Below are 139,242 nucleotides of genomic sequence, written 5' to 3'. Positions count from 1 at the left end.
CTTAAACTATGACTCAAAAAAGGCAAACTTCCTCTCGTAAGTCTGAATCATACAAGGGAGAGACATGGTGCCAGATCCCCGAGCAGTTGTGTAAGGCCCTCACTGGGTTTTGGCTTTGACAAGAATTCTATACAATTTACTACATTCTCGAACCTCTTTACAAAGGGGGCTGGGGAGGGGGCAGTCAACCGATCCTTGGATCATTAAACTGAGTTAGGGTAGATATGTACATATAATACTGTCCAGGTCACCTGGCTTGTAGAGTGATCTATAAACAAACATTCTTCATTCATGTCGATTAAAAAAGAAAAAGAAGGAAAGCCGATGGCCCCCTGCTGTGTAAATGTGTGGCCGGGAGTCAGGGCGCATGCGCGTTGTGCTTTTCCACACATACAAGGAGCCGGTGGTCCCCGGGGGAATCTCAGTCGGGTCTGTTTCCCGCGTGTTCGTCCAAGGTGTAAAACACAAAAACAAACACAAAATGAACGAATGACGTTGGCTTCAAGTGTGCCCGTCTGCCCTCTACTTCCTGAATCAAAACGTCAGCCCACGCAAGGACCTCAGGAGGTGCGGGTCTGGGGTCCCCGCCTGCAGACCGGGGGGACAGCGCCACCTGACGTGGGGCTGTGGCAAGGCCGGGAGAGCCGGGAGAAGCATGCGAGGGTGGGCAGAGCCACGCCCCGCAGGGCACGGGGGGGGGGGGGGGACCATCCACACGCACTTCGCAGGATGGAGAGCCGTCTCCTTTCCAGAACCTTCCCTCGGGGTGGATGCTGTGTCACCAGGCCGGAGGAGGGCCTGTGTGCAGCCACGGCCCACCACGGGGGAGGGCTGGCCTCCCTGCTTCGAGCCTCAGTTTCCTCCTTTGTGCCCTGCGTCCCCACCGCGCTCAGTGTCTGTAGAGGAAATGACCGGACCCCCAGCGTGGGGCCGCGGGCCGCGCGGTGCTGGCTCCCAAAGGCGCCCAGGGTGTGGAAGGTGGAGAAGCCCCGCAGGGAGGGCAGCGGGGAACCGAGGGTGGCGGGAAGTGAGGGCCGGGGCACCCCCACATCCACACCCCTTCCCTGGAGGAAGCCGCACCAGCAGGGGCCCTGGGGTCCAGAAAGACTTCAAGCGTCCGCAGAGCTGGGCAGCACTCACGGCCGCGCACGCTGGAGCCAGACACGGCTCACCTTCCACCCTCTGCTCCCCGAGCATGAGGGCCGGGCCGGGGCTGGGGGATCCCCACCCAAGACCGTATGAAGTCCTAACAAACCCAAGACCACAGCCAGACACGGGGACACAGGCGCACGAAGGAACCCTGACCACCGAGCCCCGCTAATCACATCTGCTTTATGATCTGTAGCTGTGGCTCCACATCTGTCTTAGGATCTGTGGCGTGGCTCCCCATATTCCACCCACGCCGAATCCGGCTCAGGGGCGCTGGCGGGGGGGGGGGGGCCACACGGCCAGGTCCCCACACGGCCGCCCCTGCGGCTGGGCTGTGAGGGTCGCGTCGGGACACCGGGGCCAGGCTGCGGGGAGGGCCGGCTGCGGCCGCCCCCTAGTGCGCGTCGGCATTGACCTTGTCCTGGAAGATGTAGAGGTTGTTGGTGGCGGCGATGGCGATGATGTTCTCGGCCGGGTGCCAGGCGGTGTGCAAGATTTTCTTGGTGAAGTCCAGGCTGTCCACGCTGATGTCGTCCCGCCGCCGCTTGCCGCCCAGGCACACGCGCCGTGGCTTCAGCACCGCCCGCGGCTTGCTGCTCTCCCGAGACGCCTCCAGCGTCACGTCCCGCTTCGTGTTGCGGTCGAACATGCGGAAGAAGTTGTTGTAAGCCCCCGTCATGATGACGCTGCGGGGAGGGCGGAACGGGGGTCAGCCGAGGAGGGGGAGGCGGGAGGGAACACCCAGAGCCGGCACGCCACCCTTCCTGTCCACCCTGCATGTCACCTTTCTCCAGGGATTCCCTGTTCCCAGTATCTCTGTCCCCCCTCGGACTCTGGGGCCAGGAGCTGGGCCCCCTGCATGCACAGTAAACGCACATCCTCGGCTGTTCTCCTCCAGTCTCACACACAGCCCTGGACTTGGGGCCACGGAGGACATTCGCTGAAGATGCCTGGCCTCTGAACCGCAGGCCGCCTGCCCGCCTGGTCCCAAGTGGCCACTGCCACCTGAGAGGAGACACCCACACCTTAGGGAGAGGGACGTGACTGAGACAGGAGGATCAGAGGGGAACCATCCACAGGAGTTGGGCTCAGCACGAGACAGCAGGGCGGTGGGTCCTGTCCAGGGGTCTTCGGGGTGCTGGGAGCGGGGGAGGGGTGCTGGGGTCACCATCCCAGCTTGCATTTCCTGTGCCTCAGCCGGCATGATGGGGGGGCCGCCTCTTCTCCACCCTGCACCCCTGGCTGGTCTGGGATGAAGGAGTGCTGGTATCATGTGAGGACCCCAGGAGCAGCCAGGGGAGGGGCTGCATCTGACATGTGCTGACGTACTACTCAGACAGAAGGCACAGGGGAACGGGGGAGGGCTGGAACCTTCTCTCCCTCACTGCTGGCATGCAGGTTCAGAAGGTGAGACTCAACATGCTACTTGCACTTCTCAAAGGGTTGGCTGGATGGCCAGATGGATGGCCAGAGACAGATGGATGAAGAGATGGGGATGGATAGATAAATAGATGGATTGATGGATGGATAAATGAATGGATGGATTTCAAATGAATGGATGGACAGATGGATGGATTTCAAATGAATGGATGGACAGATGGATGGATGAATGGATGGGTGGACAGATGAATAGATGGATAGATGAGTTGATGGACAGATGGATGGATAAACGGATGGATGGACGGATGGTGGACAGATGGATGCGTGGACAGATGAATAGATGGATGGAAAAAATAGGTAAACATGGATGAATGGATGGGCAAATGAAAGAATGGGCAAGTAGATGGATAGACAGATGGCGATGGGTGGACAGACAGACGGCATTATCCGAGTGAGGAAGGCTCACGTGGGCACTGCCATTTTCCCCTCAGACGTCCTAGCAAGGCAAGAAAGGACATCGCCGGCCATTCTGCAGCACAGGACGTGGGAAGGACCAGAGCAACGGGGCCACAGGGTGTGGAGCGCCAGCTGAGCTGTGCGCAGCCACGGGAACGGGGGAAGGGGGCCACAGGGTGTGGGGCGCCAGCTGAGCCGTGCACAGCCACGGGACGGGGGAAGGGGGCCACAGGGTGTGGGGCGCCAGCTGAGCCCTGCACAGCCACGGGACGGGGGAAGGGGGCCACAGGGTGTGGAGCGCCAGCTGAGCCGTGCACAGCCACGGGAGGGACGGGGGAAGGGGGCCACAGGGTGTGGAGCGCCAGCTGAGCCGTGCGCAGCCACGGGAGGGACGGGGGAAGGGGGCCACAGGGTGTGGGGCACCAGCTGAGCCGTCGCAGCCACGGGAGGGACGGGGGAAGGGGGCCACAGGGTGTGGGGCGTCAGCTGAGCCGTGCGCAGCCACGGGGACGGGGGAAGGGGGCCACAGGGTGTGGGGCGTCAGCTGAGCCGTCGCAGCCACGGGACGGGGGAAGGGGGCCACAGGGTGTGGGGCACCAGCTGAGCCGTCGCAGCCACGGGGACGGGGGAAGGGGGCCACAGGGTGTGGGGCGTCAGCTGAGCCGTGCGCAGCCACGGGACGGGGGAAGGGGGCCACAGGGTGTGGAGTGCCAGCTGAGCCGTGCGCAGCCACGGGACGGGCGAAAGGGGAGCTCCGTGCTTTCTGGCTCCATTCTTTTCCACTTCTCCGGTCTGCCTCCAGACTCTCAATCGACAGGAGTGGCCTCTTGGTTGCCAAGACTATGACACAAAATGTGCCAAGGCCAGCGCCTGCCTGGAGGGCACGCAGCGGGTGCGAGGCCCGTACTGGGTGGGGTGAGGTGGGGAGGGTCCTTCTCATATCTCCCCCTCCCCATGCTTGCTTCCCCTGCGGACAGGCCTTGGGCCTGGGCTCCTGGGCTGCAGATGCCAGCGTCTGTCAGTCTTGGGATCCCTGACCACAGGCATGGCAGCCGGCAGATGGAAGGGCCCAGAAGGCTTCTTGACATGGACACTCACAGAGTGGGGTGGGCGGGGCATTCCAGGGAGCCCCTGGGGGGTGGGAGAGAGCAGGGTGGCGAAGGAAACAGGAGGGCAGGGTGGTAGGGACCCTAGGATGTGGGCAGGGGGCATGCACAGTGCCCACCTCTGGGCAGTGGGAGGGGAAGGTGGGATGCTGAGCCCCAAGGCTGGGACGAGGGTCCTGTGTCTAGCCACGTGCACCCCCTGGTGGCCACACAGAAGCATGACAGGCATTGGGCACGGCTGTGCACAGGGCACCCAACACAGGCCAGGAGGGGCTGGAGCGGCCCTCGCGGCCTACAGGACCCCAGGCCCATTCCCAGGGAGCCCCCAAACACATCAGGAATGCAGCTCAGGCAACCCGAGGAGCCCTGTGTCCTGGGGGTCCCCGGAGCAGGTGAGCACGAGAGGTGTCCACATGCCAGCCAAGCCTGCCCACTACGCGTCCTTCAGTGGACCCTGTGGTCACGGTGCTGTCGGTGCTGTCGCTCTGACCGAGCACAAGCCACTTCCGGAGCTCCCTGCCCCCTGGCTTGGCCTCCAGGGCAGCCCTCGCCTCGTCCTGTCCCTCTTACAGTCCCAGGTCTGCGCCCAAAGCCGCAGGAGGTGGCCATTCTCACGGAGGCGCTGGGCACCCTGGGAGGCGCGGGCAGCCGGCAGCGGACGGGCAGGAACCTGATGTGATCTGGAGCTGAAGGAGCCCCTCACGGAGCGAGGACCCCGGGGCGCAGGCCAGGGCCCCCGACCTCCCCCTCCCTGCGGCCCCAGGCCCCAGCTCACCTGTCGCTGCCGTTCCAGGCGCACTCGAACTTGTCGAAGATGCAGTCGCTCTCATACAGGGAGCAGAGCTTGCTCCGAAGGTAGTCATGGACCTGAGGGGAGGGGTCAGCTGAGTGACAGGTCCCCGGCTGCCCGCCCACGGCCGGGGAGGGAAGCAGGCAGGAGTGGCCACCGGTCTCAGGCCCGCGGCCAGCAGGCCACCTGGTTATGCTTTGGGATGGGCTCCCGCACTCCCGGAGGGCCCCCGCAGCACCCCCGGGTCTGAGCGGACCCACCTGGTAGGTCTCGATGGGCCTCGCCTCCATGTTCAGGTCCCAGACCTTGACAGTGAGGTAATCCCGGGTGAGCATGTACCGGCCGCTGTGGCTGAACTTCACGTCGGACACTGACGAGATGATTTCCGAGAAGAATGAGCGGTTGCTGGGGTCCTCGGGCTCCTCAAAAACTGCGGTGGGGCAAAGGGCGGCCAGGTCACGGGGGGGGGGGGGGGGGGGGGGCTGCGCTGGCCCCACCCCCTTCACACCTGCCCCACCCCCCCACCAGGCCCCGCCCCTCCCGGCAGAGCGGCCAGTGCGGGCGGGAGGACTCGCGTGGAGCCATGTCCACCCCCATCGGTGCCACCTTCTCAGCCCCGATGAGGACATGAGAGAAACGGGGAAGCTCCCTGCCTCAGAGCCGACCGATGGAGCCAGAAGGGCGGATCTGAACCTGGAGCCGTGCGCGCTGCCCTGCCCTCTGCTGCCCCCTCCTGGCGAGGCAACGTGTCTGACTTTCTCTAGACATCCATCCCTTTCCCTCCCCAGCATGCGCTGCCCAGTGGGTTGGGGTGCCAGGGATGGGTGGGGATCTGGACCTGCCGGGCTTGGTCACCAGCCATTCCTGTCTCCTTGGAAACCAGCGACTGGCAGGCCTCCCAGCCAGCCTGCTCTCCCAGCCCGGCTGATGGCAGATCCTGGAGCCTCACGAAAGCCCTCCCCACTGGCCACAGGCCACGAGGAGTGGAGCCCTGCTTCCTGCTAGAGCTCTGCAGCTCCCTGACCAGGGCCCGGTCTGTGCACTGCGGCCTGTCCCAAAAGCTCGTGCAGCGAGCGGGAAACGTCGGCTTATGCTCATGCAGCCAGCCAGCAGCTCACACTCAGAGCCTCTATGTAACAGGCTCCGCTCAGGCCCTGGGGGGACACGGAGCCCTGATCGCTGGGGCCCTCAGCTCCTTGCAGACAGGGATCGGACCACACCATACACTGGACAGCCAGGCTGGAGAAGGGCTGGCAGGAAAGATGGGGCAACACGGTCAAAGGTCCCGAGGCAGACAGGAGCTGAAGGCCCGCAAAGCAGAGGCAGGCGAGCACCCATGCGGAGGCAGCGGTCAGGGCAAGAGGGAGGATGCTAGTCGGGAGGACCAATTCATTCTTTCACTCACACGCATCCAACTCACTCATCTGTGTCCTCATTCGCTCACCTACCCCCCACCCACGTGTACGCACACACGCACGCATGCTTAGGCTTGGGGTGTCATTCGTTCAGTCGCTGATTCACACCCCCACATGCTCACACGTGTGTGTGTGTGCGTGCACACTCACGCTTGGAGTGCTTGTCGCACAGGGCGGCTGCCCGCATGTCACAGAGCCGCAGGGAGCCCTTGCTGCTGCTGTACACGAAGAGGTTGCAGTGGTGCGGGTGGAACTCGGACGCTGTGATCACCTCGGTCAGGTCCTCCATGTTGGCCGGCTTGATGTCCACGATGTCTGGGCGGCGGTCAAGGAGCACACGGCCGCGCAAGGCCCCGTCCCTCCCCCGGCTCAGCTGCCCTTTCAGCACCAACACTTGAACCTGGAGGACAGAGCCACTAACCAGGTGCTTGCCAGCCATCCCTCCCCGTGTCTGCCCACCGGCCTCACATGGCTGACCCACCACCTCCTCCCTCCCTCCCCGCCCAAGGAAGGGGCCATCAGCTCCAGCCCCGGTAACCACAGACCTCACTTCTCCATTGCAAACAGGAAGAAAGGAACACAGAATGTGCCTGCTGCCTACCTCCACTTACTGCCTACCAGTGCCTACTACATATCTGTAACAACCACATACCTGCACCTGCTACATACCTGCACCTATTACACACCTGCACCTGCTGCATACCTGTGCCTACTACATACCTGCACCGGCTGCCTACCTGCATCTATTACACACCTGCACCTGCTGCATACCTGTGCCTACTACATACCTGCACCGGCTGCCTACCTGCATCTATTACACAGCTGTACCTGCTGCCTACCTGCATCTATTACACAGCTGCACCTGCTGCATACCTGTGCCTACTACATACCTACACCGGCTGCCTACCTGCATCTATTACACAGCTGTACCTGCTGCCTACCTGCATCTATTACACAGCTGCACCTGCTGCATACCTGCATCTATTACACAGCTGCACCTGCTGCATACCTGCATCTATTACACACCTGCTGCATACCTGTGCCTACTACATACCTGCACCGGCTGCCTACCTGTGCCTACTACACACCTGCACCTGCTGCATACCTTTATCTATTACACACCTGTATCTGCTGCATACCTGTATCTATTACATACCTGCTGCATACCTGCATCTATTACACACCTGCACCTGCTGCCTACCTGTGCCTACTACACACCTACCTGTATCTATTACGCACCTGCACCTGCTGCATACCTGTATCTATTATGCACCTGCACATGCTGCATACCTGCATCTATTACACACCTGCACCTGCCACATACTGGCAGGGGCACACGTGCTGGGGCATCTGCTGCCACCCTTGCCCTCCTGTCCTCAGGAAGAAGCAGGACCGGGTGGCCTAAGCCCCTCACAGGCAGGCATGGTCGGTGCACTGTCTCCGGTCCCATCAGCTGGTGGGTGCGCTGTTAACTTCCTTCACTCCTCAGCAGCTCAGTCCCCCCACTCCCTGCAAACTGAGCTGGTCAGACGCAGCTGGGCATCCGGAGAGAGTGGCAGGGCACAGAGGGACTGGGCAGTGGGGAAACCACGCGTCTGTCCTTGATCCCTGGACGCCACTGTGGCCCTGTCACGCTGAGTTGCAGGGGAGGGCGGGTGGAGGGCTGAGCGGGAGCCGTCAGAGCTGTCCGCCGCTTCTACACCACGGCCTTGCTGGAGACTCTGGGGGGACACGAGGTGAGACCGGGGTGACAATGACGCTGGGCTGTGACCCAGGACCAGGCGCTGTTCCAGAGGCTTCGAGGGGCCATTGGACACCCATCCACCTGAGTGGGGTGGTCCTCAAGCCACGGCTGAGGCTCATGTGGGCCGCGACCACGAGGTGCCACACCATCGGGGCAAGGCTGGAACCCCACGTTAGGCACGCAGGCTCCTGAGGAGGCGAGCAGCGAGGCGAGCATTGTCAGGTGCAGGCTAGTGCCTGGGTGTGTGCTACCATCCAGGGGCAACCCACCCTCAGCGCGCCCCAAGGCTTACTGAGGCTGCTTGTGTTCAGGCCCACTCTTTTTTTTTTTTTTTTGTTCTTCGTGTGGTTTGAACTCTGGGCCTGGGCACTGTCCCTCAGCTCTTCAGCTCAAGGTGAGCGCTCTACCACTTGAGCTACAGCGCCACTTCCAGTTTTCTGGTGGTTTATTGGAGATAGGAATCTCACGGTCTCTCCTGCCCGGGCTGGCTTTGAAGTGTGATCCTCAGATCTCAGCCTCCTGAGTAGCTAGGATTACAGGCGTGAGCCACCAGCACCCGGCAGGCCCACTCTTCTTATCCAACCACAACTCCCCCCCCCCAAGACAGCAGACAACCTGCACAGCTGTGCCTGCAGCCCAGGGGCGCTGCGCCAGCACCCGGGCCGTGCTCAACACCGCCGTCCCACTGGAGAGGAAGGGATGGCTGTGCAGGCCGCGGGCCCCGGGTCCGCTCTACACAGTGGGTCACGGCCTGGTGAGGATCACTGGTGCACGCCGCGTCAGGCCGTGTGCCCATGGGACACTCGGCTCTCAGAGGCTGGCGGAGGGGCACACCCCACCGAATAGACCAGATCAGCAAGGCTGAGGACCTGGGGCCGCCAGGGGCCTGGGCAGCGCAGGCCAGGGGGTCTCGGGCTGGAGGATGCCCAGCTCAGGGCCCCGCCGGCCCTCTTCACTCCAGCCGAGTTCTCAGCAAGCAGACATGCTGCCCGGCCTCCACCTCCTAACCCTGGCTGTGTCCCCCCGGCTGTGGCCAGCTCCACAGATGAGACAGAAAACGTGTTCCAGACTAAGGGGTGAGGTGAGGCCGGCCTGCAGCACAAACAATTGCTTAGGGAAGAAAAAAAAAATCAATGGAACCATCTTGAAATGTGTGAGCGCTAAAAATAGATCAGCGGCCTCAGCTGTGGCCCTGTGCTATCCTTGAGCAGCAGAAAACTCTAGCAAACCACCGCATGGACCCGTCTCCAGATGCTGGCATTGAAAAAGCATGAGAGGCTGTTTAAAACAGAGATGGGGGAATGTGTGAGCGGAAGGAATCAAAGAACGGGGAGGGGGTGTCTGGGGAGCAGCAGCAGAGGGTGCTGGGGGAGGGGAGGGGTCTGGGGACCAGCAGAGGGAGCCTCTTTCCTCCTGAAGTGTGCAGGAGCGGGGTAGGTCCTCCAGGGGAAGCCCTGTTTACCAGCCTAGGACGCTGTACCTAGTTGCTCAGGAGGCTGAGACCCAAGGATCACGGTTCAATGCCAGCCAATTAACCACCAAAATGGAAGAACTAGAGCTGTGGCTCACACAGCAGAGCACCAGCCTTGAGCAAAAGAGCTAAGAGGGAGCAGCCAGGCCCTCAATTCAAGTCAGAGTCCCAGCGCACACGCAAATGTTTTCCTAAGCAGACATGTGATTCCAGATGTGGGACCTAGCCACAGAGTACGCAGCCTCTCCCTAAGAAGCTAAACAGAGGCAAAGACCCCAAGCCGAGCGGCTCACAGTCGAACCCGCCCGCCATTTGAAGGCTCCGGCCTGGAGGGGCGGCAGTGGGGCCGGGGGGAAGGATACTGAAGCTCCTGTCCGTGATGGCCAGGTGCCACAGGTTGATGCGCAGGTCATCCGCGGACATGTAGGTCTCGCAGTCGCTGTTGACCGAGATGGAGTTGATGTGGTAGGTGTGGCCGTTGGCAAAGATCCTCCGGGGGCTCACTTCCACCATCAGATCCATGGGCTTCAGCACCGGCACCTGCAGGAGGAGGGGAGGAGAAGAAGCAGGTCGGACAGCAGGGCCGGGGTGGAAGGTGCCCTTCTGGGCCCCAGCTTTTTGTGTGTGCAGTCCAGGGCATGATCCCTGAAGCTGTTGTTGTTCAAGGCTGGCGCTCTACCACTTGAGCCACAGCTCCACTCCTGTTGCTTTTTTAGTAGTTTGTTGGAGATAAGAGTCTCGTGGACTTTCCTGCCCAGGCTGGTTCTGAACCATGATCGTCAGATCTCAGCCTCCTGCTAGGATTATAGGTATAAGCCACCAGCGCCTGGGTGGGCCTCAGGTTTTGGGGGGTAGAAAAAAACGTCAGGATCCCGTGACCTCACCCTGCTCCAAGGAAAACGGGGGTTCTGGTGAGGAAACTGAGGCCTGGAGCAGGGGACACAGCCGCCCCACAGAAGCAGCCCCACCAGACACCAACCCTCAAGGCTCTCCAAGCCTTAAAACCCCTGTGGTTTCAAAGAAAAAAAGGAATGCAAAGCCCAGGCGCAGGTCCCGGGCGTCGGTGCCCACCTGCAACGAGGTCACTGTGGAAAGATCCTTCAGCTTCCCTTCTTCATCCTTCAGGTTGTAGCCCTCCGGCCGCTTGTCTCGCTCGGTAATCTTCCATAACTTTATCGTTTTATCTTGAAGAAAAGAACAGAGAAGAACACATGTCATCCACCACCGGGACGGAGGGCATGCATGGCTCCAGCCAGCCACACAATGGCACCCACTGGAAAGCCCGAGACCCCCACGCCGCGCTGGATGAGGAACATCTCCCACCGTGTGGGTTCTACACACAGCGTGTGCGTGTGCCAGCACCTGTGTGTGTGTGTGTGTGTGTGTGTGCAAGCACATGGTGTGCAGAGCTGGTCTTTACTCCAGCCCTTTCTCATGTTGGATCCCAAAGGTGACAGTCGCGGGCTGAGGGTCTGACGCCCCGGGACAACCCATCTGCCCTCACCCTGCCAAGAACATCACAAGAGAAAGCTGAGTGGGTGTGGTGGTGAACTGTCAGCGTCGCCTGTTGGGTTAGATGTATCTCAGACACAGCTGTGAAGGGTTATTTGTTGTTTTTTCTCTTGAGCTGAGATTGGAGTAAGCAGGTGACCTTCCATCATGTGAGTGGGCCACATCTAACCAGCTGAAGGCCGGGAGAGGGCAAAGGCCAGCTGCCAGGAAATGGCTTCAGGTGTGAACTGCAGCTCTTCCCTGCCTTCCAGCCAGGGGTCTACGCTACAGACTGCAGCCTCACTGGCTCCCCTGATCACATGAGCCAGTTCCTCACCTGCCTACCTGCCTACCTGCCTCCCTGCCTCCCACCCTCCCTCCCTCTCTCTGTCTCTGTCTCTCTCTCTCACACACACACACACACACACCCCTCAGGCAGCTGCACCATCAGTGGACAAGAACGAGTGGGCTATGTCCTGCTGTACGAGTGTACATCTGTATGGGTACACACATACACGTATGAACATGTACATGCATGCTCATACACACATGCACGTGCGCACGCGTGCACACGCATGCATACCATGAGGCCTCACCATTGGTGGACAGGAGCGAGTGAGCCGCATTCTGCTGCGGGAGCCATTTGATCTTGTTGATCTTCTCCTCTATCTCCAGGCTCTTGAGATAGTCGAACTCTGGCTCGTGACTCTGGAAAGTGCTGTACACGTCGTACTCGCCCTGGCTATGAGGTGCATTTTTACTCTGCAAGGAAACCAAGAGGCGGCTGAGCTGCAGGACTGCCCCACGGAGGCTGGCGCAGGCAAGGGGAAGGGGACAGTGGTCAAACCGTCAGAGGGTCTGACACAGCCTTTCAGCCAGCCACCGGGGGCAGGCACCAGGGCCGAGGAGAATGCTATGCCTCCGTGACCCAGGACTCGCTGGCCCACCGTGTCGTCAGCGCAGCTAAACAACTGAGTGAGCTCAGGTTTGCTGAGCGACTACTCCATGCTGAACACTGACAAAGGCTTCAGGGCTCTCCTATTCGCAGCCCGCAGCCCGCATGGAGACAGGCCACACGGCGACCTGTGACTATCGAGGACAGAAGGCAGAGCTGAGGGTCTGACCAGCCTGTGTCAGCCCTAACCTGCTCCTGGCACCCACGGATCCAGCTGGGGCCTGACTTTGCAGGGGAGACAGACACATGCAGTCCTGGGACAGGACACCCGGCGACAACAGACCCGAGACAGGACAGCACCCCTGACTGGGCTGCCGGGCGCCATCCGGGCTTAGGCAGCGGAGTTCTTTATGGTATGGCCCCCCCCCACCCCCGGTACAGTCCCTCCCTCCAATATGAAGGTGCTGGGTCCAGGGTGAGCCTCAGGGACAGCTTTCCCAGCTGTTTGTTTCCATGGCAACGTGAAGCTGCACTGCAGAGACCAATGAATTCTCCAACCACGCAGGCTCAGCTTCAAGTTTTCCTGTTCATTATCGGAGAGTGTCTATGTTTAGGCTCCGCCCTCTGCCTCGCTCTGGCAAAGATTCCAGTTCTCTCATGTTTTTGCCTCCATTCTACTTCCTCTCCCGTGAGCACAGTCGTGGGGAGGGGCCGAAGGAAGAAGGTAAAACCAAAGGAAAAGCCCGGTGCCCGTGGCTCACGCCTGTGATCCTAGGGACGTAGGAGACTGAGATCTGAGGATCATGGTTGAAGCCAGCCTGGGCAGGGAAGTCCATGAGACCCCTACCATCTATTAACTAGCAAAAAGCCAGAAGTGAAGCTGTGGTCCAAGTGGTAGAGTGCCAGCCTTGAATAAATGTTTAAAAAAAAAAAAGGAAAGAGCTAAAAGACAGCTCTGGGGCCCTGAGATCAAGCTCTAGGCCAAGGACTGGGACAGACGGACAGACAGATCTGCCAGAGTTAATTTGCCTCTGAATTTGGCAGCAGGAGGGCTGTGCTGTGTCCTCAGCCGTGCCAGCCACCTCCCAGGGTGTGTCCTTACATGCACCACTGCCCCAGGGGGTGGCCGTGAGGGGAATCACAGCCCCAGGACCATGCTCAGCCCCGCCCCTCCGCTCAGCTCCGCCCCTCCCCGCCTCTGCCTTCTCCCTGGTTTCAGCCCAGCACATGTTCACGGAGAGAAGTCCTTCACGGTGTTGTGTGACACATCACAGCCAGGGACCAGGGGGCTGCTTGCCGTGCTGGGCTGCTGGGCACGGGCAGGTGACCGGTCTGTTTCCATAGCTACAAGTGTGGGGATCCCCACCTCTCCCGGAGCTGAGCGAGGAGAGTAGCCAGGATAGTGCACAGAACACCTGGCCAGGAGCCTGCGCACAGTAGGTGCACAGAACAATCCCAGGCCACTCTCGCTTTCCTCAGGATGCTGCTGAGTAGCACACTCGGACGTGGAGTGGCAGGCCTGGGGAGGGACTGGGAAGTGTGTGTGTGTGGGGGGGGGGACTGGGCCTGACCACCACACGGCAGCTGCAGCCTGCCTTCAGGAGCCAGGCAGGAGAGGCCTTGATCGCCCCCTTTCTACAGCCACCCAGGCACAGGAAGGTTTAAGGGAGGCTCTGGCTGCGCTGAGGTTTTTCTGGGGTTTCAGGGTGCAAGCATGGCTTTGTGAGCAGACCTGGGCTCCCCTCTGTACCAGCCAGCCACAGCACCCCCCCCCGCCCCCCGCTTACCTCCAGCTCCAGGGCAGAGCTCTGGAAGGCAGTGCCAAGGCCCAGCTTGGAATCCGTCCTCCCTGCCCCACCCACCCCTGCCAAGCCAGCCCCCCTCACCCCTACATACCTCTGGTTCCCGCTGGAAGATGACCACCCGGCCGCCCTTGTCACCTGTGGCCAGGAGCTCTCCAGTGTGGTTGAACTCAACGGTGGAGATGATGTCGGCTAGGGGAGAGAGAGGGGAGGGGTCAGCAGACGGTGCCCAGCACCCCTGCGGGGCCGTGGGCAGGAGGGGACCCAGGGGTGAGGAGTATGTCTTCACGATTAGATGCTACTCCTCACCCTCCTTTTCCCTCCTTTCCTCCCCCAAGCACTGCAGGTTCCCTGGGGGAGACAGATGAGTCTGTGGGGCTGTACCGTAACTCAGCCTCACTCAGGGACGGGGCCTCGGGGAGGGGAAGGGAGCACCACCCCCTCCACCCTGGAGGACGTTTCAGGAAGGAGACATAAGGGACCAAGGGCCCAGACACAGTGAGCTACAGCTGTCTGGACAGAGCCCAGCTCTGTGGAGCTGGGATGGAGGCTGGGCCGGAGGCCCGCCCGGGGAGGCCACCTGGGAGCATGCATGGTGGGCGGAGGGCAGGGAACAGTGCAGCACCCGCAGACGCTGGTACCTGGACGAGAGGGGACAGGAGGCGACACCTGAGGCCACCCGGGCGGGGCCTCATCCTGCTTCCTTGAGCGGTCTAGTGGGCCCCGGTGTCTGGCCGCCCAGGGCAGGCCAGCCCCTCCCAACACGGCTGTTGACGAATGAGACCCCCCCCACCCATTAGAGCCAGATGCCCAGTCCTGTCGGGTGACGCCCCGAGCTCACCCACAGGCAGGCCTCTGGGACCCCTCCCGGCCTGCACCCCAGAAGGCTGAGCCCTCAGCTCCGCATGCTGCTCCCCCTGCCCCCTTCCAGCCCCTGTGACCCCGGCATCCAGGACCTTTCTGAAAGGGCTGCCAGGTACCTGGGGTCCCAGACACCCAGGGCTGGTTCTCCTGCATGGGCATGGACTTGGAGAGGACTGACACCCCCATCCCCAGGTCCAGTCCTGGCACGGGAACACGGGAACCCCCTTCCATGCCAACATTCTGGGACTCGAGTCACAGAGACAACCGGCCCGAACATTCCAGGGGCTGCAACAGGCAGGAGGAGGATGGGGCCGCAGGAACAGGATGGCTCTTCCAGAGCCCCAGCTCGCCAGCCAAGGCCGGCCCCAAACCCCATCCACAAGCTTGCCCCGAACCGCAAGGCAGAACTTTATTTCTAACTTGCATTTATTCTTAATGCCTGGAGAATGAAGTGCTTCTATACAAGTCATTTCTAACATATCTGGAAATGTAGAAAGTGCTAGAACACTATCTGCATATGTCCAAGTAGCCATCGCTGGCAGATCAGAGCAGCACCCCCCCCATCCAAGAATGGGATGACCTCTGACCTCTGCATCATCCTCAAATCTCCGCCATCTGAGTTGCTGGAATTATGGGCATGAGCCACTGGCACTTGAGTTTGGATTTATTTTCAAACCAACCACAGCAGTGACACTCCTACCAAGGGACCAGAAAAGAGCATAGCACCCCACCCCACCCATCCTCTATCCTCCCTGACTGACAGCCAGCCAGCCAGCCAGACAGACAGACAGTAGGGTGGAGGTTTATCTAGAGACTCCAAGCTGGAATTCCACCAACCCTACCTCCTCCATTATTTTGACCTCTAGGAAAGGCAGGCGGCCTCTGCAGGGCTGAGGAGGCCCCAGTTGCCTTGACCCCCACTTGGCCTCCCTGCCCCCCCACCATGGGAGCCTCCACTACAGGGCAGGGTCCCTGCGGCCCACCCGCCTTCACAGCCCCTCCCCCGCTGCCTGGGCACTCGGGTCACCCACTGTCTCCTGAAGGAGGGACGCCAGCTGCTCCTGGGACACCGGTGTGTGACCACGGCCCACGGTGCCCGCTTCATGGTGAACGACTGTCTCTGACCGCCTGGCCTCCCGCTCCTGACCTGTGGAGACTCGCTGGCAGACAAGCCCTGCGTGGAGGGCCGCAGGGCTGGGCACAGGGTGGGCCCTGACCTCGGCCTTGGCTGGGTGGACGTGCCCAGGCAGGCCTCGTGCCTCTGGTGGAGCCGGGACCGCTGGCCAAGCCCAGCCCGGAGCGGGCACAGCACAGGCCAGGGCAGGCTCGGCGGGCGCAGCCCCAGCTCTTCTGCCCTGCGGCGCCCCCTCCTCACCCCCCCCTTCTAGCCTCTGCAGGCCCGGCTTCTGCCCGCAGCCAGCCTGGATCTCCGGTCTGTGGTTCCCTTGGACCTCCGCCCAGCACACAGACGGACCTACTGCCTGCCGTGGGCACCCGCCACCCCTCTGGCCCAGCACCCACACCCCGCGCCCCTCAGAGTGGCCCAACCCCCCCCCCGGCTTTCCAAGCCCTTTCACTGTCAGTCTCCGCAGCGGGGAAGGAAGCTCAGACACTCAATGCCTGGCTCCCATGGCTGCACTTCACAACCCCACCGGTGCCTGAACGCGCTGGGCATGCTACAGGCATCGGCGCACTGTGCCGCCGTTTCTTTTTTCTCTTGTACCACAGAGCCACACGGCGGCCGTGCAGGCTGAGCCACGCGGGGGAAGGCTCGGCCGGCCACCCCAGAGGGGGAGGAGGAAGGGTGACGTGCCGGGTGATGGCTGGCTGCGTCCCTCCCTGGCTCCGGATGCGGGAAGGAGAGCAGCGGGGCAGGGCCACCAGGGTCCCACCAGCGGGCAGTCCACACCGCGAGCTCCTGGCCTGGGTGTCAGGCCGGCTGCGTCCGAGTTAAGCCAGAGCCTCACCTCTGCCGGGCTAGCGGGCCACACACAGCTCTGGGGCTCGCCACTTCACCTCAAAAGCCCCTCAAGGGAGAGGGAACAGGATATAAAATTGAACATAAGATGCGTTTAATTATATAGACCAGTGATCACAGCCTCACTAAATAAACAGGCCGGGGGAAAGCAGCAGCAGACTCAAAATACCAACACAGCTCGCTTCAGGGTTGTGGAACTGAAATAGCTGTTCTCCATTTTACTCTTTCTTCTGAATGTTTTCTAAAAACCATCTTTAATAGCTTTATTGGGGGTATAACTGATCCACAAAGAACACCTATCTGATGGACCCAAGTTTGATGGGAATATGATATATATAATAACGAGTATACAATTTGGTGAGGACATTACACTGTGTATAACTTGTACATTATTTTTACTGATGGAGAAAATAATGCTATTATCACAATGTCCACATAACCAGACAAAGCAGTGCCGGCGGTTTCCACAGTAACAGGCAATTGAGGGCGCGCGTGTCACTCCCGTGCCAGGCTTCCTTGGTGCCCGTGTGACTGGTGTGATATTCACTTGGCAACGAGCAGCCAGCGCTCCCTCCCGGGCAGCCACCCAGGAGTTCCTTGTGCACCATCTAACCGACGCACTGACACACTGTCTTCTCAGACGTCAGGGCACGTACAGAAATCTCCTCTCACTGCTCTTCAGCGTGACTTTTTTTGTGTGTGTGTATATTGGGGCACATGGCCAGAGCTGACACGTTGTAGGCCTGGAATCTAAAACTCCCACTTTCAAAAACACGATACAGAATGCAAAGGAATACTATTCAGCCCTTAAAAAGCATGAGCTCCTGTTATTTGCAACCACACAGATGGGCCTGGCAGACATTGTGCTATGTGAAATGAGCCAGGCACTGAACGATCTGACCTACATGTGCAAGGGAAAAGGCTGGTCTGAACCGCTGTTACCAGGGGCCCAGGTGATGGGGGGGCGGGAGGGGGGAGGTAAGGTTAGGAACAGGTTAGAAAATTGTTGGATAAAAATAAAATAAATTTATTTAGTTTCCTGTCATGGTATACTCAGGATATGATCCCAAACCATATGCAGACATGCAGAAGGAAGGAAGGCCAGACCAACCAACCCTGCTCAGTGCAAAAGACACTCAAGGATCTAGACCCCGATCAGAAGATGTTCGAGGGACCTTGCCCCCGATCAGATAGATAAAGAAAGCACAATCGTGGTCTGAACAGCTGCAATTTTAACTGGGTAAAAGGATACTAAGAGTCAGGCGTGGCAGCCCGTGCCCATAACCCCAGCACCTGGGAGACTGAGAAAGGAAGATCATCAGCTCAAGGCACTCCTGGGATACATAGCAAGATCCTGCCTCAAAAAATAAAATAACAACGAAGGATATACAGAAAGTCTGCTCGTTCACACAGAAAGGAAAGGAAACTTTGCCGGGTACCTGTGGCTCACGTCTATAATCCTAGCTACTCAGGACGCTGGGATATGAGGATCGTGGTTCAAAGCCAGCCTGGGCAGGAAAGTCTGTGAGACTCTTATCTCCAATAAACCACCAGAAAACTGGAAGTGATGCTGTGGCTCAAGTGGTAGAGCGCTAGCCTTGAGCTGAAGCTGAGACACGGTGCCCAGGCCCAGAGTTTAAGCCCCATGACCAACAACAACAACAAAAAAAAGGAAACTTCACATAAACAGCACCCCACACCCCGTCCTCTCTCTCACGTCCGCCTGGCCTCTGTGCAAGTCCACTTGTGCGTTCGAGGTTCACGCAAGCATTTCCCTCTCCCGGCAGTATTGGCTCCCTTTCATGGCTGAGTAGTATTCCAGTGGCATCATACGGTTGCTTCTTTGACAGGACTGGAGTTTGGACTTGGGGCCTTGTGCTCACTAGGCAGGCATTCTACCTTTTGGGCCACACCCAAGCTTTCCCACAGTGATCCCTTGTTCTTCAAGGAAAAAACAAGACACAGGAAGAGAGGCTGCAGAACCTGGGTGAGGGGCTGGAGATCCCAGGAGAGAGATGGGGGGGGGGGGCGGGGGCCTCAGAACGCCCTTGGTCCGAGGCTGCTGAGCACAGGCTTCTGCGGAAGACACTGCCCCTTCCGGGCCATTCCCGGAATGGGCCAGCTGCGGCCAGCTGCACAGGCCAGGCTCACACCGCAGCAGAGACAGAACTGCCTGGGAGAAGACATGCACCGCCCTCAAGTCTGTACAATGACAACACTGATGACGCTGATGAACGTCATCTTCCAGTAGCCAGGTGACTGAAGTGCGAGGGAAGAGGCTGTGGGCAACCGTGAAGTTTGCTGTGTGTGTGTGGGGGGGGGGGGGTGGAGAGGAGGGGGCTGTGGGATTGGAACCCGGCCTTGCCAAGGTTCAGGCCACGTCAGCCCTCCTAGCCTCAGAGCTGCCCGTGCACTGTCCCCGGCTAGAAGGCAAAGCCGGCCTGACGCTGATCTGCACTGACGGCTTGAGTCTGGACCAGCCGGTTGGCCCAGGCTGGCTTCTGGCCTCGCAGCACCTGGGGTCCCCCGACTCCCATGCTCCCAGCCCAGGCCGCCGCTGGCAGGTGCGCAACACAACATGAAGAAGCCCCTTCAGGTCTAATCACCTCTACGTGTCCACCGGACCCCTGGGGTCAGGCCAGTCTGCTCGCATCTGCCCTGTCCCCGCCGACACCTGAATTGGGACAGAGCCTCCGGCCCCTTCCCTGCCTCCCCTCCCCTCTGTAGCCCTCGCGACAGCTTCTGTGGCGGCCTATGGAGCCTGGGCCCGCCTGGCTGGGCCCACGCTCCGCTCCGGACACAAGCCCGCTCCCGGGCCACGCAGACATTTTTCACTGCTTTGCAAGAGGCTGTTGACTTCTTCTGCAAGGACCTATGGCGCCCCATGGAGTGCCAGACCTTTCCCTGGGCAGCCAGAACTCAGAGGCGCGCCAAGCGGGCCCTGGGTGCACCCAGCCCTGCAGGGGACGTGGCCGCTCACACGCGCACAGAGTGTGGCCACCATGGCGTCCCGGGCTCCGGGCCCAGCGGAGGGCGAGCGGAGGCAGCGGCACACTGTGTGGGGAAAGCAGGGCCTCACGGTGAGAGGGCCGGTTCAATTCCATTCCTACCCAGCTCTGGGACCAGCTTGGCCTCGTCTCAGCCCCCGGGCGGGGCCTTCCCACGCTGTCCCTACAGCCACACAGCCTTGACCACCCGGCCACCTGCCTTCCCCCTCCCCCCGGCGCCACGCTCTCCTGGTCTCCTCCTCCACCACCAGCCCAGGACCCCAGACAGCCATGGAGGAAGCGTCTCTGAAGAGCCCCTCCGTCCTTCCACATCCCAGTGGCTGCCCTATGGATGGCCAGGCCAGCGGCCAGCAGGCTAGCTCCACATCCAAGGCTTCCTTTTCGTGCCATTTACAAGTATACTGCGCACCTCTGACCTCCGATCACGGGAAAGGCAGGCACTGTTCTCAGCCCTGATGGGGAAACTGAGGCTCCGGGAAGCACACTCATGGTCCCTGGGGACAGCATGGGAGGAGTGTTGGCGCAAATCCACCTGGCCAGGGCAGATTCCAAGGTACCTGTGGCTACACCACCCTGGGTACAGCCCAGAGGAATGCAGTCAACACACATGCCTACACACGTGCCCCGTAGAGACTAAACTACAGAATCAGGGAGAGGCAAAACGTGGTTTATACATACCAGGGAGTATTATTTAGCCATAAAGAAGAATGAAATCATGTCGTGTATTAGAAAACTGATGATAAATAAAACAAGTCACGTTCAGAAAGACAAAGCTCACACTTCTCATATGAAGAATCTAGATTTTTTTTTTAAGAAGTAGATGATGCTAGAGGACCCACAGGTCTGCACACGCAGACCATTCCATGATGCTGCTGACCCACACAAGGCCCAACCTGACCGTCCAAGGCCCCAAACGCCCGGGCCCGCACGCGGGAGGAGTTAATGATACAATGCCTAGGGAAGTTCCTCCCATCTTCCACAGCGAACCCATCCCCCTGTCCACAGACCCCTTAATGAGAGCCGGGGGTCTGGGGAGCTCAAGGGAGCCGCTCACTCCAGAGCCTGGCTTTCCTCCCCACCTCCAGAGGGCTGTGCGTGAATGGACCTGAATCCTCCCTGAATCCTTTCTCCCTTGAGGCCAAGGACCTTCTGGTGACCAGGTCACAGGATCCTGTAACAGATGCACGCAGCACTCCTGGCCAAGCATCCTCCCACATTCCCCAGGCTCCAGAGGAGAAACTCAAGTCAGGAAAGACGCGCTGGAACCAAGGTCTCAGGATTGGCCTTGAGCCTCCCACGGGCCGGCCTGCTCCTCCCCAGCCTCAGCTCTGGGGTTGCTCTGGTCAAGGGATGCTTGGGAAGGGGTGTTAATCTTAGTAGAAGTTTTAGTGCAAGGAGCTGGCTCTCCCAGCCAGCTCTCGCTCGCGTCTTGGGCTTGGTTAACAGGAAGGTCGGGGCTCTCACGGCCAGGCACCGCCCAGCAGCTCAGACCTGCCCAGGAAGGCACATCCCAGCTCCGGCAGCCCCGCCAGACAGCCCCCCACGCCTGAGGATTCGTCTCTCACGTTCTGCATGTCCCTGAGTGGCGGGTGGTCACACACACCGGCTGTGATGGTGACACGTGGCTCCAGGATCGGCCACCGCGGGCAGCTCCTGCTGCTGGAACTCCAGAGGGCGGAGCCGAAAGCCCAGAACAGCACCGGGGCCTCACCCGGCTCCGCACCCCGGCCTCGGTGCCCGGAAGCCGGGCTGGAGGCCTCCACTCTCTTCCGCACGATTCTGAGTCGCACAGCCAGCCCTCTGCCACTGCGACGCCCCCGAGCGGCTCTGGGGCCACAACAGCCATCCTGGGGCTCCCCCAGTAGAACATGTCCTACTCAGACACCACCCGTCAGGAGTGGCCGTGCCGAGCGGTGTCTGTGACTTGTGGTTCTAATATTGTAAGTGCTTACTGTACACCAACTGTACCCAACAGGCCCCCTGCATACCTCAGGCAGGACAGCGAGTCAGGGGCCCAGGCTGGAATCCTGGATCCATCACTTGCTAGCTGTATGACTTTGGGCCAGTGCTTGGACCTCTCTGAGCCTTACCATCCTCACCAGGTTCATGATAAGGTGAGGAGGGATTTGCTCATGGGGTCACTGTGGGGGAATAAGGTAACACGAAAGAGCTCGGATCCGTTCCTGAGATATCAACCCTGAGTAAGACCCATCGCCGAAGCCTGGGGGTGGGGGGAGGACCTCTCCATGGATCTCATCTCCATGGATGAGAACTCCTAGGTTCCCAGGCTGAATGCCTGCCAGGCCCAGGGTTGTGGTGCGCTGCACAGGTGGGCTCGGCCTGGGCCACTCTGCCGGGACTCACACGTACTCTGCTGTGTCACCAAATGAAACGGAGGCTCCTGCTCACACCCGCAGGCAAGTGTGTGACGCTGGCAGGTGCTGTGCCAGCTCATCCACCACGTGGCCTGGGTGTTCTACCAGGAGCCTGCCCCCTCGGCCATGGGACGACCAGCCTCGAAATCAGGGTGGCTTCTTGGAGGAGGAGGCACTGCCTTTGAATCTGGTGGACAGGGGCATACACATGCCCAGCCAGAGCACCCACGCCACAGAAGGAGGCAAAGCCCCTCCACAGGCACCAAGAGAAAGCCACCGGGCATGAGAACGCTGGGCGGCCATCCTGGCCCTGCTCTTGGGCGTTAACCAGTGGGGGCGGGAGGCAGAGGGGAGCGGGCGGCTAGAGTACACTCTGCCAAGGCCAGGAGGAGCCACAGGGTAACTAGAAGCACCATGCAACTGGGACTTCAATAAGTGCACCCAGCAGGAAGCACCCGCCCCCTCCCACCATGTGGGCAGCTGATTGGGACACCAGCCTGTCACTCCCAGGGCAATTACAAGGGGCGGGACCTGGCCAGGTCCCACTGCCCCAGAGACCATTTGGCCTCAAGACAGCAGAGAGAGGGTTTCGCAGTGATAGTAACAAGAAGCGCTGCCCAGCCTCTGCCTTCCTGCTCCAACAGGAAGGGAAGAGGGCGGAAGAGATGACAGCATGCTTCAAGGTCCTCTCTGCACCCGAGTGGGCTGATGGGAAACCCGGCGTGAGGCAGCTACGGTCAGGGCCCCGGGTGACAGAGAGGACCCACCCTGACCTCCCCGAGGCTCTCCTCACATGGGAGCATGTGTGCGGTGCTCACTCGGGGACCAGAGGGCCGCACGACCCTCCGGCTTGCAGGACCCTGCCTGGACAGCCAAGCCTCTCCCCGGCCTCCGCCTGACCGGCACGATGCACAGGTGGAGCAGCGTCCAAAACACCCAAGCGTCACTCGTCACCCTCTGGGACCCTGTAAGTGACCTCATGGAGTGTACCTACACCTGCACGTGTCAGAGTGCCCTCAGACGCGACTGGCATTGAAATGGCAGGGTTCGGGTGCCTGGTGTGTGGCCCAGGGATCTGTAATTAACGGGCAGTGTGGGGGCAATCTGGGGAGGCAGGGCCACGGGGGGCGGGCGGCGGGGGTCTGCGGGGGGCACACAGGGGGACGCAGCAAAGCCAGCCACACTCAGGGCAAATGTACCTGCCTAGGAACGTGGTCAGAATCAACTCTGGGCACGTGATGCCTGCCTGGCATTCTACCTACGTGGGAAACAAATCAGGAGGATCATGTTCCAGAAAACAATCCAGGGAACTGTGTCTCCATGTGAGAGGCTGGGCGGTCGTGGTGCACGCTGTCATCCCCTCCACAATACAAAGCCCAAGTAGGCGGGTCGAGGACCGAGCACGCGTCCAGACAGGAAGCATAACCCTACAATCACATCTAAAAACACGTCTGAAGGCCTGGTTCAGTAGTAAGGCACCTATCTCAGCGCCCCCCGCCCCCCGTCCCCCCCAGATCAGAACAAAAACAAGCCCTGCCCCAAAATAAGTAAATAAAGTGGGAGGAGGGGAATTCCCCCTTACTGGGCAGCAGGAGCTACCACATGGAAACCCTCGGCCTTGCTCCGAGGACCCCTACAGGACCTCTGCCCAGACCCCCTCCTCACCACACACCGGATGGAAATACTTCTCATCATCCACTGCTCGCGTGACCGTGCCCTCCTGACCCGCACGGCACTCGTGGTGACCAGAGCCTTTCTCTATTATGCAGGGTGTCGGGCGGATGGGGGGTGTCTCATCTGGAGTGAGCAGCCTGCGGCCCACGTGAGCTGAGCAGCAGGCACGGGTCTAGCCAGGACCAGAGTCTTCCAGCGCCGCCATCTTTTAGGGGAGGGAGGGGTAGTAGATTTGAACTCAGGGTCTCAGGCTTGCAACTCAGCTCTACCACTTGAGCCACACCCCCTAGCCCTTATTCCCATAGTTGTTTTTCAGATGGGGCACGGGCCAGCTTTGTTTGGACTATGAGTTACCAACCTGATCGCCCCTAGCTAGCTAGGTGACGGCATGAACGCTCTACTCAGCCTGGTTGTTGAGATGGGGCATCTCACCTTTTTGCCTGAGCTGGTCCCAAAGCCAGATCATCTCCACCTCCCAAGGAGCTGAGGCCACACACAAGTACCACGCCCGGCCCTACTAGTGCCATCTAAGCAAACCCTGTGCCTTTCCAGCAGTGCACAAGGGTTTGTGTTCGTGAGCTCCTAGAATTCTCACAGGCCCGTGATATTTAAAGATAAGAAGACCCAATGGGAATTCACCAAGGGGCTGAGCCCCATCCCCTCCTGCCTCTCACCACCTCCCACCCACCTTCTTGGAGCTGGCTTCCTACAAGCATGGACAGTGGTTTCATAAACAAGTACCTGGCTGAATAAATGACTGGGGTGAGGGGAGGAGCAAACGTCTCAGGATGGATAAGCAGCAGAATGGTCCCCCATCAAATTAGGGGGAGGGTGGAGGGGGACCAGAAGGCAGCCCCATACCATGCAGTAACACAAGCACTTTCACTACAGTTTATGGCCACCAGGGCCCATGAGAAAGTCCCCAGGCTCCCTCGTGACTACACGGGAAGGGGGCGAGCCTATTCTCCATGGCCGGGGCCGGCTCAGGGGAGCAGCCGTCTCCAGTCACATGCTGACAACACCCTGAAAACCCCATTTACAAACCCACACGAATGCCATCCCGGTGAGCGTGGAAAGGCAGCCTGACCGAGCGCCTGGGGACGGCAGCATGGCCGGGGCCTCACTGCTCCCCGGGACGGCTGTCGCCCTAGGGTGACTTCGTCGCCAGTGTCATCCTCATTGATGTTAGAGGCCTGGGACGCAGAGATAAAGTATAATGGCAATTCCAATCGCCATGACGGGACTGAGTGTAAGTGTGAGGCTCAGCTAGCCCAACTGAGAACATGTTGTAAGCAATAATATACTTTCTGTGTGTGGGGGTTCACACGCACGCGTACAGCTCTAACTTTGGTAAATACAGTATTAGAAATTTCAAAAAATAAGATGTATAGGCTCTCAAATTAGCTAACAACAGTAAATTGAAAAGTGCCAATGAAATGATAGATGAGACCAGGGCCCCCCAAAAGGGAGCAAAGACATCAGGAGGGGCCAAACACTAATGTGGTAACAGCCATGACCACCGCTGTCCCTCCTTCAGATGCCAAACGAGCCCCCAAGGGAAGCTGGACTTCACGCCTTACCACACTCTCTGGGAGGGCTCGGCTGATTGGATCAAAAGGTAAGCAAGCAGCTAATCACCAGGTCTCCCAGAGAGCTGAGCCAATCACATTTCACTCCTGGGAGTCTGGCGGTAGGAAAAGGAGGACGAAGGACAGCAAAGTCTCCTTGTCGCTGAGTTCAAAGGAGAAAGGCACAGAGAGCACCAGAACTAAGACTGTGACAGCCTGGAGGCTGCCACCCACATCTCAGCTGGGGACACTGAGTTGGGACAAGGCCAGGACTCACCGAGGCCCGGATGGAGCTGGGCGGAGCAGGAAGAAAATCCAGGCCGCTGACCTCAGTGGTCACGCCAAGACTTTGTATTCTCCACCGGCCTGCACACCTTCTTGTCTCCTGTCTGAAGTGTCTGAAGAAATCTCCATTTCTGCCTCTACTGTGTGAGGCTTTGGGGAATGCTGGCCCTGGGAAGCCGGGCCCGGCTGGGGTCCCATCTACGAACCTGTGCCCCATGCTGCCCTTGTTTTCACAGGAGTCTCAACCCGGTGCCACCAGGCAGGCTGGCGAGCTCCAAGCCCGAGACCCACGGTGAGTGGAGTCCGGGGCTGGGCCTCCCGGAGGCCTTCCGAGCTAATGAGGCCGTGCGTGAGCTGTAATTACACCAGCTCATAAGCCCGCTCGGGGGACCAGGGCGGGCAAGTGTGCGTGTTCACGCAGGGCCTAATGAAGCGTCCTGGGTTCTACAAATCTCACCGTGTGATTTAATTAACCCTCTGCTCCGGTTCTGCCCTTGGCACACACGTTCCCCCCACACACACACACACAGTGGGTGGAGCAGACTCCCAGAGCCCTGGGTGGGGGGCAGAGGGAAGGAGCGAGTAACTACATTCTGCAAGGCCCGGGGTGGCACGAGAGACAGCGGTGCCACCGACGGCTCATGGGGCCTGAGCTGGGGTTCAGGTTCCGGTGCAGATTTGGGCAGGAGGGAAAGGAAGGGGGATCAGAAAGCTTGTGGGCTGGGGTTGGTGTGCAGAGCAGTGTGTGTGGGGGGTGCTCTGTGGGGAAAGGCGTAGAGGCAGGGCGGGCGTGTGGCAGGAGCTGCCTCTGACGACCAGGCTGGCTGGTCCTGAGGTGTGGGCAGGGCACAGCGGAGCGTGAGTCAGCCGGACAGAGAGAAGCTTGCTAGGCCCCTCCCCCTCCCACACACCCGCCCCTCCCTCACAGGGCCCTCAGGGGCAGGGCCCGGACTGTCCCCACCGTCATGAGGACAGGAGGGGAAGCCACAGGCCTGTACACAGCCAGGAAGTGGTGAGGCCGGCCTCCAATCCAGGCCATCCTCTCTCACACGCATCATCCAACTCCTCAGGGACTGGAGCTCGCGCTCCCGGTGAATACTAGACACAGGTGTGAATGCCAGAGCTGAAGCACAGGCCGGAGCCAGACACAGACAGGAGGATACACAGGCTGCCCCCTTCCGGCCCTTTCATCCCTCCTCCCACATTCTCTGTTCATTCACCCTCTTTCCTCCCTGGTCAACCATGTGTGTTTGCGAATCTCTTCTCCACTTGGCTTCCCAACAACATCGGCACCAGTGACCATGCCATGTGCCTCGATTTCTCCACCTGGAAAATGGGCTCAGCAGACAGGAGACTCGGGGGGAATTAAATGCACTAGAAGTTGGAAGATCACGTGGTACAGAGCTTGGCAAACGGAGTTACATCAATGTCTGGTAAATGCGGCAGCCCTTGTTTCTGGACGCTTCCTGCCGACGGAGGATTGTGCCTGCTGCGCTGCTCCTACCCACCCCACAGCCCCACGGGAACCAATCCAGGCCTGGGGGCCAGCATGCCCGCAGCCCGGGGCGGGGCAGACTTTGGCTCTCACACTGGCACACTGGGGTACCACAGATGGCTCAGCCTTGGGCAGGATGGGGAGGGGGGCACCTCTCCCAGAGGTCAGCTGCGCCTGGCTGACCCCCAGGAGCATTTTTGGCTTTCTCTGTCCCGAGGAGAGAGCCTGAAGGGGGAGCCAGCTCTGGGAAGGAAGTGGGTAGGAGCGACTGTGCTCTGTCCCTTGGGCCCTGCCAGCCTCTAGCCTGCAGCGGGCAGCACCAGACTAGCAAAGTGGGTAACCAGAGGCTCTGACCCTCTCTCCTCTGACTTGTGGGTGGGTTCACACCCAGGGCAGGTCCCCATGGAAGGGAGGGGGGAGCGGCCGGGGCAGGAGGGGCATGTGGGAGCCAGTACATGGACCCCACGCCTGCCGTTGCCTGAACTGCTCACAGACCCGGCCCTGCGTTATAACAACTAGGAGACAGCTGACATCCTGATTCCACAGCCTGGCCGGGGTCCCGGGACCCCGGCTCCACTGTGACCTTGCTCTGGCCCGCCCCTGTGCTGGGCTGGGTGGAGCTGGGCTCCCAGAATCCCCAGCGTGATGCCCCCCTGGGTGCGTGTTCAGGGCTGGCCCTCGAGGCCAGCACTGGCTCCCTATGAGGCCACCCAGATGCAGGTAAACACGTTCTGCTGGCCCGGGACCCGCGGCCCTGGCCACGGCCGCCAGCTGGAGTTCAAAGCCAGGGAAAGCCAACAGCCGTCTCAGGACTGGGGGACATGACTCGGGATGAGATGGGAGGCTACAAACGGAAGGGGGGTGGGGACACAGAGGAGCCCTCCTCCCTCAGATTGCTCTAGGAATAAGGGGCGGCCCTGGGGAGGAGTGGTCAAGGCCCCAGACCTCATACGGCACCCTCTCCCACTCGTCCCATGGCTCAGATGGTGCTGGGCTCCCTTAGCATTGGCAATGCAGTCCAAGCACGCATGATGGGGCTCGCATACAACAGGGCTGGGAACCTGGCCTCCAGCAGGCAGTGACTCAGTGGGTCGGGAGTGGACAGGACGGGGCTGAGCCTCTGTTCTGCCACATGCATTGAATGGTAGCTAGGAGGGTACTCAGTAGTCATGGGGTACTCAGTACAGAGCTACCAGCAGAACTCAGCACACAGCTCCCAAGAGTACTTAGTATACAACTCCTGGGGGTACTCAGCACACAGCTCCTGGGGGTACTCAGTACACAACTCCTGGGGGCACCCAGCACACGGCTACCAGGTGTACTCAGCACGCACCTGTAATCTACTCCCTCGTCTGTGGTGAGGACAGAGGCACAGAGAGCCCATGCCACAGGCTCCAGGCTCGGCACACAGACACGCTGCCATCCTGAGGCTTCACACATGATCCTTTGCAGGTTACCCTGCTCCTGTCAGCCCTCCCTCAGGCTGGGCACAGCCCAGCACAGGCCTTGGCTACAACCCTCTGTACATCACTGAGCGAGGGCTTGGAGCAACTGTGGACAAACCCAGCCGTACGCATACTCTGCAGGCCTGGGGCCTGTACACAACTCCTCTGACTGTTCACCTCTCTGCAGGATGCTTTACCTCGGAGTGATTTCCAATGTGGGCATCGGGGAGGGGAGATGGAAGGCACCAGAAAAGGAGACTCTGTGGTCTCTGCTTCCCCTATGTCCCATCGACACTACCGTTCTGGGGTCTTCTGACCACCAGCTGGACAGAAAGCAGGGTGTCAGAACAGGGCAGGATAGACATGTCGAGCACCTAGCCACATTTACAGAGCTGACCGCAGACCTGGCCTACCACGGCCGTCCCGGCCCACCAGCTCTGGGCCTGGTGACAGGCAGCACAATCCTGGAGCGCTCTCAGTCCTGGTAAGGGAGGGGAGGCTAAGGCAGGCAGGACCAATGTCTCAGATTTGATCTCCAAGGGCCAGAGTTCCTCCTGTTTTCTGATTCCTAAGTCACATCTGGTCCAGGCGGCAGAAGTTGTGCAAGCCTAAGCTAAGTGTGGTAGCTCACACCTGTCATCTCAGCTACTCATGAGACTGTCATTGAGAGCATGGTTGTTCTTTTTTGTCCAGGTCAGCCTGGGCAAAAAACAGTCTACGAGAACCCCTTCTCAACAGATTAAAAAGGTAGGCATGGGAGGGGGTGCCTGTCATCTCAGCTGAATAGAAAGGTTACAATCCAGGCCAGCTTGTGCAAGAAATTAACCAAAGCAAGGCAGGGCTGGAGGTATGGCTCAAACCCTGACACATGAAGCCCTGGTTCACACTCCAGGATAAAAGAAGAAAAGGAAGAAGAAGAGGAAGAGAAGGAGGAAGAAGAAGAAGAAGAAAGGGAGAAGAAGGAGGAGGAGGAAGAAGAGGAAGAAGAGGAAGAAGAGGAAGGGGAGGAGGAGGAAGAGGAGGAGGAGGAGGAGGAAAAAGCAGGAGGAGGAGGAGGAGGATGGCCTAGAGGGCTGACTCACCTGGACTAGACTCACAAGAAACTATTGAACAAGTCAGACAATTCAATCACAGTAACCAGCATCCATCAAGCGCTGGGCTCCTTGATAGTCTGAGTTTCAAGGAAGAGCAGGACAGCGCATGTAGTCAATACGTGGCTGTGTATCACACAAACAGAAGCAGAGCCCTTGGCAAGTATCAGGAATCAGCTTGAGTTCACAGCCAGGAGGTAGCAGGCTGTGATCCAAACCCAGGTCTGCCGGACTCCCAGCCTGCTGCTGCCGCCGATCTAACCCTGAGCCACAAACCATTCTCATGCCAAGAGTCAGCCCGCTCTTAAAGAGCCAGATAGTCGATACTTCAGGCTCTGTGAGTCGATATTTCAGCCTCTTGCAATCCACAACATAAAGAGCAGCCACAGATAGAGTGTAAATGAGCAGGCTCAGTTGTGTTCCAGTAAAACTTTATTTATAAACCAGGCACCAATGGCTCACACCTGCTACTCAGGCAGCTGAGGTCTGAGGAGCGCAGTCCAAAACCAGCCTGGGCAGGCAGTCCATGAGACTCTTCTCTCCAATGAATCACCAAAAAGCTGAAGAGCACTGGCTTTAAGCAAAATAAAAGCTAAGCTACCGTTCAAGGCCTTGAGTTCAAGCCCCAGGACCATAGAAAAAGCCATGAGAATTCACACAGGAGGGATAAAGACCATAACTCACATCTCCTTGATGAAGGTCGAGTTCCACTACCACGGAAGTTGGGAAGACAATGGGTGGGTGGAGGGGAATAGAAGAGTGGTAGGCTGTAGATGTCTCTGACATTTCAGTTCCCCAAATGGCTAGCCCTGGGTGCGTTCCCATTTCTCCAGTGGCTCTTCACACAGCATGAGAAATCCATGCTGGCTGGTACACCACAGACACCGCCCCTCCCCGGTGCCCAAAAGAAATGCCATTTGGTTGCCACGGGTCACCTTCTGCCTGCCGCGGCGCCCGGTGCTTTGCTTACTAACATGATAGGCCAGTTTTCTCCAGGCATCCAAAGCCAGGGACAGCGCCACACCCCATGTCCTCAGAAAGCCCGGGGAAGTGCCAGACTGCCCACGGCTGTCCAACACGGCCGGAACTGCTCAGACGTGAACACTAGCAGCTTGGCCACGCCAGATTTTTATCTGCTGGCAACTCGGGAGCCAGGATGCGTGGCGTGGAATGTCCTCCTCCCTCCAGCTGTCTGACTGAACCCTCCTCAAAGTTGGGGATGGGAGCTGGCGGAGAAGGGAGACTCGGCCTGAGGAGGTCGGGAACAGTGTTCTTGTCTGTCAAATGTCACTCGGCCAGGCCCCAGTCATCTCCACTGTCTGCTGGCTCAGGCCTGCTGTGGCTTGGCCTCACCCCCCACGTGGACACACACCTGAGTCTCCTCCTGAGTGGGCTGGCCGTCATGGAGCCACACCCCATACAAAGAGGAAGCCAGAGGGTGGCCTCAGCCCTCAGATCACCCCAAGCTGGTTTTGGCGTGGTCTGGCTGCCGTGTTACCCTGGGGTCCTGAGGGTGGTGAAGGAGAACCCGTGGGCTCTGTGGAGCTCCACAGCCTTCTCTTCCTGTCCCGAGGCCCAGGCTGTCTGGGCTGCTGGTCACAGACCTTCCTGCCACGGCATGGCAGCCCCACATGCCCAGGGCTTCTGCACGGCCAGGTAGGTCATGTGACTCATACAGAACAAGGTCACTATCGTGCCCACGCCAGCTTGGTCCAGTTTTTCTCAGGTTGTTCATGCCAAGTGCCAGCCAAAGGGAGAAGCTAAAACAACCACCACCTTTCCTTCAAGTTTAGATTCAAATTTATGCAATCACAATTGCTTCCTCCTCGTTTTCTGGGGTGGGGTGTGTGTGTGTGTGTGTCTGTGTGTGTCTGTGTGTGTGTCTGTGTGTGTCTCTGTGTGTGTCTCTGTGTGTGTGTCTGTGTGTGTGTCTGTGTGTGTGTGTGTGTCTGTGTCTGTGTGTGTGTGTCTGTGTGTGTGTGTGCATACCAGTTCTAGGGCCTGAGCTAAGGGCTATCCTGTTAGCTTTTTTGCGCAAGGCTGGGGCTCTACCACTTGAACCACACGTCCCCACCTCTGCTTTCTGTCTGTCTGTCTCACAGACACTCCTGCCTCAATCCTCAGATCTCAGCCTCTCGGGTAGCCAGGATCCCAGGCTGAGCCACAGCAGCCCGGCTGCAGTTGTTTCTCATTGAGAACTTCATGGGTTTCTGGAAACCGTATTGATGGCTACGGGACTCCCGGGGCTTCGTCCACGTCTGATGAAAGCCCCTCAGGTGTCCAGCTCTGCAGCCACCTTGCTCTCTCCCTGGGCCTCCACGGCACTTGCTTGTGGTCAGCAGACGCGGCCTGTGCCCTAGTCACTTCTGCTTTGGGGCCTGGTGTGCGGCAGACGGCAAACTGTGAACGCAACCGTAAGGGAACACTAGAGGAGCGGTGCACAGGGGGCTCCTGCCTGACCACCGGGTGCAGGAGAAACACAACGCTGTGGACACCCAGAGGGACGCGCTCGGGGATGTCAGAGCACAAGGGGCATCCCTCTGCCAGAGCAGTGCTGGAGCTGAGAGAACCCCAAAACTCCACTTACTACTACCTCCCCAGTTTCTAGAAAAGGCCAAGGTGAGAGTGGCAGGGTATTTCCACTCGAGGAACAGGCAGAGGAGACACACAGAGACACGTGTGTTCTCGAGGCACGGCCAAAACAAGTCCAGGGAAATTTGCCTCTATGAGCGCGGCAAGGCGTTGAACTGCCAGGATCAGCAGAAATGACTAATTACTCCAGTCTGAAGCCTAAAAAGATAAAGGATTAGATTTATTACGAATGCAGGGCTGTGCGTGCCGGCGGCAGCGCCTATGGTACAGCTGAGGACCAGCTCTGATGAATGGCGCTGCGTTCGTGCGGGGTGAGTCCCTGCTCCTAATGCTAGAGCACAAGACACAGAGTAAAAGAAAATTAGAAATCTAACTTTAGCACGGCTCAAAACAGCTCATTTCCATCCCAGAAGAGGCTGAAAGGAAGAAGATCACTTCATATCTGCTTCTGCATTAAGGAGATGTAAGCCAGGCTGTTGGGAGGAAGGGTCTGGTCACCCTAGGGTGGCCAGGTCCTGGGGTGGCCCTCTCTCTTCCTCTAGGCAGCCACTTGCCCTCCGGCCTTGCCAATCCCTCCACCCACCAAACCCCATGGAGGAGAGCATTTCCTAAACCAAAACCCACAGCCACATCCCATCCCAGACTGCTGTGAAGCCAAACCCTCAGGGCCAAGTCCGCAGGCCTAGGGCTGCACTTCCCGAACTCACCACCAGCCAAATGCACACTTCAGCACCTGGCGGGGCCGCACCTCGACACCTGTGACACCCATGGCTCCTGTACCCACCAGGCTGCCCGTGTCCACACCCAGTGCCATTCCCTTCCCTCCCCTGCATGGGAAACTTGCGAATCCCTGAGGTCCAGCTCAAGGAGGGACCATCGAAGCGGCCCCACACCCACCCAGCCCCACGGCCCCCATCCCCACACCAAGGCGCTGTGGGCCCTCTGTTCCAGAACTTGCCGCGAAAGACACGGAATATGGCACAGTCTCCTTGTCCACCGGTGTCTTCCCACACAGCCACCGCCAGGGTGTGACCACCAGACTGATACGGGCTGACTACACCCCCAAAGTCCACAGAGGGCACTCTTCATCCCCAAACATCAGGGCTGGGAGGCGGGGCCTAATGAGAGATGACCAGAGACCCAGGCTCCACCCTCAGGACCAGATTAAGGTTGTCATCTCAGCAGTTAGTTACCACGAGAGTGGGGTGTTGTAGAAGTGAGTCTTGCCCTCTTCTGTGCTCTCCCCACCTTGTGCCCCACCTTTGGGCACTGGATGAGACCACACAGGAGCCTCTTGCCGGGTGCTGGGCCCTCAATCCTGGACGTCCCAGTCTCCAGCACTGGAGAAAGCAAATCTCTTTTATGAATTACTCAGCTTCAGGTACTGCCACAGCAGCCCACCACAGACCATCCCAGAGACGGTGGGACCCTTAGGCCCCCAGGGTCTACCGTAACACGTCAGCTGGGCAGCAGCTGGGTGGATGGGTGGACAGATGGATATCCCGGGAGTTCATCACCTGGGACGTCCTGGGAAGAGGGTGTCTATCTTTAGGGGTTCATGCTGAGCAATCAGCTCTACATCCTGGAGACTCGAGCCCAGATCCCAGTCCATGAGAAGGCAGAAATGGGGAAATCGAAAATTCTGCTGGCTTCCGTCCCCAGGGGCCCGTCGGTGGGGCAGAATTCAGGAAGGCTTGAACCCCGCACCACGGCAGCTCAGGGGAGCTGAACAGCACAGACAAACTGGAGAGCGCCTGCTGCCCCTAGGGCACGGAGACCCCCAGCTGAGGCTGTCTGGGTGCTGTCCGTGGTGCTGACGCCGCGGTGCTGACCCCGGTGTCTTCCCACCTGCCTGTGCCAGCGCTTGCCCACACGCTGACCACTGGCCTCCCTCTGCGGGGCGTGCGCTCAGGTTTGCATCATCACACGGGCCTACACCTCAACTCTGCATCCCAGGCCTCCGTCCCCCCAATTAATCCTCCCAGTGAGGAGCAAACAGTTTGGGGGTGAAGGTGATCGGAAGACAGAGGGGCACGCCACCAATAGTAGACGTCCAGCCTAGCAAACGTGAGGCCCTGAGTTCAAACCCCAGTATTGCCAATAAAAGGACTGGTTCAGTGTGGTTCAGGTGGTCCAGCACCAACATCGAAGGGGTGGGGCTGGATAAAAGGAGTGGCTGGGGCCAGCCACACCCACAGGAGACCTTGGCTCCTCCTCACTCAGGCTCTGGCCCGCACTAACCCTCCCTGGCTCCATCCGGGACACGAGTCATGACTCCTCCTCCTGCTAACTGACCAAAGCAAATGCCCAGCACAGGGCGGCTCTCAGCCAAGCAGCCGGAGCTCAGAGTGTCTGCCTGGCTCACAGGGGCCAGCTGAGCTGCCAGGCCCAGCCGCCACATCCTGATGAGATTTGGAAACCGCCAGCAGCGTGGGGACTCGGGGACAAGGACTCCGCCTGTGCCCGAGAAGGCCACCGGGCTGGGTCTACCGCGCCACCTCCCACACCGGGTTCAGCCATCTGCCCCCAGCAGAAGGTCTGGCCTCCCCTCCGCCCTGAGTGCTGGAGGCGGCGGGCGAGGGGGCACAGCTCCTGCCCGCCCGTGTGACACCGTGGAGCCCGCACGGGGAAGCAGACATGCCCTCGGCCACCTGCTCCACCTGCTCCAGCCTCCAAGCCCACCGCTCCGACTTGGAGGCCCCACACCAGTCCACCCATCTTTGTGCTCAGCTTAGGGGGGTGTGGGTTTCTCCTGTGTGTCTTGAATGGCCATGGGGGGAGTGAGGGAGGGCTGGAGAGGGGCACTGGGACCTCCGTGGTCATAATGATTACCATAGGCACTGGGAGAAGCCGAGCACTTAACTCAGCACTGCTTTAGCCCAGCAGAGCCCCTAGCAACCCTGGTTGTGAGAAGAGTTCACAAAGGGAGACACAGAGAGGTCAGACCACTCACCACAGGCCACCCAGCTAACGAGCTGAGCCACAGGGCTGTAACACACAGATCCTGCCTCCGTGCTTTCCTGTTCACCATGGCCAGTGGGAAGCAGCTCTAGCGGTGATGGCCCTGTGCGTTGTGCTGGGAGTTTGGAGGTCTCAGGAGCCTCCTAAGAGAGGCACCTCTGATTTCTGCCACAGCCAGGGGGTCCGAGGCGCCTGCACGGCCGTGACGTGCCCAGCACCACAAAGTTGGCCAGGACTGAAAGCCAGCATCTTCCACCCGACAGTGGCCCAGGACACGCTCTCGCCCTGTCTCCTGCACCCCTCCCCACGGCCTCCTTCCAGACTTCCTGGGGGCGCCTGTAGCCGTCCGATGAGTTGATCCCACCCGCCCTGGTGCTGATGTGTGGCCCCTCTACCTTCCACTGATTCTATCAGAAAGGTATTTACAGGCAAAGAGTTCCACCCTCCCTCCCCCCTCCCCCCCATGCAGCCTGGCTGGCCGGTGACAAGTGAGACACCAGGATGCGCCAGGGCCTGGCCCTCAGGGATCGGCAGAGGCCAGCTCACTCCTGTATGTATCACCCACGCTCAGATCTTTCTGGTAAGTCATGGCCACAGCTTCCTGGTATACAACCTCCAGAGCCAGGAAGAGATCATGAGTGGGGAGTCACCTCTGCCACCTCCTGGCTGTGTGACCTTCACCAGTAACTCATCCACTCTGGGCCTCGTGTGTGTCTGGTCTGTACCGACACAGACAGAGAGGCCCAGCCCACGGTGCTGTGACAAAGCTCTGGAAGATGCCGGGTGCTCGGAAAATGTCTTCCCTCCCCATCCACCCCCAGGAGTCCTAGCACAGCCATCTGTCCCGGGGCCGGCACAGATGGCTCCTGTGCCTCCCAACCCGCTGTCTTGCTGGGTCCATGCGCTCCAGCGGCAAGGCCCGCACTGGTTTGTCCAGCCCAGCAGCAGCAACGGTGGTCACGAGTCTCCCAATGCAGTGTCTGGGACCCTGGCCCGGTCCCAACGTTGGATTAGAAAGGAGCGGGTAGGTTAGGAAAACTACAGCCCAGAACCAAATAATCAGCAGGGCTGATGGAGTAGACACGTAGGCGGACGGACAGGCAGGAAGCGCCTTCCTGAGAACGGAGGATAGACAAACAAGCCCTGCGGCCTGTTACACAGGGCTGAGTGCGGAGACTGAGGGAGAGGAGGCCCTGGGCAGCCCTTCGCAGATTCACAACAGCCAAGTCTCCCGCTACCCCTTCCTCTTAACGGGAGGGGCACTGACTTGCCCCCAGGCTGCTGGATAATACGCGAGGACATTCTAGCAGCCCTGCCAGGGCTTCGCACAGGGCCAAATCACCCATCGACGTTCCCTCAAGATGATCAGAAGCACCCGACACTGGTGGCTCACACCAGCAATCCCAGCTACTCAGGAGGCTGAGATCAGTGGATCATGGTTCAGTTAACCACAGAAACAAAACAAAAAGCAAAACAACAACTGTGGCTCAAGTGGTAGAGCACCAGCCTTGAGCAACAAGAAGCTCAAGGACAATAGCCAGGCCCTGAGTTCAAGCCCCCCAGGACTGGCAACAAAAAAAAAAGAAAAAAGAAAAAGATCAGAACCTTTTTACCCCATTGCAGCAAGGAAGACAGTACTAGAAGGGCTTAGTCTCCTTGTGACTTTTCACTGGAAGACACTGCACGGAGAATCACAGGACTTCCCATACCAACCCACCAGCCAGGCTTCCCTACCGCATTTTCATTTATTGTAAGGACCCTGGGTCAATGACATACATTCTCTGGACAGAGAAGCAGGGTACACATCATTTCAAGGTGCACAACCACATCCAAACAAGCGTCTCCCCATGCTCCTCCAGAATGATTGCTCACTTGCTGTCCAGGCAGGTAAGCTATGACCTGCTGGCACCATTTCCACAGGTGCTACCAGAAACTGTGTTCAATTCATCCAACTGGAACCAATTTAGAGGCCATCCATGAAGGGCAGCTGTCGGAGGGGCCCGGCCGGTCTGCCTGCTCATCCAGTGTTCCAAGACCAGGTGACAGGGACAGCCCCCTGCCACCAAAACACAGCTCTGCAAACCGACAAGGCTCGGAGTTGCTGTTCTAAGGTAAGTGGAGTTCTGACCCGTGACTTTCTCCGGTGTACAGCCTTCAAACACCGAGGCCCGCTCGCGCTCAATGCTCTCACATAACGGGGTATTCTGAAGTGCTCAGCCCCAAAGCCCAAAACCAGAGACAGGGGGACTTCTGCACCCAAGTAACCTTGTGGCCCAAGCCAAGGTCTCCCAGCTCAGATGCCTACAGCGGACGGTAAGGATCCTTGAAAGCTTCCTGTTCCCGGGCGTTTCCCGGGCTGGGCTCTGGTTAAATCCTGGCTCTGCCACTTCCCTGGGCACTTGAACTTTCTGTGCCTTAGTTTCCTCCTGCAGTAACAAAGGTACTTGAGGGTCATGTTGAAGTTGTTAAGCACAGGATTTTGCACAGGACCTTATCCACAGGGACCATCTGGAATGTATCAGCTATCATCCCAAATGCCCAGACTCTGAGGTATCCTCATAGTGTCTTCTCTGACCACGTCCAAAAGGCTCTATTTCCCTCACCACCTGCCACGTGCCACTGAGCATCCTCCTCCTCCTCCCTGCCCCGATCCAGTGAGGACGGGCCTTCTTCCCCAAGAACCACGGGAGCCTGGCCAACAGTGCTGATTGAAATTAAACACAGGCTGTGTCCCCGCACAGCCTCTTTCCAGGTATGAATATGTGGTGGCCTCCCTGCCTCAGTCTCCTCAACCATAAAAGGAGGAGTAACACGACCAGCCATGCCAGGCTGAGGACGGAACCCACCACACAGCCCGGCCTGGCGCACAGGGGAGGCCGCAGGACCCGGTGGGGCTGGGCACCGCGGGCCGTTCCTGGGTGCATCTCAGCGTCTAAGGCCTTTGCCTTGGCCAGGGCCCAGCACCACGGAAACTCGAATGACACCAGCTCGGCCCTTCTGACGGACCCAACCCTCTCGAAGCCCAGCGGGGCAGGTGCTGCTGTGCCCATTGTCCCAAGGGGCAAGCGAGGCCCGCCATGCGGTGCACTTCACATCGACACAGTCTCGGAACAAAAGGCTCTGCTTGTCAAACCAAAATGAACAAGGATGCAGGGGGGAGTCCAGGGGTCCTGGGTTTACTCAGGCCACGCCAGGGCAGGGGTCCTAAGAGAGGATCTAAAGCTCAACACAGAAATTCTACCGGGGAGACACTGGAAGCTTCCATTGGAGACAGTTCAAGATAGAGAAGCCCCCTCTGGGCGAGGCCCAGTGGCCCTGGAGGGCAGCCAGGATCCCATCTCCAGGAGCCTTGGGGGCTGGAGCTAGGAGGTACAGAGTGGGCATGGAGAGTGGGTGGGTGGCCCCAGCCCCCCGCCCCGTGCATGAGGACCTTGGGGATCCCCTGGGCAGGGCCGCCAGGCCCCTGCCCCGTGCGTGAGGACCTCGGGGACCCCCTGGGCAGGGCTGCCAGGCCCCTGCCCCTGCGTGAGGACCTGGGGGACCCCCTGGGCAGGGCTGCCAGGCCCCTGCCCCTGCGTGAGGACCTGGGGGACCCCCTGGACAGGGCCGCCAGGCCCCTGCGTGAGGACCTGGGGGACCCCCTGGCACAGGGCCGCCAGGCCCCTGCCCCTGCGTGAGGACCTGGGGGACCCCCTGGGCAGGGCCACCAGGCCCCTGCCCCTGCGTGAGGACCTGGGGGACCCCCTGAGCAGGGCCGCCAGGCCCCTGCCCCTGCGTGAGGACCTGGGGGACCCCCTGGGCAGGGCTGCCAGGCCCCTGCCCCTGTGTGAGGACCTCGGGGACCCCCTGGCACAGGGCTGCCAGGCCCCTGCCCCTGCGTGAGGACCTGGGGGACCCCCTGGGCAGGGCCACCAGGCCCCTGCCCCTGCGTGAGGACCTGGGGGACCCCCTGAGCAGGGCCGCCAGGCCCCTGCCCCTGCGTGAGGACCTGGGGGACCCCCTGGGCAGGGCCACCAGGCCCCTGCCCCTGCGTGAGGACCTGGGGGACCCCCTGAGCAGGGCCGCCAGGCCCCTGCCCCTGCGTGAGGATCTGGGGGACCCCCTGAGCAGGGCCGCCAGGCCCCTGCCCCTGCGTGAGGACCTGGGGGACCCCCTGAGCAGGGCCGCCAGGACCCTGCCCCTGCGTGAGGACCTGGGGGACCCCCTGAGCAGGGCTGCCAGGCCCCTGCCCCTGCGTGAGGACCTGCCTCCAGCGCTGCCAGCTCCCCACACGTGGCACCGAGGGAAGCCGCCCACTCTTGGTTTCCATGGGAACCCCCTTGAAATAACCCCACCGTGAGGCTGTCACACTTCCCTCAGCACAGCCGGGGCGCTGGGGCGGGGGGGGGGGAGGGCTGGGGGCGGTGGAGGGGGCAGGCGCTCACCACCCCCGAGATCCTCACCCAGGCCCCATCGCAGGGTCCCGCCAAGGCCTGGGGAGCTGCCCTTCCTCCTCCTCTGCTTTAGGGGGTGCAAAGAGATGGCTTCCATGGCTAAATCATGGAAAAGAGGAAATCTCAGCACGCCTTAGAACACCCATCTGTGTGCGAGAGCGCTCCATGCCGGCCCTGCAAAGCCCGGCTGCGGGGACACAGCCTAGTCCCAGCCTCTACCCCCTAGACTCAGCCTCCCTTCACCAGCTTCTGGATCTCTCAGCTTCACTTAACTAAGGGCCCAGTGAGACAGGACAGGGCTGATCCTGCGGCCTGAATCACTGAGGCAGGTACGGGTCAAGGTCAACCAGCAGCTTCCCACTCAGGGGGCAGACGAGGGGCTCCAGGGCATTCTCCCAGAAGGAAGGCTGATAGACATGCTCAGGGGATGGACATGCACAAAGGGACCCACACACACACCTGATGACGCCAGCCACAAGCAGGATGTCCACTGTGGGGATCTCCCTCAGATATACCGCACCCCGAGTAGGGCAAGAACCTACTTCCTCTATAAGACACACCCCAAAAGGATGCCGGGCCTGCTCCTTCCCCACAGCCCCCCACAGCCCCTCAGAGAGCCGGCCATCTCCACTGTCCCAGTGAAAGAACTGCTCCTCCCTGCCCTCAGCCTGGCGCCCAGGACGGGGCACCCCGTGAACCCACAGCTTGCATTTGCAATCACGGAAGCAGCTCCCTGCCTAAGTGAGCAGAGAGAGCCGCTGTGAAGGTCCGTGGCCTCAGCCACGTCCCCGCCCAGTGAGTAGCATGGCGCGTGTCACAGACAGGTGCCAGAGGTCCCCAGGCCCTCCTCACTAGGAATCCAGAAACACAAGGAAGACAGCCTGACCCTCCTGCCCCCATCCTGAAAGTTCTGGAAAGTAGGTGCCCCTCCCCCCCAGGGCTGCTCCAGGTGGCCTGAGTCCTCTCCCCTCACACCTGGTGAGATACGATGTCCAGAGCCCCACCAGTGCTGGGGGGGGTCTCCCAGGGGACCTGTCCAGCCTGGGGGGACTTTGGGTCCCAGGCCTCCAGGATCTCCCCACTCTCCTGGCGGGGAATGGAGGTTTTCTGAAGCAGAAAAATTGGCACTGGGAGACACAAGGCATGGGGGGAAGGCTCCTGCTCTGGTATCAGCCAGGAGGTGGGGGCTGAACTCCAACTCTTCAGGCCCCGTGAGCTGGGAGGCCCTGAGTGGAGGTGTGGACTCTGGGGCCTCCATCCCCACCCCCACCCACCCCCGTCTTTGGGGAGCAACAGCCAGCAGCAGCAGCAGCAGGTAGCTGTAAGGCCCAGGACCCGACTGGTCCAGCATCCGGCTGCGGTCCAGAGCCTGCTCTGCTTCCACAACTACAAACACCTGCAGCCCTCCTGTGCAAGGAGACAGAGCCAGGCGCTTCCGCCTCCAGCTGGGGCCCTCCCGCCTCTCCTGCTCCGTCCTTCCAAGACAGCTCCCACACCTGGAAGGGCCTCACACCAAGCAGGATCGCCAGTCCCCCATTCCACACGGAGGGCCCTCAGACCCCCTTCCTTCTTCAGAGGACGCTGCGACCTTGGGAGCCTACAGAGGTCCCATGCTTCCTGCATTCTGTCTCTCCATAGCCTAACACAGCAGGCTGAGAGTCCAGTGCAAATGAATTCATCCTTCCAGCCGCCCAGGCTGGCAAGCGGCCCCTGCACTCTGCCCCAGATCCAACTCTCCCTAGCCCACCACTGGCCCATCTGGTCCATTCTGGAGACTCCTTGGGACATAGATCCTGTGAACCACAACCACAGCCTCTAGAAGCTTCTGGCACATGGCGTGTGCTCACCCAAGGGCAGACTGTATGGATGGCTGGAAATGCAGAGACCCTGGGCCACGTTCAGGCCCCTGTGGCCATCTCCAACCCTATAGGGCCCCACACAGCCATGACCCCCAACGACACCCACCTTCTCCTTGGGACAGGCCCCCCTCCCCCCAACCCAGTGCCTGTGCGCTGCCATGCTCCTCTCCTGTGGCTGGCACTTTCTAGATGGTTCCCTTTATCACCGGTGGGGGCGGGGCAGCAGGCAGGGCCTGGGTTATAAATCCAGCCAAGCCTGTTTTATGGAGAAGATGCTGCACTGCCCCTAGGTTTTTATAGCTGCCTGTTTACAAAGACAAAGCATAATTAATTCTCAGCCTCCTGGGTCGGGGTAGCCAGAGAGGAGGAGGACAAAGGAAAGCTCAGGTCAGCCCCTTCACTCTCCTGCTCGGAAGGACTGGGTAGGCAGGGCTGTGTGTGGGCAATGATACCCCAGAGTCTGAAACCTGGAGGGAGGGAGGGAGGGGGGAGGGAGCTGCGGGGACTGAGGGTGGGGAGGGCCCAGCGCAGCCTGCCCTTCTGAGGCAGGGGCAGGACTCATGCAAGAACCTGTCACAGCCCAGAGACTGGCAGCTACCCTCCTCTGCCCAGCATCTTGCAGGCCTGATGGTTAAGGAACACACCATCCACCTGCCCTGCAGTGTTCTTGAGCAGGAACTGATGAAGGCTTCACCTTCCCACCCACAGGGACAGGATAAGAGAACTAAGCTCCTTGACAGAATGGACAGGACATGAGAGGGACCAGCAGCTTCTGCGGATGGCATAAGGCTGCCAAAGAGACCAGAACACTAATCTGAGCAGGCCCTCATGGGTGTGGCTTTGTCCTCTTCTGTTTCCAGCCTCCGCCCACATCCCCATCCACACCCTCCAGGGCCACTTTCCTGGGCCCTCAGGCCACTTTGTGAAAGACACCCTTCCTTCCGGAGAACACACCACTGCTTGAGATTGTAGTTCAAAGCCAGCCCAGGCAGGAATGTCTGTGAGACTCTTTTCTCCAACTAACCATCAAAAAGGCAGAAGCAGAGTTGTGGTTCTAGTAATAGAGCACTAACTAGCCTTGAGCAAAATGAACAGTGGCTGGGGCAGGCAAGAAGAAAGGAAGGAAGGAAGGAAGGAAGGAAGGAAGGAAGGAAGGAAGGAAGGAAGGAAGGAAGGAAGGAAGGAAGGGATCAAGAGAGGGAGGGAGGGAGGGGAGGGGCTCACCTTCCGGGACTTTTATCACTCAGACATGCCAAGGCTCCAGCCTGACCCTGCGACTCCCAAGCCTGGACGCGCAGAGGTCTTCTAAGGCCCCAGTACGAGGCCTGTGCGGGCTCTGCGCTGTAGGATTTCCGGGAAGGCGGTCACCCACGGCCAGCACGGGCACTGTGGCCTTCCTGTGGATACCACAGTCTGGGCTGGCCACGGCCGGGGCCACTCTCCCAGCCCTGAGCCTCTGCAGGGTCCCGTCCCAATGGCACACTGCAGTCCACCCCTGGCTGGTGCGGGAGAGGCGGGATGGGGTGCGTCCGAGGTGAGGGCCCTTCCGCCTGGTGCTGCTGCCCAGCGTAACAGCAGGCCTGTGTGGAGACCTTGCGGAGCAGCTGGGCACCTCCGTCTGCCCGTCTGACCTCAAGAGGACATTCTTGTCCCTGATTTGCAGCTGAAGGGCGGATGGCACTGCTAGGGAAACAGAGCCACACCGACTGACCGACTGAGCGGCAGAGCCCTCCCAGGGTCCTCCACCTGCGCAGCAAGGAAGTGGGGGTGAGGGACCCTGGAGAGGATGGTGTGAGGTTGGAGGGGTGCCAACGTGATGAGGTCAGCAGAGATAACCGCCACCCCCCTGGCCTGGGGAGACCCCAGGCAGGTCCACGCAGGGCGGACAGATACGCAGGGGAAAGGGGGCACAGCGCGGCCCCCACTGCCCAGCAGGGCCCAATCGCCAGGACTGGAGCAGTTTCCGGTAAAATGCTTGTGTAAGGCCGAGCAGAGGAGCGGATGGAGAGGTCGGCGTGTCCTTCTTGGCACCGCGCTGCACCAGCCCAGCCCAGCTCACCTGTCCCCGCGCTGTGAGCTCACCACGGGGTCCTGGCTGCATTCCACCCCAGCCACCATCGCCTGAGGACAGGTGCCACCCCCCCAAAAAAAATGCACACCTCCAGTCTAATCTGCCCCTCGGGAGAGGCTTTGCCACTGGCCTCCTTTTCCGTGTTTTAACGAGAAGAATTAAGGGTGCTCTGTGAACAGAGGGCCTGGTGTAGAGAAGATCAGGAAGACAAGACCGGGCACAGCTCAGGAGATTCAGGACGGGGTGGGGGGCGGGGGCAGGAGAACCCAAGGTCAGAAAGAAACCAAATGGCTCATGGCTGAGGCCAGGCCATCTGTGGCAGGCTGAACTTCCCAGGGAGAGACCCCAGCACTAACAGTGACCCCATCTGCTGTGGTACAGGACACTCACAGGCAGAGCCCAACTCTGCTTCCAGCCCAGCGCCTGAGACTCACTCGAGATGAAGGATGGTGGCAAACTGGGGCGGGGGGAGGGGGAGGTGCAAAGGAAGGGTGAGACCATCCGAACCAAGAAACGTACTCATCGCCTGACTTACAGAATGGTGGCCTCTCTACACATTAACAGAAACAAGAAAATGAGATTTCCAAAAAGATGGTGATGGCACATGAGAGGCAGATGGTCATCATGGGAAGTCCAGTTGCCGTCTAGCAGGTCCAAATGTCCTGAGGAGGACGGGGGTGCCCCCAGCAGGCATGAGGTGTGGGCCAGACCATCTCGTCTCCTCCCCCCCCCCAATGAGGGACCGGCCAGCAAGCATCAAAGCCAGGCTCCTCAGGGCCCCTGTGGCGCAGACCAGACCCACCCACGTCCTGCCCAACCCCGGCCCACACAGGGGAGAGTGTGCGGCCTGCCGCACTGGCGGAGCCCGGAGCTTTGGCGTTCAGTCCTTCCTTCCGGATCACAGCAGTTCTCAGAGTGACGGGGCCGTGGGACTCCCTGAGGCTCTGTTTCCCTGACCTGAGGGTCAGCCGCACCCCTGGGCATCCCAGAGCGGGGAGGGCGTACCTGCACCCTTGCACCTCCCAGAGGAAGCACAAAGTTCTGCTGAGATCTGGCCCGTTCTTCCACAGCAAGTGGTGGCATCCTGCCTCATCTCCACTTTACAATCACCCACAACCACCTTCACCTGTGTATCAGGATCACCTGTGTACCAGGTGAAGCCTGCACAGAGTGCTCATGAGCACTCCTCCCTCCCAACCCGGCCTGTGCCCCACCCAGCCACACTCGCACCCAGAGCCGGCCAGCCGCCAGCCCCTACACGCTGGGACTTCCACAGCAGGAGAGATTGAGGCTGGTGCGCTGGCCGTAATCAACAGTGGACTCCAGACTGCATCAGACACAAGGACTTAGGGTTGTATAAAAGAAAAAAAAAATGCCCCAAAACTTTGGCCTATTTAAACTTTAGCTTAGCAGACAACGTGATATTTAAACTTTTATTCTACCCCTTAAAAAGAAAACTAAAACACTCCAACCCTTAGCTTCGAATCAGTGGCTCACACCTGTAATTCTGGCTACTTGAGAAGCTGAGGTCATGAGAATCAAGTTTCCGGGCCAGGACAAGCCCACACTCCATCTCAACAGAAAGAAGCGGGGTGTGGTGGTGCATACACGCCTGCCATGCCAGCTGCTGTGAGAAGGAAGAAAAAATAGGAGGATCAAGGTCCAGGGACACACCTGGGCAGGAACTGAGACAATCTCAAACATAATTAATGCAAAAAAGGCTGAGGCATGTCCCAGCAATAGAACACCCACCTAACAACCATGAGACCCAGAAAAAACTCAGCCTTTCAACCAAGTCCTGCTAGAGAGCCACACCCGAGCAAAGGCGGGCAAATGGACAATCACAAGGATGCTCATATATCTTAAAACACCAAGAATTGGGGACAGCTGGGGTCCTACAGTAGGGGAAAAGCTTCTGCACCCTCCACTCTCCCAGCCTCATGCCCTCATATTTAATAAACCAGGCCCCTCTGCTCCCACACCAGGGGCTCCGGCCGCCCCGCAGTCCCTCTCCACCCCTGCTCTTCTCTCCACCCTCTCTCCACTCGAAAGTCCCAACCCCTTCTGCATCTCTCTCCTTCCCACTAGGAACTCTCCAGACCTCTGGTCATCCTCCATGGCCTCTTCCTTTCCAGCCTGGGAAAGTTCCACCGCACGCCTGCCCAGGGATCCAAGACCCGTGAACAAATACCCCAGCAGCCCTGACACGCCAGCCGGTTCTCACACCTGTGCCATTCAACGTCCCTCCTGCCTGGACCGCCTCTGCCCTGCTCCCCCCTTCACGCTCCCCTGCCCCAAACCTCCCACTAGCACCAAGTGCTGTTCAGCGCCTGCCCCAGCCTGAGCTTCTCTGACCACCTGCTCCCAGGCTGCCCGCTGTATTATTCCCTTATCACACTGGATTATGGCCACGTGTTTGTCTCCCTGGCTCCAGAAGTTCCATGGCGGAGGGCTGCACCCTATTCCCCCTTCCCACAGCCCTCTACTCAGCCCATATCCACCACAGATAACACCAATTGGATGATTGAATCCAAGTGTGGCTCTTGAATGGATCATTAGCTCTATACATGAAGGAATATTACGCAGTGCATGATATGGGTGCATGATCATAGTGGGGAATGTTTCCAGTTTGTTTTGTGCTCTAAAAAAAAAAAAAAGATAAAATTACATTACAGCCAGCGCTTGATGCTCACACCTGTAATCCTTGAACAAAAATTGCTCAGGGATAGTGCCCAAGCCCAGAGTTCAAGCCTGATGTCCAACCAAAAACAAAAACAAACAAGAGCAAAAAACAAAACACACACACACACACACACACAAAACACACTACATTAGAATCTGGGAGGGGGGGTTTAGACAGACACAAGCAACGTGGTCTGTGGGGGGGTTAGACGGACACACACAACGTGGGAATGACGGTTCCATGGTTGCAAAACCAAGGATACGGATCCACTCTGTGGTACTTTCCGCATTTTCAAGTGTTTCTCTATGGAAGTAACGTGGAAGAATGAATGTGCCTCCTCGGGAGGAGCACCTGAACACGGTCAGCTCAGCTCAGCTCAGATCAGATCAGCTCAGCCCCGCCCGCTCGGCCCGGCTCGGCTCCGCTCGGCCCGGCTCGGCTCGGCCCGGCCCGGCTCCGCTCGGCCCGGCTCGGCTAGGCTCCGCTCGGCCCGGCTCGGCTAGGCCCGGCCCCGCTCGGCTCAGCTCAGCCCAGCCCGGCTCAGCTCACCTCACTCCTGAGGGCGATGCTCTGGACGCGCACTGATGGAATTTATTTTTACAGCTTCCATAAGAGCCTTGCCTCTCCGCGGGGCTGTAGAATATTCACAGGTGTTTTTACCACCTCTCACTTCAAGGGCTGCCGAAGAAGCTGCCGCAGAGGTTCAGCCGGGTCCACTCGGCACACAGATGGTCCCCAAGCCCGCAGGCTGGCCGGGGTCTGTCCAGGGGACACAGGGAGGAGGAAGAGTCCCTCCCGTGACCCGGGGGCTGCCAGGGGCCGTCAACGACACCCCTCCCTCCAGAGGTGTCCCCGCGGCCTCCCAGCTGGCTTCCTGCTCTGCCACAGGCAGGTGAGGCCGCCCAGCGCTCTCGCCAATCAGCGTGGAAATGTACAGCTGTCCTGGGACAAGGTATTACACACCCTCACGGACCATTACACACGCCGGGGAACCGCAGCGGGCTCTGGGTGGCTGTCTAGCTAGGAGCCTGGCGTTGAAAAAGCAACCGAGGGACACATGAGAGGCGGGGTGCTTTCTCCCTCTGTGGAAGGGGCCTGGTCAGGGTGGGGCGGTTGGCGCTGGCCTCTGCCTGCCGCGATCCTTCTGAAGCGGGGACAGCCCCGGCCGGAGCAGGGAGACTTGTCTTTGTAAGTTCAGACCAGGGTCCGAGACTTCATCCTCCATGTCCAACGCGGCACAGCAGATCTAGCTGCCTCTCCCCCACCCCTCACCCAGAGCCCCCCGCTCCCAGTCAAGGGCTGGCCCACTCCACACAGCTCCTTGCCTATCTCTGAGTGTCTGGAGGGCAGCTTCTCTATTTCCAACAGCTCCCATTTCTTCCACATCCCACTTACACCCAATTTTGTTTTCTGTACTGAGGGTTGAACTCCAGGCCTCACCTTTGCTAAGCAGGCACTCCACCACTTGAGCCCTCAGACCTTTTGCTTTTTGTTTCTTTTTCTTTTATTTTCTTTTTTGTCGGTCGTGGGGCTTGAACTCTGGGCTTGGGCGCTGTTCCTCAGCTCTTCAGCTCAAGGTGAGTGCTCTACCACTTGAGCTACAATGCCACTTCCAGTTTTCTAGTGGTTTATTGGAGATAAGAGTCTCACAGACTCCTGCCTGGGCTGGCTTTGAACCTCGATCCTCAGATCTCAGCCTCCTGAGTAGCTAGGATGACAGGCGTGAGCCACCAGCACCCAGCAGTACAGCAAAATGTTATAGCAGTTGAAGGAAGGACGGGCTGGACTCGAAGCAATTCAACATACTTTTGTCTACATATTTAAAAGGTTTCCATGAAAGCTTTTTTGGAATTGCTTAAAGAAATCCGAAAGTGAATGGTAAAGTAGCTCCCCTTCATTCCACTTCTGTGTCGTGCGCACACTATCTCACTGAATCATGGTGGAGAGCCTGGAGGTCCCATCGCTTTGTCTGCCCATGGGAACGCAGCTCAGAGGCGGCAGGCGCTGCAAAGGCACATGCTGGGCACCCAGGCCAGGGCCCGGCCTCCAGAGCCCGGGGTCTCAGACAGGAGCAGATGTGGAAGGACAGGCGGCCAGGGAGCCAGGCCCACCCACGGGGGCTGGGGTTGGTCAGCGATCCCATCTCCGCTTGGGGCAGCACACGCTACGCAGCAGGACTTGTGGGAGCCTTTGTTCTGCCTCAATGGGCCATTCAGCCGGGCCCTGGAAGACAACAACCCACTGTAGAGGGGTCCTGGGTGGCACTGTGGCCGCCAGGTGTGTCCCGCCCTGGGGAGCTCCCAAGCGGGGCTCAGATGCCGCCAGGGAGGGGGTCTGTCGCTGTCCAGGCTGTGGCTGCTCTACCCACTGCATCCGCATGGACCCCAAGCTCCGGCTCAGGGGGTTCCTGAAGCGCCACATTTCGAGATCCTTGTTTCCAGAAGAACTCTCGCTGCTGTGTCCACCCTGTGATGAGGGTGTCCTCTGAAGAGGGCAGGGGGCTGGGTGAGTGTGGCTGGCCCTGACACCCTCCGAGGCCTTGGGAAGGATCCCAGGGGAGCGCGTCCCAAGCACCGCGGGCCCTGGCAGCTGCCCAGTGTACACTGCGGATCTGAGGCTCCTCCCTGCCCCGCTCGCTCCTTCTTCCTCCAACTGTCCCTGGCCGGTGCCTCCTCGCCTCCCCTGCTCCTCCTGCCGTGCTGGCCACTCAGGGGTGTCCCTCTCCAGATGTCCTGCTCTGTCCTCTGGATGCCGGGGGACTTCCAGGCCGCAGAGACATTTTCTCCTTTCTCGTTCAGCTCTCGTTCCCCCAGCCGCGGTGGCCAGGGCCTCCTCTAGGTCTCACACATAGTGGACAGTCCGGAAGTGTTGTCGAGTGACCGAGAGAAGGTCACGACCTCGATCTTCAACTCTGGGCATCAAGGGTGGGGCTGCAATCCTCAACTAAACAAATGAGAAGAGCACTCAACCTCATTGCTATTCGGACAGGGATTTAAAAAAAATCTCCTCTATGACATTAGCAAAGGTCAAATAAATCAGACCACCTCATGCTGTCAGCATGTGGCTAAAGCGGAGGAATTTTCTGGAGAATGGCTTGGCAGTACGTGTCAAGAATAAAAGTGCTGGGCACTCACGCCTGTCATCCTAGCTACTCAGAAGGCTGAGATCTGAGAATCACGGTTCAAAGCCAGCCTGGGCAGGAAAGCCCATGAGACTCTTATCTCCAATAAACCACTAGAAAAACCAGAAGTGGTGCTGTGGCTCAAGGGGTAGAGTGCTCACCTTGAGCTGAAGAGCGCAGGACAGCACCCAAGCCCAGAGTTCAAGCCCCATGACCGATCAAAATAATAATAAGAATGTGTATGGTTTTCACCTAAAATTGTGCATGCAAGGCTCTCTTTAAGAATACCATTCCAAACCTAAGGAGAGGGGTACAACGATGGTTATAAGGACAGGACAGAGGCCACTAGGTAACCTCCTCCCTTTGAGGACATGTGAATCCAAAATGGGAAACACAGGAAAATAAACCAGGCACCCCCACCCCAACCCTGCCTTTGCGGAGAGGACAGTATGAAGTCTGATCTCTAAAAGTAGATCCCAGATCCCCTCCCTGCCAGGCAGAACAGCCCAGGGACCACGGCCCCTAGTCCCAGTGGGTGGACAAGAACAGTTAATGCTCTGACCTCACCCAATGGGGGGGGGGGGGAAACATGCCCAATGGAAGACAGTTTCTACCAATCACAGACACCAAGAGGGAGAGGGAGGGGCCAAGGATTCCAACTCCCAGAATTCTATCCTTGTACCACACAGGAAAGCAATGTGAACGCATACAGAGCAGGGCGAAATGCCACTCTGAGGTCTAAAACACAGAATGTTCTCATGTCTTCCATCGCCGCCACGCTGCATTTGGCTGCTACTCTAAAGTCAGCCTGAATACCGAGGAAGCCAAAGGGTGCAGCATTCGGCGTGTGATTTTCATGGCTCATTCTTTGTGCAGTTCCAATTTTAAATGCAGCGGTGAGCGGCTCACTGAGATGCAATCGGTACTTCACGCATGCACTCCACTCTTAGCAGAGCAGCTGCAAGGGTGCAGGAAAGTGACTCAGTTATTACTCAGAACTCATTCACTTCTGCATATGCATGCACACACACATCTACCCACTGTCTGCCTCCTGGAGAGGGGTGGGGAAGGCCGAAGGATGGAGAAGAAGAGGAATTGTGGGCAAGGCGCCTCCCCGACCTGTCTCCTCATGTCCGGTCTAGGTGAGTGGACTCAGTAAGGCTTAGATGCCTTGAGACAGAAGTGTGCCATTGCTTTGAACACGAGATCTAGACTCAGGAGTGAGAGCAAAAAAGCCAAGAATGAGCAACAAGGCCAATAAGTTCAAGCCCCAGTACCCCAGTACTAGTGCGCACATGTACATGCACGCACGTGAGCGCGTGCACGCGCACACACACACACACACACACACACACACACACACACACACACACACACAATCTCAAGAGGGCAATATCAGAGCTTGAACCCAAGCACAAGTCCAGAGTGTGGGCGTCTATCAGACAGCCCAGGGTGCCCAGTGCAAGGTGCCATGGTGACATCCTGAGTCAGAAAAGCAGCTTTGACGTTGCTTATGTAAAGAGATGACAGCTTTTATTAAACACAGACATGGGCATTACAAAAAGACTGGAAGGAAAAATCGCAAACTGCCAGCAGGGTCGATCTGTGCGGCCGGGATGAGCAACGAGCAGCTACCTCCCTTTCCCTCTCGCCTCCTGCCGCCCCCTGCAAAGCCCCAGCAGGTCCCCAGCCAGGCTGCCACTTTCCAAGGCCTACAACACCTCTTACCAAATGTCCCTTAAAGCTCTTGAAGCTTTAAGGACAAAAAAAAAAAAAGCCATAGCAAGTAAAAATAGCCAGGAGACAATGTGGAAATGTTTTATTAGAACCTGATTCCTCACCTCCAGACACGGAACATGAGCAGCCCTGCGTGACTGCCACGGGCTTCGGGTCGGGCTGATTAAAAGCGAGCGATGCCAGTTACCTGTGGGTGGGGACAGGAATGGGGCAGCGGCAACAACCTTGACCTGTGTAAACTGCAGTGACCCCACAGCCTTGGCTCATGGAGCCCATGATGACCCAGCACAAGGGACTGACACAGCCGGCCTGAAGCCCAGAGGTGTGGGGTCTGAGGAAGGGCGCCCGGCAGGCCCGGCCTCCGCCCGGCCTCCCTCCCTGCCCAAGAAGCTCAAGGAAAGGATGGTCAGGGCACTGGCAAAGGGCACACAGAGCCCTGCGGTCCTGCAGCGAAGGCTGGCAGGGTCCCTCTCTCCCTCTGGGCTGTAAGTCTCTACCATTCCTCCTCCCATCCAGCCTCAGTTTCTCTGTAAGGGTCGGGGGTGGGGGCAGGAGGTGGGCACACGAGGTGTGTTCTGAGGGCTAGTCTAGCCTGCGTCACTAGGAAGCAGACACACCCTGAATGACACTTACAAAGGACCGCGTGGACTGAAGAGCTAGCAGCTCACAGCCCTCGTTCCCGCTGATGGGGACTTCCCACGGCATCCCATGGGGAGCCCAGGCCAACAGCAGAGAAAGCACCGGAACCCAGGTCTTGGGGGGAGGGGGATCTCTCCTTTGCCACCTCCACAGGACCAGGGCGGAGAACCCAGAGGTCAGCAACTCTGACTTGAGTGAAATAAGAGAAAAGAGAGAGGGTTCTGACAGCAGGAAGCTGACCGCCCTCCTGGTTCTCCCTAGCTTGAGCGGTGCAGTGGAGCCCGCCCCCTGGGTCCCCGACAAGGCCGGGGTGTGTGTGCGCCAAGGAGGCATGCCGGCTCTTGAAACCAGAAACCCAGACTGGAGCAGACAGCAGGACAGGCGGCCTCCATGGCCTTCAGTTCTCCCTCACTCTCTACCTGGCTGCCAACAACAGCATCTGAGGATTTGCTTCCTCGTGGTACCAAGATGGCTGCCAACAACCACAAAGATTCCTTTTTTTTTTTTTTTTTGTCAGTTGTGGGGCTTGAACTCTGGGCCTGGGCGCTGTCCCTCAGCTCTTCAGCTCAAGGCGAGCGCTCTACCACTTGAGCCATAGCCACTTCCAGGTTTTGGTGGTTTATTGGTGATAAGAGTCTCACAGATTTCCCTGCCCAGGCTGGCTTTGTTGTTATTTTGTTTTTTATTGGTCATGGGGCTGGACGCTGTCCCTGAGCTCTTCAGCTCAAGGCTAGTGCTCTACCACTTGAGCCATAGTGCCACTTCCAGCTTTTTCTGCTTATGTGGTACTAAGGAATCGAACCCAGGGCCTCATGCATGCAAGGCAAGCACTGTACTGCTGAGCCACCTTCCCAGCCCCCCAGGCTGGCTTTGAACCGCCATCCTCAGGTCTCCTGAGAAGCAAGCCACTGACGCCCGGCTTTTGGATTCCATGTTCTTATCCCAAGAAAGAGACCCACTTCCTGCAGCTTTCTTGGCTTTCCACTCCACCTCCAGAACTGACTTCCCCTTCCACTCTGGAAGCAGCTGCTGCCAGGGACACCCACCCTGGGATGGATCTGGCCGTTCACATTCACACACCCAGGCATCTTCCTGGGAGCCACAGGTGTGCGGCACTGGGGGAGGGGAGCTTGGGTGTTGGGGAGATCGGTGATGACACCATTCCAAAGGTCAGGTGTCCACCACATGCAAGCCCCCTCCCTCACAACAGCCCCTCTCCAGCCCACATTAGAGTCACAGCACACACACACACACACACACACACACACACACACACACACGCACACACGCACGCACGCACGCGCAAGGTCGATAGGGACCCAGGGGTGCCTGGGAGCCCTAGCCAGACGAGAGAAGCAGGCGTGGCCGAGAAGCCGTGGCTGAGCTGCCTCAGGGAGGGGACGCTGTGCCTGGGTGCTCTCACAGAGACGGGGCCACTCCGCAACATGCCTCTGCAACCTCTGCCAGGTCCCCCAGACCGAGAGCCTGCAGGAGAGCGGCCTCTCCCTGCCGTGGGTCAGCACCCAGCAGGACATACATAGAAAACGGTAGATGGGCTTTGTCGGCCCAGCCACACCTAACATCGCTTAACCCGCTCTAAAGCGAAGTCCTGGGCCTGCAGCACAGGGGAGCAACGCCAGGAGGATCCTCTGGAGACATCCGACAGCCTTCCCAGCAGCTCCCAACCCTGGGTCCCCTTTCTCTAAGGCTTAGGGTCCCCATTGTTCTAGGAGCTTCTATGTCACTGGTTGTCCCTGCACCCCAAGTTCTTTGTGCCCAACAGTCATGGCAACCAAATCAAATCAACTGATCTCAGCTATGAGTAGGCACACACACAGACACGCACACAAATCCATTGCTCTCATCCATACCCATGTGTAAATAACTAACAAACTTTTCTCAAGATATTTAGCATTGTACCAGACTCATGAACTCCACTGCCAAACATGGTGACACCAGACAGGCAAGAGGTTCAAGGGGAAAGACAGAGCCCCGAGACCAGGAAGCAAATGGTGTACGAAGGGCAGGAAGTGGAACAGAACAGCTAGGTGGACCCAAACATCAGGCAGATGGGACTCGAATCCCTGAGTCTTTCTCAAACGGAGCCTAAGCATCCGCTACTCATCTTTCATGGAGCTCCGCCAGCTACAAGGCAGAACAGAACGGGGCCCTTTAGTAAACGCCAACAATAAGCTAAATGCTATGCTGCCGCTTTCTATATCAGGACCATCTCTGGCCATCTCACCGTCATTACTATTTCTGCCTTTAAAGGGAGAAAATGAAGTTCAGAAAGGCTCCATCACATCTCAGGTCACACAGCGGGTAGGAAGTGAGAATAGAATTTGAGCACGAGTCTGAGCCCGGGCAAGTCTGAGCACTCCCCACTGGGCTGGCTGCCAGTCGTTTAGAGGAGACTGCAATCCTCCTTCCATCCTAAAAGTACCAGCTGGCCCTCCCTCCTTCTCCAGACCCTGCCCTTCCTGAGGGCACCCCACCCCCACTGAGCCATGGGCAGGACTGGAAAGGACAAGCTGTGGACAAAGTTGGAAAAAGGCTATGTGGGACCGTGCATGTGACCGCAGCACACAGTAGGCACTATGGGAGACTTGGAGGGTGGCTTCCCCCCATACCACACACACATACACACAGAGCAGATGCTCTGTAAGGCACATAGTAGGTGCTCACAACCTTTAACAGCTCACAGTTCCAAGGACACCACGCAGGGTGGTCTTATGTACATCCATTATACACATGAGGGAAACTGAGGCAGGTGAAAAGAGAAAAACACACATACAGATTTCTTGCCTGCCCAAAGGCAGGGGATCTATGTCCAGTCCCGGGGCTCACACAAGGCCTAGCTGCGCAGATGGTCAGTCAACATCAGCAGGTGCTGAATGAAGAAGGGAAACTGAGGAAAGTGGGAGCAGAAAGAGTGCGCGCTCGGCTTCTTAGGCTTATTACACAACAGCCCGAGGACAAGCATGGAGCCCGATGTAGGGGTGAGGAAAAGGAGGCTTCCTCCAGGAAGCCCCCAGAGCCCGCCAGGCCGGGCAGGAAGCCGGGTCCCCCCACCCCCGACCCCCGCAGCCGCCGAGGCCTGGCGGGCCCGGGGCTGGAGACCCTGCCTCGGCCCCACGGTGACAAAGCCCCGGGGCCTCCCGAAGCCGGGCCGGGGCCCCGCGGCCGGCGGCCGTGACTCAGCGGTTCTCCCCGCGCGGGGGGCGCACGCCGCGGGCACCCGCAGGCCGGCGGCCGGCCGCCCTCGGCCTCATTTCCGGCAGAGGCCGGGCGCCCCGCGGGGTCAGGTCCGCCCTCACCTCGGGGCCGCCCCCAGCCCCGAGCGCCCCCGTCCCGCGCCCCGGAAGTTGCTGCGTTCCGCGGGGCTCGGACCCCTCGCCACCGCCCGGTGGGGGCCGGGCTGGCGGGCCCGGGGAGGGGGCGGCGTGCGCCCCTTCGGGGGGGGGGACACCCCGAAGGCCCGGCGCCCCAACCCCCGCCTGCGCGCGCAGGGACCCTTCCCCGGGTGGGGGGGCGTCCCTGTGCGTCTCCACAGACTGAGCAGCCTAGAAGATTCTGCGGGCCCCGGGCAGGGCAGACATGGCGAAGGCCCGGCCAGTGAAGCGTCGCGGTCCCGGGGATCTGTGCCGCAGGCCGGGCCTCGGAGACCGGGAGTCGCCCGGCGGGCGGCGCGGAGGAGGGCGGCGCGGAGGGGGGCGGCGCGGGGGAGGGAGGGCGGGCGGGCCGCGGGGGCCCGGGCCCGGGTCGGGGTGCGGCGGGGCGGGGCGGGGCGGGGGGACACGACACACAGCGCGCGGTCCAAACCTTCGGAGGGCACTCGGTGCGACGGCATCCCCGCGCCGCGGCCGGCCGGAGCGGGCCTCGGGCAGCACTACGTTACCTTCAGTCACATAGCTGTGGTCCCGCAGGAAGCTGTGGTTAATTTTCCGCGCGTCCGTGTCCTCGCCCATTGAAGGCCGTGCCCGGTGCCCCGGGCATGCCCGGCCGCCGCACAGCGAAGCAATCCGCAGAGGTCGCGCCGGGCGCGCGGGCCATGCCGCCGCAGCCTAGCAGGGGCGCGGGCCGCCGGGGCCCCGGGGAGCGGGCATCGCCGCCGGGCAGCGGGGAGGGGCGGCGGGGACGGTCGGGGGCGGCCGCGGGAGGCGGGCGCCGCGGTCAGGCGAGCGCGCGGCGTGCGGGCGGCGGCCGCGGGTGCGGGCGGGCCGGGGCCCGGGCGCGCATTCCGGCCGATCGGTGCGCGCTGCGTCCGTGCGCCGGCGGCGGCGGGCGGCGGCGGTGGCCCCGGTGCCGTGCGCCTCGGCTGCGGCGGGCGGGCGGGCGGCGGCGGCGAGGGGACGCGCGCGGCGCTGCGCTGCGCTGCGCCGAGCGAGCCGGGGCCGAGCCGGGCTGCGCGGGCTCCGAGCTGGCCCCTCCCTCGCGCCGCCCGCGCCGCCCCCGCGCCCGCCGCGCCCCGCCGGCCCGCCGCGCCCGCAGGTGGAGCCGGCGCCCCGGCCCCCCGCCCCGCCGCGCCCCCGCACCTACGGTGCCCCGGTGCGCCCGGGGAGGGGAGAACCCGGACCGCCGGCTTGGGGGAGGGGGGCGGAGGAGCCGCGGTCGGGGGGCGGGGTGGCGAGTGTCCTTGGGGATCCCCGGGAGGAAGAGACGCGCGGGGGGCACTCGTAGGGCGAAGGCGGCTGCCCGCAGCCTAGCTGGGCAGAAGGCCGCTACGGCAAGGGCTGGGGGAAGAAGGGGGGTACCTGAAAATGGAACACTTGGGGGACACGGGGAGGAGAACAGTGGCTCCTTTCCCTGGTAGGAAAGGGGACTGGGTCCACAGGTTCGAGGGGCCTCCTTGAGCACCCAGCCCCGCCTAGGTGAAGTTGGGGAGCAGCACCCTACTCTGGAGAAACTGGGTGAGCCGGCCTCCCCCAGGCAGAGCCCTGGATTCTCTCTTGCTCCCCGCCCCCCACTTCTCCCATGCCCTCAGAGGTGAGATGTAGCTTTGGACACCAGAGTTGGGAGGACCCCAAAGACAGCCCCGCCCTCAGATCCCCTCCCGGGCCACCCCAAGCCGGGGAGAAGCTCGGCTGCCTTTTACCTCTCCCCTTCCTTCCCGCCTGCCTCCCTCCCTTCCTTCACCCTTCCTCCTCTCCTCTCCCCCTCCCTCCCGTCATTGGTGTGTCCCCCAGATCGCCCACAGGCCGCCCTGAAACCCACAGGTCCTCAAAACTCCTTGTCCCCTCTGTCAAGCTGCCCCTCCCCCTCTCATGATAAGTCTTGGGTCCCCTGCGGGGGACACGGATTCGGAGGCGAGGATCCAGGCCTTCCTCTGCACTCAGCAAGCCTCTCCATCCCCAAAGGAAGGGAGAGGCGCTTCACCTGGCCTTGGAGGGGCCGAGGCAGTGGGGTCGCTGAGACCCCAGGGCCCCAGCACCCACCCAGGGAGCGGAGCACTGGCCTCACTGGGCTCAGCAGTTCCTTAGTGCTCCGCTCACCTCTTCTCTCCATTGGTTTTGAGTTCCAGGCAGCCCCCCCAACCCCGAGGGCAGTAAAGGCAGAGTGCAGAGGTGTTGGGACAGGGAAGGAGGGTGAAGGTTTCTGTCTGGGGAGCAGGAAGGGGTGGCCAGACCACTGCTGGACTTCCCGGTGTGGATGTGAGAGGAGAAGGCCGGGCCTCTGCCCAGGCCCTGCAGGGTGTGAAGCTGCTCTGTCCACACTTCTCAAGAGAATGCACACCCGAAGGCTAACAGGGTGTGGGAGGGGTCTGGGGCCAGCAGGACCTCTGTGTAAAATGCTCTTAAGATGGGTTCCATGGGACCATTGAGGCCAGTTAGCTCTAGCCGGAGCGTGGCCTCGGGGTAAATACTGTCACCATGTGAAGCCACACTCTTCCGCAGGCCCGCCCTATCCTGGATCTTGGGGAGATTCCCACACCCACCTGATGCTGGTCACCCTCACCAGCTGAGCTTTCCTGGACCACCCAGAAACACCTTGCTGGCCTGAACCATGCAGGGAGCCCAGGGCTCAGCAGCAGCCCCATGTGCTCCCACAGTGTCCCATCAAGGCCATCCCGCTGTTCCCCATTCTCCCAGAGCCCACAGTACATCTGGAAATCGGTGCCAGGGCCCCCTTCAGCCTCCTGCCTGCCACCTGCACCCACTCCAAGATGGAACCGGCTGCCACTCCAGAGGGAGCCTGACCCTGGACCTGCACCCCAGTCCCTCTCTTAAGGACACCCCCATCTTTCATGTGTTTACAAGTGAGTCCCACAGGGTAGATCTACCGGTGTGAAATGAACAGTCTAAAGTGAGCACACACTGGCAGGGGCTGGGCAGATGCAGGGGTGAGGGAGAAGGTCATGTGTGTGAGCACACTGGCAGGGGCTGGGCGGATGCGGGGCTGAGGGGAGAAGGTCATGTGGGTGAGCACACACTGGCAGGTGTTAGGCAGATACAGGGGTGAGGGGAGAAGGTCATGTGGGTGAGCACACACTGGCAGGGGCTGGGCAGATGCAGGGGTGAGGGAGAAGGTCATGTGTATGAGCACACACTGGCAGGGGCTGGGTGGATGCAGGGATGAGGGAGAAGGTCATGTGGGTGAGCACACACTGGAAGGGGCTTGGTGGATGCAGGGGTGAGGGAGAAGGTCGTGTGGGTGAGCACACTGGCAGGTGTTAGGCAGATGCAAGGGTGAGGGAGAAGGTCATGTGGGTGAGCACACACTGGAAGGGGCTTGGTGGATGCAGGGGTGAGGGAGAAGGTCATGTGGGTGAGCACACACTGGAAGGGGCTTGGTGGATGCAGGGGTGAGGGAGAAGGTCATGTGTGTGAGCACACTGGCAGGGGCTGATAAGATGAAATTTGGTAGCCTCTCTCCAGATGGTCCCCAAAGCACAGGCCGACATGGGTTTCTTCGATACTAAAGAAGAACTGGGCACTGGTGGCTCACGCCTGTCATCCTAGCTACTCAGAGACTGAGATCTGAGGATCACGGTTCAAAGCCAGCCTGGGGACAAAAAAGTCTGGGAGACTCTTATCTCCAATTAATCAACACAAAGGCAGAAGGGAAACTGTGGCTCGAGTCCTAGAACACTAGCCTTGAAGGAAATAGCTAAGGGACAGCACCTTAGCCCTGAGTTCAAGCCCTAGTACAGGAAGGAAGGAAGGGAAGGAGGGAAGGAGGGAGGGAGGGAGGGAGGGAAGAAGGAAGGAGATTACTCATGCCCCTTCCAGCTGCCAGCACACGGTCTTTTACTTGATATCCTCAGCAGTCAGAAGAATGGGTCTGCCCTGGCCTCATCCTCCTCCCCTCATCCTGACCCAGCCTCCCACTGACTTCCTACCTCCTTCTCACGGGACAAGGATGCCTGTCTGTCCCGCACAAGTGGACACGTTAGCACGGCCAGCTCCTGTAAATCTTCCACCCTGTGGGCACCCTGCACCCGTTCCCCCATGCCGCCCTGCCTCCCATCTTTCCTGCTTCTCTTCCTCACCTGCCCTCTTCCCTACATCCCTCCACTGGGATAGGAGTTCAGGCTTTGGAGGCCCTAGGCCTTTGGGAAGCTACGGGGACTAGACGAGTTTCCCCAGAGGAGTACCTCTAGTCGAGACAGGAGCGCAGGCTGGCTCTCTGAGAGTTGGGTCCCACTCTGCCCCTGCCCATGAGCAATCCCGCGGGCACCCACAAGCCAGGAGGAGAAGGAACACTCAAGGCCCTCAGAGTGCAATGGAGCCACTTGCACAAAGTAGTGAAAGCTGAGAGATGGTAAGGGGGCGCTGAAGCCCACGCCCAGCGACCTTCCTCCTGGACAGAAACTTGCACCAGGGACTTCCACAGCCGCCAAGATCCCCGGGCGCCTCTCTGTGCATGTGTTGGCGTCCTACCTCTCTCAGCAGGCCTACGCAGTCTGTTCTTCCCTGGTTTGTAAAAGTCTGTCCGTTCGTTCAGCCAGTGCTCCGGGAGGCCTGGCCCGGGCCCCACGGCTGTGGTGCTGCAGTCTCATACAACAGAGGGGCCTAGACATGCTCGCCGCCCGCCAAGGGGTGACCTGCCTGTGCCCGCGAAGGGTCAGCGTGGTGCGTTAATGATTCAGGACGCGAAGGGTCAGCGTGGTGCGTTAATGATTCAGGACGCACCCGGGATGGCTCTAAGGAGAAAATACCTGGTCATGGTTGTCCTAGCTTCTCCCTTCCTCGGGGCCCTTGGTATCTTTTTTATTCTTCACACTGTTGGCCCTTGCTTGAGGAACCTCCTAATCACAGTCGTTTCTTATGATAGCTACAGACTATAAACTCACAAAGGATGCTGCAAAATGGCTTCCATCCCTACCGCGTGGCCCTCCAGAGCCTCCAGTAGAACAGCGAATCCATAGGCAGGGCCACCTCAAAGACTCAAAGCTCATTACAAGCCGAGACGTTCCAGGACTGGGGAGGATGGAGGAGGCGCCCGCGTTCTCTCCTCCCATCTCATACGTGGAAACAGGCTGCAATGCAGCACAGAGGGTCACCGGTATTTCTCGCAGAGGCCGCATGCCCGCCACGAGCTGGCCACAGCGCTCACCATCACCATCTTCATCCCCAGCACCTTGTGACAGAACAGCCCCACCTTGGTCATGGCCGGGCTCATGCAGAAGTGAAGGCGAGAGCCCCTCCCATGGTGCCTCCAGCAGGGGGACAGGGAGGCACAGGAGTTCCCCAGGCCCCACGGCCTGGCTGAGCACTGGAGCAGTCCTCCTGCAGGAAGGGGCTGCAAGGCTGCTGTGAGAGGGGACAATTGAGCGCAGTCTCTCTCTAAACACAGCCAGGCGGGGCATCCGTCTTCCCAGGGCCCCCTGCTCACTGGTTCAAGGAGACACCGAGACGTAACGGGCCTGTGGGGACCAGGGCTTGTCCACTTGCCCACACTTATGGGTGGCAACCTAGCTGCTCTCTGCCACTGTTCCCCTCCATGGCCAGCCGGGTCCCAGGGCCAGGCTTGAAGACACCTCTCGGCTGGTTCCTCCGCTGTGAGCCATGGGTAGTAACTGGGCAGGTGCTGTGGCTTTGTCCTGCAGGGAAGATGGGCTCAGTCCTACTCACCTCTCTCCAGGCTTGGTTGCCATCCTTCCAGTCAAAGGTGCTCTTGGAATTCTGAGACAGGCCAAGACTCAGTGAACAGAGATGGCATCTGCCTATAGGGGTCCTGAGTCACCATCCAGCTCGGTGCCCACGAGCTGAGAGCGATCCTCCCACTGCACAGGTAACACCCCCTGCTACTAGGACCTGGCAGAGAAAGGAACATTTTGGAAGATGGTTCTGGATCCAGACATAGTTTATACCAATCCATTGAGTGTCACTCCAGGGCTCTCCAGGGTCGAATGTCTACTTTGGGGTTTTTATTGTTGTAGTTTTCATTGTTTTGGTTTTGGTTTTGTGTTAATGATGTATTTCAAACAAATGGAGGCATGCATGATTGCAATCCTGATCTTCTGAATATTGACCGAAGAATGAGTCTTGGCATCCTGACATATCCGCTTCAGCTCTTTTCATTTATGAAATAAAGTGAGAGAGAGTGGGAGAGAGAGGGAGGGAGGAAGGACCTCCTTCCCTGTGCATACTCTTCCCTTTCTCTTTCTCAAAACAGACATTGTCCCCAGACCCATCTTTTCTCCTACTCTTGTTCTATTCTGTTCTATTCTTTAACACATACACATACATTATATCATTTTGTATAATTTTAAAATGTATGTAAACATTGTTGCATTGATTGCTCCTTATTACAAATTGCCTTTTTTTTCCCTCCCCTGAGCAGTATTTCTTTCCGGCTCTACATAGTTTCCTCATTGATTTTGAATGCTGGCAGAACACAATCAATGCCCTGCTGGGGCTGGCTCAAAGAATCTTCTCTCCAGAGCTGATTGTGTGCATCTTTCCCCAACTCTGCACTAAGTGATGTCATCAGGGGTGGCAAGAAATCAGCTACGGTGGAGAATTTATATCCCAGAAATTGCCAAGTGGCTGGGTGCCGGTGGCTCATACCCATAATCCTAGCTACTCGGAGGCTGAGATCTGAGGATCAAGGTCCAAGGCCAGCCCGGGCAAGAAAGTGTGTAAGACTCTCCTCTCCAATCAACCACCAGAAAATTGGGTGTGGCATCGTGGCTCAAAGTGGTAGAGTGTTAGGCTTGAGAGAAAAGCTCAGGGACAGAGCCCAGGCCCTGAGTTCAAGCCCCATGATCACCACCAGCAACAACAAAAAGAAATTGGCAAGAGCTGCAAATTTAGGCTCCCTTCCCCTTCCACCAGAAAGCAGGTCGTTAAAGATCTCCCAGCTTTCTGGTGACTGGTGATTGATCATCTATCTCCCTCTTCCCAACTTTCCTATATCTTGATGGGTGTTCAGGAGGTCACTAACCTTTCTGAGTTTCGAACCACACCACAGTGACATCTTTTACCCGCCTTTCCAAAACCCAAAGGCAAGGGCTTCATGGAGAATGGAGAGGGGACCATGGGATGGCACTAGTGTCACGCTCAAGGACCATGCATCCGGTGAATGTGTGCGTGTAACCTCCACTTACACCCCACCGCAGGGCACTGCACCCTGGGTGACACTGGCAGTGTGGCACTTCACGTGATGTTGAAGGTGAGCTGATTGGTGATGATTGTCTGGTTTGCATTTCCAGATGAGGAGCGTGGCTGGGAATCTTCTCCACTACTTCCTCTCCCCTGAGCTGCCAGTTCTCAACTTCTGCCCATTGTGTGGACTGAGGACTGGCTTCTTCCTGGCTTCCTGGAGCTTCTCCTGCGGTGGATCTCCCCATGTGCAGTCTGCTCATGTGCATTGAATTCCCTTCTGATCAGTAGCTTGGCTTTTAATGATGCATGCGGGGCTTCTGTCCTATAGAAGTGGCTCAGGTTAATGTGAGGAAATGGGTCGATGTCATCTTGTAAACACGTTGTCATTCTGTGGCCTGTTTGAAGAATGCTTCCCTTCCTCTGGGTTCTCCGGCACATGCTGCCCTCACATTTCCACGTGGAGTTGTTTCTCTGGGGAATCAGCCCCTCGAGAGCCTGTTGTTGGCAGGGGAAAAAAGTATCTCATGATGTCCTCTTTCCTTATGAAGAACCTAATATCCAGCCATTCATCGAACAGCCCATCTTTCCCCTGCGTTGTATAAAGCACCTGTCTTCTGCCCAGTTCCTGCCTGGTGTAAGTGTCGGGTGCTGTTCTGTCTCATTCATCCATTTGTCTGGCTTCTGTGACAGCACCGCCCTGTCTTAGATAGAATAGTTTTATAGCAAGTCAATATCAAGTAGATCAGATGGCATTGTCTTGGCTTGTCATCAAAATGTTCTTGGCTATTCTTGGACTTTTGCTCTTCTGTACAAATTTGCAGGCTATCAAATCCCATTAAAAATACTGTTGGTAGAAAGAAAAAAAGAAAATATTATTGGGATTTTCATTAAAATTACAATGAATTTATAATCAACCAGGAGAAAAGAAACACCTTCTGTTAAAGGATTACCCCATCCATGAACATGGTCTACTTCTACATTCATTCAGCCCTTCTTACCTTTGCTCCAATTACATCTCGTGATTTTCTTCATAACAATGACCATTTTTACAGAATTTTATGTGCCAGCACCTGTCTTAAATACTTTGCAGTATTTTCAATTCATTATCCCAACTCACTGAGAGGTAGTTATTATTCTCTCTCATTTACAAATAAGGAAACTGAGGCATAGAATGGCTTAATAGGACATGCAGTCCAGTAGAGCTGTGACCTGAATCTAGACATGTAGGTTGGTAAGCTCTGTTCTGAACCATGAACCACTGGCCTGCACTGCTTCTGCAAAGGCCTTGTTCAAACCTTGTTAAATTTCATCCTAAATCCCTTACAGACTTACCACCACTGTACAAGGAATGTACCCCATCTTACAAGTTCCCTGTGCTGCCCTGTTCAGGAAGAGTGCTGTTGATTGTACTACATTGTATACAAAATAATTCTGTGGCTCGTGCCAGTGGCTCATGCCTATAATCCTAGCTGCTGAGGAGGCTGAGATCTGAGGATCACAGTTCAAAGCCAGCCTGGGCAGGAAAGTCCATAAGACTCTTATCTCCAATTAACCACCAGAAAACTGGAAGCGGTGCTGTGGCTCAAAGTGGTAGAGAGCTAGTCTTGAGTAATACAAAGCTCAGGGCAGCGCCCAGACCGAGTTCAAGCCCCACGACCAACAAAACAACAACAACTTTGTAGAGAGCACAGTCTACTGGATCTTTCTATATAGACAATACCATTATCCTCAAGACAAATTCAACATTTCCCCACCATTCTTCAACAGTTGGCTGTCCTGTCCAATTGGCTCCACAAGTTAGTATTGAATAAAATGGTGGTCAGAAGGCATCTTTGTCTTAGGTATAGAAATGCTTCCAACGTTTTACCATGAAGAAGCTGTTGGCTGTTGGGTTCTGACCACTTCCTTCCTCAGGTCAGGAGTTCCCTCCCTCATTTTCTGTTGGCCAAGAACAGGTATTACATATTATACTTACAGTGAGTGCTTGTTTGGTGGGTTGCCTTCTTGCTGAATCCATCTATGTGATCCTGTGACTCTTTGTCTTTAGTCTATTAACAGAATATGTCAAATAAGCAGCCTTTAACCATCCTTGCATTCCTAAGGTAGAGGTTATGTGGTCAAGACACAGATATATGTATGTCTGAAATTGTTTTGCTAATATTCTAATTGGGCTTTTTGCATCTATGTTTATAAATAGCTTGGTTAGCAGGTCCATACTAACACCATAAAATGAGTAACAGAACTTTCTTTTCATCTGTCTTCTCATGTGATGCAAGGTATGGATGGATGGTCTCTTTTTTTGCATATATATATATATAATTGTTTTAGCAACCATTTTTTAGATAGTCTCCATAGAGTAACTTGTATTTGTTTCCTGAAAATGAGTTGAATGTGCTTCAGTATATGCATGAGTCTATTTCTGGACTCCATATTCCTTTCCATTGATCTACCTCATATCAATTATTAAGTCCTCATAATAAATTTTAAAATCAGGGTTCTTCTACTCCAAAGTTGTCTAGGCTGCCCTCTATCTTTCCATTTGCATTTCAATTCTAGAATCAGTTTGCCAACTTCTAAACAAATAAATAAAGCCTGCTCAAATTTCATTTGGATCGTGTTAACAATACAGATGGTTTGGGCCAAAAGACATCTTATATTCAGTCTGCCATCCACTCGCACAGTATGTCACCTTACTTACTGAGATCCTGTTCAACTTAATTCCTATCAGCAATGTCATGTGGTTCCAGGTGCACAGGTCCCTTGTTCATTGTTGGACTTGCTCCCCCACACCTCAGTTTGTGATTTGTATGAGTATAATCATGTATTTTGTGAACAGAGACAGTTCACATCTCCCTTTCTGTTACAAGCATCTTTTATTAGTGCTCTGGCTATGACTTCTAGAAAAGGATGAATGCCCAGGTGCAGTGGCTCAAGCCTGTAGTCCTAGTGACTTGGAAGGTAGAGATTGAGGGACTACAATAGGAGGCCACCCTGGGAAGAAAGTTCATGAGACCCTACCTCAGTCAATGGCTGGTACAATGGCACTTACCTGCCATCCCCAGTAACATGACAATAAACAAGTAGGAGAATCACAGCCCAGACAAGAAAGTGAGACCCTATCTCAAAAATAACCAACACAAAAACCATCTGGAGATGCGGCTAAAGTGTTAGAGCAAGAATAAGGCCTTGAGTTTAATCCCTAGCACTCTACACACACACACACACACAATGGTGTAAGTAGACATTCTTGCTTTGTCCCTGATCTTAGAAAGCATTCAGGCTTTCACTACTAAGTGATGATTGTATGCAAATGCTTAGAGTGCTGTTTAGTTAATCATGTCCAAGTATAGTTATTTGTTTTTCATTATCATTGGATTAATTTATAGATTTATAGACAAATTCTAATTCTTACAAATGAGGAAACCATGCAGTCTATGCTTCTTTGGGTCTGGCTTGCTTTGCTTAATATAATTTTTTCCATATCCTTACGAACAGTACAATATCATTCTTTCCATTGTGTATATATACCCATTTCTTGATCCACTCATCTACTGAGGGGTATTTGGGTTAGTTCCCTTTCTTAGCTATGGTTAAAAAATTCTGCAGTGAACATGGTTGTGCTGGTAGCTTTAGTACAGCCTTGTTTGTGGTCATTTGGATAACTGCTCAGGAGTGGGATTGCTGGGTCATAGGGGAGCTCTATGTGTAGTCTTTTGAGGAACCTCCATACTGCATTCCTGGGTGGTTGAACAAGTTTACACTCCCACCAACAATGCAGTAGTGTTCCCTTTAGCCACATCCCCACCAGCATCTGTTATTATTTGTTTTCTTGATAATGGCCATTCTAACTGGGGTGAGGTAGAATCTCAATGTGGTTTTGATCTGCATTTCTTTTATGACCAGAGAAGTTGAGCATTTCTTCAATGTGTCTATTGGCCATTCTTAGTTCTTCGGAGAAGTCTCTAAGTTTCTAGCCCACTTATTAATGGGGTTGTTGTTTCTTTGAGGATTTGTTTTTGTGGGGTTTAATTTTTTTGAATTCTACATATATTTTAGATATGAGGCCCTTGCTTAACTAGTAAAGCTCTTTTCCCATTCTGTGCTAGCTATGTGCTTTGCCATGCAGAAACTCTTCTTTTGGTGCAATCACATTTATCCAGCCTTTCTTTTATTCGTTTCTGGATCTTTACTTAGGAAATCTCAACCTGTGCCAAGGAGCCCTTAGTTCTAGTTTCTTGAGAGATTTGATCAAGAAGGAAGTTGGCTTTTGTCACTGTTTTTATCGAGATGACTGTATAACTTTTCTCTTTGAGTGACAGATATATATATCAGTCTGCTTTGGGTACTAAAACAATATACCTGAAGCTGTGAGTTTTATTTTTTAAAAAAGTTTATTTAGCTCAGAGTTCTAAAGCATGAGCACCAGCAGCTATGGTGAGAATCCCACATTGAGCAACACCAGTGTGTGTGATAGGGAGAGAGCATGTGGCTAGCCAGGAAGCCAGAGAGGAGGATCGGGCAGGGGCCAGGGACAGGCTCTTTAACAACGCGATGCCATGAGAACCAGCTCAGAGCCCCACAAAAACGGAATCCCTTGCACAGGCTGAGTCCCAGTGGTCTAGCGACCTGCCACAAGGTCTCGCTTCTTTATGATCTTACGTGTTACCCTGCCACACCGATGACCAAACCTGTGTGTGCTCTGTACAGGGTTCCTGCCGCCCCTGCCCATGGCGGTCAGTACCTGGCTGTCCTCCAGTGGGACCTCAGCTGTCTCCAGGTCTCACGCTCTGCAGCTACCCCAGCCTGGCCCCCAGTCAGCTCCACTCCAGGGCTGCTGCCATGACCGCAGATGCAGGCAGTGCTAAGCAAGAAGCCGGTACAGCTATCCATGGTCACTGCCCTTGGTGGCCTGGAGACCTCCAGCCTGAGCACCTTGTCTCCTGCTTCTCCCGAGTGTGTTTCGACTGGTCTCAGGATGCTCGGCAAGTCCGCTCCCTGCCATTCCCTGTCATGGCTGGAAGCCCAGCAGCTCCATTTTAAGCTGAGTTCTCCTTCCATGCTGGGACCTGGGAGAGGACAGGCCTCCTTTTCTGCCCCTTCACGGAAGGGTTTTCCCATGGCCCCTCCAGGGAGGACTCCCCACCACCTCCTGTTACCCCACCCCACACTTTCCTGAGTCTGACAGCTGTCTCCAGAAATCAGTGTTTCACTTTACTGTGCTGGTCACTTGACACACATGTCTCCTTGAGAATTAAAGGAGACGAAGAGCTGGTGGCTCCCGCCTGCAGTCCTAGCTACTCAGGAGGATGGCAGTTAGAAGCCAGTCCAGGCGGAAAAGTCCATGAGACTCTCAGCTTCAGTTAGTCAACAACATTCTGGAAGTGAAGATGTGGCTCAAATAGTAGAGTGCCAACCTCAAGTAAAAAAGCTAAGAGAGAGTTGGGTGCCGGTGACTCACGCCTGCCATCCTACTACTCAGGAGGCTGAGATCTGAGGGTCACGGGTCTAAGCCAGCCCAGGTAGGAAAGTCCCTGAGACTCTTATCTCCATTTAACCATCAGAAAACCAGAAGTGGAGCTATGGCTCAAAAGTGGTAGTGTTCACCTTGAGCAAAAGAAGCTCAGGGACGGTGCCCAGGCCCTGAGTTCAAGCCCCAGGATAGGAAGCAAAACAACCAAAAAAGGGAAGAAAACTAAGCACATACATTGATACATAATGAATGGGTGGGGCAGTGCACCTCGCACCTGGGGCTCGGGGAGTGTGTGCCGCCCCCATTTCTTTAGGCCCTGCCCGCCCGTGGAGCCTGGAAGACCGGAGGCAGCAGCGCCCCCTTCAGCACCTGACTTAATCCGGGAACTCCTTGCTTGGTCCCCTACATGGATTCAAGCGGAAATAAATGGGTCCAGAGCTAATCCCTCCTGGAGGCCAGCCCTGGGGAGATTCAGTAAACAGGCAATTAAGTGTGATCGAGCCATTTGGCCCGGGAGGGATGTGACCTGGCCTACATGCTACACGCTGCTCTCTGGTGATCAATAATTCACAGCAGCGGCCAGGCGAGCACGCGGCCCGGCCCTGCGAGGAGCAGGGCCGTCCGGTGCCCATCCTCGCCTGGCCACGTCAGGGGCACAGAGCTGGCAGTCTGGAGGGCAGCCTCCCTGGAGACCAGGCCTCCACCCAGGTCACCCACATCACTACGTCCTAAGCAGCGTCCAGGGTCAGGCTCAGTGTCCCCGGGTTGGGGGTCGGGGGGAGCGGTGGCAGAGTGGGGTGAGGAGACCTGGAGAATTGCTGCTGGGCACTTCTCTTCCAAAGGTCAGTTCTAGAACCTTCTGGGAGCTTCTTGGGGGGCCTGGAGCCTCCATTCCTCAATCAGAGACCCCATCTCACATAAACCACTGGCAACCAGAGGCTGGTCTCAGACTCTGTGCTCAGAACCCAAACTGAGATACACCCTGGAACAGCCCCTTAGGGTGTGGAGAGCTGGCAGCGGGGACATGGAACTGGCCACTCTGAAAGAAGCCAGCTGCCTGCCCGCAAGAAGGGTGTCCCTCACCGGAGACCAGCCTCCGATGTGGACTTGAGGGCTAGATATTTGGCCTGTTATGGTGGACAATGTGCTCATGAGGACCCCAAAGGATCTTAAGTCTTCTATAACTCTCCTCTCTCCTCACTCCAGCCCAGCCACAGAGCCCTTCCTGTAGTTCCCCCAAGGCAATATGTACACCCCAGGGTCTTTGCACCTGCCACTCCCCTTCCCCAAGGAATTGTTCTTCCACAGGTGCCTGCAGGCTCTGTCTCTCACTCCCTTCCAGACTTGGCTCAAAGGCTGGACACGTGGCTTGTGTGGGCTTTTGTTCAGATGTCACCTTCCTAATGAGGCTGACCAGGTTCTGCTTCTTACAAGTACAGAGAGTCCCTGCCGCCACCACCACCACCCCCCCCCACACACACACTTGCACATGCACACACACTCCTACCCATGATCCTCTCTGCTTGTCTTTGCTCTTTACTCTCTCCATACCTTTCTTTGTGCTTGTTATCACAGCTGCTCTAACTGCCAGTGCCCTGTCACACCCGTCATCCCAGCTACTCAGGAGGCTGAGATCTGAGGATTGTGGTTCAAAGCCAGCCCCGGCAGGAAAGTCCGTGAGACTCATCTCCAATGAACCACCAGAAAACCAGAAGGGGAGCCAGGGCTCAAAGTGGTAGCGCACTAGTGTTGAGCAAACGAGCTCAGGGACAGAGCTCAGGCCCTGAGTTCAAGCCCCACAAAACAAAGAAGAGGAAGAGGAGGAGGAGGAGGAGGAGGAGGAGGAGGAGGAGGAGGAGGAGGAGGAGGAGGAGTAAGCCCTGCTCTGTGTTGGGGAGGGGCATGTTTCTTCCACTCTTGGTCTCTAAGCGGGTCACTCGGTAGGCGGCCGCCGCATGTGTAGCTGGAGAATGGGGCTGTGAGGCTGGAGTTGTGAGTGAGGTAAAAATAGACAGCACGCATCCTGTGTGCGAGCAGCTACGTTACGCAAGATGGACTCCCTGCAGCCCCGAAGCCGCGTCCAGGCTGGCGTGTCGGGAGGCGCAGCCTGCTGGGTGAACTGGCCCTTGAAGGACTGAAGCCGGAGGGGTGGAGGAACACTGCCTCGGCCCCTGCCCTGCTCTGCTCTGCTCTGATGGCTTCTAACACTCTCCAGCCTGGGCTGCGTCCAAGCCCTCCCCCACCCAGCCCCTGCCCCAGTTCACAGGTTTCTCTTTGGTCCGCAGCCATGGCTTTATAGCCACACCCGTTTGCATGCCCTCCACTGCCTAGAAACGGCCATAAATCAACAGACCATGCTGGAATGTGCTGGAGAGCCTCCCTGGACCGTAGGTGGTGAAGTGTGTTTGCATCCAAGCACATGATTCGCCTGGTGCCTTGGCTTCCCACCCCCAGCCCACAGGGGCAGGGAGGTTTCCAGATCACCCTGTGGTCCCTCGCGTTCCAGGGAGAGTCTTGGAGCTCCTTGGCGCTGGCTGGCTCCCAGGGAAGGGAGCAGGCAGCACCATCTTGCACGGAGGGCCAGCTCTGCCCATCCAGCCTAAAGGCTGCAGTGCAGTCCCGTAACCAAGGGCCCAGGAGAGCCCACAGCTTGTCCAAGCGCGCAAAGGACTTCCGCTCCTTGACACGAGTCCCCCAGCACCCCGTCGTCAGGGGACTGGGGTGCATCCCTGTGCATGGCCGGCCTGCCTGAGCTCGTTTACCAACTCATTCACTCCACGGATCGAATGATCGAATAGTCATTCAACAAACAACCCTGGCTTCTGCCTTTCTCCGGGCCTCTGCCACTTCTGCCCCGGCCGTGGCCACTCCTGCCACCGCTGCCGCTCGGCCGTGGGCAGCAGACCGGCCGTCGCGTCTGCTGGTTTCACCGTCAGGGCCGGCACCGGGCGGCTGCAGCCGGCTCAGCGACTGTGGGGAAGCTGCTGTCTCCCCTGTGTGGGCCAGGAAGGGAGGGGCGTCTGAGCTGAGTCCCCAGCGTGGCAGCCCCCTCCCCCCATTACCACCTCCCCCAGTGACCAGCAGCTCATGAGTCCTGCTGGGGGACACCCACCCAGGCACCCCAGGGTGAACCGACCAAAAACCCTGACACCGGGGGTCATCTGAAATCCAGGGGGGCCTGGGGTGCTGGGTGCCAGCAGCAGGATGTCACGGCCCTCACTGGCCACAGCTGGAGCGAAGCGGGACTGGTCCGTGCGAGCCTCGCAAGGAATAATTCACCACACGCGACTCGGGGAGCCACAGTGCTGCTTTCTGACCACCGTCCACCCAGACGCGGGACTCAGATTGCCACGTGGCTCACGCAGCCGCTGCTGGGAAATGTCCCGGGCCCCGAGGATCAGAGCCAGTGGTTGAGCAGCCAGCGGGGCCTGGGAGCAGCCCCGGAACGGGGCCCCCACAGCCCCGTCTCTACCAGGAGCGGGCAGGTTGCAAAACCACCACCTGGGCAGCTGCCCAGCCCTGGCCTCAGCAGACGCACACGTGGCAAAGATCAGGCCAGGGCAGCCCGGAGAGCGGACGTCACTCATGACCCTGCCCTGCTGGGCCGGAGCTCCCCGTGCTCCCTGGAGCACGGGCTGTCATCCCCGCCAGGAATGGCGTAGCTCAGGTAGCTCTCGGCACCAAGCCATGACGCTCAGCTCCCTGAGGAGAGGGACTCCAGGTGTGCCGACGTGGGGTAGGTGTGTGCAGGGATCTGCAGTAGCTGGGCGCCGGTGGGATTGGGGGTACGGGGGGAGGGGGACAGCTGCAGGGCAGGGCCCTGGCCCAAGCGGTGGGACCGGCCTGTGCCGCAGGGTCCTGGGTGGGCTGCGGCGTGGTGTCCAGGCCACGCGGCCATCGGACACTGCACGCGTCTCTTCCATGGTAGAATGCACACTGCAGCCACCAGAGCTGCTCCGGGCAGGAATGGCCAACGTGGGCCTTGGGAGGCTGGGCCATCTTGGCCGTCGGACATCAGCGAGCTCAAATCTGAAGCTGGAAGTCACATGGCCAATCCCCCCCCTTCTCTATCTGCTTCCTCCCATCCTTTGTCCCGCCCTCATCCCACCCCATAATACTCATCAAGCCCTTGCACCTGCCAGAACCTGTGCCAGGCCCCGGGGACAGGTCCTGGCTTCCAGAGAGTACAGAGACAATAAACAGAGAAAATCCCTTCAGACCCTGGAGGGATCTTGGCTGGGGAACAGGAGAGGGTAACACCCCTCCCCCTCCCATTACAGTCCATTCTCCTTTCCCACCACCATTGTTCCATAATTCCAAGCACTTGGGCCAAAACATATTGGGTCATCCAAGACCTACATCCCATCTATCAGAGAAAGCCCTTCCGACTCTGTCTCCCACTGTACCCCAGACCTGGCCCCTGTGGCCCCCCAGGCTGTGAGTCTAGGAGGACGCCCCCCCCAGCCCTGCACCTCAGTCCCTACAGCCTCCAGATGCAAACCCTTCCGTGCGCAAGCCCTCCTGGCTTCCTGGGCTGCCCCGAGCCACGCACCCACCTGCGATCTGCCTGGACTGCCTACACCTCATGTCCCCCCCAGCCTTGGCTCCCTCTGGCCTTTGCAGATGAGTGCCCTTTGCCCCGAGCCTCCCCTCCTCCAAGATGCACACCTGCACGCAGTCACCAGTGCTGAGTCCCGGCCCCATTCCTTACCCAGGGCTCCCACTGACCCCATCTGCAGTGGTTGCCCAGATGCACCTCTCCCGCCCCCTCACCTCTGTTTTCCTCCTTTTTCTCCAGATTATTTGACATCAGCTAAGATGCTGCAGAATATCATGGCACCCATTCTTCCCCACGACTGCGTCCCAATGCCCAGAACAGGCCAGGTGCATACAAGAATCAGCAACAGCTGGGTGCTAGTCACTCAGGAGGCTGAGATCTGAGGATCACAGGCAGCAAAGTCTGAGCCTCATCTCCAATTAATCACCAAAAAAAAAAAAAAAAGCCAGAAGTGGAGCTGTGGTGCAAGTGTAGAGCTCTAGCCTTGAGGGGAAAAAAAGCTCAAAGACAGCACCCAGGCCCTGAGTTCAAGTCCCAAGACTGGCAGAGAGAGAAAGAGAGAGAGAGAGAAAAATCTACACTAAAGGATCCAGCAATTTCCTGTAGTGAAGCATGCATCAATCCCATGTCCCTGCCATTCCAGCTCCCACTATTCAAACATGAGAAAAACATGTGTCCACAACAAAGACAAGTATATGAATGCACGCAGCAGCATTCATCCTAACAGCCAAAGCCATGAGTGACCACATGTCCATCAACAGAAGAACAGATACACTCACTGCAGAAGCGGACATACAGCGGGATAGTACCTGGAACTGAGCACTGTGAATTACGTTTCCATTAGTCCAAACTAGCTACTCCTGCAGACTGTAACCACACACTAGATAAAATACCACAATAAACCTCACTCTTTGCTATAGTTTGGACCTGGGATGCCTCCCAGAGCCCCTTGATCCAACTTGCCACCTGTGGGAGATGGAAGAAAGACTCTAAAAGGAAAGGCTGTGTGGCAAGTTCATCAGAGAAGACAGTCTTTATTTTGTGGGAGCGGCTCTCTGTCTGTCTGACTCTGTCTCCCTCTTTCTGTGTCTCTGTCTCTCTCCCCCACTCCCCACTTCCTCGCCACCATGAGGTACTGCCTTGCCAAAATCCACAGGACCAACCAGCCGGAATTTGAGACCCTCAAATCTACGGGCCACCACAATAAACCTTTTCTCTTTATAAGTTGACTACCTCAGGTACTTTATCACAGAGATAAAATAGCAGGCCAGAAAGCACGCAAGAGGCAACCAGGAAGCAGACACGTACTGGAAGGGATCAACTCTGGTAAGACGTGAAAGGCGCGGATGAATTTTACTGTATGTTTGGCACTTGTTCTGAGGGGATCTCTCCTGATCCCCTCCAGTTTCATAAGAGGGAACTGAGTTCCAGGAGGGAAAGATCACACGCTCAGAGGGTGCAGGCTGACCTGGAGGAGGACGGCTTCGGTGAGGGAACTGAGCCTAGGTAGTGTATCAATGCGCTAGTGCTGAGTAACAAAGCACCCACAGATTCTGTGGGTTAAAGCAGGAATGAGGGCTTTGCTCAGAGCGTGGCTCTGCTGCGTGGCTGCTCTGCAGTCCTGCCAGATGCCCTCCAGTGGCCCAGTGGGTGTGGGTGGTCCGGGACCCTGGTGCTGGGTGGTTAGAGCAGCCGGAGGCCAGCCAGCCTCCCTCCCTCCACATTGGACTGTCAGGGCAGCCATCCTACTTTATCCAGAAGCTTCCTGATTCTTGGCCACAGAGAGTTACTTCTGTCCCTTTGGAAGAGGGGACCCGTGGCCACCCCTCCATGGTAGAGGTGGTCTGTGGTGAAGTCCTCAGGGTGGAGGACCACACTGTGAGGCTGGTCATTTCAGGTCTCCAGCTCCTAGCACCTCCTTCCAGCCAGGGCCCAGGGCTGCTGGCTGGACTGGACAGGATGCTGGCCCGACAGGTAGCAGAAATGCTTGAACCCAAGGCCACCTGACTCCCAGCAGAGTCTACCACAGCCCTCCCTGCCTGGGGGGCCCTGTTGCCGGTTTTGCCTTCTTCACACAGTTTACAAACTGGAAGATGCCCCCATTCTTTATTTGTTTGCTTTTTTATGATTGTGTGTAATAAAAACCACTCCTGTGCCCATGGCTCACACCGTCCTCAATTCTAGCTGCTCAGGAGGCTGATCTCATCTCCAATAAACTAAGAAAAAGCCAGAAGTGGCACTGTGGCTCAAGTGGTAGAGCTCTTGCCTTGAGCTGAAGAGCTCAGGGACAGCACCCAGCCCAGAGTGCAAGCCCCACAGCTGACAAAACAAAAAGAAAAAGAAAAGCAAATGGGTAACTCACAATTACATGTCACTAGTTCAGTCCAATAAAAGCACACACTTAAACACTAATTGAATAGCATTAGTGGATGCACATATCAGAATTAGAGGGAAAGTTTCCCTTTATTGCATCTTGGGGAATCTTATTTAATAACCTCGTTAATTTTGCTCTGAGGCTGAGGCTTTAAGGAGATTTGCTGCAGCTGGGGTAACTTGCTTACCTCGAGCAATTAGAAATCTTACAAACAGACCACAGTACCTGATTCATCCACTCACTGGCAAACTCGACAAGTACACGCATGGCATCTGGACCTGTGGTTTTCATGAGCTTATACACGAGCAAGCCACAGCCCTGGCTCTGGCATTCAGCAGAACAAACCGGCGCTGGGGTCCGACTGGGAGAGTTGGCAGGTTGGAAAAGCCAGGCACGTGCCCCGGGGCTGAGGCGGGGAGGGGCTCTGGTATGGGAGGGGCTGGAAGTGAGCCAAGGAGAGGCTTCTGGGAGAAGCAGAACAGGACAGGTGGGACGGAGGGTGGACTGGACACTCGCCAAGAACAAGCAAACAGAGAGAGTATAAGGCCCCGAGCCCAAACCCTGGTACTGGTAGGGGGGAGGGAAGGAAAGGAAGATAGCGGAGGATTTAATTTCATTGATTCAAAGATCCAACTGGAAAGTCTACTACTTTGGTTGGAAAAGTGTTTCTTACAGGGCACTGCTGGCTCACGCCTGTCATCAAGAGGCTGAGATCTGAGGATTGTGGTTCAAAGCCAGCCTGGGTAGGAAAGTCCATGAGGCTCTTATCTCCAATGTACCACCAAACTGCTGTAAGTGGAGCTGTAGCTCGATTGGTAGAGTGCTAGCCTTGAGCAAAAAAAAGAAAACAAAGCTTAGAGACAGCGCCCAGACCCTGAGTTAAAGCCCCGGTACTAGCAAAACACATACCAAAAAAAAAGTCTAATCTCAAGTGGTCTCGGCTTGTCTTGGTCACATGACTCCGACATGCCTTAGGGGAGCAAGGCCCCTGGAGCACTTCTCCTTCAGCAGTGGGGGAGGGAGGCCTCCATGCTGAGCCTTGCACCCTGAGTGTTTTGTGCTGTGTGGTGACGTTAGCAGTCTTGTTTTTAATGTCCTCGCTGGGCAGTGCGGTCAGCAGGAGGACGGTGCCCTCGGGGGTGTGTGAAGCTGTCACGGGCTTGCACACCCTTCCCTGGCTGAGCCCATGTCCTTTCCACTGAAATCTTTCAGCAGTGCCCAGAGCCCGGAGGCAGTGCCACTGTGCCAAACCAAGTGTCAGAGCACCTGGGTGTGTTTGTTTACTATTTATTCACTTATTTATTTTGATGGTGGGACCTGAACTCTGGGCCTGGGCGCTGTCCCCCAGCTCTTCAGCTCCAGGCGAGCGCTCTACCACTTGAGCCACAGCGCCACTTCGGGTTTTCTAGAGGTTCATTGGAGATAAGAGTCTCACAGACTTTCCTTGCCCAGGCTGACGTTGAACCTGGATCCTCAGATCTCAGCCTCCTGAGTAGCTAGGATGACAGCCGTGAGCCACCCATGCCCGGCTTAGGCTGAGTTATCTGTAGAAAGCTCTGCCACAGTGCCCCCCCAGCTGCCCACACCCCCAGAAATAACTCCCCTGGCTTTCCCCGGGCACGCCAGGAGCCAGGGAGACCCTGATGTAGGGGGCACGCTTCCCAGAGAGCCCAGAAGGTGGCACGCTGCAGACGTGGGCTGGGCCTCCGTGTCAGGTGCAGACAGTAACCCCCCCGCCCCCCACGAGCTGGTGGGTACCATGGCCACCAGGAAGCCAAGGTTCTGTCCATGACCAGATGCCCCCACCCCCAGGAACTGGCTGCTTGGGAAGCTCCCTGGAGAGACGCCAGGCCCAGGGCCTCCTCTGAGAAGTGGCGCCTGCTCCCAGCTCAGGGCACGCGTGGAGGGTTTGGACGGGAAGGGAGGAAGGGCCCTCCCCTGCCTTGGGGTTCCATGCACACACACCACACACACACACACACACACACACACACACACACACACACACTGCCTGTGTGCCCCTGCCCTGGCTGTGTAGGCCCAGTGTCTTCCTCACATTGTGCGGCTGTCACAAAATGCTCGAGGCTGGCCAGATGATAAAGAACAGAGATCTATGTCTCTCTGTTGGAGAGGAGACAGGTCCAGGCTGACAGCACTGAGGTCTGTCGTCTGGGGGCGCCGCATCCAGCCTCTGCTTTCAAGATGGTGCCATGCCGCTGCACCCGCCGAAGGGGGGTGCACCCTACTGCTTGGGCCACCGCTCCACTTCTGCCTTTTTGGTGATTAATTGGAGATACGAGTCTTACAGGGACTTTTCTTCTCCAGGCTGGCTTTGAACCCCAATCCTCAGATTTCAGCTCCTGAGTGGCTAGGATTATTGAGTCACCAGCGCCTGAACCTCAGGGTGATGGCGGGGGGGCGGTCTTTTGGAAACGTTCCCATCTCGTGGTTGGACGTCAGCCAGGCGGCTCCTGGAATGCGGCCTGAGCCATAGGCAGAGGGGACTAGATTTCAGAGGCCTGCTGTGGAGGACCTTCAGGTGTGGCTGTTTAGGGAGGGAGGGACTCAGGGCTAACGCCACCCGTGCCGGGTGCCCACCCCTCCTCTCCATCCCGAGGAGGCCTGCCGTCCATTCCAAGGTCACCTGGCCACAAGCCGCCCAGCGGACTGCTGTTGAATCCCGCCTCGGTGGAACTGTCCTGCATTCCTCCGGGGGGGGGGGGTGGTTGAGGTGAGGCTCCCCGGCTCCCTCTGTCCCCGTCAGGAATCGCCGATGCTTTCAGAGGGGGCCCTATGGGACACACGGAGTGACACCTGAGGACACGTGAGGTCAGTGCGCGCAGGGCCTGGCCGGGCCGGCTCGGCAGCCCACCCTCCCACCGCGGCGGCCGCGGTCTCCCTGTCTGCGGCTCTGTCCCTCCTGGCGCTGTGCCCATGTTTCCTCTTCCACGGAGTCTCTTGGGCACAGCCTTAAGTAGAGCAAAGTCCTGTCAATACGGTCAGGGTGACAAATGGCCCGTGTCACACGCAGGCACAGAGCTACCCGAAAGTGATCTTGACAGGGCCGTCCCCGGGGCGTCCCACACAGCCAAGCACATACAACAAGAAACCGGGCCAGGCTGCCGGCTCCAGTGGGAGCGGCCTGCCGCCCTCCTGCAGCGGCCGGGGAGGCGCCGAAGGACGCTGTGCCGGGCCTGGGTCTCGGCGGACAGCATCATTGTGCAACCACACACAGCGTGCCCTGCGAGCTCAGAACCCCCCCCCCCAGGTGTGCAATTACCCGTGTTTGCACACACAGACTGAAGCATGAGAGGACAAGTTGTTTTCTTACTGGCCCGTGGCTGGGGAGGAGAAAAGGGGCGTGAGATCAAGGCGCCCACCACACTGCTCGCTCAGTTCACAACTGTGGGCCCTGCAACCCTCAGTTTGCTCAGCTTTGGGAAAGAGATTGGACCCCGAGACCCCACCCCTGCGAGGAGCGGGGGTAGGAAGAAGATGCCCTGGTATCTGCATGGAGGCGCACGGTGAAGGTTCAAGGGACACCCCCCTCAACGCGGGCGCGTGCAAGATGCTGGGCACGTGACGAGCCCTCCCGGAGCCTCCGTTTCCTTATCTGGAAACTGCGCCATCTGCTTCCCCAGCCACCCACACGGCATGCGCGCCTGCTGAGCTCCGCTCCCCCAAAAGGCAGCGGGGCCCCTGAGCCAGGGCTGCTGAGCCAGAGGAGGACCTGTTGCTCCTTCACCACGGGAGGCCGCCCTGCGCCTTCTTCCCGCCCACCCGTAGCTCCTCCCACCAGGCCTTCCGGGCTGGGCTGGGCCAGGGCCCCCTGAACAACGCCCAGAGGGCGCAGCTGCTGCTCTCCCTCATGCTTTCCTGAGACCCCCCTCTGCATGGAAGCCACCAGGGAAGCCGGCCACACCAGCTGTCATTGTCCCAGCAAATGGAACCCCAGCCATGCCTGGAACGGCTCACCGTCCTTGAGAGAAATGGGGGGAGAGGAGGCCCCGCAGCCAGGGCTTGCGGGAGGCGCAAATGCACCGGGGTCTGAAGGCCCAAGCTCTACACTTTTCCCTCATCTGCCTCCAGAGCTCCTCCAGGAGTTTCTCCCCACGTCCCCGCTGCTCCAGTTCGGGAATGGACAGTGGTATTGTCAAAGGCATGGCGGCTCACTCCTGGAACCCTAACCATGTTGGAGGTTCAGATCTGGAGGACCAAGGTTTAAGGCCAGCCCAGGCTGAAAAGCTCACGAGAGCCCTTCTCAACCAAGAAGCTGGGTACAGCAGCACATGCTTGTCATCTTAACTTTCAGGAGGCCAAGATCAGGATCGGGGATGGAGCCAGTCCAGCCTGGGCAGAAAAGTCTGGAAGACTGCATCTTCACTGAAGAACTGGGGTGTGATGGCACACACCTGTGACCCAGCGATGACAAGAAACTTAAAGCAGATGAGTCATGACTCACGTATAAGGAGGTGAGACTCTATTCTAAAAATTACCAGTGGGGGCTGGGAAGGTGGCTCAGTGGTAGAGCACTTGCCTTGCATGCCTGAGGCCCTGGGTTCGATTCCTCAGCACCACATAAGCAAAAAGAAAAAAGCCGGAAGTGGCGCTGTGGCTCAAGTGGTAGAGCGCTAGCCTTGAGCTGAAGAGCTGAGGGACAGCGCCCAGGCCCAGAGTTCAGGCCCCACGACTGGACCAAAATTAAAAATAAAAATAAAAATAAAAATTACCAGTGAAAAATAGAGCTGGTGGTCTGGCTCAGCAGTTTAGCACCAGCTGAGCAAGCACAAGATCCTGAGTTCAAACTCCAGTAAATACAACCTTCCAGCCCACTCCTCGAGGCACAAAAACCCTTCCACACAATGACACCAGAGGTAGTCATGACGGCTCCAAAGTACCCGAGCATCCATCAATGAATGGAGTGACAGAACATGTCCCAGCCACCGGTGGAATATTATTCAGCCATGAAAAGGAGCAAGGGACTGACACACACCGCAGCACAGATGAACCTTGAAAACATGATGCAAAGCAAGGGAAGCCAGGCACGAAAGGCCTTGCTCAGACAGTGTGATTTCATTGGCATGAACTTTCTAGAACCAGCAAAGCCGTAGAAGACAGAAGCAGGTCTGTGGTAGCCAGGGCTCGGGGAAGGGGTGCACAATTTCTTTTTGGGGTGGGAAAAATGCTGTGGGGCTGGCGGCGACGGCTTTATAGTATGTGATGCACTCAATGCGGCCTAAGGTGTTAGAATGGTGAGTTTTCCTGTCATGTGACTTTTGCCTCAGCTAAGAAAAAGAAGAAGCAGGTGGCTGTCACCTCCTTCCCGGGCCGGGTAATGAAGAAGACTTCCCTCCCGGCCACTACAGGCGCTGGAGCTAGACCGGGGCCATCCTCTGGCTCAGGAAGAGGCCGAGAAGGTGCCAGGATTCACCTTGGTTTTGCATAAATGAATATGCATTAGAGATACCTCCCACTGCGCAGGAAATGCAAAGTCCCCCCCCCACACCAGCCTGATTAAGTGCAATCAGGCCTGGCTTCCTAGGAGCTGGCCACCAGCAGGGGAGGGCGGGGCTCCAGCACACTGTGCTGGCCGGCTTGCACCTGCTTACAGTCAGGCCTGGGAGGCAGCATGCAGGCCTCAGCTGGAGGTCAGAGGCCCCGCCCCAGGCCAGAGCCTGCATTTTCCCCTCAGCCCCCTCCCTCACTAGCGGCCGCCTCCTATAACCGTCCTGTGGAAACGTGTGTGCGGACTTCCAAATCATGGGGCTTGGCCCCAGCTGCTGCTCCCAGGGCTCCCTGTGGCAGGCTCTGTGCGCCCCGTAACGTGAGTCACGAGGAAGGGAGCAGGATGGCGTGGCTTTGAGAGCCTCGGCTTAGCTGTCACTCTGGGAGGACCGGCCCCCAGCGAGCGGGGGAGGGGGAGGTGGCCCCTCGGGACTCTCTGCCCACGCCCTCAGCTGTTATCAGCTGTTACTGGCCACTCACTTCTGCGTACCAACCACATACAATTAGGGTGCCCTTGGGGTTGGTTTTGGTAATGTGTCAATACTGGGGCTTGAACTCAGCACCTGGCTCTGTCCCTGAGCTTTTTCCACTCACAGCTGGCACTCTACCAATTGAGCCACAGCTCCATTTCCAGCTCTTTGCTAGTTCATCGGAGAGAAGAGTGCCCAGGCTGGCTTTGAACCGCCATCCTCAGATCAGGCTCCCCAGTTGTTAGAATTACCGGTGTGAGCCAACTCTACCCGACTCTACATATGTGTGTTTTCAATGTGAAAGAACACTGGACTGAAGCCCCAATAGCTAGGAACCCTCCAGGCACGTGTCCAATTTCAGCACCAAGAACAGTGGCCACTGAGATCATGGCGCCCTCTGGTGGACCCTCTGAGGATAAGTAGGCTGTGAAGTGGGGTGGGCCGGGGCCCCTTTAGGCTGCCCAGCCTCCCCCTTTAGGGGGAAAAGGGCGAGGAGAGGAGAGGAACGGAGCAACAGCAAAAGCCAGAGTCCACCCTGCGCATGTCACCTGTCAGACACACTGGATGATTGCGCTAGCGTTGAACAACATCTCCAATGCCAGTAGTGACCTTTGGTGGTACTAGGGTTTGAACTCAGGCCTTGAACTTGCTTAGGCAGAAGCTCTACCATTTAAGCTATGCGCTAACCCTTTTTGCTTTCATAATTTTTCACGCAGAATCTGGTCTTTTTATGCCTCTTAGCAGTCTAGACAAGGATTCTCTCAGGTAGCGAGGATGACCTATATTGTCACATCCAGCTTTTATTGGTTGAGATGGAGTGGGCCTGTGCTGACCTTAAATCACAATCCTCAGGTCTCAGCCTCCTGAGTAGCTAGGATTACAGGTGTGAGCCATGGCACCCAGATTCTTCTGTGGCTTTTCTTTTTCCATGAGGCTTGAACTCAGGACCTGGGTGCTGTCCCTGAGCTGTTGTGCTCAAGGCAAGTGCTCTACCATTGAGCCATAGTGACCACTTCCTGTTTTCTAGTAGTTGACTGGAGATAAGAATCTCAGAGACTTTCCGGGCCAGCTGGCTTTGAATGGTGATCCGAAGATCTCAGCCTCCTGAGTAACTAGTACTACAGACGTGAGTCACAAGAGCCCAGCTGTTGCTGTGACTTTTTAAAGTCAACTAAAAGCCAGTGAAACTTGAGGGTGTAGTTAGATTTCTCTTCATGAACACCAACAAATAGATGGTAGCACAAATGATGCTCTGCTTCCTGTCTTTGGCCAATCTAACCAGGACTCTAGGCCAGAGACTCAACTCTCAGAGCACCAACAGGTCAGGTCAAGCCACTGGCCCCAATGAAAGCAAACCAAAGACATAGTTTAAAAAAAAAAAAATGGGGAGGGGCTGGGAAGGTAGCTCAGTGGTAGAGCACTTGCCTTGCATGCCTGAGGCCCTGGGTTCGATTCCTCAGCACCACATAAGCAAAAAGAAAAAAGCCGGAAGTGGCGCTGTGGCTCAAGTGGTAGAGCACTAGCCTTGAGCTGAAGAGCTGAGGGACAGCGCCCAGGCCCAGAGTTCAGGCCCCACGATTGGACCCAAAAAAAGAAAAAAAGAAGAAAAAAATGGGGAAAGATTTCTATCACCATAGACACATGACAATGAAGAATGAGAATTAAACATCTCAGTCCATCTCTGGGGCTACTGACAAGAGCTCTAGGTTTAAATAGAGGAAGAATTGGGGGAGAGGGTGATTAATAAGGGCATAATTAAACAGCCTGGTCAAACTAAATTCTGCCTGAACACTATCTCAGTTCTGTTTCTGCAAAGTGGCCTGAAGATATTCTTGCTGCTCTAGGAACAATCTGTCTCCTTTACAGTGATTGGTCCTGTTTGTGGGGTGGGGCTGAAATCTCATCCTGGGGTGATGGGTCTTGATTCAAGGCTGCTGGGGCAGGACAATGGCCGGAGCCTCTCGGGTGTCTTTTTGGGGGGCCGGAGCAGGAGGTGGTAAGAGCTGACCATTAAGATGCCCCGGCTACTCTTACCTGTAGGCCCTCCCCTTGAAGGGGCTGAGACCTTGGGGCTCTCTGGTGATGGATGAGACGCCTAGTGCAGAGAGAAGCAGGACTCTGGACCCAAAGTTTTAAGACAAAGGAGGCAGATGCAAAATGAAGCCAGAGACACCCGGTTTTTACCTGGCAATGAATTAACTCGTGGTCCCCAGTGAGGAATCCATGCTTTTCACAAGAGCAGTGCCTACGTACACATTGTACAAACCTAAAACTGTGACTGTCACCCTCCTCCCTCAGCCGGTCCCAGAGCATCAGCTCGGAGAAAGCTCCTCGATGCATCCCCCACGGTACCGTCTCACGCGGACCTTGGTGACCCCAGGCCCAGAGTCGGCAGTCCCAACCCTAGGTCCGGCCACTGGCCCTCGGGTGAGAAATAGCTGTGGTGGAGGGCCGAAAGGAGGCTGTTGATTACCCGTGAGCCCGGGGACATCGTCAGGGCGCAGACTCTGGCTCCCCAGAAAGGGGGGGGGGAGGGAAAGGTCTGCAGAGCGGGGACAGAGCTCTGGGCCCCGGGCCCCAGCGTCAGAGGTGCTGAAGGGCAGAATGGCGGCGGCGGGCCCCGAGCGCACAGCAGGGCGGGGTGGGGGCCGAGTCCCGAGCTTCACTGATTCACAGGTCCAGCAAAAGCAGCTTCCGGCTGCCACCCGCGCCGGGCGCCTCCTCCCAGGGCCCGGGCCGCCCCAGGACCCCGGAGAGCCCGCACCCGGCCGTGGGGGAGGGCGGGTGGCGGCCACGCCCTGCCCACATCCCATTCGCCAACGCTACCCACGTGTCCGTGGTGGAGAGCAGAGGGTCTTGGGAAATGTAGTCCAGAGGTGAGTCCAGAAGTCACCGGGCGTTCGGAGGGACGCTGAGGGGCGGGGAAATATCCGACCGGGCGGCTCCGCCCCGCGCTCCTCACCCGCCCCGGGGCGGGCGCTGGGCCGACCCGGAAGTCGCCGCCCGCCAAGCCTCTCAGACCTCGGACCCCGGACCTCCGACCTCCCGGACCAGGACTCCGCGGGCCGGGATGGGGCGGCTGCTCGTGCCGTTGCTGCTGCTGCTGCTGCGGCCGCCGGGGTCCCGGCCCTCGGGCCCGCTCCGGGCCTGGGTGGTGCCGCACAGCCACATGGACGTGGGCTGGGTCTACACGGTGCAGGTGGGGGACCCCCGCGCGCCTCCCCCCCGCGTGTCCCGCCCCCCGCGCGACCCGCCCCCCGCGCGACCCGCCCCCCGCGCGACCCGCCCCCCGCGCGCCCCCGCGCGACCCGCCCCCCCGCGCGCCCCGGGCGGTGACAGCGCGGAAGGACGCCCTGGCGGGGCACTTCCGGTCCCTGAACCCCTGGCTGGCGCTGGGTGGGTCCCCGCAGCGGGGGGGGGGGGGGCACCCCCTCGGGGATGTCCGGCTGGACAAGCCCCTCCGCCCCCTCTCCCCCAGGCCACGCCTGGGGTCAGGCTCAGTGCAGGACTGTGGGCTAGGGGCTTTGCTGCTCGGCCTGTTTCTCCATCTGTGCAGTGGCAGCACTCGTCCTGCTCAGGGTGATGGGCCAGACCTCGGGACAGCCCTGGAGGTCCTGGAAGGAATGGCGACAAGAGCAACCTGCATCAGCCCCTCCCGCCCCCTCGGACATCCCCCAGCCCCCACTCCTGCCACCCCCCCCCCCCCATTGAGGCTCGCAGTGGTCAGCTGCCCTCTAAACTCTGAAGGAGCCTGTTTGTTCATCTCCCCCCACACACACACACATACATACACACACACACTGGCCTCCCTCCTCCAACCCTTAAAGCACTGACTGTTGCTTCTATCTCAACCACTTTCCTCCCTTGAACACAGGACTCAGCCCCTCCTTTTGCTCTGAGGTTATTCACGATCACTCTCCGGCCAGGCATGGTGGCCCAAGCCTGTAATCTTAGCTACGCAGATTTTAAAGAGAGGCAGGGAGATTTGATATGGGGTGTTAAGTCTGGTCCTGGGTTGGTCTTGGTGACCTTGTGGTGTGTGGGGGGGGAGTGATCAGCAGATGAGACAATTTAGGGGTGGACTCAACCAGCTGTTCTTAGTTTTCAGAAGAGGAAACTGAGGCCCAGAGAAGATGAATGCATTTCCCAAGGCCAGTGATCTTCTCATCCTGGCTCCCTGCCCTGTGCTCAGGCCATTTGTCAATGAGCACCAGGGGCCGGTGAGGCCCTCAGGGAAAACTGGGAGTAGGTTCTCTTATAGGAGACCCCTGCCACCTGCGTCCCTCCTTATCTCAGCCTAGGCAGACTCCTTCGGGGTGCTGTGGCCACACCTCACTCACCTGGGATTTGGCTGCTGCCAGCCCAGATCCTCAGAGCCTACCTGGCCCTCATCCCCTGCCCACACAACATGTCCTGCTTCCTGTCCTGACGCTTGATCCTGTCACAGGCAGGGAGCCTGTGCCTGCTGAGTTCCCACCTCACACGCTGCTGGAGCCACACAGGGGTCGTGGGCACTGTGGGGACCAGAGGGGAGGAGCCCCAGGGGTGTGTTCCTTCAGCAGTCCAGCTGTGGTTATTTGGTCTTGTCAGATTTTTCCCTTTGCTCCTTGAGGCCAGCCCTCCCCTCCCCACCCCCACCCAGCCCCAGGAACAGTGGTGTGACAGTGCCCCCTCCCCAGGAAAGCATGCGGGCATATGCGGCCAACGTCTACACCTCTGTGGTAGCCGAGCTGGTCCGCGGGCAGCAGCGCCGCTTCATCGCTGTGGAGCAGGAGTTCTTTCGGCTGTGGTGGGATGGCGTGGCCTCGGAGCAGCAGAAGCGCCAGGTGACGCATCGCCTGGCCACACAGGTGGCCGCAGGGCCTGGGAGGACTTGGCTGGGAAAGGCCCTGGCCGCCGCCTCCAGGGCCGGGGCAGGATCCACAAGCTTAGGTCAGAACCATAGCCCAGGGACGAGCCACCCGTCCTGGCTGACTGTTGATGCAAACGTAGCCAGCTCTGATGAGCTGGCCATGCCCTCCTGAGAGGCAACAGTGGCACTGGCCAAGGCCGTGCCCTGGTGCCTCCAACCTCTCCTGATTTGTGATGTCTGTCTGCCCCGGCACAGGAGCTATGGCCCAGGATCGGGGTCTCTGTGGTTCAAGGGCAGGCAAGCGATTGCTTCCGACCAAGGAGGCAGCCTGGCACTTGTCCTGTGGGTGTCACCACAGGCTGTGGCTGGCCTCTGTGACCACATCAGTTCCATTTCTATAAAAGAGAGGTGGCAGTTTAATGCACCCCATATTTCTAGGCTGACTCTTGCATCAGGAGAAGGAAACTCGTGGCACAATTGGAAATTTGCATAAGGATTGTGCTTTATAGTTAATGTTTCCTCTTTGTGTTAAATTTCCTGATTTTGATCTTAATATTACAGTGCTAATCCTTGTTCATCTGAGCAAAAGGCAGGCTGTTGCTAACTTACTTTAAGTAGTTTGAAAAAAGCCTAAGTGTAGAGATTGGAAAAAAATGGTCAGAAATGTTTATGAAATGTTTATGAAAGTGGCTCACGCCTGTAATTCTAGAGCGGTAGAGCGCTCACCTTGAGCTGAAGAGCTGAGGGACAGCACCCAGGCCCAGAGTTCAAGCCCCACAACCAACAAAAAGAAAAAAGAAAGAAATGTTTATAAACAAATGGATGCATAGAAGCTCTTGGTATTATTCGTGCAGCTTTTTCATAAATTTGAAATAATTTTAAAATGAAAAATGTATTTATAGGCCAGGCACTGGTGACTCACACCTATAATCCTAGCTAATCAGGAGGCTGAGATCTGAGGATTGTACCTTGAAGCCAGCTCGAGCAGGAAAGTTCATGAGATTCTTATCTCCAGTGAACTACTCAGAAAAAACCAGAAGTGTAGCTGTTGGCTTAAGTAGTAGAACACTAGCCTTGAGCAAAAGAAGTTTAGGGACAACGCCTAGGCCCTTAGTGCAAGCCCTAGGACTCACACGCACAAATTATTTATAGATTATTGACATAGAGGTAGGTCCCTAGTAAGAGCCATGGAACAGGTGTTCTCTGGGTGGTGGCTCATAGATGTTCAGGTCAATGTTCTGCTTTTGTGGTAGGAATTTCATAGCGTCTCTGAGGCCACAGCAGGCTGAGCTCTGCGGGTCGCAGGCCCAGCCCAGCTCAAGACTCATGACCTGGCTATCTTCTCTTTACCCATCTGCGCCCAGGTCCGCCAGCTCCTGAAAGAAGGTCGCCTGGAGTTTGTTCTTGGAGGCCAGGTCATGCATGACGAGGCTGTGACCCATCTTGATGACCAAATCCTACAGCTCACAGGTCTGACTACCATGCTAGTTGCTTTTGTCATAGCTGTGGCCAAATCCCAGAGAAAACCAGCTTAAGGGAGAAAGGTTTAGTTTGGCTCGTGGTTTCAGAAGTTTCGATCCCTAGTCCTTGGCTCCATTGGTCTGGGCCCTCAGTGAAGGGGAACAATGTGGTAATGGGAGTGTGTAGATACTGCTCTTCTCATGGTAGACAGGAAATGGGGTACAGACGGACAGGAAGGGGCTGGGGACCCATCCTTTATGACCTATGTTTTCCAACTCTGGCCTACCTCCTAAAATTTCCAGAACCTTCCAAAATACTACCACCGGCCAGGTCCACATACTCACTCATCATATGAGCTTATTGGGACATTTTATATTCAATCCACATTTCACTGTAACATTGTCCCCAAGGCTCATGTCCATCCCATAATGCAAAATCCATCCAGACCACCTCCAGGAGTCCCTGAAGTCTTGATGGTCCAGCATTGCTCAAAAGTGCAAATGCAAAGTCTCCTGTGGACGGAAGGCCATCTTAGCTGTGGCCCTGTAAAAATGAAGAACAGGTTACGTACTTCTTCTGTCAATGGCCCAGAGTAAGCATTCCTGCTCCAAAGGGTTGACTGGGGCCTAGAAAGGAGAGCTGGAAGCAGAGCAAGACCCAAACCCAGCAGGGAAATGTCACCTCCCACAGCTCCATGGCCAGCACCCCACTGCACAATGTCATGAGGTCAGATTGGGAGTAGCCCCCCCCCATGGCCGCTGACACAGACATCGCTACCCCCAGCATCGCCAGCTCTTCACCATCGCCAGTCAGCCACCATCACCACCATCAGCCCTAACCCCTCCACCGTCTCCACCACTGCGTCCACACCCTCCAGGTCGCCATGCAAAGCTGCGGGGGCACCTCCATGACGAATCTGGGCTCATGCCTGAAGCTTGTAGGCCCACATCCTCTCTGCTCCGCAGGCCTCAGTTTCCCTTTCTGTGAAACGACGAGATGGCGTTGGCACCTTGCCCTTGGCCCTCTCCCGTAGTCCATCTGGAGTCTCTTCCTCGCAGCCTTATTTGGGGATGTCCTGCTTCCCTGGGTTTTGCTCCATCTCAAAGGTGGCATTGGACATGGCCCTTCTTCTTGACCCCTCACACCTCTTGAGCTCCTCCTGCAGTCTCTCCCTCCCCACAAGGCCCTGGGGTGGCCCTGATGCTCAGGTGGTGATTGGTGACGGTTGGTGCTACTGGTGGTGACAGATGGAGGCCAGGCTGGAGTGAGCTTCAGCTCTCTGCCTTCAGATTCCAAGCTCCTACCATCATCCTCTCCTAACACAGAGCCATGTGTTCTGGGGGCCGCGTGCGCCATCTGCCTGCTTCCTACAAGAGAGATGATTCGTTGTGTTTACGCGGAAGGTTCTGCCGCGCACAGCACAGCGGGCAGGGCCCAGGCTCTCCCTCCTCCGGGCTTCACGGCCCTCCTGGCACAGCGCCAGCAGCCTGCCCTCTGAGTTGCCATTCCACAGGGAGGAGAAAGGGAAAGGTGGAGAAAGGCCGGCCTTGGGACGCAGGACTGGGCTTCATCCCTGCAGCCATGTTCCCATCGCCCAGAGCTAACACACAGGGCCTCCCACAGCAGCAGGCGTGGCTGGGAGCATTGTCTGTTATCTTTGCTGAAGTTAGTCCCATCTTTACGGCCGGCAGAGGGGGATGGAGAACATGTCCATCCTTTCTAATCCTCTCGAAGTACCCGGAAGTTAGCTCCATGGCCATCCTCTGCTGCGGAGGAAGCTGGAGTCTGTTGTCCACTATTTTTTGCATAGTCCATTGGCCACAATGGAGTTGTGTAACGCCCACCTGCTGCAGGGGAGGCTGGGAAGTGTAGTCTTTGACTGGGATTCCATGGGCCTCACTCCAGCCAAAAGAGCCCGTGGGCAGAGGATCTTGGTGGTTTTCATGGGCTCCGTTCACACTTCCTGGGCTGTTTGTAGTGAGCTGGGCACAGACACCCAAGGCTGTATCAGTGTCTCCGCCCCATGGCTTCCCGGTGTGTTATCCAAAGTGCCTGGTGCCTGCTGCTGGCTCCAGGCAGGCAGAGTACAAATGTAGGATGCACTGAGCATGCCCAGTGCAGACCACTGCGCCTCCTCACTGGGTGGAGGCTGACACGTGCACCTGAACAAAGTGTGGACTCTGGGAGCCCAGGGAAGCCACTCACTGATGGCCCTGGGACCTACACCTCCCCCAGCTACCCCATCTGGTGAGAGGCAGAGCCTGCCTGCCACCTCAGTGTGCTGCTGCTGACCTTGCCTCCTCGGAGCTCCCCAACCTCCTTTGCCATCTCCTCAGCTTCCTGCATGCTCGGCCAGCCCTTGCTGGAGTCCCTGAGGGCCAGAGCATGCCCCTAACCCCACTCCCTGGCAGATCCTTGATCACTCCTTATGGGCTAACTTGCTGCTCCCCCCCCCCAATCCCATCATCCCTGCTGTCAGCCAGTATTCAGTGAAATGAGCTGGACACAGGAAGCATCCTGCAGGGCTCCACTTACAGGAGGTCTCCAGAGGAACCACAACCACAGAGATGGACCCGGGGTAGCAGGTGCCAGGACATGGGGATCTGGTATTGAAGGACAGAGTTTCAGTTTTGCAGAGTGGAAAGACTTCTGGGATGGATGGATGGATGGATGAGGGGTAAATGAATGAATGAATGAATGGGGTAGATGAATGGGTGGATGGAAGGACAGATGAGGGGCAGATGGATGGTGGGTGGAGAAATGGATAGATGAGGGTGGATAGGTGGATGTTAAGTGGGTGGGTAGATGGATGGACTGTGGATGAGTGGTTGTTGGTGGATGGATGGATGAGTGGATGGGTGGGTATTGGATGGATGGATGGATGATCGGTGGGTGGGTGGATGGATGGATGGGTGGATGGGTGTGTATTAATGGATGGACGGATGGGATAGTTATATAACACAAATACATTTAATGCCTCTGAACTGTGCACTTAGACATTGATGGTGAGTCGTGTGCAGTCCTTGTGTTTAAGAGTTAAAGCTCAGAGCCTTAACCTCTGTAGACTCACGCGTACTGCTCGGCCTGGCAGCTGCTCTGCAGCCTGGCGGGTGGACAGGCGCCCGGGGTGAGCCGGGCGAGCGGGACCTGCTCGCGCTCACAGCCCCGGCTCTGTGCTCTCTCTGCAGAAGGACACGGGTTTCTGTACCAGACCTTCGGGATGCGGCCACAGTTCTCCTGGCACGTCGACCCTTTCGGTGCATCTGCCACAACCCCCACCCTGTTTGCCCTGGCAGGCTTCAACGCACACCTCATCTCCAGAATCGACTACAACATGAAGGATGCCATGCAGAAGGCCCAGGTAGGGGGTGAGCCACCCCTGCTGACCCCCTCCCTCCCTCCCTGCCTCCCTCATTCACGGCTTCTGTAGAGGGCCACTGAATGTGCCTGGCCCTGGTGGACTGCCAGTCCTGCCGCTTCCTCCAGGGAGGCCTCCCCCTTGCAGGCCTGACCTGTCGCTCCCACAGCCACAGGCCCAGCTTGACCACCTCGGGCTTCAAGGCGCCCCCCGTTCGACAGGGGGTGTTGGCTCCTTCGTTGGGCCGTCCCTCCATGGAGCTGGAGCTATGGGCTCTGAAATGAGCAGCTGCATGGCAAATTAGCAACTTCTGGAAAGCCTTGTCCAAGCCTGGAGGACGCAGCAGAGCGCAGTGAAGCGGGCGGGCCCTGAGGCCCGAGGGCAGCGAGGCCGGCCGGGCCTCGGGCCTCAGGCCTCGACCCCTCTGGTGTTTCAGGGACTCCAGTTTGTGTGGCGAGGGTCCCGTTCCCTGGGCGCCCCGCAGGAGATCTTCACTCACGTCATGGACCAGTACAGCTACTGCACCCCATCCGCCATCCCCTTCTCCAACAGGTGCGTGCAGCCTTCGCGGGCTGCCCAGCCGGGGTCCTGGGGGGCAGCGTGTCCCCCCATTTCTCAATTCGAAGCTTCCATAGCAGAGTGGGTGTTGTTACTGGGACTCGGAGAGGGCTACTGACCAGCTCAGGCCACGCAGCTGGCCACCGGGACGCAGGATTGACGTCTAGCTTAGAGTGACCCCAGGGCTTCTGCTGTGGGTCCCTGTACCAGTGTGGGATCGTTCAATGCCAGCACCCTGGGAGCCCCCACCCCTGCCAGGTCCCGGCCTTCCCTGGGCTCCGCAAGCCGGGTTCTCCAGGAGTCTCCTGACCTACGACCCCTCCTTCCCATGCATGCCCCACACCCCAGCACCCCAGTGTCACCCGAGAGCCCCCCGCCTCTGCCCGTGAGGCCCCGACAGGGCGCCGGGTTCTGGGCAGGCCCCGGTGTGGATGTGGGGTGCTGTGGAGAGGAAGCAGCGTTGGGTGAGGTGTGGGGAGGTGGACAGTGGGGCCGTGTGGAGCTGGGGTAACGTACCCACGTGCCCCTGGCAGACCTCACGGCTGGTGGAGCCCGGCACCCAGCCTCCTCTCCCTGCGCGTCTGCTCTTGCACAGGACTGGCTTTTACTGGAATGGTGTGGCCTTCTTCCCAGAGCCACCCCCAGACGGGGTGTACCCCAACATGAGCCAGCCCGTCACGCCAGACAACATCCACCTGTACGCCGAGGTCCTGGTGGCCAACGTGAAGCAGCGGGCCGCGTGGTTCCGAGCACCCCACGTGCTCTGGCCCTGGGTATGGCGTGTGCGGGGGCCGGGGGGGTTCCCGCCCCAGGACCACCTGCATGGCCAGCGCCTGCTCCAGCCAGGCCCCCGGCCTCTCCCCTACTGGGAGCTAGCCACCGCTCTCAGTGTCAGACCATCCCCAGCCTCGCGGGTCCTCACCTGCACGCCTCGGCCTCTCCAGCCCCGAGACCAAGACCTGGGGGAGCTCAGATTCACGGCAGTTCCTGCCCCGTCTGCTGGCTGTGGGGCTTGTGAGGGAGGCACCGTGGGGGTCAGCGCCAGACCCTCTTCTATAGGCTCTGTTTGCCTCGCCCATCAGCTGGCCCTGCTGGGCTTGGGAGGCGGGCCTTGCTGCTCAGAGGCTGAGAGTGTAAGGAATTTCACTGAGACACACAGCAGTTTAAGAGAGAGGCCAGGAAGGACTTCATATTCAGACCTGGTCAGGGAGCCTGAAGCCTGCCTTCCCAGCCTAGGACCGCTATTGCAGTACGTCAGTGAGTGAGAACTGTGATCACTGCTGATAAATGCCTTGGGCTGGATGCCACGGCTCATGCTTATAATCCTATCTACTCAGAGGCTAAGATCTGAGGATCACAGTTCAAGGCCAGCCTGGGCAAGAAAGTGGGTAAGACTTGAACACCAAATAAAGCCGGAAGTGGAGGTGTGGCTCAAGTGGTAGAGCTATAGCTTTCAGCAAAAAATCACTCAGGGTCAGGACCCAAGCTTTGAGTTCAAGCCCCAGAACCTGCACTAAAACAGAGCCCATAGTCTACCCATACGTAGCAGTTCTGACAATTGTGTGAGGTACTCAGCAGTGACAACCACAGGAGCCGTTCTGGGGCTCTGGCTGGCAGGCGCTCTGCTGAGCCCGCCCGCCCGGCCAGGGCCCAGCCCCCAGGAGTACCAGCTGCGGCTCCGTGTCTGGCCCGCAGGGCTGTGACAAGCAGTTCTTCAACGCCTCGGTGCAATTTGCCAACATGGACCCCCTGCTGGACCACATCAACAGCCGCACAGCGGAGCTCGGAGTCTCCGTGCAATACGCCACGCTGGGCGAGTTCTTCCACACGCTGCACACACTCAACGCCACCTGGAGCGTCCGCGACCACCACGATTTCCTGCCCTATTCCTCAGGTACGCCCCTGGGGGTCTGGGTAGCGCTCTGCTGTGGGGGGCAGCCAGCTCCCAGTTCAGTGTGGGCTTGGCACTGGGGCGTCAGGTAGGAGGCCAGGGAAGGTATCCAGTAAGGGACCCCCGCCACGTACCATGGGCACGCTCTGCCGGCAGCTCACGCGGGCCGGTCTCCTCTCAAGTGGTCCAATGCCTGCCTAGCAAGCAAAAGGTGGGTTCGGCTCTAGCTCTGGACCCCTCACCCCACCAAGAAAGGTAGGTGAGACAAACTAGGCCAGATGAGCATCAACACAGAAGGGTAACTTGGCTGAAGTGAGCTGAAGCCGGGCAGTGGCAGATCGCGCCCGTGATCTTGCCTGCTCAGGAGGCAGAGAGCCAGAAGGTTGCCGTTCAAAGCCATCAGGTAGCAAAGTATGTAAGAGTCTTCATAATGACCAGAAAAAGAAAACGGCTGCGAGCGTGTCTCAGCTGGCACAGGGCCAGCCAAGCAAGCACAGGCTGAGGTCAAAGCCCCAGTGCTAGAAGTGAGCTGAGGCCCGCAATGGTGGCACACACCTGTAACTCCAGCTACCTGTAACTCCAGTTGAAGGCAGGAGGATCATGAATTTGAGGCCAGCCTGGGCAAAGGTAGTACAATAAGATCTTATCTCAAAAATAACAAAACATTTTTATATCTTTAGGAAGAGGCTGTGGTCCAGTTGTTTGTACCAATCACAGCATAGCCCCTCATGCAAATGAGGGACTGTGTTTATGCCAATCACAGCACAGCCCCTCATGCAAATGAAGGACTGTGTTTATGCCAATCACAGCACAGCCCCTCATGCAAATGAAGGACTGTGTTTATGCCAATCACAGCACAGCCCCTCATGCAAATGAAGGACTGTTTGCACCAAACACAGGCATTCCATGGAGCTACCATGTGAAGTGCTCCCTCTCTGGCCTAGCTGTAAATGGCTACAGGATCATCTAGAGTCTTCTGCTCTTCTGGGACCGGGGCTTACCAGGCCCCGTGGTCCAAGGATCCTGGGGCTCATGGTCCGCCCTTGTTCTCCAGAACCGTGGCAGGCCTGGACGGGCTTCTTCACGTCGCGCAGCACGCTCAAGGGCCTGGCGCGGAGAGCCAGCGCCCTGTTGTACGCCGGGGAGTCCATGTTCACGCGCTACCTGTGGCCAGCCCCCCCCGGGGCCCTGGATCCCACCTGGGCCCTGCTGCAGCTCCAGCAGCTCCGCTGGGCTGTCTCTGAGGTAACGCCCACTCCTCAGCCTTGGAGCAGCACTGGGCCTCCTGTGGCCTGCGCTTCCCACCCTTATGCCACCCCCTGCTAGGGCTTCCTCCCATAGACACCCGTCTGTACAGGTCCCCTCTAGGGACAAGGTCAGCGCGTGGCAAAGCTGGCCCAAGTTCCCACGGCACCCAGCGGTGGCTTCCTTGAAGTCTCACTTGGTCGGTCCTTCCTGGACACAGCCTTCCTCTCCTGTGTGACCTCAGGCATGTGGCCTACCCTCTCTGAACCCTAGTTTCCTCCCACCTTGTACACGCCCAGGAGGATTGTGGGATGCTGGAATGTGGTAATATCCATGACCCAAATTATTTATAATGTCCATCTTTCCACTCCTCCCCCACCCCACACACATGTAACACACTGGGAAGATGGGGCCTTGTTACGTGTCATCCATCCAGAAAGTGGGGAGATGAGCAGTTACCTGAAGGGAATGATGGGCAGGACTTGGGATGCTGGGAAGAAAGTCCATCAGAACAGCGGGCCGCAGTGGCTTCACCTGTAATGCCTCAGTTTCCCCTCTGGGAAGATGAGGACACTCACCCCTGCCCTGGCACTGAGGCGTGAGCCGGGCGGGGAGCAGCCACGCGCATGGGAGGAGGGAGAGGAGCCCGGGTCTCTCTGGAGCCTGTTGCAATAGAGAGGAGGCTCAGGCAGGCGCCACCCGGACCAGGAGACGCGGGGCAAGCTCTGCAGCTGTCTGCGTCCGTTTCCCCCTCCACTGGCGTAGGCGCCACTGCCTGGCCGGGGCCTCTCAGGGCCTCTCTGACCCCCTTCCTCCTGGGCTCCTGGCAGGTCCAGCACCACGATGCCGTCACCGGTACCGAGTCCCCCAAGGTGCGCGACATGTACAGCGAGCACCTGGCCGCGGGGATGCTGGGCGTGCGCAAGCTCATGGCCTCCCTCGCCCTGGAGGGGCGGGGCTCCTCCGCAGGGGAGCAGCACGCAGCTCTGCAGGCCCCCCCAGGTAAGCGGGGGCCCTGGGAGGAGAGCCGGGGCTGGCCAGCAGGTGGCCGGCACTCATACCCAACAGCCGTGATGTGACCCTGGCAGTGAGCGCAGTGCTCTGGCCCTGCATCTTCACCCAGGAAATGAAGAGGGGAGAGGATTTGACCCCCCTTCTGTGCTTCCCTGCATTGGGGGGGAGGGGCTGGCTGGCTCCACCATGCCTTCCTGAGCTCAGCCCGGCCGACGGTAACTCTAGGCAGCCACTCTAGGCAGCCGTGACGCAGGTTCTTCATGTCTGAGACCCCACAGGGGCAGAGGGACAGAGGGTGCCCCTGGGGGTAGAGGGGACAGGTTGATCTCTAACATACGCACCCAGCTTCCTGTACAAGCCCCTCCCCAGCCGTCCTCTCCGCCCAGCCACCTTGAACTTGCTGTCCCTCCTCGCTCTGGCCTTCCCATTCTCCACACAGTGTCCCGTTGTGGTGTCCACATGACCTGTGTCCTTCTGCCTCGTCTGTGTTGACCCCATCCTACCTGCAGATTCTGGCAGACTCTGAAGGCCCAGGGTTAGAACAGACAGGGACCCACCCTTGAGCCACCAGCCTGGGAGACAGTGCAGAAAGAGAGCTGTCACCTGGGCTGTGACGTCACTGCTGGACGGACAGTTCCCACGGTGCCGCCAATCCCACCAGCACCCGGGGAGCTTCCCTGGGCCGGAGGAGGTAGAGGAGACCCGACAGAGGTCAGCCTGGCGCAGGAGGGAGGCTGGAGAGCAAGAGATGTCAGGACTGCACAGCGGCAGGTGGGACAGACAGAGGCCACAGAGGTCACAGAACCGGGCGCCGGGGGCTCATGCCTGTCATCCCAGCTACTCAGGAGGCTGAGATCTGAGGATCGCGGTTCAGTGCCAGGCCAGGCAGGAAAGTCCGTGAGAGTCTTATCTCCAGTAAACTACTAGGAAACCGGAAATGGTGCTGTGGTGTTGTCTAGAGTACCAGCCTTGAGTGAAAAACCTCAGAGACAGCACCCAGGCCCTGAGTTCAAGCCCTACGACCAACAGAAAAAGGAAAGAAAGGGACCACAGGGCCACATCACGCGAACCCGACCCTCAAGGCCCCAGAGAATTCAGTTGCTCACAGGCCCAACAGCAAGAGCTTCCGCTGCCGGCCTGAGAGCCTGGGCGGCTCGGCCGGTGGTTGGGCCTCCCTGCGCCTGTTTCCTTCGCTGAATGGGCCAGCAGGCAGAGAGGTGTCTGGGTAGACAGGACCTGGGCTGTTCGGTGAACACGACGTGCTCCCGTCCCACCTCCCCACTCGGGACCGGCAGGTGTGAGCCCCTCCTGTGGCTGGCCCTCCCCCAGCCCCGGAGAGCTGGGTCTTGCCTGCCTCAGTTTCCCTCATCCTTGGGGAAGCGCAGAGGTCTCGGTGGCAGCAAGCGAAGCCTGTTCTCTGAGCAGGCACAAAGCCGGCGGGATACTCTGCCTCAGTTTACAACCCACTGGCCTGGACGGTCACCACCCTCGTCACCCTGACCGTTGGCTTCGCCCGAGTCCACGTCACGGACGAGCTGGGCCACCCTGTGCCCGCGCAGGTACGGACGCGAACTCTGCCGGGCGGACTTGCCGCCGACCGTCTCAGCTCCGCGTGCACATGCGCAGACGCCGCGGAGATGCCTCACAGCATGCAGGGGCTTGGGTGGTATTCAGCTGTGCACCCCCGCCCTGGCCTGCTGTCCGTTCCCTTCCTCTGCTGCTGCCCAGAGCCGGCCATGGTCCCAAAGGCTACACTCTGGGCCTGTTGGCATCCTGGACCTGGCTCGTGGTCCCCAGGCTGGGTGCCTCAACCCAAGTAGACGTTTCAGGACAGAGAGATGACTCGGGAGCTGGAGGTTCCCTTAGCTGAGCCTGAGAAAGGCTGGGGGCCGGGGGGGCGGGGGTTGGGAGCAGATAGGAGCGAGCCCACCCCTAAGGCCCTACACACACACACACACACACACACACACACACACACACACACACACACACACAGGGGAAGTTCACAGATTTAGCTCCACGCCCCCCATCCCCCCTCCCGCCAGCAGGTGGCGTTGCTGGAGTTGAGGCTAACACAGAAGCAGGGAGACAGGCGAGAAAGAGCGTCCAAACAGGGTGGCAGCGCGGGCAGGACGCGTCCAGACAGAGGGGCCGGGTTGCAGCGTGCGGGACCAGCAGCAGGAACATACGTGTCCCATCCCGGCTTGCTAATAGGGCCCCTTCCCCCCCCATACGGGCTAGGAACACATGCTACAGCTAGTGTTATCAAACCCAAGTTCATTTACTCCACACTCGAACACAGGCCCAAGGCCAGGACAGGTGCCTGGGACAAAGGAAAGAGAGAACGAGGGCTGGGCTGCAGCTCAGTGCAGAGCGCTCGCCTAGCACGAGCGCAATGTCCTGCGTTCCATCCCAGTCACAAAAAAAGAAAAGACAAACCAAGAAAAGGACTCATAATGCCGCAAAGCAAGACGATGGCAGGCAGTGCCCTGCAGAAAACCACTTCCCTCAGCCTAAGTCCAGCCCCTTTGTCCTCGGGATGGAAAGGATCTGTGACTGGAAATGTTTAGACAACGTGTGTGTGCGTGCCCAGGGGACCCAGCAGCCAGCCATCTTTGGGCTGTGAAGGGTCCCTGGGGCTGATATAAGGGCTGGGGGTCACAGGCTCAGTCTGGAGATGGAAGGACACCCTGCCTGGCTGGGAGGGAGAGCGGGGCTGCTCAGGTGACTGATGGGTCTGTTCACACACACACACACATTCTCGGTGGCCTTGCAGATTCAGAGCTCCAGCAGGCAGCCCTCTGCGTACGAGCTGCTCATCCTGACCACCATCCCAGGCCTCAGTTACCGGCACTACCAGCTCCGGCCCGCCACAGAGCCCCACGCAGGCCCCTGGGAGCCCGCTGCCGCCGGGGCCCACGTCCTCAGGTATGGCCGCAGAACAAGGAGGCAGGCCCGCCAGGGCGGCAGGAAGCTGGTGCCCGTGAGGAACGACTGTTACACCGTGCTGCTGGACCGGGACACCAACCTGATGGACAGCATCCGGGAGAGGTGAGGTGCAGCCCGGGCTGGCGCTGGGGGCGGGAGCCGGGGCCTCCCCAGCGCCGCCTTCGCTTCCCTGGCTGGAGGAAGGACCAGACAGCACAACAGCCCTCCTTGTGACTTTCTGATTTTTATTTTTTTGTCTGTTGTGGGGCTTGAACTCTGGGCCTGGGCACTGTCCCTCAGCTCTTCAGCTCAAGGCAAGCACGCTACCACTTGAGCCACAGTGCCACTTCTGTTTTTCGGGTGGTTTATTGGAGATAAGAGTCTTATGACCTTTCCTGCCAGGGCTGGCTTTGAACTGCGATCCTCAGATCTCAAATTTTTTATTTTATTTTTTTGTCGGTCATGGGGTTTGAACTGTGGGCCTGGGCGTTGTCCCTGAGCTCTTCGGCTCAAGGCACGCACTCTATCACTTGAGCCACAGCGCCACTGCTGGATTTCTGGTGGCTAATTGGAGATAGGAGTCTCATGGACTCAGGACCCTGACTCAGCTGCTGTGTCACTGGCTAGTCCATGACCAGCACATTTGTCCTGAGCCCCACTTTCCTCGGCCAGAGCACCCCTTACTGTGACCTCCGGAATAACGTGGCCACAGAAAGGGCACTTCTGTCATCTTGGGCAGGCTTGGTAGTGAAATCAGTTAGTGTTCTATGTCTCCTGGGGGTCGGGAGAAGTTAACGAAGTGACAGGTGTCAGGACCCTGGCATGGGACACGAGGTGAGTTAGTGTCCCACCAGACAGTGCAGATCAGCATGACCAAAATCCATCTTGTGGTCCTGTTGCTCAGGGTCCAGCGTTGGCCGCCAGGACGGCCAGCCGCCTTGGTGAGCAGCGCCCTCTGCTGGCTGCCAGAACAGCAGATGGAATCAGATGGAGACTGCGGCCGTCCATCAGGAGACCTGGTCCAGAGTGACAGTGACGCTTCTTCTCTTGTCGCCACAGCCAGAGCAACCGCACGGTGCGCGTGGCCCAGGAGTTCCTTGAGTACCACGTCAATGGAGATGTGAAACAGGGCCCCATCTCTGACAACTACCTGTTCACACCCAAGGAGCCTGCAGAGCCGGCATGGGAGGCCGTGGAGATGGAGATTGTGGCAGGGAAACTGGCCACGGAGATCCGGCAGTTCTTCTACAGGTGCTGGGGGGGGGGGATTGGGGGGGGCAGGGGGTGGTGCCTCTCAGGCAGCACCTGGCCTGCTTGATGAAACTTGAAAAGAGTGACTAGCCGGCGCCGTGGCTCACGCCTGCCATCCCAGCTGCTCAGGAGGCTGAGCTCTGAGGATCTCGGTCAAAGCCAGCCTGGGCAGGAAAGTCTGTGAGACCCTTATCTCCACTTAACCACCAAAAACCTGGAAGTGTAGCTGTGGCTCAAGTGGTAGAGTGCTCACCTGGAGCACAAAAGCTTAGAGACAGCGCCCAGGCCCAGAGTTCAAGCCCAGGACTGGCCAAAAAAAGAGGAAGAATGGCTGTAACCCTTGCATGCGCACAGGTGCCTGAGCAGCTTTGTCTGAATGCGGGGCACACTGAGGGGCTCTTGTTCGCCCACTAGTGGTCAAGGCCCAGCACAGCGGCTCCATCATATCAGATGCGAGCTTCTCCAGAGCCCGGCTGGGTCCGCGGCACCGGGGCAGGAAGGAAGGCGTGCCCAGGGGTGTCCATGGCTGGCTTTCTTCTCCAGACGCGCCTCGGCCCAGGCTTACAGCTATGCCATCTACTCCCGCCTGGCCCACGTGCCTCGGGAGGCCGACGGGCAGCTGCTGTGCCATCGGATAGAGCAGACGTACAGCGCAGGCCCCTTGGAGCTGAACCGCGAAGCCATCCTGAGAACCAGCACGGATTTGAACAGCCACCAGGTCCTCTACTCGGACAACAACGGCTACCAGATGCAGCGGAGGCCTTACCAGAGGTTCAGGGACAACGCCATCGCCCGGGTACGCAGACCGCCACACCCCGGGGGCTTCTCCTGCTCCCTGGCGTCACCTCCTACCAGTACGGCCTCCGGGAAGTTGGGTTTTGCTTGTTCTCATTTTGGTTTTTTGTGCCTGTATTAGGGTTTGGACTCAGGGCCTGACCACTGACGCTAAGCTTTTCCACTCAAGGCTAGTGCTCTACCGTGTGAGCCTCAGCTCTACTTCTGACTTTTTGGTGGTTAACTGGAGATAAGAGTCTCCTGGACTTTTCTGCCTGGACTGGCTTTCAGTCATGATCCTCAGATCTCAGCCTCCTGAGCCGTTAGGATCACAGGTGTGAGCCGCCGACGCCCGGCTCATTTTTCATTGTGCTGTCCAAGGGTCGCTCTGCGGATATGACGCATGTTGAACTCCTAGCCGGGTCTGGAGTGGGTCCCCTGCGTCCCGTGGCTACGGAGTAGCAGAGAAGGGGGCTGAGCCCCTGCGTGTGGGTCGCCAAGGCCAGGGCCCTGCCCCACAGCCCACTTGAGTCTAGGGAGGGATAGTGGGGCGCCGCCTCACCCGGTAGCATGCCAGCCCCTGGGTGACGTTGGCATCTGCAGAATTACTACCCCATGGTGCAGTCGGCCTTCATCGAGGACGGCAGAAGCAGGCTCGTGCTGCTGTCGGAGCGGGCGCACGGCGTCTCCAGCCAAGAGAACGGGCAGGTGGAGGTAGGCGTGGCGCGGGGGGTCCACCCCCGTCCTGGCGTCTGCTCGTAAGCCTGGCCAGAGGTGAGCAGGAGCCCCTGGAAGCACGCTTTCCCGCAGGTGATGCTCCATCGGCGGCTGTGGAACAACCTGGCCTGGGACCTCAACTACAACCTCACGCTGAACGACACCTCCGTCGTGCACCCGACGCTCTGGCTGCTGCTGGGGCCCCCAGCGCTCACCACGGCCCTGCGCCCAAGGAGCGGGGTGGAGCTGCAGCACAGGCCTGTCGTGCTGCTGCGAGAGCTGGCCCGCACAGGCCCGCCGGCTCAGGGTGCGAACCCCGTATCCCTGCCGCACAGGCCCGCCGGCTCAGGGTGCAAATCCCGTATCCCTGCCGCACAGGCCCGCCGGCTCAGGGTGCGAATCCCCGTATCCCTGCCGCACAGGCCCGCCGGCTCAGGGTGCGAATCCCCGTATCCCTGCCGCCCAGGACAAGGCCGTGGGCCCGAGAGGCGCCCAGCTGTGCTTCCTCACCGCCAGGCTCTGGGCAGCCTTGGAGAGGGAAGGGCAAACGGCTACGCCATGCCCATGTGAGATTCACGCCTGTTCTGCTCCATGTCTCTGCCCCGAGTCCTCCATTTCCTTCCCTGGTGTAGCTTTTCCTTTCTTTTTTATTAATTTTATTTCATTTATTATTTCATTTTTATTGGTACCAGAGTTGGAAGTCAGGCTTTTTACTGGGCTGGTGATTCACCACTTGCACCACAACTCCAGCCCTCCTTTCTGCTTGTTCATGAGAGCGGGAGGATGATCTGCTTCTGGATCTCAGCCTCCTGAGTAGCCAAGATTACAGGCATGAGCCACCAGGGCCCCACAAGAGCTTGTTTTCATTGTTGTTTTTTTTTAATCTCTCTCCCTCTCTCTCTCTCTCTCTCTCTCTCTCTCTCTCTCTCTCTCTCTCTCTCTCTCTCTCTCTCTCTCTCTCTCTCTCTCTCTGTTTTGTTTCTTGGCCAGTCCTGGGGCTTTTTCTGTTTATGTGGTACTAAGGAATCGAACCCAGGGCTTCATACATGCTAGGCAAGCACTCTACCACTAAGCCACCTTCCCAGCCCTCTCTCTTCCTCCCTCCCTCCCTCCCTCCCTCCCTCCCTTCCTTCCTTCCTCCTTCTCTCCCTCCCTCCCTTTTTTTCCTCTTTCTTCTTAACACTGTCGCTGGGTCTGGGCCCAGCATGAAAGGGTAGTTTTGTCTGGATCTGTGTATGCTGTCGCCAGGTGAGCGTGTGTCTAGCTCACAGTCTGTCTGCATGCTCTTGCTCTGGCTCCACTAAGGTCACAGCCCCAAGCTCTGCATCTTGAGGAAAACAGTGGAACACAATCTGGTGCTGGTGGTTCACACCTGTAATCCCACAGACTCGGGAGGTAGAGGCCTGAGTGGTCATGTTTCAAGGTCAGCCTGGCCCGAAAAGCCCTTGAAATGCTATCTCCAAAACAACTAGCAAAAAGCAAGGCTGGGGTGTGGCTCAAGTGGTCAGGTGCCAGCCAGGCAAGCAAGCCAAGTTCAAACCCCAATACTGGCATACACACAGTAGCTGGACACAAAAAGCACTTAAAAATGGACACACTTAGAAATGAGGAGGTGCTTTGCAGCATTAGGCACCTAGATAGAATGTCGGTTGTATTGTCGAGATCATTGAGTTGTATTCTCTTCCTGCCTGTTAAGAGCGTTTGGTTTGTTTGGGTGGGGTTTGGCTTTGGCAGTGTTGGAGTTTGAATGCAGGGCCTCGTGCTTGCCTTGGCCTGTGTCAGAACCACACCTCCTTTTCTATGCTGTTATTTTTTAGAAAGGGTCTTGCTTCTTACCGAGAGCTCACCTGGACCACTATCTACCTATTTCAGGGTTCACGTTGTAGCGTGATGGCAAGGCATGGGCCACTCCCCAGCTCCTTCCCTTCAGATGTAGTCTCTCAGGCTTTTGGCTCGAGGTGGCCTGGAACTGAGATCTTCTTGACCTCTGACTCCCAAGGAGCTAGGGATCACAGGCTGGAGCCACCGATGTCTACCTAGGATGTGTTGGAGTTTGCTCCGCTTCCGTTTTAAAGCCAGCATCTCCCAGGGCGTCAGCAGAGACTGCACGCGCCAGGTGTATGGGCAAGCACTCTACCACTGAGCCACCTTCCCAGCATCGCGCCAGGTGTATGGGACACAGCCCGTCCTGCAGTTCTCAGGAAGGCAGGGAGGGGGACAGGCTCCCACAAACACGATCTGAGGGCCGGAGAAGAATCCGGAGGCCCCGGTGTCTCATAGTGGAAGCAGCATGCAGCGCGAACCAGGAGGAGACCAAAAGTCATCTGAAGAGAGTTCAGGAAAGGCTCTCTGCACGGAAGCAACACAGGCTGAGCAGAGCCTGGGGAAGCTCCCTAACGAACAGGCGCTAAACAGGAAGGCCCGGCTGGGCCGGCGTTGGCACCTTGTGAGCCGAGCGGACAAGGCTGTGCGGCCTGGCGCCGCTCACTGTCTGCCTGCTACTCCCAGGTGTCCAGGCTGCACCCTTCCAGGGAAGGGCCCCTGCCTGGCCTGGTGCAGTGTGCCAGTGCTCCTCCCGGCAGGGGGTGTCTGCCGCTGAGGGAGCGTCAGTGTGTGTGAGCAGCTCATCCCACCTGCCCCAACCTGGTACAAGGGAGAGGAATGCACCTTGAACTTGCTGAGCCTTGGAATTGTTTATTCTGGGGTCCCCATAATCACAGGAAGAGCAGGGGTGTATAGCAGGGCCTTCAGGCCTGGACTGAGATGATCTCTCCCGGCCTCCCCTGTGCAGTTTCTGCAGGTGGCATCCTCTTCCTCATCTGCTTTATTCTCCTGGCTGGCTGGTGTCTAGTGAGCCCAGACTGCTCCCAGAAAACAACTCTCCTCATCCATACCAGCTGGCTTTCTATCTGTCGCTAACATGTAACACCCAGAAGGAGCTGAGACTCAAACTTTCAGGTCTCATGGACAATTCTCCCAGGGGAGGATTGAATTGGTCCTGCTCAGGTCAGGTGGTCCATGCCTGGGCCAATCATGTGGTCTGAAGAATTAGGGTGATAGCTTTAGATGTAAGGAGGACTTGGGAGGGGCCGAGGAGGCAGCCCCTTTGAGTGTCTTCTCCTGAAAGATGACAACACAAGGGACCTGGGGTACAAAATCGGGGCTCTGTGAATTTGAGCATACCGTGTCCCTCTCTGGACCTTGTTGTCATTTAGAATCCACAATGGCAATTGAGCAGGCTCAAGATCTCTCCAGCTTTTAGGCCGCTCTGTGATCCTAGCAGTGGGATGTGGAGGGAGGTGGAGGGGGTCTCGCAGGGGTGGAGCCTGGGGACTGGCCTGTGGTACACCGCGCACCAGGGTGGAGAGCCCACGTGGCGCGTTCTCAGCCCCAGGAGTGAGGTCGGCCCCTCTCCTCACAGCGCCCATCTGCCCTACAGGAGCTTCCTCAGAGCCCCGGGGACTCCGACGGCAGACAGCGGTGACACTGCCCCCGAACCTGCACCTGCAGGTCCTGAGCGTCCCCGGCTGGAACTACAGCACCAACCACACAGAGCACCTGCGGCATCTTGAACAAGGTGGGCGGTGCCCAGGGCGTCCAGACCCTCCTCCCTCCTGCTCAGGGTCCCCAGGCTCCTGGCCCCTCACCAGGCTAAGAGGGTGCCCCGAGACTTGTCACCGCTAGGTGAGGTTGCCTGGCATTGAGGACACCAAGGCCCACGGAGAGCTAGCAAATACCCAGAGGCACGCAGCCGCGGGGCAGGGGGGCAGGGGGGCCAGCCCAGGACCAGCCACACCACACCGACGGGTAACCATCCCAGTGCCCACCCTGGACAGGGCGTGTGGGATGGAGTGAGGGAGCCGCTGGAGCCGCCGGCCACACACCTGCTGTTGCTGCCCGGGACAGACTCCTGAAAGGAGGCGGGTGGGAATCCTGCCTGACCTCTGCTCTGGGGACAAGCAGAAGCCATTTGACAAAGCTCACAGCTTTGGCGGGCTTGGGCAGCCATTTCTGCAGGACTGTCGGGAAACAGGCAAGTGCCGTCATAACCCTAGGGTGAGCTTGAGGAAACCACGACCCCGTTCCTTGATGTCAGCCTCTCCAGGACCGGAGGCCCAGTGCTTTGCTGAGTGTTAACCATCGCATGTGTAAAACAGGAGCAGTGTCTATGAGCTTGCTGCACAGTGCAGTCAGGGGTAGGACTAAGACCAGGTAGATGATGTGGTTACTGAGACCCTTGTATCAGTCAGCACGGTCAGGTGCTGCTGCAGTAACAAAGAGCCTAAGACTTTACCATCTTCACATAACACAAATGCATTTTTCCCGGCACGGGGCACGGGTGCAGTCCCCACCATGGCCATCAGGTCCCCATGATGGAACTTGAAATATAACACCTGCTTCATCACAGAAGCTACATGCCATATCAGTGCATTTTACTTTGGCCACACACCAGCCGCATGGCCACACCTAACCCCAGAGGGACAGGATAGAGAGGCTGGGATCACCCAGTTGGGACCCCAGCAGACACGAGGACATTGGCAGAGATCCCAGTGTGTCAGGCCGGAGGCCTAGAGTCAGCCCCACCCAGGCCGGACCTTCCTTTTGCTGCCCCCCAGCCTTGGGTCCCGGGCCTCAGTGTCCTCCGCTATCAAGTGCGGACTGAGGCACCACGGCCGAGGATGGGAGTGGAGTCCACGGTGTAAACCTCGGGCTCAGGCCAGCGGCCTTGAGCATGGTAGCTGGGTGTCCTCACTGCCACCTTCTGTCCCCAAAGGTCACCACGGGAAGGCCCAGGCAGACCTGCACCGGGTCCTGCTCCGTCTCCACCACCTGTACGAGATGGGTGAGGACCCAGTCCTGTCGCAGCCGGTGACCCTGAACCTCAAGGTAAACGCCCCCCCTCCCCGCCCTGAGCCAGGACCCCAGGGGCACCCCGCCCCGGAAGGGAGCCTGAGCCTGAAGACCTGGCTTGTGGGACCGCCCCTGCCAGAAGAGCCGGCCGCGCTGGCCAGCACAGGCGGCGGCGGCGGCGGCGGCAAGAAAACCCATTCTGGGAGACTCTGTCCTTTTCTTTCTGTGCTGCTCCGGGAGCATGGCCTGGGCCTGGGCACTGCTCCCTAGCAGTTTCCACTCAATGCTGGTGACCTACCACGTGAGACACCCCTCCCCTGCTGACTTTTGCTGAGTCTCACGGACTTTCCTGCCCAGGCTGGCTTCAAACCACAGTCCTCAGATCTCAGCCTCCTGAGCCACCGGCACAGTCTAGAGGCTTCTTTTAAGGGTGCTTTAGAGTCAGACAATCCGAGGTCTGTGTCCATCTCCCCCCGTGTCTCCGCTCCGTCAGCCTGTGCCCTGCACCGCTGAGGCGGGGGCTCTGCTCTGAAGGCTGCTGGGCGGCTGCATTGGCCTGTGGTGGGTCCAGCCCCCACCTGTGCCCACGTCTCCCGCAGCCGCCTGGGGAGGCACACCCCAGCCTCGGTTTCCCCATCTGTGGAATGGGCGGATGATAAATAGGGCAGGGGTCCCAAGGCGGGGTCTGGGGCCCAGGACACGGAGTGGGTGCTGTGGCCTCCCCTGCGGCCCGCCCCCACCCCCGGGGCTCCGCGGGGACACACAGAGCCCCGCAGCAACGCCGCTGCTCCCCGCAGGCCGTGCTGGAGGGGCTGGGGGCCGTGGCCGCCGTGGAGGAGCGCTCGCTCACGGGGACCTGGGACGTGCACGCGCTCCGGCGTTGGACCTGGAGGACAGAGTCTGCCCCCCGAAGAGGTTTGCAAGCCCCGTTGGGTTTCCTGGGTTCGGGACAGCTCGGCCCTTTCGGCTGCGTGACCCCGCTCCTGCTGCCCGCCCGCCCCGCACTCCGGTGCTGCACCCTCCAGCTGTGCCAGGCCCTGGCCTGAGTCTCCACCCAGGCAGGGGTCTCCGCTCACGCTCACTGCCTGCAGGGTACCAGCCTGCACTTCGCACTTCAGAGGAGGGAGAGAGGCGGGGGTGGGGGGGGGTCCCGTGACCCTCCCAAGGGCCCTGGGCCCTGGTGGGGACAGGGAAGTTTCTCACAAGGTCCCCATCTGAAAGCTTAGTGCTGTGTGTCCCCCCATGGCCGATGAGCAGCCCCTCTAGTCCTCTTCACTTGGGGGGGGGAGGGGAGAGGGGGGGGAGGAGGGGGGAGGCACCTGTGGAGCAGGCGTCCAGCAGCCATCGCCACAGCAGATGCTCATAAACAGCTCCCCAGCCAGGAGGGGGCAGGCAGGCAGACAGACAGACCGACCCACCCTCTGTGCTCCCCAGGCTGCCCCAGCTCCCCACCAAGGCCGCTGCCAGCAGACACCTCCATCACCATACACCCCAAGGAAATCCGGACGTTCTTCATTCACTTCCAACAGCAGTAAGCGGCCCCCAGGGCCGAGGGGGGCCGGCAGATTCAAGGACAGATTCAAGGACAAGCTGCGAAGAGGGAGCGAGGATGAGGAGAAAGCCACAAATCCAACAGGCGCATGGCAAGCAATGGCCACGGAGGGGTGGGGGCGATTCTCCTGTTTTTTTAATAAAAAATTAAAATCTACGGGGCTGGGAAGGTGGCTCAGTGGTAGAGCGCTTGCCTTGAATGCATGAGGCCCTGGGTTCGATTCCTAAGCACCACATAAGCAAAAAGAAAAAAGCCGGAAGTGGCACTGTGGCTCAAATGGTAGAGCGCTAGCCTTGAGCTGAAGAGCTGAGGGACAGTGCCCAGGCCCAGAGTTGAGGCCCCATGACCGGACCCAAAAAAACAAAAAAATTAAAATCTGTGTTCAAACCAGCCCCCTTGTCACCTCTCACATGAATACTTTCCTCTTTTCTTTCTAAAATAAGCTTTAACCGTTTTTGGGTTTTTGGTCGGTTGTGGGGCTTGAACTTTGGGCCTGGGCGCTGTCCCTGCGCATTTCAGCTCAAGGTGAGCACTCTACCGCCTGAGCCACAGTGTCACTTCCGGTTTTCTAGTGGTTTATTGGAGATGAGTCTCACGGACTTTCCTGCCCGGGCTGGTTTTGAACCGTAATCCTCAGATCTCAGCCTCCTGAGTAGCGGAGATGACAGGCGGGAGCCACCAGCGCCTGGCCAAGCTTTAACTTTTTGAAAAAAATTATTATAACAGTGATGTCCAGAGGGGTAAGGCATGACTTTCCAGGGTTAACATGTGACCCTTGGCACCAGTGGCTCCCACGTGTAATCCCAGCACCTGGGGGGATGAGGTTGTCTGGGAGGATCCCAGTTCAACACCAGCCCTAGCAGGAAAGTTCACAAGACCCCTTCTCAATGGAGAGCTGGATGCCACCCTGCACACCTGTCCTCCGAGCCACAGGAGGACAGTGTCAGTGGATGGCACCAAGTGTACGTCTACACAGGAAGCAGACCGCCTCAAAACAACCAGTAGTAAAGCCGGGCAGGTGGCTCGTGCCTGTCATCCTAGCTACTCAGGAGGCTGAGATCTCAGGATCACCGTTCAAAGCCAGCCAGGGCAGGAAAGTCCGTAAGACTCTTATCTCCAAGAAACCACTACAAAACCAGAAATGGCGCTGTGGCTCAAGTGGTAGAGCGCTTGCCTTGAGCTGAAGAGTGCAGGGACAGTGCCCAGGCTGGCCCAGAGTTCAAGCCCCAGACCAACCAATAAACAAAACAACAGTAAACTGGCCTGAAGGCATGGCTTGGAGGAAAACCCACCTGCCTAGCAAGAGTAGGACCAGTGTTCAAATACAGAAGAAAGCAAAGTGAACATGTCCTTTCATAGGAAAGTGGAAAACACAGAGCAGCATCCAGCCGGGCGTGGCTTCAGCTCCAAGGTTCTCCAGATGTGTACAGCCAGGACGTTCCTCACAAGCCACCGTGCTTACCATGCAAACCCTGAAGCCTGGCCAGGGGCCGGTGGCTCATGCCTGTCATCCTCGCTACTCAGGAAGCCAGCTCAGAAGGAAAGTCCTGAGACTCTTATCTCCAATTAACCACCCCCCTCCCCCCCAAAAAAGTGAAGTAGAGCTGTGGCTCAAAGTGGTAGAGCACTATCCTTGTATGGAAAAAACTGGGGAACAGCGCCCAGGGCCTAAATTCAAACCCCACAACTGACAAAAACAAATAAAAACCAAACCATGTGAGCAGCTTGAATACTAAGCATTTCTGGCCATCATTAACCAATCTGTGAGACAAGATAGAGCCTTTGCGTAGCTCACGCCATGCCTTGGCTTGAAGGAAAGGGAAAAGGACACTTCTAGATGCTTAAATAGATGGATTATGGCCAAGTACATGAGGCTCATGCTCCTCAGGAGGCTGAGATCTGAGGATTGCAGTTTGAAGCCAGCCTGAGCAGAAAAATATGAGACTTTTATTAACTAACAAAAAGTCAAATGTGGAATTGTTGTCAAGTGATATAGTGCCCCAGCCTTGAACAATAAAGCCAAGCAAGAGTGAAGACCCTTGGTTCAAACTCAGCACACACACACACACACACACATACACACACACACACACACACACACACACACACACACACACATCCCTCTGTTGATCATAATGAGAGCTGGCACTGTGGTATACTGCTGTAATCCCGATATTCAGGAGACTGAGATAGGACATTTAAGACCAGCCTGGAATACATATCTTATGTGTCCATACCAAAACCTACACACAGATGTTTTCACCAGCTTTATTCACAATTGCCAAACGCAGAAGCAAATGCCCTTCAGTGGATGAGTGGATAAACCATGGCCCATACAGACAATGGAGTGCTAAAAAAGAAATAAGCCTCCATGTAGTCTCTGGCTACCCAATGACTCCAACTCTATGATCTGAGCAATGCAAAACTGTGAGGATAGGAAGATTTGTGACCTGGCAAGGACCGAAAGATGAATAGGCAAAGCATGGGGCTTTCAGAGCAAAGAAATGGTCACTGGTGTCTGGTGAGAGCTGTGAAGATCCCCTACTAGAGATAGGGATCAGGGCTCAGCATTTTGCCCCAGGTCTTTGACCTAAGATCTTGGGATAAGAATTCCTTCACAAAAGTAAGAATTTGGCAGTGTTTAAGCAAGAAGAAGCCAAAGGCAGCTCTACGGGGCAGAGCGAGGGTGCTCTGAGAAAGATGCTGTTCTGTGATCAGGAGGATGTAGGGTGAAAAAGTGGGCTGTGAGTGTTCCCCTCTGTTCCCGACACCTGGTACTTTCTTGCTGGAACACTGTGATCGACTGGCCCCATGGATTTCAAAGTTGGTCTGCTGATTAAATCTGGGTCATTGTGACATAACTGTCCAAAATTCCTTTTGAACAAAGGAAGGTTCTGCCAGATGCTTTCCTTAAGATGGATGTCCAACCTTGAGATAGCTATTATTTTTCTTTGCCAACACATTTGTGATCAGACAAGTCCTTTTCCCAAGTGGCATTTTAAAATCTTTAAGGCTGAATGTTTCTTTTAGCTATTCATGTTCTGTTCCCTGAATGCAGTGATTACTTGGGCAAGCAGGCTGGGTCAGGGAGATGGAAGGTTGTGTGTGTGTGTGTGTGTGTGTGTGTGTGTGTGTGTTTTTTTAAGTAACTGTTGCAGCTTAGTAAGGAGTATAAGACTTACAGCAAAGGCAGTACTGTCTGTGTGCCTGCCACCACGCTAGACGATGATAAGGTGCTTATCTCTGAATTCGGGCTGCTGTTTCCCACGCCTCACTCACTGGGATCTACCCCTTCTCAAACCCAGCCAGGTGGATGCATGTCATAAGCCCCCAGAGTGGACACCTCAAGAGTGAGAGGCTAGAGCAGACTTTGGTACTTTCTGCTCAGCTGGGGGTGGGCGGCGGAGGGAATGAAATGTGCCCTACCAAGTGAATGAAAAGTAGCACCACTTCCCTAGGATAAGATGAAACGGGGTCCCACGCAGCCTGCTGCCTTGGGACAGGACATTCATAGGTGTCCCATCCTCATTGGTGCCCGATTGCTGGACTTGCTGTTTTCTGTTCTCATCTCTGTTGTCTCCTCCTTCCTGTCCTCTGCAGCTCATTCTATTTAACTGACTTGAAACAACTCATGAATGCTTTCGTTTCTAATAAAGCATTTAAATTCTTTTTTTTTTTTTTTTTTTGGTCGGTAGTGGGACTTGAACTCTGGGCCTGGGCGCTGTCCCTCAGCTCTTCAGCTCAAGGCGAGCGCTCTACCACTTGAGCTACAGCGCCACTTCCGGTTTTCTTGTGGTTTATTGGAGATAGGAGTCTCACAGTCTCTCCTGCCCGGGCTGGCTTTGAACCGCGATCCTCAGATCTCAGCCTCCTGAGTAGCTAGGATTACAGGCGTGAGCCACCAGCGCCCGGCAGCATTTAAATTCTTAAGTCCCCATTCCAAGACTTCATTGGCACAACATAACTTTTGAGATATATATTTGGTCATGGGGCTTGAACTCTGGGCCTGGGTGCTGTCCCTCAGCTCTTCAGCTCAAGGCTAGCGCTCTACCACTTGAGCCACAGCGCCACTTCCGGCCTTTTCTGCTTATGTGGTGCTGAGGAATCGAACCCAGGGCCTCATGCACGCAAGGCAAGCGCTCTACCACTGAGCCACCTTCCCAGCCCCAACTTTTGATATTTTGCTTGCACTGTTACTTAGTTCTAAGTGTACTGTGTGTGTGTGTGGTGTGTGAGTCGTGTGTGTGTGGTGTGGTGTGTGTGTGTGTGGTGTGTGAGTGTATTGTGTGAGTGTGGTGTGTGTGAGTGTATTGTGTGTGTGGTGTGTATTGTGAGTGTGGTGTGTGTGGTGAGTGTGGTGTGAGTGTATTGTGGTGAGTGTGGTGTGTGGTGTGGTGTGTGTGTGTGTGTGGTGTGTGTGTATTGTGTGAGTGTGGTGTGTGAGTGTATTGTGTGAGTGGTGTGTGTGTGGTGTGTATTGTGTGAGTGTGGTGTGTGTGTGGTGTGTGTGAGTGATGTGTGTGTGGTGTGTATTGTGTGAGTGTGGTGTGAGTGTGGTGTGTGTGTGGTGTGTGTGAGTGGTGTGTGTGTGGTGTGTATTGTGTGAGTGTGGTGTGTGTGTGGTGTGTGTGTGAGTGGTGTGTGTGTGGTGTGTGTGTGAGTGGTGTGTGAGTGGTGTGTGAGTGGTGTGTGGTGTGTGTGGTGTGTATTGTGTGAGTGGCGTGTGCGCACGCGCACACTGGTCCTGCGGCCCCACTCAGGGCCTGAGCTCTGTCCTTGAGCTTCTTGCACCACAGCTCCCGTCGCTCTTCAGGTGGTGAAATCATGGGTAAGAGTCTCCCGGACTTTCGGGCCCCGGCTGGCCTTGAACCCGGAGCTCCGGTCTCAGGCTGCGTGTGCGCCTTTTGTCTGCAGGGCTGGGTTTGCATTGGAGGCCTGTGTCTGCAAGGCAGGGGTGTGCCACTTAAACCACGGCCCCGTCCCGGCTTTGCGTCGCTCGGCGGCCGACCCCGCAGCGCGGCGGGGGCCCGAGGCGCCAGACGAGCCCACCCACCGACCTGAGCGAGACCCAGAATCCGGGTAACTGGCGGGGAGGGGGGGGAGAGGGAGGGGGAGGGGGGAAGGGGGTCGGGTCGCGCGCGCCCGCGGCGGCACCGCCCCGCCCCTCCGCGGGCGCGCGCGCGCACGCACTTCGCAGCGCGACCGTAAAGCGAGGCGCGGGCGTGTCGTGAAAGGGGCCGCAACGCGCAGAGTCCGGTTGACGACCACCGTTTTGGTTGACGGCCGGGACTCCATTTTGTCCGGGGCTGCTCTGCTCGCAAGTCGCTGCTCTCCGCGTCTTCTCTCGGGGAGAAAAGTTTCCGAGGGGGAAAAGTTTCCGGGGAGACCCCGGAGCAGAGGCCGAGCGCCGCGCGCGCCCCGCCTTGCGCCCCGCAGACGCCGCCCGCGCGGACCCGAAGCGGCGAGGAGATGCGGCCCCTGGACGTGGCGGAGCCGGCCGAGCCCGGGGAGGTGGAGGTGCTGGAGCCCGAGGAGGACTTCGAGCAGTTCCTGCTGCCCGTCATCCGCGAGATGCGCGAGGACGTGGCGGCGCGGGCGCGCGCGCGGGCGCGGCCCCGCGGCAAGCTGTGGGGGGCGGGGCGCGCGCTCGTGCCCGCGCGGACGCAGGTGGAGGCCGCGGAGGAGAGCGCGCTGAACCGCCTGCAGCAGGGCGCGGGCGCCGCCGACAAGGCCGCCCGCAGCGACAAGGCCGACGAGAAGGCGCAGGAGATGGCGAAGATGGCCGAGATGCTGGTGGCGCTGGTGCGGCGGATAGAGAAGAGCGCGTCGTCGTCGTGAGCCGGGCGGGCGCGGTGAGCGCGGCGGGGCGTGGACGTCCGGGGGGAGCGGGGGGGGCCGGGAGCGGGGGGCCGCGGGGAGGTGGGGGGCCCCCCGGGGAGCGCAGTGGGGTGGGGGCCCCCGGGGAGCGCGGGGGGTGGGGAGCCCCGGGGGAGCGCAGTGGGGGGTGGGGAGCCCCGGGGAGCGCGGGGGGGTGGGGTGGGGAGCCCCGGGGGAGCGCGGGGGGGTGGGGGCCCCCGGGGAGCGCGGGGGGGGAGCCCCGGGGGAGCGCGGGGGGGTGGGGGGCCCCCGGGAAGCGCGGGGGGGTGGGGGGAGCGCGGGGGGGTGGGGAGCTCCCGGGGAGCGCAGTGGGGGTGGGGAGCCCCCGGGGAGCGCAGTGGGGGTGGGGAGCCCCCGGGGAGCGCAGTGGAGTGGGGAGCGCGGGGGGTGGGGGGCCCCCGGGGAGCGCAGTGGGGTGGGGAGCCCCGGGGGAGCGCGGGGGGGTGGGGAGCCCCGGGGGAGCGCAGTGGGGTGGGGAGCCCGCGGGGAGGTGGGGGGCCCCCGGGGAGCGCAGTGGGGTGGGGAGCCCCCGGGGAGCGCAGTGGGGTGGGGAGCGCGGGGGGTGGGGGGCCCCCGGGGAGCGCAGTGGGGTGGGGAGCCCCGGGGGAGCGCGGGGGGGTGGGGAGCCCCGGGGGAGCGCGGGGAGGTGGGGAGCCCGCGGGGAGGTGGGGGGCCCCCGGGGAGCGCAGTGGGGTGGGGAGCCCCCGGGGAGCGCGGGGGGGTGGGGGGCCCCCGGGGAGCGCAGTGGGGTGGGGAGCCCGCGGGGAGGTGGGGAGCCCCCGGGGAGCGCAGTGGGGGGGAGCCTCGGGAGTGGGGGCCCCCCGGGGAGCGCAGTGGGAGCGCGCGCACTCCACAGGGGACGGGCAAAGCCGGGGTCGTTTTCCTGTCCCCACACGGGGTGCGCCCTCACTCCGGGGTGCAGTCCCTTAGAGAGAGATCCTACAACTCTCAGCCCCAAAGTCTGGCGAACGCGGCGCCACGCAGAGCCAGCCCCCAGAGCTTTTCAGATTTTGCTAGAAGACCGAGGAGCATCACTACACCCCTCCCCGCCGCGTCGGGATTAACCCCTTGTTGACCGAGTCTCTCTATCTGCCCTAGGTTTCCAGCCAGTGGATTCTGGTCGCGTGATGGAGGAGCTGGAACCAGAGAGCCTTTTGTTTTTTCCCTTTTTTCTCTGTCTGCACTCTGTTCTCACTTACATTGCGTTTCTGCGATGATCTGTGGTTGATGACCTCAATAGGCGTTCTGATGGTTGGATGTTTTGTTTGGGGAAATAACGTGTATTTGGAAAACGCTCCCATGCGCACGATTAGGGCCCGGATTGTGAGCTCCCGCGAAGTCACAAGTCACGTGTGTTCTGGGCTTTGGTGGTGGTTTGTAAATTCTGAGGTGCTTTGCTCTTTCCCGTGTGACCTGATCGCTCCCTGGAACTTTGCGTCTGTGTGTGATACATGAGTTCTGGAGGTGCTGAAGGGGCTGTGTTATAGAAGACTCCATGAAGCGCTGCTGAAGAAGGGACCAGACTTCAGCTGGGAACGTGGATGGGCCTGACCTGTCTGGGACTGATGAGCGGGAGAAGGGGGGAGGTGGATTGTTTGCATTTGGGGACTTTAATTCCTGTGTGAGACCAAAGGAGGAGAGATGTATTTTGTTCAAATTTTAAATTTTATGTGACACACTGTCTGATGTAACCCATTTGGTGAGTTTGTTTAGACAACCTAACTTGGCTCTATCTGACCTGGAACCTAGATGAGACCCTGACACTCCATACAAGCTGATGTCATATCCTCCTGCATTTTCAGGGTGTCTAGGCATAAAGTTAAAGGTCTGCGAAGGCCTGCAATGGGGGGGGGAGAAACGTGGAAGTATCTGCAGTGGACGCTCAGTGGGCAGAGAGGAGGCATCTGGGAGGTCCGTGTGTTGTCCAGCTCCGTTCATTTCAGTAGCAGACCTGACAGATGTTTGAGGTCAAAACCCTACCGTGTTTGAAAAACAAAAAGTAACCTTACCATGTTAATAAAGTATTCACTTGCTTGAAAAGACAAAAAATTAAGAATTTTTGTTTAAGGATGAAGTCTTGAATATTCTTGCTTCCGAGACTCTGGGCCTCTGACAGAGGGTGGGGGGTTGGCTCTGCTGGAATCCCAGTAAAGAATGTTTTTGGTGCCAGGATGGTGGCTCTCGCATGTAATCCTAGCTACTCAAGAGGCTGAGATCTGACGATCTTGGTTCAAAGCCAACTGGGGCAGGAAAGTCTGTGAGACTCCTCTCCAATAAACCACCAGAACATCAGGAGTGGTGCTGTAGCTCAAAGAGTAGCTTGCCTTGAGCTGAAGAGCCCAGGGACAGTACCCAGACCCAGAGTTCAAGCCCCATGACCAAAGTATGTGTGTGGCGGGGAAGGGGAGGAAATATACTTGGTTCTCAGTTTGGGAATGAACTTCACAGAACCCTATAGTTTAGGCCTTATCTTCTCACAGCCAAACCATCTCCAGTGTTTGAGTTTAGGACTATCTTAGCATTTGCACTAGGCATGTGGGTTGCCATACAAAGATCAAGTGCAGAATGGAAGGGTAGGTACAATGATGCACAGCCCCTTCCTAAGGGAGAGCTGTATCCTCAAGCTGCAGAAGGTGGGGTCAGCCACACCCCTTTCCAGTGTGGCCTGTATCCTGAAGGCCCTGTCTCATTACAGCCTGGGGTAGTGTGTCCTTCCCTTACACAGAAGTTGGGCCCTGAAGAACTCAGCTTTGTTCTAGTTTTCACCTTAGGAGAGTGTTTCCTGGGGGAGCTAGCTGGTAGGATATGAAATGAAGTCCTGCTCAGGAGTTCTAATGTAGAAATGCTCAGGGGAGCTGGGTACTCACTGGAAGCTCACTTGGAATTCTAGTTACTAAGGAGGCTGGGATCTGAGGATGACAGTTCAAAGCCAGCCCAGGCAGGAAAGTGTGAGACTCTTACCTCTAATTAACTACCAAAAAGCTAGAAATGGACCTGTGGCTCCAGTGATGAAGAGCTAACCTGGAGCAAAAAAGCTCAGAGACACCATTCAGGCCCTGAGTTCAAGCCCCAGGATTTGACTCGGGATGTGTACAGGACAGCTTCCTAGAGAAACAATTGGGAAGAGCCGCTGGGAATTTCCATCTAGAATGTTGGGGTGGGAAAGGACAGGGATCCTGGAATCCACCTTGAGAACCAGTCTAAGGGATTCTCCACCTGGGAGAACTTGGGAAAGCAGAAGGCGAGGCCCTTCAACTGGCCTGCTTTGGACACTGTCCTGGGGGGAGAGGGGAGGGGGACACCTTTCCAGTAACCTCACAGCTACAGCTTCATAAACAGTAGGTGACTGTTCACTGTAAACCCACAATCACTTTAATGGCACCACTTGTCCACCGTTGCCTTTGCAGCCTTCCCTGCCTCCCCTGCTGTATTACAAATTTGTATTACACAATGCACCTTAGGGCATGTGACTGCTGTGTGATGACTCAGGATAATGATCTCTGGAGATGGTGGCTACCATGGAGACACAGGGTCCAGGCCTCACTGAGCCGCCAGCACCCCCTACTGTTGATATTCAGACTGCATTTGGATTCTATTTGGTCCTTTGGTAAGGATGCTGCTCTGGTCTAGAAGGTCACATACACAGCCTTCCGACTCCCTAACAGATCCTCCAAGCCGACCTGGGACCTAGGGCCCAGCAGGGTGCCTTGAGCAGCACAGGAAGGTGGGGCCTTGTGTTTCCTTCACACCTGTGTCTTAACCCTTCTCCAGATGAGAGCTAGAATGGGCCTAGTCTCCATCTGAGGCTCCATTCTTACCCGGTGGTTGTGTGGAGTGCAGATTTATGGAAACCAGTTCAGAGCTGCATGAGAAGGGACACCTACAAAGTAAGCAGGTCACAAAGATAGAAGCATGACTAGACACGTGTCCCCTGTGTACTTGCCATTCCAAGGCACTCTTATCAGTCCAAAGACATTCCCCTTCCAAAACTGAAACTGTCTCCTGCATAACATAATGCAATCCAAACTGGGCCTAAAACATTGTGGGCTAAGCTAGGCGCTGGTAGCTCATGCCTGTAACCAACCCTTGCTACTCAGGAGGCTGAGATCTAAGGATCCCAGTTCGAAGCGAGCCCATGCAGGAAAGTCTGTGGGACTCTTATTTCCAATAAACACCAAAAAGCCAGCAGTGGGGCTATGGCTCAAGTGGTAGAGCAATAGCCTTAAACAAAAAAGCTCAGGGACAGAGCCCAAGCCCTGAGTTCAAGTCCTAGGACCAACACATACAAAAGTTAAACAGGCTAATTCCTGTAATGTCACATGAACTAGGGTAGCTCAAGACCCTCTAAAGCCCATAGGGCCTTTGTAGGAAATCAGCTAGACCGGCACTGAACCCTGTGAAATACAGAAGCGATGCAAATGCTGCCTGCTCCCAGGGAAGGCCAGTCAGGGTGAGACCTTAATTAACCATGCCTGTGACATGAATTCGGCATCTCCCTGGAGCTGAAGGGACAACAAACTGCTCAAGGATCTGGATACTTAACAGAGGTGCCCTGGTGGTGTTTGTGACTGCCCTGCCCTGCTCGTCCTATTACTTTGCCAAAGCAGAACTTGACCAACGCTCTGGAGGTGGATCCCTGGCAGAAGCCAGGCCGGACCCCGGAGCAGTTCCCGGCCTCCAGAAAGCCTTTGCTGGAAGTTCTTCCTTGGACTGAGTTTGCTGCTGTCCTTATGGATAATAAATACTTGTGAAATGACTCTGGTTGCAGACCAACTAGCTATTTCCTTCAAACTTCAGTGTCTTCTCTCCACACAACTCATTGGAAGGACTCAGCTTGGTAAAATTACAGGTGACCCTGGCATACCACAAACCCTGCAGAACAAAGATAAAGACAAATGAGCATTGTGTGTCAGCCACCAGCACTCCAGTGTTTTCCCACCTCCCCTCCCTCCCTTTTCTTCTTTCTGTGCCAGTATTGAGAGTTGAACTTAAGGTCTACACACTGTTCCTTAGGTTTTTCACCCTAGGCTAGTGCTACTAGCCTTTTGCTGGTTAGTTGCCTTCTTACTAGCCAGGATTACAGGCAAGAGCCACCAGTGCCCAGCACCGGGGCCATTTTCTAGCTAGCACTGGAGATGTTAATAGTTTCTGAGAAAGGTCAGGGCATTCTAGATAGATGGCCACAGCCCCCCTTTAACAAGCTGAGCACGAAAGCGCTTCCTCCTGGGAAGGGTGCCATCCCCCCCTCTGCTGCCACCCACCTCACATTTCTGTCTGTAGGTCCCCAGCAAATCATCTGTGCAAACCTGGATCCACCTCTCCCTTGCTTTGACCATTTCACCCCTTCCTCCCCACTCTGGCAGCTGGTTCTCATAGCTGGGACCAGGCTTTTCTGCAACATTCAGTAATTAGACCGGTTGTTATTACCCATTGACTGACTGGTAGACAGAAGGGAGATGAAAAAGACACAGGTCAGTTGGCAAGCGTGCTCCCTGCCAGCCCTGAGGTCATCCCGCAGGGGACCCAAGGAGGTTGGGGACGTGCGTGCTCCTGTCCACTCAGTCCCGGTACCTCAGCCACTGCGCTCAGGGCCCCCATTTTTCTGAGTGTGTTTAATGACATAGTACTATTTTGCCAAAGACAAGCAACAGAGAAGAAATGAATTACAAGCGGGGTCAGACTCGCGGGGGAACAGCTGGCCACCGGGGCAGCTCCCTCTGTGGAAAGCAGCCAGGAGATCGGGCCTGGGGCCCAGAGAGGGCCCACGGGGCCGTGTCGGCGGCACGAAGCCGGCTGGGGGGGGGGCGCCCGCGCCGGGCCGCCACAGGCACGCCTCCCCGACGGCGCTGACGGGAAGCACACCGGGCTGGCCTGCGTGCTTCGCCCCCTCGGCCCGGCCCGAACCGCTGCCGCAGCCTTCGAAGGCAGCCGGGGCGGCTGGGGACGCGCAGGCCGGGGCACACGCGGGGCGGGGCTCGTGTGGCGGGGTGGCGGGCGGCCGCGCGCCGGGCCTCCCGGCGCCCCCTGCGTGAAGCAGCAGACCCGGCCCCAGACGAAGGGGCGCGCCTCCGCCGGAGCCCGGATGTGAGGGCGTGCACGTGCTGGGCCGTCCCCGGGACGCTGACATCCCTTCCACCGTACTTTCCAGAATAACTGCGTCGGCGCCCACGGGGCCGGACGCCCCTTTCGGGCCACCACGACCTTTGCCCCCGAGGACCTTACAGGGACCTCCCCACACACACTCCCTTCGGGAGATCGTTACACGAACAGGTGGGTGGGCGTGCGCGTTCCGGCGCACACGTGCGCGCGCAGGGCGGTGAGAAGCGGGCGGGCGCGCGCCAACGAGGGCGCGCGGGCGGGCGGTGGCACAGTGACGTATATTGCTGGCGCCGGAAGCGGGGGCGAGCGCCGGAAGCGGTCGCGGCGGGCCATGGCGGGCAGCCCCGCAGGTGCCGAGCTGCCGCGCGAGGCGCCGGCCGAGGAGGCCGAGCCGCAGGGCGCCGCGTGGAGCGGGGACAGCGGCACGGTGTCCCAGAGCCACAGCAGCGCCTCGGGGCCGTGGGAGGACGAGGCTCGCGAGGACCTGCCGCTGCTGCGGCGCGCCGCGGCGAGCTGCGCCGCCTGCCTGCTGCCCGGCGCCGGCGCCGGGACGCGGCCCGAGGTGGAGGCCCTGGACGCCAGCCTCGAAGACCTGCTCTCCAGAGTGGACGAGTTCGCGGGCATGCTGGACATGATTCGCGGCGACTCGTCGCACGTGGTGAGCGAGGGCGTGCCGCGCATCCACGCCAGGGCCGCGGAGATGCGGCGCGTCTACGGCAGGATCGACAAACTCGAGGCCTTCGTGAGGATGGTGGGCCGCAGCGTGGCCCGGATGGAGGAGCACGTGACCAAGGCGGAGGCCGACCTGGGCGCCTTCCCCAAGGCCTTCACGAAGCTCCTGCACGCCATGCACGTGCCCGCCCTCTTTAACCGGGCGCCCCCCGCCCGGCCTCCGCACGCGGCCTATGAGCCACCCGCCCTGTTTCGGACCGAAGACCACTTCCCGTGTTGCAACGACAGACCCCAACTCTGAGTCAAACTGCACGAGAACCCCAAATAAGAGCCTGAAGCATTAATTCAAGATCGTATTACTTCATATATGATGTTGCCGAATGGAATTTTAAAGTTCATTTTCTGCAGACCACTTCGCTTCCTTGATCCTGATACAAAGTGCCGTCTTCCAATTCTAACTTGAAGGCTGCTGGGTGGGGGATGGGAAGCCACATGAATGAACTTGTCCTCTACAATAGCACTGTTCTTTGTGGATTTTCCTACTCAACTAACAGTGTTATCTTTTCAAGATTTATATATTTATTACTGTGAGAAAAATTACCGAGCCATTAAAGCCTTATTAATCATAACTGTGATTCTGTCTTCTATAGCCTACTTTTACAGTAGAGGGTTCATTATGTAGCATTCTTTTTAACTTTCCATAGCATGGGTTGTAAATGAAAGAAAATTAGGCGAATTCCAAGGAAACGTTGATTTTTTTTTTTGTTTACAATGAATTTTGAAGTTGTATTTGGCAATATAACCCCGTAGTTTTGGTTTATCCATAGGGAACAAGTCTGTATGGTTATCCTTGCTGGGTTTATAACTGAAGTACTAGGTAAGGTTTTTAGTTTTACTGGAAAAACTTTCCTGAGAAATATTTCACTTATGTCCCAATTTGCTTTAAAATAGGCATGTTGTTCATATCTTGGGAGTGAGATAAAGCTAGCTTGGAAGTACCATCTGTGCCTGATGTGAAAAACTAACCTCAGTTACTGTAACATCAGTGTATCAGTGGAGAGGCCATTTGTGTGAAAGAATGTTAGGATTTTGTTCTTTCACCCTGTCCACAAGTCTCTTGCATATACAAACTTTGACATGAATTTTAGATAGTAACATCGAAGAAGCACTTAGTTTATGTAGTTACTATTTTGTGTCTGGACACATCTTTGAGGTTCTTAGAAAAGGTGTTGTAATCTGTTTACCTAGCAATGAAGGAGTTGGGGTGATGGTATTCACACCAATCACAGGCCTTCATACAAATGAAAGTGCACCAATCACAGGCCTTCTACTGACCACCAGGGGAAGTAGTCCCCCCTCAATAAGATCATCTAGAATTCACTGGGCCTTATGAGAAGTCCTGTGCAAGCTGTTTGAAAGCAGTGGTTGCATTGTCAATTCCTCAAGGTAAGAATTCCTCAAAAGAATGCTCTATAAATGGGGCTATAGGAAACAGGTGTGGTTGAACGCAGCTGTAATTCTACCACTCAAAAGATTAAGTCAGGAAGAGCTCAAGTTTAAGGTCAGCGTGGTTGACTACTATGCCACTTCATTGAGGTCAAATTGAGATTAGAATGAGACTATCTTGAGAATGACCAGACTCTGGTTGTTGATACCTCTCAGGAGTCTAGATATGAGGATCCTGGTTTGAAGCTATCCTTGGGCAGGAAAGCCCATGAGATTCTAATCTCCAATAAACTACTAAAAAGATGGGCTGAAAGTAGAACTGTGCTTCAAGTGGTAGAATACATAAAGAAGCTCAGGGACAGAGCCCAAGGCCCTGAGTTCAAGCCCTAGGACCGGTACCATTAAAAAACGGCAGCATATATTACGTATACTTCTCTTTTTTCCTTTGTTATTTTCTTTCTTCCTTTCCCTCCCTCCTTCCTTCCTCTCTTACTTCTTTTCTCCCCCTCTCCCTCTTTTCCGTACTGGGGCTTGACCTTTACTTAAGCTACCCCTCCAGCCTCTTTTTGCATTGGTTGTTTTCAAGGTAGAGTCTTGCTTTATGCCTAGGCCAGATTGGGCTGCTATCTTCCTATTTGAACTTTCCCGTGTTGCTGGAGATGACAGGCAGGCATCACTATGCCCCAGCCACAAGCTGAGATGAAGTCTCATTTACTTTTTGTCTAGAATGGTTTCGAACCACAATCCCCGCCCCCCCATCCAAGTAGTGAGGGTTGCAGGCTTGAAGCACCCTACCCAGCTAAAATGCACACCCTTGAGCATGGCACCCTTGAGAGCCATCCGTCTAACCACACACGTAAAGAGCACATTCCTTTTGTTCTTGCTATGCTCACATGGCCAATGAGACCTTTTCTGAGGAAGAGACTTTGACCTGTCTTTTTTTCTTTCTAGGTCCTTGGCTCCATGGAGGCTGGAAACCCTGTTCTGGGAGCCTCAACTCTGGCTCCAACCCTCGGCACCCTGCCAGAGGTTCTCTCATCCCCATGCTCCTGGGCCACAGCCAACATGCCCTGAACTGGTGATTCCTGAGACCAGTCCCACATCCTCCAGCTCGGCCATATGTGAGCATAGAGACGGTGTCATTGGCTTGTCACCTAGCCAGAGGTTCCCTGCATTCCTTGAAGGCCACTCCAGCACATAGCTACCAACCACTACACCATCGCACCTCCTCTCCCAGCTGACAGCTTTACCTTGTTTTGCACCTAAGATGGTCTAGGGTGGAGAGGGCCTCTGGCAGGTGGCATCATCTGTGCTAAGAGCAGAAAAAGGATAAGGGGGCAGAGCAGCATGTGCAAAGGCCCCTTTAGTTCACCTTAGGCATTTGGTCATGAAAATATAAATGCAAGAAACATCAGTATGTGGGATTTCCTTTCTTGATTTTTAGTTTAGTTCTATTTTGAACCAAGAACAGACATGGTATTTTTCATTGTTGTTGTTGGTCATGGGGCTTGAACTCTGTGCCTGGGCCCTATCCCTGAGCTCTTCAGCTCCAGGTGAGCACTGTACCACTTGAGCCACAGCGCCACTTCCAGTTTTCTGGTGGTTAATTGGAAATAAGAGTCTCACATACTTTCTTGCCTGGGCTGGCTTTGAACTGCGATCCTCAGATCTCAGCCTCCTGAGTAGCTAGGATGATAGGCGTGAGCCACAGGTGTCCGGCTATGTTATGGTTTTTAATTTTAAGATACATTTTACAGCCCAGAGTGTGGTAACACGCAGAGTCTTTCCATGAGGTTTATGAGTAGATAGAGAGGAGTCCATGGAACCAGGCACACAGTGGTCTGTGTGGGGACTGTACTTCTTGGCTACTCAACCTGCTGGGCAGGGGACAAGTCTAGGGTGGTGGCAATGGTGCTCACTCGGGACCTTCACATGGAAAGAGGTTGGAAAACCACACCCTTGCAGAGGGAAGGTGTGGATGCATGTGTGTGCAGAAGGCATTGTCACCAACTTTTTTTTTTTTTTTGGGTCCAGTCATGGGGCCTGAACTCTGGGCCTGGGTGCTGTCCCTCAGCTCTTCAGCTCAAGGCTAGCGCTCTACCATTTGAGCCACAGCGCCACTTTTTGCTTATGTGGTGCTGAGGAATCGAACCCAGGGCCACATGCATGCAAGGCAAGCGATCTGCCACTGAGCCACCTTCCCAGCCCATTGTCACCAACTTCTAACAGCATGGGATGATGTTCTTCACAGGGGGCTGTGCCTTCCTAGCAAGGGAGAGAGAAAGAGCAGTGTGTCGGAATGCCGCTAGACACCCACTCCCAGGCCCAGATCACATGTGTTCAAGCTCCCTCTGCCCCTCTTAAGCTCCCTTACTCTTGGAGCCATGTTTATGTGAGCTGTTCCTCACTTTTCCTTCTCTAAAGTGGGCTTTTAGAGCAGAGCCTAACTCCTCTCTAGCTCTCCAGACAGTACCTGAAATGACCAGCAGGGAGCGTTTGAGCTGGGGACCCTTAGGAGGAAGGGGGTGGGGAGACTTCCTGGAGGACCTGGTCTGGACAGAAACCTGTGACACTGGATGTGAGGGAGGCCGGGCTGATGCACCAGCGCCAGCGCTGGCAGTAGCTGTAGGTGACACTCATGACCTCTAGACACGATCCTGGGCTCTCTGGCAGCTTGGCAATGGGAAAGAGCAGGGGCTTGAGCAGCTGATACACCTGCCTCTTTCCTGCTGTATCCTAGCTGGGGAACCTCAGACAGGCCACCGCCCTCTTTGAGCCTCTGTCTTCTCATTTGTGAAGCGGGAAGGAGAGCGGCCCTGCCCGTAGTTGCACCAGGGCTTATTGGGTCTGATAACCTGACCAGCCCTCAACAGCAGTGGGCCCAATCCTGTAGTGGAAGCCGCGCCGGGGGTGAATCTGCAGCGGATTGCTGTGGGGGAGCGCAGCTAGCAAGAAGTGAGAGAGGTGACCCTGGTTTACGAGCATGGAGGCTGGGAGACCAGGCAGGCAAGAGGTAAGGGATGGAGAGAAATCAGAAAGAAGATACCGGACTCCCAGACTAGCTGCACGTGGGGCAGGGAAGGGGGCAAGGAAGGCCAGCCCAGACCTTCAGTGTAGGCACTGAGAGAATGGAGGTGCCCGTCACAGAGGCTGGTGGCTGGGTTTAGGGGAGGCTGGCAAGGAATTCTGAAGGGTGCCACATGGAAGCTTCCAGGCCTTTAGAAATCGTGGTTTTCATCCTTTCTCTGAGTCCTTCGGAGCTACGTGCAGAGCTGGGCCAGGCCAGTGCTCAGCTCCCATCCACCATGGGCTGCTGCTCTCATAAAACACCACCAGAAAATTCTAGGAAACAGAAATGAAAAACTAGAGGTAGACAGAAAAGCCCCAAACATGTCTTCACAGATCCAGTGAGGTGAGACTATCCCAGAGAATACAGACGGCCCACGCGCTCTCTGTACTGCTTCACTGTCTTCTTATCCCCATGCCTGGCCAGTTCCTCTCTCCACCGGCTCACTTCCTGCCACAGGTGGGAAAACAGAGGCCAGACAAAGGAGCAGAGGCTCCAGGGCATCCTGAAGTCAACCCCAGTGTTTCAGCTTCTGATAGTTCTTCCAAGTGTAAAGTCAGCTGGAGACACAATTACTGCTTGATGGAAATGGACAGACAGCAACCTGGTCTCTAGGGCCAGAGAAGTTAAGTCAACTGCCTGTGATCACACAGCCTGCAGGGAGCAGAGGCAGAGTGGAGCCCAGCAGGCTGGCTCAAGTCTTTGCTTTTAGCTCGCCTGAACAGCTTCATACATATGCACATTTGTTCCTTCTTTTCTTCTTTTCTTTTTTTTAGGTCCAAGACCAGAACTCAAACTCAATACCCGATGCTTTCATTCATTGGCTAGGACTCTACCAACTGAGCCACGGCCTCCAACACCCCCTGGAGCGCTCCAGGGGGAGGGACCAACATACAAAACACACGGAGGTCAGTGAAGCAAACCAAAATTTAAAACTTTTTAAACAAAACTAAAGCCGGATTATAGGAGATGGAAGTGACAGCCTGGGGTCTGATGGTTGACTTCGGGGAAGGGAGAGCCCTGAGCCACTTCTTCCCAGTTCAGAGGGAGTCATGGAGCCTGCAGTGACACTGCTTCAGTGTCCCAGGAGTCATTGGAGGCTTTCCTGGGTGGTCCACTCAGTGGTCACCCACAGGCCTGCACATCAGGCTCCACCCTGGTGACCAATAGCAACACTCAGTATCTGTAAGCTCTCTGGACATGCTGCCTGTGGTCACTAGAGGGCAGTGTGATGCCGCTGGCATCCCTGTGATACCCATTGCGCGTGAGCTAGTTATTGTCACTGCGGACAGGGAGCTAGCTCAGTATGAAACACCCCCTCCCTTCCTGCTTTGGAGACCCAATTCTCGGAAGTTTCCCCTTGCTCCAGCCAGCCTTATCTCTCGGGGATTAGCTGTCCACTGAGTCTGTCTGCTATACACTGAGTATACACTAAAGGTCGCTAGGAATGTGCCCCAGTACTGGCAGTGGGAGGTCATTCCTGGAAGGGTTCTGGACAGAAATGCTGAGCACATAGCTGGGCGCTGGTGGCTCACGCCTGTAATCCTAGCTACTCAGGAGGCTGAGATCTGAGGATCTCGGTTCAAAGCCAGCCCGGGCAGGAGAGACCGTGAGACTCCTATCTCCAATAAACCACCAGAAAACCGGAAGTGGCGCTGTGGCTCAAGTGGTAGAGCGCTCGCCTTGAGCTGAAGAGCTGAGGGACAGCGCCCAGGCCCAGAGTTCAAGCCCCACGGCTGACAAAAAAACAAAACAAAAAAAAAAAAAAAAAGAAAAGAAAAAGAAATGCTGAGCACAACAAAACCAGAACTTTGTCACTTAATGTCTTCTTTAGATCCCGGGCTGCCACTCCGCAGGGCTGCAAGAATGAGAGAAGACATCCACAGCCCTCCCTTTAGAAGAGCCCAGAAACACTGGACCACTGGGACCACCTACCTTCCCTTGTGTGTGGGGGGAATCACACAGAAGCCTCTCCCTTGGGCAGAAGAAGATGGTTAGAAGACTGAAGAACCTCATCTGCCACTGCTCAGGCTGGTGGTTAGGAAGGCTCTTTCTCCCTGTCCCTCTGCCTCCAGACCCGATGGTTCCCTCGGCAGCAGTGATTCAAACAGGAGCCGTCCAAGGCCCCGAGGCCCTGCTCTGGCTCTGAAATGTGCTGCACAGATCTCATCCTCGTCTGCCTGCTGTTCCGCCTGCCCCTGGGGTCTCCCTGTCAGCCCCATGTTTGGTTTGGTTTGGTTTGGCTTATTCTGGGGGAGCCCCATGATGAGGCACCCGTGTTGGTCAGAGGGCTGGGAGCAGGGTCCCGGGAGACAGCCAGCGTCTCTGCCGGAGCCCCAAGCACACAGAGGGCGGGCAGGGGCAGGGGCAGGGAGTCCACGGCTGACAGTGAGCCCGGCCCCTCTCAACAGCCCACCCTGCGTGGCCTTGCAGGGGGTTCTGTGCCAGCTGGGCAGCCTGCCTACACGCCACACACGACCCTTCCTCACCCCACACTGCAGCACATGCATGCACACCCCCCTGTGGTGAGCTCCACCCCCACAGGGGTCAGAGGTCAGGGCTGGGGGGGGGGGCTGGGTCCTCCCTGGCAGCAGTGTTCTCTGTTCTGCTTCTCATGCTCACCCCGCAGTCCCTGCAGGCCCTCACTTTTTGGAGGTGTTGGGGAACATGCGCACAGAGCTTCCCCTACCTATGGGTTGGAAATTTAAAGTTGTGGTTTGTGTCCTGAGGGAGCAGGGAGGATGAGGGCAGGGAAGGAGGGGAGGGGCAGGAAGAGGAGGCAGAGGAGGCAGCAGACGTGGCCCTCTCCCCGTGCTGGAGGGGGTCCCCAAGGCCTCCAGATTTGCACTTAACTACCTGTGCCCAGGCCGTGGCCCGGGGAGGAGGCAGAGGGGCCTCGTGCGTGTTGGCTCTGTCTCAGGCCATGCTGTCCTCCCTTCATAATGATCTTCTTCTTCCTGGCCGCTCTCTTGGTCCCCAGACCACGGGCTCAGTGAGCTATTCTGGGCTCCCTGCCTGCCCACCCTGGACACACTCAGGCCTTCTGTCTGCCCACACCGTCCTGCAGAACTTTCATAATGCAGCCTTGTTCCCCCCACTGTGCAGGCACCCGCGTCCGCTCCTGGGGGCCACGAGAGGAGGGGGCGGTGCCAGCTGGGGGGGAGTGGTCTGCACTTGGCCAGTTTCTAGGAAGACATGGGCTATGTGTGGCCAGCACGGGGGCCACCTCTTTGTCAGCAGCCCCTCCGGCTTCTGTAAGAGCAGAAGGCCGCTGCCCCGCTCCCCTGAGAGAGGCTTCCTGCTGAGGCCACAGGGGCGCAGAGCCTCCGCACAGGCTGTGCAGCTGAGCCTCCTGCCGCTGCCTCCTTTCTCCTCCTCCAAGGCTGAGCAAAGGTTTTCCTGTTTCTTGTTTCAATAGGGTTCTGGAGCTGAGGACTTCTTTGTATCATCCCCTGTTTGGATTTCACCACAGGTAATCCAAAGGGGTCCCCTGACCCCTCTATCTCCTCTGTACACTGAAATGCTTCAGGGGTCCAGGATAACTGCACCTGGCTCAGCCATGCTCCCTGGAGCCTAACCCAGCACCTGTCTCAGTCACAGCAAGGCTCACTGATGAACGCATGAGCCACCAGTCAAGATCAGCAATCAACCTGTGCATCCGTGAAGCGGTAATTCAATGTATTCATTCACTAACGAGACCAGGAGACACAGGCAGAAGACAGATTTTCTCTCTAGCAGGAATCCTTGTCTACGACATACTTTTATTCATTTGATCTTTCTCCCTCACCTTTAATCCCTTCCTGGGCAGAAGCAGGACCCACAACGAGTCCCAGGCAGGGGACACCAGGCCTGGCACACACAAGGCACAAGGAATGCTAATTGAGTAGCTAAGCCACTGCCATTTGCATGATCTTGGGACCTTTGTTTGCACCTGCTGTGTCATAAGCCTAGATTCTGCACACACACAGCCTATGTGAAGATGGCCACTTCCTTCTGGTCTCAGTGAAAACATCCTTTCCTTGGGGAAGCTGTTCTGGCTGCCTTTTCCACAGCTACTCTATCCAGCACCTGCTTGGCTCCTTCTGGATCTCCTTGGCAGAGGTAATAACTGTTCACCTGCTTCTGTTCCAATATGGATACTGACCTAAGCTGTCTGCCTCTCTGTGTGTCCTCTGTTCTAAGCAGGTCTTGTGGGATAATCATATGGTCTGCTGCAGGCAGAGGAGGCAGTTATTGATAATATGAACATGCATAAAGGCAATTATTCAGGTTCTAATATCGTTGGGAAGATTGTCGAATAAATCCCAGTGAAAAAGTTAACCTGTCCAGTCAACATGAGTGACTCAGACCCCTGAGTAATGTTACTGAGGTATTGTGGGTTATAGGAAAATTGGAAACAATTTGAATGTTCATAGAACTCCACAGTTCACAAGGTTGTCTTTAGGGTCTGGTGGGAAGAAGAGATATAGCAAAATCTTTTTCTAAAAAGTATAACTGCATTGATCATATGTGAGTGTGTATGTGAAAGAGAGAGAGAGAGAGAAAGAGAGAGAGAGAGAGAGAGAGAATAGAGAGAAGGGAGAGAGGAGCAGGAATACAGAAAAAATGGATTTTTCTAGGTGGTAGAATAAAAACGTAAGTTTTGTTGTGTTGTGTTCCTCTTTAAGTTTTGCTTTTTTTTTTTTTTTTTGTCGGTCGTGGGGCTTGAACTCTGGGCCTGGGTGCTGTCCCTCAGCTCTTCAGCTCAAGGCAAGCGCTCTACTACTTGAGCTACACCGCCACTTCCGGTTTTCTGGTGGTTTATTGGAGATAGGAGTCTCATGGTCTCTCCTGCCCGGGCTGGCTTTGAACCGTGATCCTCAGATCTCAGCCTCCTGAGTAGCTAGGATTACAGGCGTGAGCCACCAGCGCCCGGCTAGTTTTGCTATTTTTTAAGCCAGTTACATGTATAGTTTTTGTAGTGTGAAAAAAATTAAGAAAAAAAATAGAATGATTTAAGGGCAAACTTAAATTAACCTTCCCCCCCCCCCCCCAACACAACCAAACCAAACTAAAACAAAAGGGCTAGGAATGTGGCTTAGTGGTAGAGTGCATGCCTTGCATGCATGAAGCCCTGGGTTCAATTCCTCAGTACCACATACACAGAAAAAGCTGGAAGTAATGCTGTGGCCCAGGAGTGCTAGCCTTGAGCAAAAGAAGCCCAGATCCTTCGGAATGGGAAGGTAGCTCAGTGGTAGAGCGCTTGCCTTGCATGCCAGAGGCCCTGGGTTCTATTCCTCAGCACCACATAAGCAAAAAGAAAAAAGCCAGAAGTGGTGCTGTGGCTCAAGTGGTAGAGCGCTAGCCTTGAGCTGAAGAGCTGAGGGACAGCGCTCAGGCCCCATGACTGGACCAAAAAAAAAGAAGCCCAGGTCCTGAGTTCACGCCCCGGGACTGGCACAAACAAAAACAAACAACACCTCATTTGCTGAGCTCAGCTCGATTCTAAGAGGCCAGCTGAGCCATGGGTCTGATTGGAGGTTCCCTGTGGCACCCTTGACCATCTGGTTTGGGCAACACAAGCACAGGCCAGCTTGTCTGGGAAAGAGCCAAGTAGTTCCACAGTAGCCGCTCCTAAAGCCACCAGGCTACCCTTTAGAGGCTTTTGTTTTGTTTTGGTGCCAGTACTGGGGCTTGAATTCAGGGTTGGTAGTTAATTGGAGATGAGTTTTATGGACTTTCCTGTCTGGGCTGGCTTTGAACCTCAATCCTCAGATTTCAGCCTCCTGAATAGCTAGGATTACAGGCATGAGCCACTGATGCCAGGGACCAGGGGTGGGGGGTGGTTTTGGTTTTTATTTTTAGTCTGTTTTGGGTGTGGGCTTGACCTTTATCTGGCTCAGAAGTTGTCCATACTGCTCAGTCTGGTGTTCCAAAGCCACATCTGCTCCAGGAAGATAACAAAACACAGACAACTCTGCAGAGAGAATTTGCTTTTGGATTTATCTTCCAAAACAAGCAAGCTCTTTCAACCTTGAGGAAGCCCCTTCCTCAACACTATGCTTTGAATGGTTTAAGATTATGGGTCAGTGTTCTCCTGCTCTGTCCCCTGATTACCATACTATCTGAGCGCAGTGAGGCTGGCACAGAAGTCACCCTTCACAGAAGGCACCAGTCATCCTGCTGGGAAAATAGAGCTGTCCTGGCCTGGTGTTGTGCAAGGCCAGGCTGAGCATTAGAGCATTGGATGGGGTGGGGGCAGTCTCCACCATGCTGGAAGATGGTAAAGGTCAGGGGAGGGTGTGCTGAGGGGCCAGGGTCTCCCAGCCCAATCCTGGCAAATCCACATTCAGATCTGGGATGGGCTAGGTGACTGCTGTACACTTGTAATCCTACCTATTGTAATCCTACCCACATCAGTGGGTCAAGGTTCAAAGCCGGCCTGTGCTGGAACATCCATGAGACTCCTATCTCCAATTAACTTCCCAAAACAGCCAGAAATGGAGCTGTGGCTAAAGTGATAGAGTGCCAGCCTTGAGCAGAAAAGCTAAGGTATAGCATTAGTCCCACTATAGGCACATATATGCATGGGTACGCGCGCGCGCACGCACTCACACACACACACACACACACACACACACACACACACACACACACACACACACACACACATCTGGGTTGGCCTGTCCCTTAGTCTTCCAGTCACTCTTGCTCTCACTCACTCATGCTTTGGTGTAACAGGCACTCTATTAGGATTTTGTAACTCAGGTTGATCTCTCAATCTTCCTGTCCTATCCTTGGTGAGGATCAGGACTTGACTTACCAGACTGTACATCTGTACACATCCATTATCAAGCAAGGTTCTACCAACTCAGAGCTCTGAGAGACACAAGTAGAAACAATGGCAGAATTGCTCATGCAGTGTATTTAAACTCCAGTAAGAAAAGAGGCACAACAATAAAATGCCTTCAAGTATGTTTAACAGCAGGGCAAGTTCGGTGCACAGTTTTCAATGAAAAAGGTTAAGAAACTAAATGTATAAATTGTTACAATTCTGTGTAACATATAATTTTGAAAAAAATAGCTATAAATAAAGACTGGAAGGAACTAGAACAACTTGATAGTGGTTGTTTTTAAGTTGTGGTATAATGAGTCATTAATGAGTCACTTTGCTCCCAGTACACTTATCTCTTTTTCTTTATTTCAATGAGGTTTCCCTACTCAATTTCGTATGTGTGTGTGTATATGCATACCCATGTACAAGCACTGGTAATAGGGCTTGGCCTCAGGGCCTTGTGCTTTCGTTTGGCTTTTTCATTCAAGGCTGGTGGTCTACCACTTGAACCAGAGCACTACTTCCACTTTGTGCTGCTTAACAGCAGGTAAAGGTCTCTCAGAGTTTTTTGCCTAGGCTGATTTCAGACCAGTATTTTCAGACTTCAGCCTCCTGAATAGCCAGGATTACAAGCACAAACCACTAGAGCTGGCCCTTTACAATTCTTTTTTATTTAAATAATTTTTAAAAATAATTAAAATTGCCAGGTGCAGGTGGCTCACACCTATAATCCCAGCTTCTCAGGAGGCTGAGATCTGAGGACGACAGTTCAAAGCCAGCTCGGGTAGGAAAGTCCGTGAGACTTTTACTTTTTTTTTTTTTTGTCGGTCGTGAGACTTGAACTCTGGGCCTGGGCACTGTCCCTCAGCTCTTCAGCTCAAGGTGAGCGCTCTACCACTTGAGCTACAGCGCCACTTCCGGTTTTCTGGTGGTTTATTGGAGATAGGAGTCTTATGGTCTCTCCTGCCCGGGCTGGCTTTGAACCTCAATCCTCAGATCTCAGCCTCCTGAGTAGCTAGGATTACAGGCGTGAGCCACCAGCGCCTGGCTTAAGTCCATGAGACTTTTATCTCCAGTTAAACACCAGAAAATCAGAAGTGGTGCTGTGGCTTAAGTGGTAGAGCACTTGCCTTGAGCTGAAGAGCTGAGGGACAGCGCCCAGGCCCAGAGTTCAAGCCTTACAACCAATAACAACAAAAAAGAGATTAAAAAATTTTTAATTTAAAATAAATTTAGAAAATATTTTCGTTATTATTAAGATGTTGTACAGAGGGGCTACCACTTCCTAAGTGGGGTAGAGTACATGCTTTCACCCCTTCCTTTTCTTTCCCTGTTTTCTTCTCCCATCCCTGCCCACAGGTTACATAGGTCATTTTCCACAGTGTTGACTGAATAGCGTGACTGCATTTATTCACCCTTCCTCCCTCCCTTTCTAAGCCTCCTCCTCTACCACCCCCAAAAGAAAAAAAAACACACAAAGTAAATACAAATACCACCACCACCAATAGTAACAACAAAAAGCATGTTTCCATTTCCTGGAGTTCATTTCAATAAATAGTATTTAAAATGTTCAGAGAAGTCACACATTTGGATTCCTCCCCTAAGAAAATCCTCCTGTAGTCTGACTCTGTGTGTGTGAATCTCCCAGTCTTGGTTTTTTCTTTTTCTTTTTTTGGTTGGTCGTGGGGCTTGAACTCTGGGCCTGGGCGCTGTCCCTCAGCTCTTCAGCTCAAGGCTAGCATCTACCACTTGAGCCACAGAGTCACTTCCAGTGTTCTGGTGTTTAATTGGAGCCAGCCCGGGCTGGCTTTGAACCGTGATTCTCAGCCTCTGACTAGCTGAGCCACGGCTCCTGGCGGTAGTTCTCTTTTATCATTGGATCCCTACATGAGTTTTGGGTGAGTACAATGATGGTTTCATGAAATGTGTTTGGTAGTGATTCTTCCATTTCTATGTCATCAAAAAGTTTGAGGACCATTGGTGCTATTTTGTCTTTAAAGGTCTTGTAGCATTTGGCCATGAATCCATCAGGACCTGGACTTTTCCTTGCTGAGAGACTTCATTATATCCTGGATCCCATTGTGTGTTATGAGCCTGTTTAAGTGGTTTATGTCTTCTTGGTTCAGCTGAGGAAGCTTGTGTGTCTCTAGGAATTTATGTATTTCAGCTGGATTTTCCATCTTACTTGAGTATAGGTTTTGAAAGTAGTCCCTCATAATCTTTTGGATTTTTTTGAATGTTTGTTGTAATGTTACCTTTGTCATCTCTAATTTTGTTGATTAGAATCTCTTCCCTCTTTTTTTTCTGTCAGTTTAGCTAGGGGTCTGTTGATTTTGCTGATTTTTTCCCCCCAAAGAACAGCTTTTTGTTTCATTGATTCTATATGTATTTTTTGTCGCTAATTCATTGATTTCTGCTCTAATCTTTACTATCTCTCTCCATCTAGAAGTTTTTGGTTTGTTTTGTTCCTTCTTTCCTAGAGACTTTAGTTGTATCACAAGGTTATTTACTTGAGCTATTTCTGTTCTCTTTGTGTGCACTCTTAGAGTTATGAGCTTTCTTCTCAAGACTACTTTTGCAGTATTCCAGCGATTCTTGTATAATGTATTTTCATTGAATTGTAGGAATTTTATGATTTCATCCTTTATTTCTTCCATGTTTCTTCACCTGTTAGTTAACAGTGTGTTTTTCAGTCTCCATGTGTTTTTGAGCATTTTCTGTAATTTTTTTTGTTATTGTCATCTAGGTTAATTCCATTGTAATCAGATATGATGTAAGGGGTTATGTCAATCCTTTTGTATTTGCTTAGGCTTGTTGAGTGTCCTAGGATATAATCTGTTTTGGAGAAGGTTCCATGGGCTGCTGAGATGAAGGTGAAATATTCTATAGATGTCTAGTACGTCCATTGGGGTTACGGCATCATTTAATTTAGAGGCTTCTTTGCTGATCCTTTGTTTGGTTGACCTGTCCTTTGGGGAGAGTGGAGTATTAAAGTCTCCCACTAGTAATGTGTTGGTGACTATCATGTTCTGTAAGTCTAAGAATGTTTACTTAATGTATTTAGGTGCTCCTTGTTGGTGCTTTTATATTAACATAGGATTTCCTCATCATTGATTGTTCCTTTTATTACTATGTAATGTTCTTTGTCTCTTCTAGCTGATTTTAACCAGAAGCATTTTTTATCCAATAAAAAAATATGGCTACTGGGCTGGGAAGGTGTCTCAGTGGTAGAGTGCTTGTCTCACATGCATGAGACCCTGGGTTCGATTCCTCAGTACCATATAAGCAGAAAAAAGCCAGAACTGGCACTGTGGCTCAAGTGGTAGGGTGTTAGCCTTGAGCTGAAGAGCTGAGGGACAGCGCCCAGACCTAGAGTTCAGCCCCATGACCGACAAAAAAAAAAAAAAAAAAGGCTACTCCTTCCTTCTTGCGGGATGCATTAGCATGAATGATCTTTTTCCATCCCTTCACTAGAAATTTGTGTTTATCTTTGACCATGAGATGTGTTTCTTAGAGATTACAGATCGTTAGATCTTGGGGGGAGGGAGGATTTTTTTTTTCAGTCCTGGAGCTTGAACTCAGGCCTGGGCACTGTCCCTGAGCTTCTTTTGCTCAAGGCTAGCACTCTACCAATTTAGCCACAGCACCATTTCCAAATTTTTCTGTTTATGTGGTACTGAGGAATGAAACCCAGGGCTTCAGGCATGCTAGGCAAGCACTCTACCACTAAGCTACCTTCCCTGCCCTGTATCTTGGTTTTTTGATCCAATCTGCTGCTCTACATCTATGACAGACCCCAACACAATAAAAATGTCTTAGATTTGGAAATTGAACCTGTTGATGTTTAATGTTATTATGAAGAAAAATATCATTTCCTGCCATTGTGTTGCTTTCATGTAGCTTGCTTTTTTCCTCTTCCTGTGTTTACCAGTCTTCTAGTGATTTTTATTGAATGCTGTGTTTACTTGACTTTGTCTTCTTCAGATAGTATGCTTCCCATTGGTATCCTTTGTAATGCTGTTTAATATTTATGAATTTTAGATTTTTGTTTGTTATGAAAGGTTTTAGTTTCTCCACCAATTTTTTTTTTTGTCGGTCATGGGGCTTGAACTCAGGATCTGAGCACTGTCCCTATGTTTTCTCGCTCAAGGCTAGTACTCTACCACTTTGAGCTACAACACCACTTCCGGTTTTCTGGTGGTAAGTGGAGATAAGAGTCTCATGGACATTCCTGTTAGGCCTGGCTTCAAACTATGATCCTTAGATCTCAGTCACCTGAGTAGGTAGGATTATAGTCATGCGTCTCCATCAATTGAGATGATAGCTGGGTATACGAGTTTAGGTTGGCAGTTGTTGTTCAGAGCTTGAATTATACCACTCCAGGGGCTCTTTGAATTCAGAGTTTATGGGGAGATATCTGTTGTTATTCTAACCTTCTTTCTGTTGTAATAAATTTCCCTCCTTGATTTTGCTGCCTTTAAAATTAATTCCTTGTTTTTTAAGTCCAGTGTTTTCACGGTGATATATCTATAAGTATTTCTTCCCAGATTCTTTCTGCTATGCTGAAAGGATCCTTCAGGACCCTCTCAGGGGACCACACAGAGGCAGGAAGCACAGGCTTATTGGAGGGGCTGTATCTCCCCGGGATAGGGAGCACATGGCATCTGCCCCCATCCAAATCATGGGTCCATCTTGGGAGAAGTGAGGGCAGAAGTGAGGTGGGTCTGGGTGGAGAGGGAGTGGCCAGCATAGGGCGGGAACTCCAGGTCAGGGAGGAGCTCAGGTCTGGGTGGAGCTGAGGCCCAAAGGTGGGGAAGTAATACTCACATAGGCCTCTGTCACTTGGGTGAGATTCTCTTTCTTGAGATTGGGGAAGTTTTGTTATTATTTTGTTAAATAGGTTTTCAGTGCATTTAGTTTTTATTTCTTCTCCCTCATCTATCCCCCAAATGCATCTATTTGGTCTTTTGCTGACTGCCAATTCTTGAATGTCTCTTTGTTCTGGGGTTTTTGTTTTTGTTTTTTTTTTCCCCCAAGCTTGTGACTTTTTGTTCTGATCCTCCGCTTTTTCCTCAACTCCTCATACCCTGTTTTATACCTCATTTGTTCTAATGCCTGTGCTTTCAAATGTGCTTTGCAATAGAGAAATAGAGCTGTTCTTGTTTCCAAGCTGTTTTGTTGATGTTAGATCTCATGGTTTATAACACTTGTTAATTTTGTCTTTCATTTCCTTCACTGAGATATGTAAAGTTTTTATCTTCTTAAGATTTCATCTTGGGGCTGGGAATATGGTTTAGTGGCAGAGCGCTTGCCTAGCATTCATGAAGCCCTCAATACTACATAAACAGAAAAAGCCAGAAGTGATGCTGTGGCTTAAGTGGTAGAGCACTAGCCTTGAGCACAGAGAGGCTCAAGGACAGTGCACAGGCCTTGAGTTCAAGCTCCAAGACTGGCCAAAAAGAAAAAGATGTCATCGTTAGCATTTTCTTCATCATTTTCTCCCTATATTATTCTGGTTGATTGTGGGCCTGCCCTTTAACTTCAACTACCAGTTCCCTCATCATTGCTCCATCTTCACTATCACTAAGTTCCTCCCCTAAGTTGTTAATTTTTGAGGGTGGCATATTGTCTTGGTTGCTCACGATTTTTAAAAAAATTTCTTATTGAGGTTAAGTGATTACATAACCGTCACAATATGGTGGGATAGTGATACTTAGTTAATGTCACAAACACAGGTGAATTGTCATTATCATGGTCTATAAAGCTTGTGAACTCTTACAAACTTTGACAATACAACGATTTCTTCCAAATAGGGTGATATGTGTATTTCTTTCCTTTCGCTTAGTGTAAGCTGTTCCCTCTTTCTCTCTCATTCCCTCTCCCATCGCTGCCCTTGAGTTGTTCTTTCTAATGGCTATGTAATATTCCATTGTAGACAGGTACCACAATTTATGGATCCATTCATCTGTGGTGGGGCATCTGGGTTGTTTCCGTATCTTGGCTATGGTGAATTTTGTGATTTTTTTCTGTGATTTACGGAGTTGGGTTCAGAGACTGTGGAGGCCATTCAATTTGGTATTAAGAGCAGTGTGGCTGTCCCCACACAGGGTTTGGCCCAGCTACATGGGCCCAAGGTGAGGGTCACACAATCTAATGGGTTTCTGCAGGCCAGGGAGACTGGAGTTGAACACTGTAGTTTTCCAGCAGAGGGGTAGGGCTGTATCCTGTGATCTTTCCCGGGGAAGTTGTGGGAAAAGGGCTCTGGCTTCTTTGTTCTAGCTTTTAAAAATGCAGGATACATTGGCTTTCTCTACAGTCACACTCTTGTCCAGAGACACCTCAGAATTCTTGCTCTTATCCAGCTGCAACTTAGCACTGTGCTTGTAATTTTCGATGTGTGGGACAGAGCAGACACTTTCTGTGCCACCGCCCCCCCCCCTCCATTGCACAGTGGCAACCCCCATTTCCTGACGGTGAGGGCTGAACTAGCTGGGAACAACCGCACGGAGTGGACAACTGCCCTCGCTTGTTATTCTGGGTCAAGCACAAACACGTAGTGAGACTGGCATGAATGGGTGACCTCTCATATCCTGTGACTCAGTGACTCCATTCCTGGAACTCAGTGCTGGGGCCAGTGCTCCTCCCTTATCTTTCCCTGCTCAGGGCCACATAGGGGAGCAGCTGGGGCTGGGCGTGTGGATGCATGGCAAGGTGCCCATGGGTTCACCCAGCTAGGGTGCCTTCTTCTATATGTGGAAACACCTTGGCAGTGAAAAAGTCTGGGGGAACGTGATGGCTCTGACGCCATGACAGCTGAAGGAGCTCACAGCTCATCAGCTCTGTAAATACGTGGAAGTGATTGAACACAGGCATCTACGGAGAATTCTGAGTTGTTCTGCCTGCATCTCCATTGCTGCCTGGCCCTTCTGGTCTTCCAGGAGCACCCACACAGCCCTGCCCGTGGGAGGGTGCATCGTGGCTCAGGGCAGCATGGAGAGCAGGTGTTGGGGGATGGTGTCCTCTGAGGGCATCGCTAGGCAGGGTGACTCCTCCCTTTGAACTGGTCCCCGCGGCTGTCCCCGGCCCTTCTGCCTCTGCCCCTCCCTGGTCTTTGGGGCCCTCGGTCCCCATGCTGGCAGGAAGTGGCTTTTTGGTATGAACTGGGCTGATGGAGTCTTTCCACATAGCACCACAGCCCAAGCACCTGTGGGCCTAGAAACCCTGGGTGAGGAGAGATCTCACCCACACGCAAGCGACTCGGGTGGCTGCCTGCTGATGCTGCGGTGAACAGGAAGGATGGGAGCATGGGCAGTGGGCCCTGCAGGAAGAGTCACCCTGCCTTCTCTCTGGAATGTTCTCATACCACGTGGTGCTTTAGAGCTTTCTATGGACCCAGGGCTGATGAGATCACCAGGGACCAGATCCCCAGGCACAGAGGCCTGTGCAGGATCTCCTCTTGCTTCCCCAGCTAACAGGACCCCAGGGCCACATGGCAGTATGAGTGTGTGTGTGTGTGTGTGCGCGCGCGCATACGCGCGTGTGCGCGGCAGCTGTGTGAGTATGGGCAGATGGCTCCCCAGGCCCCTCTCACCACAGTGGGCTTTGGCAGGGTTGCCCAGGCCCAGGACCCAGGGCGTCCCGTGCCTCCCATGAACTCGCCCCTCTCCACCCTCCTCCCCATGCGCCATCCCCTGCCCCTCTGTGGCTTCCCAGCTGTTCCTTTATCTCTGGTCCCGGGTCTGTGACCCTCCCTCGGCCCCAATCTCTGTCTCATTCTCCTGGCTCTTGGGCTGGCCCTGCAGGCCTTCCTGACAGACCTGGCTCCCAGGCCGTTTGGGTGGGAGGCCTCTGGGAACCCAGCATGCCCGTCTCTGACATGGCTTATTGTCGCTTCATGAATCTATGCAGGCAGATGCCCTGGGGCGTGGGACAGACAGGAACATCAGGGGCGCTGGCAGAACCAGCCCGGCACACACCGGGATGGGATAGACTGTGGGTTCAAAAGGACAGTGAACCAGCCTGGCTTCTCGCGGGCCCTGGGGAATCTGAGGCATGACCTGAGGTCACAATGCCCCACGAGTCTTCCACGAGAACGCTCTACCTTCAGGCTGTGCCACAATGACCTAGTACCTTTGCTTGGCTCTCACTGAGGAGGCCTGAGCCTCCAAACCCAGGAGCCAAGGGGCTCTGTCCACTATCGCCACACTGTGTGTTCCCTCATCTATGACCCCTAAGTGGCCTGGCTTCTGTATTTCTCAGGGTCCAGGTCTATCCTGGAGAACAATCTAGTCAGATGTAAAGATAATAAAA

The 139,242-nt window shown here is 56.8% G+C and overlaps 4 protein-coding genes across 11 annotated transcripts in view; 3 read left to right on the top strand and 1 right to left on the bottom strand.

Annotated features, from left to right (window-relative positions):
* LOC138826550 (serine/threonine-protein phosphatase 2A 55 kDa regulatory subunit B gamma isoform) overlaps positions 1 to 55,736 on the bottom strand; it is a 56,271-nt gene extending 535 nt beyond the window's left edge. Inside the window, exons 1-10 of one of the 7 annotated variants that reach the window (XM_070021807.1) lie at positions 14,656 to 14,809; positions 14,341 to 14,466; positions 13,794 to 13,891; positions 11,599 to 11,764; positions 10,583 to 10,695; positions 9,874 to 10,051; positions 6,447 to 6,611; positions 5,142 to 5,311; positions 4,867 to 4,958; positions 1 to 1,835 (exon numbers count right to left, since the gene is read on the bottom strand). The exon at positions 1 to 1,835 is cut by the window's left edge and continues 535 nt beyond it. In XM_070021807.1, coding sequence (XP_069877908.1) covers positions 1,544 to 1,835; positions 4,867 to 4,958; positions 5,142 to 5,311; positions 6,447 to 6,611; positions 9,874 to 10,051; positions 10,583 to 10,695; positions 11,599 to 11,764; positions 13,794 to 13,891; positions 14,341 to 14,466; positions 14,656 to 14,794 — 1,539 coding nt within the window. In that variant the 5' untranslated portion in view covers positions 14,795 to 14,809 and the 3' untranslated portion in view covers positions 1 to 1,543. The other 6 variants (XM_070021808.1, XM_070021812.1, XM_070021813.1 and 3 more) reach the window with 6 other exon arrangements.
* A 27,744-nt stretch (positions 55,737 to 83,480) lies between these two features.
* LOC138826549 (epididymis-specific alpha-mannosidase-like) lies at positions 83,481 to 107,109 on the top strand. 2 transcript variants are annotated; one of them, XM_070021805.1, is made up of 19 exons: positions 83,484 to 83,704; positions 85,185 to 85,331; positions 86,722 to 86,827; positions 90,007 to 90,179; positions 90,613 to 90,728; positions 91,330 to 91,507; positions 92,430 to 92,628; positions 93,680 to 93,870; positions 94,701 to 94,872; positions 96,310 to 96,443; positions 97,661 to 97,935; positions 98,872 to 99,063; positions 99,607 to 99,859; positions 100,441 to 100,551; positions 100,648 to 100,861; positions 103,994 to 104,131; positions 105,329 to 105,441; positions 106,203 to 106,320; positions 106,840 to 107,109. In XM_070021805.1, the coding sequence occupies exons 1-19, from the start codon at positions 83,576 to 83,578 to the stop codon at positions 106,938 to 106,940; spliced, it is 3,060 nt and encodes a 1,019-aa protein (XP_069877906.1). In that variant the 5' UTR covers positions 83,484 to 83,575; the 3' UTR covers positions 106,941 to 107,109. The 2 variants fall into 2 exon arrangements, with proteins under 2 accessions (XP_069877907.1, XP_069877906.1); XM_070021806.1 differs by lacking the exons at positions 105,329 to 105,441; positions 106,203 to 106,320; positions 106,840 to 107,109 and adding an exon at positions 104,391 to 105,320 and having other exon boundaries at positions 83,481 to 83,704.
* Positions 107,110 to 112,217: 5,108 nt separating this feature from the next.
* LOC138826548 (MORF4 family-associated protein 1-like) lies at positions 112,218 to 114,883 on the top strand. The gene is made up of 2 exons (XM_070021804.1): positions 112,218 to 112,809; positions 113,933 to 114,883. Exon 1 carries the CDS (start codon positions 112,427 to 112,429, stop codon positions 112,793 to 112,795), a length of 369 nt encoding a protein of 122 aa, XP_069877905.1. The 5' UTR covers positions 112,218 to 112,426; the 3' UTR covers positions 112,796 to 112,809; positions 113,933 to 114,883.
* A 4,362-nt stretch (positions 114,884 to 119,245) lies between these two features.
* Positions 119,246 to 120,234, top strand: Bloc1s4 (biogenesis of lysosomal organelles complex 1 subunit 4). Its single transcript, XM_070021611.1, has one exon. The coding sequence runs from the start codon at positions 119,265 to 119,267 to the stop codon at positions 119,904 to 119,906; it is 642 nt and encodes a 213-aa protein (XP_069877712.1). The 5' UTR covers positions 119,246 to 119,264; the 3' UTR covers positions 119,907 to 120,234.
* The last annotated feature ends 19,008 nt before the right edge of the window (positions 120,235 to 139,242 follow it).

This window comes from Dipodomys merriami, unplaced genomic scaffold (assembly GCF_024711535.1).
Source record: "Dipodomys merriami isolate MVZ:Mamm:240054 unplaced genomic scaffold, mDipMer1.0.p SCAF_143, whole genome shotgun sequence".
Classification (NCBI taxonomy): domain Eukaryota; kingdom Metazoa; phylum Chordata; class Mammalia; order Rodentia; family Heteromyidae; genus Dipodomys; species Dipodomys merriami.
This window is presented reverse-complemented; position numbering and strand designations above follow the sequence as displayed.

Excerpts from the sequence above, each read along its gene's own strand:
- LOC138826549 (XM_070021805.1), top strand. The coding sequence starts at position 83,576 with ATGGGGCGGCTGCTCGTGCCGTTGCTGCTGCTGCTGCTGCGGCCGCCG. Across the intron at positions 94,873-96,309 it reads AGCTCTGCAGGCCCCCCCAG|GCACAAAGCCGGCGGGATAC; the intron begins GTAAGCGGGGGC and ends TTCTCTGAGCAG. Across the intron at positions 104,132-105,328 it reads CCTGCGGCATCTTGAACAAG|GTCACCACGGGAAGGCCCAG; the intron begins GTGGGCGGTGCC and ends CTGTCCCCAAAG.
- LOC138826548 (XM_070021804.1), top strand. The coding sequence starts at position 112,427 with ATGCGGCCCCTGGACGTGGCGGAGCCGGCCGAGCCCGGGGAGGTGGAG.
- Bloc1s4 (XM_070021611.1), top strand. The coding sequence starts at position 119,265 with ATGGCGGGCAGCCCCGCAGGTGCCGAGCTGCCGCGCGAGGCGCCGGCC.